The sequence below is a fragment of the Orbicella faveolata genome, unplaced genomic scaffold (genome assembly GCF_042242905.1).
Source record: "Orbicella faveolata isolate gen_17 unplaced genomic scaffold, um_ofav_v1 contig_47, whole genome shotgun sequence".
Lineage (NCBI taxonomy): Eukaryota > Metazoa > Cnidaria > Anthozoa > Scleractinia > Merulinidae > Orbicella > Orbicella faveolata.
This window is the reverse complement of record NW_028301577.1, coordinates 27,215,070-27,358,410: the sequence shown is the minus strand read 5'-3', so window position 1 is coordinate 27,358,410 and position 143,341 is coordinate 27,215,070.

Genomic DNA, 143,341 nt, shown 5'->3' with positions numbered 1-143,341 from the left:
GGGGATATTTTCCACTTCCGGGGACTCTAAACTAAATCCTGATGGCTTTGGTTTGCAGTGAAATGGACACAGGATAACTTTTTGAACGCTCACTTTCGAGCTTCTGGGCCGAAGCATAGCCCAACTTCACTTTAAGACTGAAAGAGTAGCTGAGATTGCCTTACGCGCATCGTGATTTTGGGTTACTTCGGCTCGATTTCCCGGAAGTTGGGAAATAATTCCCAGTCCTGGGCACTCTAAACTAATTCCTGATGGCCTTGGTTTTCAGTGAAATGGACACAGCCAAACTTTTTGAACGTTCACTTTCGAGCTTCTGGGCCGAAATATAGCCCCACTTCACTTTAAGACAGAAAGAGTAGCCGAGACCGCCTTACGCGCATGGTAAATTTGTCCAACTTGGGCTTGATTTCTCGGGGTTTGGGGGATATTTTCCAGTCCCGGAAGCAAAAGGAGCGCACGTTCGGTGTCGAGCCTCTAGATAGAAATATAGCCCCCCTTAATTTTAAGACTGAAAGAGTAGCCAAGACCGCCTTACGCGTATCGTGATTTTGGGCCACTTTTGCTCGATTTCCCGGAAGTTGCCGAATAATTTAAAGTTCCGGGGACGCTAAACTAGCTTCCGATGTCCTTGCTTTCCAATTTAATGAACACAGCAAAACATTCTGAACGCTCACCTTTGAGCTTCAGGGCCGAAATATAGCCCTACTTAAATTTAAGACTGAAAGAATAGCCGAGAGCCCGTTACGCGCATCGTGATTTTCATCAACTTCGGCGCGATTTCCTGGAACTTGGAGAATATTTTCAACTCCCGGGGACTCTTAACTAACTCCTGAAGGCCTTGGTTTCCAGTGAAAGGGACAGAGCAAACCTTTTTGAACGCGCTTTTTCGACCTTGTTGGCCGAACTAAAGCCCAACTTCACTTCAAGACTGAAAGACTAACCGAGAGCGCCTTACGCGCATCGTGACTTTAACCAACTTCGGCTCGATCTGGCGGAACTTGGGAAATATTTTCTAGTCCCAAGGGCTCTAAACTAACTCCTGATGGCCTTGCTTTGCAGTGAAATGGACACAGCAAAGCTTTTCGAATGCGCACTTTCGAGCCTCTGGGCCGAAATATAGCGCAACTTCACTTTAAGACTGAAAGAGTAGCGGGGACCGCCTTGCGCGCATCGTGATTTTGACCAACTTGGGCTCGATTTCCCGGAACTGGGGGGATATTTTCTACTTCCGCGTACTCTAAACTAACGCCTGATGGCCTTGGTTTCCAGTGGGATGGACAGAGGAAAACTTTTTGAACGCTCACTTTCGAGCTTGTGGGCCTAAATACAGCCCCACTTCACTTGAAGACCGAAAGAGTAGCCGAGACCGACTTACGCGCATCATGATTTTGAGCAACTTCGGCTCGATTGCCGGAACTTAGGGGATATATTCCAGTTCTGAGGACTCTAAAGTAATTCCTGATGGCCTTGGTTTGCAGTAAAATGGACACAGCAAAACTTTTTGAACCCTGACTTTCCAGCTTCTGGGCCGAAAAGTTTAGCCCCACTTCATTTTAAGATAAAAAGAGTAGCCGAGGCCGCCTTACGCGCATCGTAATTTTGACTAACTTAAGCTCGATTTTCGGAAACTTGGGGGATATTTTCCACTCCCGGGGACTCTAAACTAACTCCTGATGTCCTTGCTTTGCAGTGGAATGGACGCAGGAAAACTTTTTTAACGCTCTTGTGCGAGCTTCTGGGCCAAAATATAGCCACACTTCACTTTAAGACTTAAAGAGTAGCCGAGACCGCCTTATGCGAATGGTGATTTTGACAAACTACGCCTCGATTTTCCGGAACTTGGGGGATATTTTCCAGACCCGGGAACTTTAAACTAACTCCTGATTGCCTTGGTTTGCAGTAAAATGGAAACGGCAAAAGTTTTTCAACGCTCACTTAAAAGCTTCTGGGCCAACACATAGCCCCACTTCACTTTAAGACTTAAAGAGTAGCCGAGACCGTCTTAAGCGCATCGTGATTTTGACCAAGTTCGGTTCCATTTCCCGGAACTGGGGGGATATTTTCCAGTTTCGGGGACTCTAAACTAACTCTTGATTGCTTTGGTTGGCCGAGCAATGGACACAGGAAAACTTTTTGAACGCTCACTTTCGAGCTGCTGGGTCGAAATATAGCCCAACTTCACTTTAAAACTGAAAGAGTAGCCGAGACCGCCTTGCACGCAACGTGATTTTGACCAACTTCCGCTTGATTTCCCGCAACTTGGGGGATATTTTACAGTCCCGGGGACTCTAACGTAGTTTCTCTTGGCCTTGGTTTGCAGTGAAATGGACACAGGAAAACTTTTTGAACGCTCACTTCCGAGCCTTTGGGCCGAAATATAGCCCATTTCATTTTAAGCCTGAAAGAGTAGACGAGACCGCCTTACGCGCATCGTGATTTTGAGCCTCTATGGCTCGATTGCCCGGAACTTGGGGGATAGTTTCCAGCTTTGGGAGCTCTAAGCTAACTCCTGATTGCCTTAGTTTTCAGTGAAATCGACACAGATTAAATTAGCGCACGCTCGGTGCCGAGCTTCTATGTCGAAATATAGCCCCCCCTTCATTTTAAGACTGAAAAAATACAAGAAACGGCCTTACGCGCATCGTGATTTTAAGCCACTTAGGCGCAATTTGCCAGAAGTGGTGGGATATTTTTGAGTCCCAGGGACTGTAAACTCACTCCCGATCGCCTTGGTTTGCATTGAAATGGACAGAGCAAAACATTTTAAACGCTCACCTTCAAGCTTCTGAGCCGAATATAGCCCCACTTCACTTTAAGCCTGAAAGAGTAGCCGAGACCGTCTTACGCGCACTGTGATTTTGACCAACTTTGGCTTGATTTTCCGGAACTTGGGGGATATTTTCCAGTCCCGGGGACTCTAAACTAACTCCTGATGGCCTTGCGTTGCAGTGAAATAGACACAGCAAAACTTTCTGAACGCTAACTTTGGACCTTCTGGGCCGAAATATAACGCCAATTCACTTTAAGACTTAAAGAGTTGCCGAGACCGCTTTACACGCATCGTGATTTTGACCATCTTCGGCTTGATTTCCCAGGACTTGGGGAATATTTTCTAGTCCCGAGGACTATAAACTGAGTCCTGATGACCTTGTTTTGCAGTGAAATTGAAACAGCAAAAGTTTTTGAAAGCAGAGTTTCGAGCTTCTGGGCCGAAATATAGCCCCACTTCACTTGAGGAGTGAAAGTTGAGCCGAGTCCGCCTTACGCGCATCGTGATTTTGACCAACTTCGGCTCCATTGGCCGTAACTTAGAGAATATTTTCCTGTTCTGTGGACTCTAAACTAGTTCCTGATGGCCTTGGTTTGCAATGAAATGGACACAGAAAAACTTTTTTAACGCTCATCTTCGAGCTTCTGCGCCAAAATATAGCCCCACTTTACTTGAAGACTGAAAGAATAGCCGAGACCGCCTTAAAGACATCGTGTTTTTGACCAAGTTCAGCTCGCTTTCCGGGAACTTGGGGGATATTTTCCAGTCCGGGGTACTTTAAAATAACTCCTGATGGCCTTTTTTTGCAGTTAAATGCACGAAGCGTAACTTTGTAAACGGTCACTTTCGAGCTTGTGGGCTGAAATATAGCCCCACTTCACTTTAAGACTGCAACAATAGCCGACCCGCGTTTCGCGAATCGTGATTTTGACCAACTTCGGATCGATATTCCGGAACTTGGGGGGACCCTAAACTAACTCCTGATCACCTTGGTTTAAAGTGAACTTGAAAAGGGAAAGCTTTTTGAACGCTCACTTTCGAGCTTCTGGGGCGAAATATAGCCCCACTTTACTTTAAGACTGAAAGATTAGCCAAGACCGTCTTACGCCCATGGTGATTTTGACAAACTTAGGCTAAATTTTCCGGCATTTGGGGGATATTTTCTACTCCGTGGGTCTCTATACTAACTCCTGATGGCCTTGGTTTGCAGTGAAATTGACACAGCAAAACTTTTTAAACACTCAGTTTCAAGCTTCTGGGCCGAAATATTGCCCCACCTCACTTTAAGACTGAAAGGGTAGCCGAGACCGCTGCACGCGCGTCGTGATTTTGACCAACTTTGGCTAAATTTCCCGAAACTCGGGGGATATTTTCCATTCCCGGGGACTCTAAAGTGGCCCCCGACGTCTTTGGTCTGCAGTAAAATGGACATAGGAAAACTTTTTGACCCTCACTTTCGAGCTTCTCGGCCGAAATATAGCTCGACTTTACTTTAAGATTGAAAGAGTAGCCGAGACCGGCTTACGCGCATCGTAATTTCGACCAACTTCGGCTCGATTTCCCGGAAAATGGGGGATATTTTCGAGTCCCGCGGACTATAAAGTAGCTCCTGATGGCCTTGCTTTGGAGTGAAATGGACACAGCAAAACTTTCTGAACGCTCACTTTCAAGCTTCTGGGCGGAAATATTGCCCCACTTCACTTAAAGAATGAAAGAGTAGCCGAGACCGCCTTACGCTTATGGTGATTGTGACCAACTTTGGCTCGATTTCCCGGGAAATGGGGGATATTTTCCGGTACCGGGCACTCTAAAGTAACTCCTGATTGCCTTGGTTTGCATTGAAATGGAGAGAGCAAAACTTTTTGAACGCTCCCCTTCGAGCTTCTGAGCCGAAATATAGCCCCACTTCACTTTAAGACTGAAAGAGTAGCCGAGACCGTCTTACGCGCATCGTGGTTTTGACCAACTTCGGCTAGATTTCCCGAAACTTCCGGGATATATTCCAGTCCCAAGGACTATAAACTAATTCCTGATGGCTTTGGTTTGCAGTGAAATGGACACAGCCAAGTTTTTTGAACGCATACTTTCGAAATTCTGGGGAGAAATATAGCCCCACTTCACTTTAAAACTGCAAGAGTAGCCGAGACCGCGTTAGGCGCATCGTGATTTTGACCAACTTCGGCTCGAGTTTCCAGAACTTAAGGGATATTTTTCAGTCCCGGGGACTCTAAACTAACTCACGATGGCCTTGGTTTTCAGTCAAATTGAGAGGGCAAAACTTTTTGAACGCTCACTTTCGAGCTTCTGGCCCGAAATATAGAGCCACGTCACTTTAAGACTAAAAAAGTAGCCGAGACTACTTTACGCGCATCGTGATTTTGACAAACTTCGGCTCGATTTCCCAGGACTTGGGGGATATTTTGATGTCCCGGACACTGTAAACAATCTGCTGATGTAGCTTGGTTTGCGGTGAAATGGACACAGCAAAACTTTTTGAACTTTCACTTTCTAGCTTCTGGGCCGAAATATAGCCCCAGTTCACTTTAAGAATGAAAGAGTAGCCGAGACCGCCTTACGCGCATCGTGATTTTGACAAAATTCGGCTGGATTTCTCCGAACTTGGGCGATATTTTCCAGACCCGAGGAGTCTAAACTAACTCCTGATGGCCTTGGTTTGCAGTGAAATGAACACAGTAACACTTTTTCAAGGCTTATTTTCGAGCTTCCTGGATGAAATATAGCCCTACTTCACTTTAAGACTGAAAGAGTAGGCGAGACCGCCTTACGCGCATCGTGATTTTGAGCAACTTCCGCTCGATTTTCTAGAATTTTGGCGATATTTTCAAGTCCCAGGGACTCTAAACTAACTCCTGAATGCCTTGGTTTGCAGTTAAATGGACGCAGGAAAACTTTTTGAACGCTCAGTTGCGAGCTTCTGGGCCGAAATACAACCGTAATTCACTTTAAGACTGAAATAGTAGCCGAGGCTGCCTTACGAGCATCGTGATTTTGACCAAGTTCAGGTCGATTTGCCGGTGCTTGGGGGATATTTTCCAGTCCGCGGGACTTTAAACTAACTCCTGATGGCCTTGGTTTGCAGTTAAATGAACAAAGCGTAACTTTTTAGAGAGTCACTTTCGAGCTTCTGGGCAGAAATAGAGCCCACTTTACTTTAAGACTGAAAGAGTAGCCGAGACCGTTTTGCACGCATCGTGATTTTTACCAACTTCCGTTCGATTTCCCGGAACTTCGGGGATATATTGCAGTCCCGGGGACTCTAAACTTACTGCTGATGGCCTTGGTTTGCAGTGAAATTTACACAGCACCTTTTTTTGAACGCTCACTTTCGAGCTTCTCGGCCGATATAGAGCCCTAGTTCACTTCAAGACTGAAAGAGTAGCCGAGACCGCCTTACGCGCATCGTAGTTTTGACCAACTACGGCTCGATTTCCCAGAAGTTGGCGAATATTTGCAATTCCCGGGGAAGCTAAACTAACTTCCGATGGCCTTAGCTTGCAGTTAAATGCACACAGCAAAACTTTTTGAACGCTCACTTTCGAGCTTATGGGTCGAAATATAACCCCACTTAACTTTAAGACTGAAAGAGTAGCCGAGACCGCCTTACGCGCATCGTGATTTTGGAATACTTCGGCTCGATCTCCCGGAAATAGGGGGATATTTTCCAGTCCCGGGGACTCTAAACTAACTCCTGATGGCCTTGGTTTCCAGTGAAATGGACACAGGAAAACATTTTGAACGCGCACTTTCGAGCTTGCTGGCCGAAATATAGACCTACTTCTTTTTAAGACTGAAATAGTAGCCGAGACCGCCTTACGCGCATCGTGATTTTGACCAAGTTCAGCTCGATTTCCCGGAACTTGGGGGATATTTTCCCGTCCCGGGGACCCTAAACTGACTCCCGGCGTCCTTGGTCTGCAGTAAAATGGACACAGCAAAACTTTTTGAACGCTCACTTTTTAGCTTATGGGCCGAAATATAGCTCCACTTCACTTTAAGACTGAAAGAGTAGCCGAGACCGCCTTACGCGCATCGTGATTTTGGAATACTTCGGCTCGATCTCCCGGAAATAGGGGGATATTTTCCAGTCCCGGGGACTCTAAACTAACTCCTGATGGCCTTGGTTTCCAGTGAAATGGACACAGGAAAACATTTTGAACGCGCACTTTCGAGCTTGCTGGCCGAAATATAGACCTACTTCTTTTTAAGACTGAAAGAGTAGCCGGGAGCGCCTTACGCGCATTGTGATTTTGAGGATCTTCGGCTCGATCTGGGGAAACTTGGGAGATATTATCCAGTCCCAAAGTCTCTAAACTCACTCCTGATTGTCTAAGATGTGAGTTAAATAGAGACAAAAATTTTTGAACCATTACTTTCGAGCTTCTGGAGTTAAATCTAAGCCCACTTTACCTTAAGACTGAAAGAGTAGCCGACACCCCATTAAGCTCATCATGATTTTGACTAACTTCGGGTGAATTTCCCGTAACTTGGGGGATATTTCCAGTCCCTTGGACGCTAAACTAAGTCGTGATGGCCTTGTTTTGCAGTGAAATGGACACAGGAAAACTCTTTAAACACACAGTTTCGAGGTTCTGGGCCGCAATATTGCCCCACTTCACTTTAAGACTGAAAGAGTAGCCGAGACCGCCGTACGCGCGTCCTGATTTTGACCAACTTTGGCTAAATTTCCCGGAACTTGGGGGATATTTTCCATTCCAGGGGACTCTAAACTGGCCCCCGACGTCCTTGCTCTGCAGTAAAATGGACACGGCAAAACTTTTTGAACGCTCACTTTCGAGCTTATGGGCCGAAATATAACTTCACTTTACTTTAAGATTGAAAGAGTAGCCGAGACCGGCTTACGCGTATCGTAATTTTGACCAACTTTGGCTCGATTTCCCGGAACTTGGGGGATATTTTACAGTCCCGCGGACTCTAACGTAACTCCTGATGGCCTTGTTTTGGAGTGAAATGGACACAGCAAAACTTTCTGAACGCTCACTTTCAAGCTTCTGGGCGGAAATATTGCCCGAGTTCACTTTAAGAATGAAAGAGTAGCCGAGACCGCCTTACGCTTATCGTGATTGTGACCAACTTTGGCTCGATTTCCCGGGAAATGGGGGATATTTTCCGGTACCGGGGACTCTAAAGTGACTCCTGATTGCCTTGGTTTGCATTGAAATGGAGAAAGCAAAACTTTTTGAACGCTCCCCTTCGAGCTTCTGAGCCGAAATATAGCCCCACTTCACTTTAAGACTGAAAGAGTAGCCGAGACCGTCTTACGCGCATCGTGGTTTTGACCAACTTCGGCTAGATTTCCCGAAACATCCGGGATATATTCCAGTCCAAAGGACTCTAAAGTAATTCCTGATGGCCTTGGTTTGCAGTGAAATGGACACAGCCAATTTTTTTGAAAGGATAATTTCGAAATTCTGTGGAGAAATATAGCCCAACTTCACTTTAAAACTGAAAGAGTAGCCGAGACCGCCTTAGGCGCATCGTGATTTTGACCAACTTCGGCTCGAGTTTCCGGAACTTAAGGGATATTTTTCAGTCCCTGCGACTCTAAACTAACTCACGATGGCCTTGGTTTTCAGTTAAATTGAGAGAGCAAAACTTTTTGAACGCTCACTTTCGAGCTTCTGGACCGAAATATAGCCCTACTTCACTTTAAGACTGAAAGAGTAGCCGAGACCGCCTTACGGGCATCGTGATTTTGACCAACTTCGTCTCGATTTCGCGGAACTTGGGGGATATTTTCCAGTTCCGGCGACTCTAAACTAAATCCTGATGGCTTTGGTTTGCAGTGAAATGGACACAGGATAACATTTTGAACGCTCGCTTTCGAGCTTCTGGGCCGAAGCATAGCCCTACTTCACTTTAAGACTGAAAGAGTAGCTGAGATTGCCTTACGCGCATCGTGACTTTGGGTTACTTTGGCTCGATTTCCCGGAAGTTGGGAAATAATTCCCAGTCCCGGGCCTCTAAACTAATTCCTGATGGCCTTGGTTTTCAGTGAAATGGACACAGCCAAACTTTTTGAACGTTCACTTTCGAGCTTCTGGGCAGAAATATAGCCCCACTTCACTTTAAGACTGAAAGAGTAGCCGAGACCGCCTTACGCGCACGGTAAATTTGTCCAACTTGGGCTTGATTTCTCGGGGTTTGGGGGATATTTTCCAGTCCCGCAACCTCTAAACTAACTCCTGATTGCCTTGGTTTTCAGTGAAATGGACACAGGTAAAAGAAGCGCACGCTAGGTGTCCAGGTTGTAAGCCGAAATCTAGCTTCACTTTATTTTAAGACTGAAAGGGTAGACGAAACCGCCTTAAGCGCATCGAAATTTTTAGCCACTATGGCTCGATCTGCCCAAACTTGCGGGATATTTTCCAGTCCCGGGGACTCTAAGCTAACTCCTGATAACCTTAGTTTCAGTAAAATGGTCACAGGTAACAGGAGTGCACGCTCCCTGTCGAGCTTCTAGGTCGAAATAAAGCCCACTTCATTTTAAGACTGAAAGAGCGAACGAATCTGCCGTACGCTTATCGTAATTTTAAGAGACTATGGTTCAATTTGCCGAAACTTGGAGGATAGTTTCCAGTCTCGAGGACTCTAAACTATCTCCGGATGGACTTAGTTCTTAGTGAAAAGGACACAGGCAAAAGGAGCGCACGCTCGGTGTCAAGGTTGTAGAACCGAAATATGGCCTCACTTCATTTTCAGAGTGAAAGAGTAGCCGAGTCCGCCTTACTCGCATCTTGATTTTGAGCATCTTTGGCTCGATTTGCCGGAATTCGGGGAATATTTTCCAGTCCCGAGGACTTTATGCTAACTCATGATGAACTTAGTTTTCAGTGATATGTACACAGGCAAAAGGAGCGCACGCTCGGTGTCGAGCTTCTCGGCCGAAATATAGCCCCACTTCATTTTAAGACTGAAAGAGTAGCCGAGACCGCCTTACGCGCATGGTGATTTTAAGCAACTTTGGCTCGATCTGCCAGAATTTGGGAAATATTTTCCAGTTCCAAGGACTCTAAACTAACACCTGATCGCCTAAGATGTCAGTGAAATGGACACAGGTAAAATTAGCGCACGCCCGGTCTCGAGCTTCTAGGTCGAAATATAGCCCCCCTTAATTTTAAGACTGAAAGAGTAGCCGAGACCGCCTTACCCGCATCGTGATTTTTTGCCACTTTTGCTCGATTTCCCGGAAGTTGGCGAATAATTTAAAGTCCCGGGGACGCTAAACTAACTGCCGATGACCTTGGCTTCCAATTTATTGAACACAGCAAAACATTCTGAACGCTCACCTTCGAGCTTCAGGGCCGAAATATAGCCCTACTTAAAGTTAAGATCAACTTTGGCGCGATTTCCTGAAACTTGGAGAATATTTTTTACTCCCGGTGACTCTAAACTAACTCCTGACGGCCTTGGTTTCCAGTGAAAGGCAGAGAGAAAAAGTTTTTGAACGCGCACTTTCGAGCTTCTTGGCCGAACTATAGCCCAACTTCACTTTAAGACTGAAAGACTAACCGAGAGCGCCTTACGCGCATCGTGACTTTGACCAACTTCGGCTCGATCTGGCGGAACTTGGGAAATATTTTCTAGTCCAAAGGGCTCTAAACTAACTCCTGATGGCCTTGCTTTGCAGTGAAATGGACACAGCAAAACTTTTCGAGTGCGCACTTTCGAGCCTCTGGGCCGAAATATAGCGCAACTTCACTTTAAGACTAAAAGAGTAGCCGGGACCGCCTTGAGCGCATCGTGATTTTGACCAACTTGAGCTCGATTTCCCGGAACTGGGGGGATATTTTCTACTTCCGCGTACTCCAAACTAACGCCTGCTGGCTTTGGTTTGCAATGAAATGGACACAGAAAAACTTTCTGAACGCTCACTTTCGAGCTTGTGGGCCGAAATACAGCCACACTTCACTTTAAGACTGAAACAGTAGCCGAGACCGCGTTACGCGCATCGTGATTTTGATCAACTTCTGCTCGATTTCCCGGAACTTGGGGGATATTTTCCAGTCCCGGGGACTCTAAACTAACTCCTGATGGCCATGGTTTGCAGTGAAATTTACACAGCACAAGTTTTTGAACGCACACTTTCGAGGTTCTGGACCGAAATAGAGCCCCACTTCACTTGAAGACTGAAAGAGTAGCCGAGACCGACTTAGGCGCATCCTGATTTTGAGCAACTTCGGCTCGATTTGCCGGAACTTAGAGGATATATTCCAGTTCTGAGGACTCTAAACTAATTCCTGATGGCCTTGATTTGCAGTAAAATGGACACAGCAAAACTTTATGAACGCTCAATTGCGAGCTTCTGGGCCAAAATATAGCCCCACTTTACTTTAACACTAAAAGGGTAGCCGAGACCGCCTTAGGCGCATGGTGATTTTGACAAACTTCCGGTTGATTTCCCGGAACTTGGGAGACATTTTCCAGTCCCGGGGACTCTAAACTAACTCCTGCTTATCTTGGTTTGGAGTGAAATGGAAACAGCAAAACTTTTTGAACGCTGACTTTCCAGCTTCTGGGCCCAAAAGTTTAGCCCCTCTTCATTTTAAGATTGAAAGAGTAGCCGACGCCGCCTTACGCGCATCGTAATTTTGACTAACTTAAGCTCGATGTTCGGAAACTTTGGGGATATTTTCCAGTCCCGGGGACTCTAAACTAACTCCTGATTGCTTTGCTTTGCAGTGAAATGGACACAGGAAAACTTTTTGAACGCTCTTGTGCGAGCTTCTGGGCCAAAATATAGCCACACTTCACTTTAAGACTGAAAGAGTAGCCGAGACCGCCTTATGCGAATCGTGATTTTGACAAACTACGCCTCGATTTCCCGCAACTTGGGGGATATTTTCCAGACCCGGGAACTTTAAACTAACTCCTGATTGCCTTGGTTTCCAGTAAAATGGAAACGGCAAAACTTTTTCAACCCTCATTTTAAAGCTTCTGGGCCACCACATAGCCCCACTTCACTTTAAGACTTAAAGAGTAGCCGAGACCGTCTTAAGCGCATCGTGATTTTGGCCAAGTTCGGGTCTATTTCCCGGAACTGGGGGGATATTTTCCAGTCCCGGGGACACTAAACTAACTGCTCATTGCCTTGGTTGGCCGAGCAATGGACACAGGAAAACTTTTTGAACGCTCACTTTCCAGCTGCTGGATCGAAATATAGCCCCACTTCACTTTAAAACTGAAAGAGTAGCCGAGACCGCCTTGCGAGCAACGTGATTCTGACCACCTTCCGCTTGATTTCGCGGAACTTGGGGGATATTTTACAGTCCCAGGGACGCTAACGTATTTCCCCTTGGCCTTGGTTTGCAGTGAAATGGTCACAGGAAAACTTTTTGAACGCTCACTTCCGAGCCTTTGGGCCGAAATATAGCCCATTTCATTTTAGGGCTGAAAGAGTGGACCAGACCGCCTTACGCGCATCGTGATTTTGAGCATCTATGGCTCGATTTCCCGGAACTTGGGGGATAGTTTCCAGCTTTGGGAGCTCTAAACTAACTCCTGATTGCCTTAGTTTTCAGTGAAATCGACACAGATTAAATTACCGCACGCTCGGTTCTCAGCTTCTAGGTCGAAATATAGCCCCACTTCATTTTAAGACTGAAAAAATAGACGAAACGGCCTTACGCGCATCGTGATTTTGAGCAACTTTGGCTCAATTTGCCGGAACTTGTGGGACATTTTTCAGTCCCAGAGACTATAAACTAACTCCCGTTGGCCTTGGTTTGCATTGAAATGGACAGAGCAAAACATTTTAAACGCTCACCTTCAAGCTTCTAAGCCGAATATAGCCCCACTTCACTTTAAGCCTGAAAGAGTAGCCGAGACCGTCTTACGCGCATCGTGATTTTGACTAACTTTGGCTTCATTTTCCGGAACTTGGGGGATATTTTCCAGTCCCGGGGACTCTAAACTAACTCCTGAGAGCCTTGCTTTGCAGTGAAATGGACACAGCAAAACTTTTTGAACGCTCACTTTGGACCTTCTGGGCCGAAATATAACCCCACTTCACTTTAAGACTTAAAGAGTTGCCGAGAACGCTTTACGCGCATCGTGATTTTGACCATCTTCGGCTCGATTTCCCGGGACTTGGGGGATATTTTCTAGTCCCGGGGACTATAAACTAAGTCTTGATGAACTTGTTTTGCAGTGAAATTGAAACAGCAAAAGTTTTTGAAAGCAGAGTTTCGAGCTTCTGGGCCGAAATATAGCCCCACTTCACTTGAGGAGTGAAAGATGAGCCGAGTCGGCCTTACGCGCATCGTGATTTTGACCAACTTTGGTTCGAGTGGCCGGAACTTAGAGAATATTTTCCAGTTCTGTGGACTCTAAACTAATTCCTGGTGGCCTTGGTTTGCAATGAAATGGACACAGCAAAACTTTTTGAACGCTCATCTTCGAGCTTCTGCGCCAAAATATAGCCCCACTTCACTTCAAGACTGAAAGAATAGCCGAGACCGCCTTAAAGACATCGTGATTTTGACCAAGTTCAGCTCCATTTCCCGGAACTTGGGGGATATTTTCCAGTCCGGGGGACTTTAAACTAACTCCTGAGGGCCTTTTTTTGCAGTTAAATGCACGAAGCGTAACTTTTTAAGGGGTCACTTTCGAGGTTCTGGGCTGAAATATAGCCCCACTTCACTTTATGACTGAAACAATAGCCTATCCGTGTTTCGCGAATCGTGATTTTGACCAACTTCGGATCGATATCCCAGAACTTGGGGGATATTTTCCAGTCCTGGGGACCCTAAACTAACTCCTGATCACCTTGGTTTGAAATGAACTTGATAAGGGAAAACTTTTTGAACGTTCACTTTCGAGCTTCTTGGGCGAAATATAGCCCTACTTCACTTTAAGACTGAAAGATTAGCCAAGACCGTCTTACGCCCATGTTGATTTTGAAAAACTTAGGCTAAATTTCCCGGAATTTGGGGGATATTTTCCACTCTCTGGGTCTGTATACTAACTCCTAATGGCCTTGGTTTCCAGTGAAATTGACACAGCAAAACTTTTTAAACACTCAGTTTCGAGCTTCCGAGCCGAAATATTGGCTTACGTCACTTTAAGACTGAAAGAGTAGCCGAGACCGCCGTACGCGCGTCGTGGTTTTGACCAACTTCGGTTAAATTTCCCGGAACTTGGGGGATATTTTCCAGTCCCGGGGACTCTAAACTGACTCCCGACGTCCTTGATCTGCAGTAAAATGGACACAGCAAAACGTTTTGAACGCTCACTTTCGAGCTTCTGGGCCGAAGTATAGCTCCACTTCACTTTAAAAGTGAAAGAGTAGCCGAGACCGCCTTACGCGCATCGTGATTTTAGGCTACTTCGGCTTGATTTCCCGGAACTTGGGAGATAATTCCCAGTCCTGGGCACTCTAAACTAATTCCTGATGGCCTTGGTTGTCAGTGAAATGGACACAGCCAAACTTTTTGAACGTTCACTTTCGAGCTTCTGGGCCGAAATATAGCCCCACTTCACTTTAACACTGAAAGAGTAGCCGGGACCGCCTCACGCGCATGGTAATTTTCTCGAACTTCGGCTTGATTTCCTGGGACTTGGGGGATATTTTCCAGTCCCGGAAGCTCTAAACTAACTCCTGAATGCCTGCGTTTTTAGTGAAATGGACACAGGTAAAAGGGACGCACGCTAGGTTTCCAGGTTGTAAGCCGAACTATAGCCCCACTTTATTTTAAGACTGAAAGTGTACACGAAATCGCCTTAAGCGCATCGAAATTTTTAGCCACTATGGCTCGATCTGCCAAAACTTGGGGGATATTTTCCAGTCCCGGGGACTCTACCCTAACTCTTGATAACCTTAGTTTTCAGTAAAATGGTCACAGGTAACAGGAGCGCACGCTCCCTGTCGAGCTTCTAGGTCGAAATAAAGCCCCACTTCATTTTAAGACTGAAAGAGTAAACGAAACGGCCGTACACTTATTGTAATTTTAAGAAACTATGGCTCAATTTGTCGAAACTTGGAGGATAGCTTCCAGTCTCGACGACTCTAAACTATCTCCTGATGGACTTAGGTCTTAGTGAAATGGACACAGGTAAAAGGAGCGCACGCTCGGTGTCAAGCTTGTACAACCGAAATATGGCCCCACTTCATTTTCAGAGTGAAAGAGTAGCCGAGACCGCCTTACGCGCATCGTGATTTTGAGCATCTTTGGCTCGATTTGCCGGAATTCGAGCAATATTTTCCAGTCCCGAGGACTTTATGCTAACTCATGATGAACTTAGTTTTCAGTGATATGTACACAGGCAAAAGGAGCGCACGCTCGGTGTTGAGCTTCTCGGCCGAAATATAGCCCCACTTCATTTTAAGACTGAAAAAGTAGCCGAGGCCGCCATACGCGCATGGTGATTTTAAGCTACTTTAGCTCGATCTGCCAGAATTTGGGAAATATTTTCCAGTTCCAAGGACTCTAAACTAACACCTGATCGCCTAAGATGTCAGTGAAATGGACACAGGTAAAATTAGCGCACGCCCGGTCTCGAGCTTCTAGGTCGAAATATAGCCCCCCTTAATTTTAAGACTGAAAGAGTAGCCGAGACCGCCTTACGCGCATCGTGATTTTGGGCCACTCTTGCTCGATTTCCCGGAAGTTGGCGAATAATTTAAAGTCCCGGACACGCTAAACTAACTCCCGATGACCTTGGTTTCCAATTTAATGAACACAGCAAAACATTCTGAATGCTCACCTTCGAGCTTCAGGGCCGAAATATAGCCCTACTTAAATTTAAGACTGAAAGAATAGCCGAGAGCCCGTTACGCGCATGGTGATTTTCATCAACTTCGGCGCGATTTCCTGGAACTTGGAGAATATTTTCAACTCCCGGGGACTCTAAACTAACTCCTGACGGCCTTGGTTTCCAGTGAAAGGGAGAGAGCAAAAATTTTTGAACGCGCACTTTCGAGCTTCTTGGCCGAACTATAGCCCAACTTCACTTTCAGACTGAAAGACTAACCGAGAGCGCCTTACGCGCATCGTGACCTTGACCAACTTCGGCTCGATCTGGCGGAACTTGGGAAATATTTTCTAGTCCCAAGGGCTCTAAACTAACTCCTGATGGCCTTGCTTTGCAGTGAAATGGACACAGCAAAGCTTTTCGAATGCGCACTTTCGAGCCTCTGGGCCGAAATATAGCGCAACTTCACTTTAAGACTGAAAGAGTAGCGGGGACCGCCTTGCGCGCATCGTGATTTTGACCAACTTGGGCTCGATTTCCCGGAACTGGGGGGATATTTTCTACTTCCGCGTACTCTAAGCTAACTCCTGATGGCCATGGTTTGCGGTGAAATTTACACAGCACAAGTTTTTGAACGCACACTTTCGAGGTTCTGGATTGAAATAGAGCCCCACTTCACTTGAAGACTGAAAGAGTAGCCGAGACCGCGTTACGAGCATCCTGATTTTGAGTACCTTCCGCTCGATTTGCCGGAAGTTAGGGGATATATTCCAGTTCTGAGGACTCTAAACTAATTCCTGATGGCCTTGGCTTGCAGTAAAATGGACACAGCAAAACTTTTTGAACGCTCAATTTCGAGCTTCTTGGCCAAAATACAGCATCACTTTACTTTAACACTAAAACGGTAGCGAGACCGCCTTACGGGCATCGTGATTTTGACAAACTTCGGGTTGTTTTCCCGGAACTTGGGGGATATTTTTCAGTCCCAGGAACACTAAACTAACTCCTGATGGCCCTGGTTTGCAGTGAAATGGACAGAGGAAAACTTTTTGAACGCTCACTTTCTAGCTTGTCTTGGTTTGTAGTGAAATGGACACAGCGAAAGTTTTTGAATCCTCACTTTTAAGCTTGTGGGCCGAAATAGAGCCCCAGTTTACTTTAAGACTGAAAGAGTAGCGAGACCGTCTTCAGGGATTCGTGATTTTGACTAACTTCGCGTCCAATTCCCGAAACTTGGCGGATATATTCCAGTCAAGGGGACTCTAAAGTAACTCCTGATGGCCTTAGTCTTCAGCGAAATGGGCAGAGCACAACTTTGGAGCTTCTGGGCAGAGATATAGCCCGACTTTACTTTAAGACTGAGAGAGTAGCCGAAACCGCCTTACGTATATCGTAATTTTGACGAACTTCGAATGGATTTCCCGGAGCTTGGGGTATATTTTCCAGTCCCTTGGACGCTAAAATAAGTCCTGATGGCCTTGTTTTGAAGTGAAATGGACACAGCAAAACTTTTTGAACGCTCACTTTCTAGCTTGTGGGCCGAAATATAGGCACACTTGACTTTAAGACTGAAACAGTAGCCGAGACCACGTTACGCGCATCATGAATTTGATCAACTTCGGCTCCAATTCCCGGGACTTGGGGGAAATTTTCCAATCCCGGGGACTCTAAACTAACTCCTGATGGCCTTGGTTTGCATTGAAATGGACACAGCACATTTTTTTGAACGCACACTTTCGAGATTCTGGGCCGAAATATAGCCCCACTTTACTTAAGACTGAAAGAGTAGCCGAGACCGCCTTGCTCGCACCGTGAGTTTGACAAACTTCGGGTCGATATTCCGAAACTTCGGGAACATTTTCCAATGCTTTGGACGCTAAACTAAGTCCTGATGGCCTTGTTTTCCAGTGAAATGGACAAAGCAAAACTTTTTGAACGCTCAGTTTAAAGCTTGTGGGCCGAAATATAGCCACACTTTACTATAAGACTGAAACAGTAGCCGAGACCGCATTTCGCGCGTCGTGATTTTGATCAACTTCGGCTCGCATTCCCGGAACTTGGGGAATATTTTCCAGTCCCGCGGACTCTAAACTAACCCCTGATGGCCTTGGTTTGCCGTAAAATGGACACAGCAAAACTTTTTGAACGCTAACTTTCGGGCTTCTGGCCCGAAATAGAGCCCCACTTCACTTTAAGACAGAAAGAGTAGCCGAGACCACTTTAGGGGCTTCGTGAATTTGACCAAGCTCGGCTCAACTTCCCGGACCTTGGGGCATATTTTCTTGTCCCGGGGATGCTAAACTAACTCCTGATGGCCTTGGTTTGCAGTGAAATGAACACAGCAAAACTTTTTGAACGCTCACTTTCGGGCTTCTGGCCCGAAATATCGCCCCACTTCACTTTAAGACTGAAAGAGTAGCCGAGACTACCTTACGCAAATCGTGATTTTGACCAAGTTCGGCTCGATTTCCATGACGTTGGGGGATATTTTCCAGTCCCGGGGACTCTAAACTAGCTCCTGATGGCTTTGGTTTGCAGTGAAATAAACACAGGGAAACTTTTTGAACTCTCACTTTCAAGCTCCTGGGCAAAGAAAAAAGCCTCACTTCACTTTAAGACTGAAACAGCAAGCGAGACCGCCTAACGCGCACCGTGATTTTGACCAACTTCGGCTAAATTTCCCTCAACTTGGGGGATATTTTCCAGTCCCGAAGACTCTTAACAAACCCCTGATGGTCTTCGTTTGCATTGAAATGGATACAGCAAAACTTTTTAAAGCTCACATTCGAGCTTCTGGGTCGAAATATAGCCCCACTTCACTTTAAGACTGAAAGACTAGCCAAGACCATCTTGCGCGCATCGTGATTTTGACCAACGTCTTCTCGATTTTCCGGAACTTGGGAAATATATTGCAGTCCCGGGGACTCTAAACTAACTCCTGATGGCCTTGGTTTGCAGTGAAATGGACACGGCAAATTTTTTGCAGCCCTCACTTGGGAGCTTCTGGGCCGAAATAGAGGCCCACTTCACTTTAAGACTGAAAGAGTAGCCTAGGCCGCCTTAGGCGCATCGTGATTTTGACCAACTTCGGCTTGAGTTGCCAGAATTTAAAAGATATTTTCCAGTCCCGGGGACTCTAAACCAATTCATGATGGCCTTGGTTTTCAGTGAAATTGAGAGAAGAAAACTTTTTGAACGCTCACTTTCGAGCTTCTGGACCGAAATATAGCCCTACTTCAATTAAGACTAAAAGAGTAGCCGAGACCGCCTTACGCGAATTGTTATTTTGACCAACTTCGTCTCGATTTCGCGGAACTTGGGGGATATTTTCCAGTTCCGGGGACTGTAAACAACTTCCTGAGGGCCTTGCTTTGCAGTGAAATGGGCACAGCATAACTTTTTGAACGCTCACTTTCAAGTTTCTGGGCCGAAATATACAGCCACGTCGCTTTAAGACTAAAAGAGTAGCCGAGACTGCTTTACGCGCATCGTGATTTTGACAAACTTCGGCTCGATTTCCCGGAAATTGGGGGATATTTAGATGTCCCGGAGACTGTAAACTATCTCCTGATGTAGCTTGGTTCGCGGTGAAATGGACACAGCAAAACTTTTTGAACTTTCGCTTTCGAGCTTCTGGGCCGAAATATAGCCCAAGTTCACTTTAAGAATGAAAGAATAGCCGAGACCGCCTTACGCGCATCGTGATTTTGACCAACTTTGGCTCGATTTTCCGGGAAATGGGGAATATTTTCCGGTACCGGGGACTCTAAAGTAACTCCTGATTGCCTTGGTTTGCATTGAAATGGAGAGAGCAAAACTTTCTCAACGCTACCCTTTGGGCTTCTGAGCCGAAATATAGCCCCACTTCAGTTTAAGACTGAAAGAGTAGCCGCGACCGTCTTACGCGCATCGTGATTTTGAGCAACTTCCGCTCGATTTTCTAGAATTTTGGCGATATTTTCAAGTCACGGGGACTCTAAACTAACTCCTGATGGCCTTGGTTTGCAGTTAAATGGACGCAGGAAAACTTTTTGAACGCTCAGTTGCGAGCTTCTGGCCCGAAATACAACCGTAATTCACTTTAAGACTGAAATAGTAGCCGAGACCGCCTTACGAGCATCGTGATTTTGACCAAGTTCAGCTCGATTTCCCGGAACTTGAGGGGATATTTTCCAGTCCGGGGGACTTTAAACTAACTCCTGATGGCCTTGGTTTGCAGTTAAATGCACAAAGCGTAACTTTTGAAAGGGTCACTTTCGAGCTTCTGGGCCGAAATATAGCCCCACTTTACTTTAAGACTGAAAGAAAAGCCGTGACCGTCTTACGCGTATCGTAATTTTCACCAACTTCCGTTCGATTTCCCGGAACTTCGGGGATATATTCCAGTCCTGGGGACTCTAAACTTACTGCTGATGGCCTTGGTTTGCAGTGAAATGGATACAGCACATTTTTTTGAACGCTCACTTTCGCGCTTCTCGGCCGAAATAGAGCCCTACTTCACTTTAAGACTGAAAGAGCAGCCGAGACCGCCTTACGCGCATCGTAGTTTTGACCAACTACGGCTCGATTTCCCGGAAGTTGGCGAATATTTTCAATTCTCGGGGCAGCTAAACTAACTTCCGAGGGCCTTAGCTTGTAGTTAAAAGGACACAGCAAAACTTTTTGAACGCTCACTTTCGAGCTTATGGGTCGAAATATAACCCCACTTAACTTTAAGACTGAAAGAGTAGCCGAGACCGCCTTACGCGCATCGTGATTTTGGGATACTTCGGCTCGATTTCCCAGAAATAGGGGGATATTTTCCAGTCCCGGGGACTCTAAACTAACTCCTGATGGCCTTGGTTTCCAGTGAAATGGACACAGGAAAACATTTTGAACGCGCACTTTCGAGCTTGCTGGCCGAAATATAGACCTACTTCTTTTTAAGACTGAAAGAGTAGCCGGGAGCGCCTTACGCGCATTGTGATTTTGAGGATCTTCGGCTCGATCTGGCGAAACTTGGGAGATATTATCCAGTCCCAAAGTCTCTAAACTCACTCCTGATTGTCTAAGATGTGAGTTAAATAGAGACTAAAGTTTTTGAACCCTTACTTTCGAGCTTCTGGAGTTAAATCTAAGCCCACTTTGCCTTAAGACTGAAAGAGTAGCCGAGACCCCTTTAAGCGCATTGTGATTTTGACTAACTTCGGGTGGATTTCCCGTAACTTGGGGGATATTTCCAGTCCCTTGGACGCTAAACTAAGTCGTGATGGCCTTGTTTTGCAGTGAAATGGACACAGGAAAACTTTTTAAACACACAGTTTCGAGCTTCTGGGCCGAAATATTGCCCCACTTCACTTTAAGACTGAAAGAGGAGCCGAGACCGCCGTACGCGCGTCCTGATTTTGACCAACTTTGGCTAAATTTCCCGGAACTTGGGGGATATTTTCCATTCCAGGGGACTCTAAACTGGCCCCCGACGTCCTTGCTCTGCAGTAAAATGGACACAGCAAAACTTTTTGAACGCTCACTTTCGAGCTTATGGGCCGAAATATAACTCCATTTTACTTTAAGATTGAAAGAGTAGCCGAGACCGGCTTACGCGTATCGTAATTTTGACCAACTTCGGCTCGATTTCCCGGAACTTGGGGGATATTTTACAGTCCCGCGGACTCTAACGTAACTTCTGATGGCCTTGGTTTGGAGTGAAATGGACACAGCAAAACTTTCTGAACGCTCACTTTCAAGCTTCTGGGCGGAAATATTGCCCCAGTTTACTTTAAGAATGAAAGAGTAGCCGAGACCGCCTTACGCTTATCGTGATTGTGACCAACTTTGGCTCGATTTCCCGGGAAATGGGGGATATTTTCCGGTACCAGGGACTCTAAAGTAACTCCTGATTGCCTTGGTTTGCATTGAAATGGAGAGAGCAAAACTTTTTGATCACTCCCCTTCGAGCTTCTGAGCCGAAATATAGCCCCACTTCACTTTAAGACTGAAAGAGTGGCCGAGACCGTCTTACGCGCATGGTGGTTTTGACCAACTTCGGCTAGATTTCCCGAAACTTCGGGGATATATTCCAGTCCCAAGGACTATAAACTAATTCCTGATGGCCTTGGTTTGCAGTGAAATGGACACAGCCAATTTTTTTGAACGCATACTTTCGAAATTCTGCGGAGAAATATGGCCCCACTTCACTTTAAAACTGCAAGAGTAGCCAAGACCGCCTTAGGCGCATCGTGATTTTGACCAACTTCGGCTCGAGTTTCCGGAACTTAAGGGATATTTTTCAGTCCCGGCGACTCTAAACTAACTCACGATGGCCTTGGTTTTCAGTTAAACTGAGAGCGCAAAACTTTTTGAACGCTCACTTTCGAGCTTCTGGACCGAAATATAGCGCTACTTCACTTTAAGACTGAAAGAGTAGCCGAGATTGCCTTACGCGCATCGTGATTTTGGGTTACTTCGGCTCGATTTCCCGGAAGTTGGGAAATAATTCCCAGTCCCGGGCACTCTAAACTAACTCCTAATGGCCTTGGTTTTCAGTGAAATGGACACAGACAAACTTTTTGAACGTTCACTTTCGAGCTTCTGGGCCGAAATATAGCCCCACTTCACTTTGAGACTAAAAGAGTAGCCGAGACCGCCTTACGCGCATGGTAAATTTGTCCAACTTCGGCTTGATTTCTCGGGGTTTGGCGCATATTTTCCACTCCCGGAAGCTCTAAACTAACTCCTGATTACCTTGGTTTTCAGTGAAATGGGCACAAGTAAAAGGAGCGCACGCTAGGTTTCCAGGTTGTAGGCCGAGATCTAGCCCCACTTTATTTTAAGACTGAAAGGGTAGACGAAACCGCCTTAAGCGCATCGAAATTTTTAGCCACTATGGCTCGATCTGCGAAAACTTGCGGGATATTTTCCAGTCTCGGGGACTCTAAGCTAACTCCTGATAACCTTAGTTTTCAGTAAAATGGTCACAGGTAACAGGAGCGCACGCTCCCTGTCGAGCTTCTAGGTCGAAATAAAGCCCCACTTCATTTTAAGACTGAAAGAGTAAACGAAACTGCCGTACGCTTATCGTAATTTTAAGAAACTATGGCTCAATTTGCCGAAACTTGGAGGATAGTTTCCAGTCTCGAGGACTCTAAACTATCTCCTGATGGACTTAGTTCTTAGTGAAAAGGACACAGGCAAAAGGAGCGCACGCTCGGTGTCAAGCTTGTAGAAGCGAAATATGGCCCCACTTCATTTTTAGAGTGAAAGATTAGCCGAGACCGCCTTACTCGCATCTTGATTTTGAGCATCTTTGGCTCGATTTGCCGGAATTCGGGGAATATTTTCCAGTCCCGAGGACTTTATGCTAACTCATGATGAACTTAGTTTTAGGTGATATGTACACAGGGAAAAGGAGCGCACGCTCGGTGTCGAGCTTCCTGGCCGAAATATAGCCCCACTTCATTTTAAGACTGAAAGAGTAGCCGAGACCGCCTTACGCGCATCGTGATTTTGAGCAACTTTGGCTCGATCTGCCAGAATTTGGGAAATATTTTCCAGTCCCAAGGACTCTACATTAACACCTGATCGCCTAAGATGTCAGTGAAATAGACACACGTAAAATTAGCGCACGCCCGGTCTCGAGCTTCTAGGTCGAAATATAGCCCCCCTTAATTTTAAGACTGAAAGAGTAGCCGAGACCGCCTTTCGCGCATGGTGATTTCGGGCCACTTTTGCTCGATTTCCCGGAAGTTGCCGAATAATTTAAAGTCCCGGGGACGCTAAACTAACTCCCGATGACCTTGGTTTCCAATTTAATGAACACGGCAAAACATTCTGAACGCTCAGCTTCGAGCTTCAGGGCCGAAATATAGCCCTACTTAAATTTAAGACTGAAAGAAGCGCTTTTGAACTTTTAGGATATTGGCGCTATATAAATATTTTATTATTATTATTATTATTTATAGCCGAGAGCCCGTTACGCGCATGGTGATTTTGATTAACTTCGGCGCGATTACCTGGAACTTGGAGAATATTTTCCACTCCCGGGGACTCTAAACTAACTCCTGACGGCCTTGGTTTCCAGTGAAAGGCACAGAGCAAAAGTTTTTGAACGCGCACTTTCGAGCTTCTTGGCCGAACTATAGCCCAACTTCACTTTAAGACTGAAAGACTAACTGAGAGCGCCTTACGCGCATCGTGACTTTGACCAACTTCGGCTCGATCTGCCGGAACTTGGGAAATATTTTCTAGTCCCAAGGGCTCTAAACTAACACCTGATGGCCTTGCTTTGCAGTGAAATGGACACAGCAAAACTTTTCGAATGCGCACTTTCGAGCCTCCAGGCCGAAATATAGCGTAACTTCACTTTAAGACTGAAAGAGTAGCCGGGACCTCCTTGCGCGTATCGTGATTTTGACCAACTTGGGCTTGATTTCCCAGAGCTGGGGGGATATTTTCTACTTCCGCGTACTCTAAGCTAACGCCTGATGGCCTTGGTTTGCAGTGAAATGGACACAGCAAACCTTTTTGAACACTCACTTTCGAGCTTGTTGGCCGAAATACAGCCACACTTCACTTTAAGACTGAAACAGTAGGCGAGACCGCGTTACGCGCATCGTGATTTTGATCAACTTCTGCTCGATTTCCCGGAACTCGGGGGATATTTTCCAGTCCCGGGGACTCTAAACTAACTCCTGCTTGTCTTGGTTTGGAGTGAAATTGAAACAGCAAAACTTTTTGAAAGCTGACTTTCCAGCTTCTGGGCCCAAAAGTTTAGCCCCACTTCATTTTAAGATTGAAAGAGTAGCTGAGGCCGCCTTACGCGCATCGTAATTTTGACTAACTTAAGCTCGATTTTCGGAAACTTGGGGGATATTTTCCGGTCCCGTGAACTCTAAACTAACTCCTGCTTGTCTTGGTTTGGAGTGAAATTGAAACAGGAAAACTTTTTGAACGCTGACTTTCCAGCTTCTGGGCCCAAAAGTTTAGCCCCACTTCACTTTAAGACTGAAAGAGTAGCCGAGACCGCCTTATGCGAATCGTGATTTTGACAAACTACGCCTCGATTTCCCGGAACTTGCGGGATATTTTCCAGACTCGGCAACTTTAAACTCACTCCTGATTGCCTTGGTTTGCAGTAAAACTGAAACGGCAAAACTTTTTCAACGCCCACCTTAAAGCTTCTGGGCCAACACATAGCCCCACTTCACTTTAAGACTTAAAGAGTAGCCGAGACCGTCTTAAGCGCATCGTGATTTTGACCAAGTTCGGCTCCATTTCCTGGAACTGGGGGGACATTTTTCAGTCCCGGGGACTCCAAACTAACTCCTGATTGCCTTGGTTGGCCGAGCAATGGACACAGGAAAACTTTTTGAACGCTCACTTTCGAGCTGCTGGGCCGAAAGATAGCCCATTTCATTTTAAGGCTGAAAGAGTACACGAGACCGCCTCACGCGCATCGTGATTTTGAGCCTCTATGGCTGGATTTCCCGGAACTTGGGTGATAGTTTCCAGCTTTGGGAGCTCTAAACTAACTCCTGATTGCCTTAGTTTTCAGTGAAATCGACAAGGATTAAATTAGCGCACGCTTGGTGCCGAGCTTCTAGGTCCAAATATACCCCCCCTTCATTTTAAGACTGAAAAAGGAGACGAAACGGCCTTACGCGCATCGTGATTTTGAGCAACTTTGGCTCAATTTACCGGAACTTGTGGGATATTTTTCAGTTCCAGAGACTGTAAACTAACTCCCGATCGCCTTGGTTTGCATTGAAATGGACAGAGCAAAACATTTTAAACGCTCACCTTCAAGCTTCTGAGCCGAATATAGCCCCACTTCACTTTAAGCCTGAAAGAGTACCCGAGACCGTCTTACGCGCATCGTGACTTTGCCCATTTTTGGCTTGATTTTCCGCAACTTGGGGGATACTTTCCAGTCCCGGGGACTCTAAAGTAACTCCTGATGGCCTTGCTTTGCAGTGAAATGGACACAGAAAACTTTTTGAACGCTCATTTTGGACCTTCTGGGCCGAAATATAACCCCACTTCACTTTAAGACTTAAAGAGTTGCCGAGACCGCTTTACGCGAATCGTGATTTTGACCATCTTCGGCTTGATTTTCCGGGACGTGGGAGATATTTTCTAGTCCCGGGGACTATAAACTAAGTGCTGATGACCTTGTTTTGGGATGAAATTGAAACAGCAAAAGTTTTTGAAAGCAGAGTTTCGAGCTTCTGGGCCGAAATATAGCCCCACTTCACTTGAGGAGTGAAAGATGAGCCGAGTCCGCCTTATGCGTATCGTGATTTTGACCAACTTCGGCTCGATTGGCCGGAACTTAGAGAAAATTTTCCAGTTCTGTGGACTCTAAACTAATTTCTGGTGGCCTTGGTTTGCAATGAAATGGACACAGCAAAACTTCGAGCTTCTGCGCCAAAATATCGCCCCACTTCACTTGAAGACTGAAAGAATAGCCGAGACCGCCTTACAGACATCGTGATTTTGACCAAGTTCAGCTCGAGTTCCCGGAACTTGGGGGATATATTCCAGTCCGGGGGACTTTAAAATAACTCCTGATGGCCTTTTTTTGCAGTTAAATGCACGAAGCGTAACTTTTTAAACAGTCACTTTCGAGCTTCTGGGCTGAAATATAGCCCCACTTCACTTTAAGACTGCAACAATAGCCGACCCGCGTTTCGCGAATCGTGATTTTGACCAACTTCGCATCGATATCCCTGAACTTGGAGGGTATTTTCCAGTCCTGGGGACCCTAAACTAACTCCTGATCACCTTGGTTTGAAGTGAACTTGACAAGGGAAAACTTTTTGAACGCTCACTTTCGAGCTTCTGGGGCGAAATATAGCCCCACTTCACTTTAAGACTGAAAGATTAGCCAAGACCGTCTTACGCCCATGGTGATTTTGACAAACTTAGGCTAAATTTCCCGGAATTTGGGGGATATTTTCCAGTCCCTGGGTCTCTATACTGACTCCTGATGGCCTTGGTTTGCAGTGAAATTGACACAGCAACACTTTTTAAAGACTCAGCTTCGTTCTTCTGGGGCGAAATATTGCCCCACTTCACTTTAAGACTGAAAGAGTAGCCGAGACCGCGTACGCGCGTCGTGATTTTGACCAACTTCGGCTCGATTTCCAGGAACTTGGGGGATATTTTCCATTCCCGGGGACTCTAAACTGACCCCCAACGTCCTTGGTCTGCAGTAAACTGGACACAGCAAGGGTTTTTGAACGCTCATTTTCGAGCTTCTGGGACGAGATATAGCCCCACTTTACTTTAAGACTAAAAGAGTAGCCGAGCCCGCCTTACGCGCATCGTGATTTTGACCAACTTCGGCTCGATTTCCCGGAACTTGGAGAATATTTTTTAGTCCCGCGGACTCTAAAGTAACTCCTGATGGCCTTAGTTCGCATTGAAATGGACACAGCAAAACTTTTTGAACGTTCACTTTCGAGCTTCTTGGCTCAAATATAGCCCCACTTCACTTAAAGACTGAAAGAGTAAGCGAGAGCGCCTTACGCGCATCGTGATTTTGACCAACTTCGGCTCGATGTCCCGCAACTTGGGGGATATTTTTTAGTCCCGGGGACTCTAAACTAACTCCTGATGGCCTTGGTTTGCATTGAAATGGACATAGGAAAACATTTTGAACGCTCACCTTCGATCTTCTGGGCCCAAATATAGCCCCACTTCACTGAAAGACTTTAAGAGTAGCCGAGATCGCCTTACGCGCATCGTGATTTTGACCAGCTTAGGCTCGATTTCCCGGAACTTGGGGGATATTTTCAAATCCGGCAGACTCTAAACTAACACCTGATTGCCTTGCTTTGCAGTGAATTGGGCGCAGCATAACTTTTTCAACGCTCACTTTCGACCTTCTTTGCCGAAATATAGCCACACTTCACTTTAAGACTGAAAGAGTAGCCGAGACCGCCTTACGCGCATCGTGATTTTGAGCAACTTCGGATCGATTTCTAGGAACTTGGAGGGTATTTTCCAGTCCCGAGGACTCTAAACTAACCCCAGATCGCCTTGGTTTGTATTGAAATGGACAGAGGAAAACATTTTAAACGCTCACCTTCGAGCTTCTGGGCCGAAATATAGCCCCACTCTACTTTAAGATAGAAAGAGTAGCCGAGTGCGTCTTACGCGCATCGTGAGTTTGCCAAATTTTGCCTCGATTTCCCGGAACTTAGGGGATATATTCAGGTGTCGGGGACTCCAAACTATCTCCTGATTGCCTTGGTTTGCAGTGAAATGGACACAGCAATTTTTTTGAACGCTCACTTTGGACCTTCTAGGCCGAAGTAGAGCCTCACTTCACTTTAAGACTGAACGAATAGCCGACACGGCCTTACGCGTATCTTCATTTTGACAACCTTTGTCCCATTTTCCCGCACTTACAGGATATTTTCCAGTCCCTGGGACTCTAAACTAACTTCTGCTCGCCTTTGTTTCCAGTGAAATTGACACAGGAAGACCTTTTGAACGGTCACTTTCGAGCTTCTGGGCAGAAATATAGCCCCACTTCACTTTAAGACTGAAAAATTAGCAGAAACCGCCTTACGCACATGGTGATTTTGACCAACTTCGGCTAAATTTCCCGGAATTTGCGGGATATTTTCCACTCCCTGGGTCTCTAAACTAATTCCTGATGGCTTTGGTTTGCAGTGAAATTGACACAGCAAAACCTTTTTAAACACTCACTTTAGAGCTTCTGGGCCGAAATATTGACCCACTTCACTTTAAGACTGAAAGAGCAGCCGAGACCGCCTTACGGGCATGGTGATTTTAACCAACATCGGCTCGATTGCCAGGAAGTTGGGGGATATTTTCTACTCCCAGAAACTCTAAATTAACTCCTGATGGCCTTCGTTTGCCTTGAAATAGACAGAGCGAAACTTTTTAAACGCTCACTTTCAAGCTCTTGGGCAGCAATGTAGCCCCACTTCACTTGAAGACTGAAAGAGTAGCCGAGACCGCCTTACGCGCATCGTGATTTTTATCAACTTCGGCTCGATTTTCCGGAAATTGGGGGATATTTTCCACTGCCGGAATCTCTAAACTAAACCCTGATGTCTTTATTGTTTGCTGAAATGGACACAGGTTAAAGAAGCGCAAGCTAGGTGTCGAGCTTCTAGGCCGAAATATAGCCCCACTTCATTTTAAGACTAAATGAGTAGCCGAGACCGCCTTACGCCAATGGTGATTTTTGAGCATCTTTGGCTGGATTTGCGGGGACTAGGGGTATATTTTTCAGTCCCGGGGACTCTAAACTAATTCCTGATTGCCGTATTATTAAGTCAAAAGGACAGAGGTAAACGAAGCGGACGCTAGGTGTGGAGCTTCTAGGCCGAAATATAGCCCCACTTTAATTTAAAACGGTAAGAGTAGCATAAACTGTTACGCACATCGTGATTTTCAGCAACTTTGGTTGATTTTCCGGATTTAGGTTGATATTTTACAGTCCCGGGGACTCTAAACTAACTTCTGATGGCCTTAATTTTTACTAAAATGGACACAGATAACAGGAGCGCTCGCTCGGTGTCGAGCTTCTAGGCCGAAATATAGCCCCACTTCACTTTAAGACGGAAAGAGTAGCAAAGAACGCCTTCGGCGCATCGTGATTTTCACCAACTTGGGCTCGATTTCCCGCAACTTGGGGGATATTTTCCAGTCCCGGGATTTCTAAACTAACTCCTCATTGTCGTGGTTTGCAGTGAAGTGGACTAAGCAGAAATTTTTAAACGCTCACTTGTGAGTTTCTGGAACAAAATATAGCCCAACTTTACTTTAAGACTGATAGAGTAGCCGAGACCGGCTTACGCGCATGGTAATTTTGACTATCTTAAGCTCGATTTCCCGGAACTTGGGGGATATATTCCAGTCCCGGGGACTCTAAACTAACTCCTGATGGCCTGGGTTTGCAGTAAAATGGACACAGGAAAACTTTTTGAACGCTCTTGTGCGAGCTTCTGGGCCAAAATATAGCCACACTTCACTTTAAGACTGAAAGAGTAGCCGAGACCGTCTTATGCGAATCGTGATTTTGACAAACTGCGCCTCGATTTCCCGGAACTTGGGGGACATTTTCCAGACCCGATAACTTTAAACTAACTCCTGATTGCCTTGGTTTCCAGTAAAATGGAAACGGCAAAACTTTTTCAACGCTTACTTTAAAGTTTCTGGGCCAATACATAGCCCCACTTTACTTTAAGACTTAAAGAGTAGCCCAGACCTTCTTAAGCGCTTCGTGATTTTGACGAAGTTCGGCTCCATTTCCCGGAGCTGGGGGGATATTTTCCATTCCCCGGGACTCTAAACTAACTCCTCATTGCCTTGGTTGGCCGAGCAATGGACACAGGAAAACTTTTTGAACGGTCACTTTCGAGCTGCTGGGTGGAAATATAGCCCCACTTCACTTTAAAACTGAAAGAGTAGACGAGACCGTCCTACGCGCATCGTGATTTTGAGCCTCTATGGCTCGATTTCCCGGAACTTGGGGGATAGTTTCCAGCTTTGGGTGCGCTAAACTAACTCCTGATTGCCTTAGTTTTCAGTGAAATAGGCACAGATTAAATTAGCACACGCTTGGTGCCGAGCTTCTAGGTCCAAATATAGCCCCACTTCATTTTAAGACTGAAAAAATAGACGAAACGGCCTTACGCGCATCGTGATTTTGAGCAACTTTGGCTCAATTTGCCGGAACTTGTGGGATATTTTTCAGTCCCAGGGACTGTAAACTAACTCCCGATCGCCTTGGTTTGCATTGAAATGGACAGAGGAAAACATTTTAAACGCTCACCTTCAAGCTTCTGAGCCGAATATGGCTCACTTCACTTTAAGCCTGAAAGAGTAGCCGAGACCGTCTTACGCGCATCGTGATTTTGCCCATCTTCGGCTTGATATCCCAAGACTTGGGGGATATTTTCTAGTCCTGGGGACTATAAAATAAGTCCTGATGACCTTGTTTTGCAGTGAAATTGAAACAGCAAAAGTTTTTGAAAGCAGAGTTTCGAGCTTCTGGGCCGAAATATAGCCCCACTTCACTTGACGAGTGAAAGATGAGCCGAGTCAGCCTTACGCGCATCGTAATTTTGACCAACTTCGGCTGGATTGGCCGGAACTTAGGGAATATTTTCCAGTTCTGTGGACTCTAAACTAATTCCTGATGGCCTTGGTTTGCAATGAAATGGACACAGCAAAACTTTTTGAACGCTCATCTTCGAGCTTCTGCGCCAAAATATAGCCCCACTTCACTTGAAGACTGAAAGAATAGCCGAGACCGCCTTACAGACATCGTGATTTTGACCAAGTTCAGCTCGATTTCCCGGAACTTGGGGGATATTTTCCAGTCCGGGGGACTTTAAACTAACTCCTGATGGCCTTTCTTTGCAGTTAAATGCACAAAGCGTAACTTTTTAAACGGTCACTTTCGAGCTTCTGGGCCGAAATATAGCCCCACTTCACTTTAAGACTGAAACAATAGCCGAGATCGCGTTTCGCGCATCGTGATTTTGAGCAACTTCAGATCGATATCCCGGAACTTCGGGGATATTTTCCAGTCCCGGGGACTCTAAACTAACTCCTGATCCCCTTGCTTTGCATTGAAACTGACAGAGCAAAACGCTGTGTAGACTCACCTTCGAGCTTCTGGGCCGAAATATAGCCCCACTTCATTTTAAGAGTAAGAGTAGCCGAGTCTGTCTTACGCAAATCGTAATTTTGACTAACTTCGGCTCGATTTCCCGGAACCTGGGAGATATATTCCAGTCCCGGGAACACTAAACTAACTCCTGATGGCCTTGGTTTCCAGTGAAATGGAGCAGCAATTTTTTTGAACCATTACTTCGGAGCTTCTGGGCCGAAATAAAGCCCCACTTTATTTTAACACTAAAAGAGTAGCCGAGACGGCCTTACGCGCTTATTTATTTTGCCAAACTTTGTCTCGATTTTTCGGCACTTACGGGATATTTTCCAGTCCCTGGGACTCTAAACTAACTCTTGATGGCTTTGGTTCGAAGTGAAATTGACACAGGAAAACTTTTTGAACGCTCACGTTCCAGCTTCTAGGGCGAAATATAGCCCCACTTCACTTTACGCCATCGTGATTTTGACAAACTGCGGCTAAATTTCCCGGAATTTGGGGGATATTTTCCACTCCCTGGACCTGGGTCCATTTCAGCAAAAAAATGAAGACATCAGGGTTTAGTTTAAAGTTTCCGGCACTGGAAAATATCCCCCAATTTCCGGAAAATCGAGCCAAAGTTGCTCAAAATCACGATGCGCGTAAGGCAGTCTCGGCTACTCTTTCAGTCTTCAAGTGAAGTGTGGCTACATTGCTGCCCAAGAGCTTGAAAGTGAGCATTTAAAAAGTTTTGCTTTGTCTATTTCACTGCAAACGAAGGCCATCAGGAGTTAATTTAGAGTTTCCGGGAGTAGAAAATATCCCCCAACTTCCTGGCAATCGAGCCGATGTTGGTTAAAATCACCATGCCCGTAAGGCGGTCTCGGCTGCTCTTTCAGTCGTAAAGTGAAGTGGGGGAATATTTCGGCCCAGAAGCTCGAGAGTGACCGTTCAAAAGGTCTTCCTGTGTCAATTTCACTTGAAACAAAGGCGAGCAGAAGTTAGGTTAGAGTCCCAGGGACTGGAAAATATCCTGTAAGTGCGGGAAAATGGGGACAAAGGTTGTCAAATTGAAGATACGCGTAAGGCCGTCCCGGCTATTCGTTCAGTCTTAAAGTGAAGTGAGGCTCTACCTCGGCCCAGAAGGTCCAAAGTGAGCGTTCAAAAAAAATGCTGTGTCCATTTCACTCCAAACCAAGGCAATCGGGAGATAGTTTAGAGTCTCTAGAGACTTGAATATATCCCCTAAGTTCCGGGAAATCGAGGCAAAGTTTGTCAAACTCACGATGCGCGTAAGACGGACTCGGCTACTCTTTCTATCTTAAAGTAGAGTGGGGCTATATTTCGGCCCAGAAGCTCGAAGGTGAGCGTTCAAAATGTTTTCCTCTGTCCATTACGATACAAACCAAGGCGATCAGGGGTTAGTTTAGAGTCCTCGGGACTGGAAAATACCCTCCAAGTTCCTAGAAATCGATCCGAAGTTGTCAAAATCACGATGCGCGTAAGGCGGTCTCGGTTACTCTTTCAGTCTTAAAGTGAAGTGTGGCTATATTTCGGCAAAGAAGGTCGAAAGTGAGCGTTGAAAAAGTTATGCTGTGCCCAATTTACTGCAAAGTAAGGCAATCAGGTATTAGTTTAGAGTCCGCTGGATTTGAAAATATACCCCAAGTCCCGGGAAATCGAGCCTAAGCTGGTCAAAATCACGATGCGCGTAAGGCGGTCTCGGCTACTCTTAAAGTCTTAAAGTGAAGTGTGGCTATATTTGGGCCGAGAAGCTCGAAGGTGAGCGATCAAAATGTTTTCCTATGTCCATTTCAATGCGAACCAAGGCCATCAGGAGTTACTTTAGAGTCCGCGGGAATAAAAAATATTCCCCAAGTTCCGGGAAACCGAGCCGAAGTTGGTTAAAACCAGGATGCGCGTAAAGCGGTCTCGGCTACTCTTTTAGTCTTAAAGTAAAGTGGGGCTGTATCTCGTCCCAGAATCTCGAAAATTAGCGTTCAAAAAGCCTTGCTGTGTCCAGTTTACTGTAGACCAAGGACGTCGGGGGTCAGTTTAGAGTAACCGAGAATGGAAAATATCCCCCAAGTTCCGGGAAATTTAGCCGAAGTTGGTCAAAATCACGACGCGCGTACGCCGTCTCGGCTACTCTTTCAGTCTTAAAGTGAAGTGGGGCTATATTTCCGCCCAGAAGCTCGAAATTGACCGTCTAAAAAGTTACGCTTCGTGCATTTAACTGCAAAAGAAGGCCATCAGGAGGTATTTGAAAGTCCCCCGGACTGGAAAATATCCCCCAAGTTCCGGGAAATCGAGCTGAACTTTGTCAAAATCACGATGTCTGTAAGGCGGTCTCGGCTACTCTTTCAGTCTTCAAGTGAAGTTGGGCTATATTTTGGCGCAGAGGCTCGAAGATGAGCGTTCAAAAAGTTTTGCTGTGTCCATTTCATTGCAAACCAAGGCCATCAGGAATTAGTTTAGAGTCCACAGAACTGGAAAATATTCCCTAAGTTCCGGCCAATCGAGCCGAACTTGGTGAAAATCACGATGCGCGTAAGGCGGACTCTGCTCATCTTTCACTCCTCAAGTGAAGTGGGGCTATATTTCGGCCCAGAAGCTCGAAACTCTGCTTTCAAAAACTTTTGCTGTTTCAATTTCACTGCAAAACAAGGTCATCAGGACTTAGTTTATAGTCCCCGGGACTAGAAAATATCGCCCAAGTCCCGGGAAATCAAGCCGAAGATGGTCAAAATCACGATGCGCGTAAAGCGGTCTCGGCAACTCTTTAAGTCTTAAAGTGAAGTGGGGTTATATTTTGGCCCAGAAGGTCCAAAGTGAGTGTTCAAAAAGTTTGGCTGTGTCCATTTCACTGCAAGGCAAGGCAATCAGGAGTTAGTTTAGAGTCCCCGGGGCTGGAAAATATCCCCCAAGTTCCGGAAAATCAAGCCAAAGCTGGTCAAAATTACGATGCAGCTCGAAAGTGAGTGTTCAAAAAGTTTTCCTGTGTCCATTGCTCGGCCAACCAAGGCAATCAGGAGTTAGTTTAGAGTCCCCGGGACTGGAGAATATCCCCCAGTTCCGGGAAATGGAGCCGAACTTGGTCAAAATCACGATGCGCTTGAGACGGTCTCAGCTACTATTTAAGTCTTAAAGTGAAGTTGGGCTATGTGTTGGCCCAGAAGCTTTAAAGTGATCGTTGAAAAAGTTTCGCCGTTTCCATTTGACTGCAAACCAAGGCAATCAGGAGTTAGTTTAAAGTTCCCGGGTCTGGAAAATATCCCCCAAGTTCCGGGAAATCGAGGCGTAGTTTGTCAAAATCACGATTCGCATAAGGCGGTCTCGGCTACTCTTTCAGTCTTAAAGTGAAGTGTGGCTATATTTTGGCCCAGAAGCTCGCACAAGAGCGTTCAAAAAGTTTTCCTGTGTCCATTTCACTCCAAAGCAAGGCCATCAGGAGTTAGTTTAGGGTCCCCGGGACTGGAAAATATCCCCCAAGTTTCCGAATATCGAGCTTAATTTAGTGAAAATTACGATGGGCGTAAGGCGGCCTCGGCTACTCTTTCAATCTTAAAATGAAATGGGGCTAAACTTTTGGGCCCAGAAGCTGGAAAGTCAGCGTTCAAAAAGTTTTGCTGTTTCCATTTCACTCCAAACGAAGACAAGCAGGAGTTAGTTTAGAGTCCCCGGGACTGGAAAATATCCCCCAAGTTCCGGGAAATCAACCCGAAGTTTGTCAAAATCACCATGCGCGTAAGGCGGTCTCGGCTACCCTTTTAGTGTTAAAGTAAAGTGGGGCTATATTTTGGCCCAGAAGCTCGAAATTGAGCGTTCAAAAGGTTTTGCTGTTTCGATTTTACTGCAAACCAAGGCCATCAGGAACTAGTTTAGAGTCCTCAGAACTGGAGTATATCCCCTAAGTTCCGGCAAATCGAGCCGAAGTTGCTAAAAATCAGGATGCGCGTAAGTCCGTCTCGGCTACTCTTTCAGTCTTCAAGTGAAGTGGGGCTCTATTTCGGTCCAGAACCTCGAAAGTGTGCGTTCAAAAACTTGTGCTGTGTAAATTTCACTGCAAACCATGGCCATCAGGCGTTAGTTTAGAGTACGCGGAAGTAGAAAATATCCGCCCAGTTCCGAGAAATCCAGCCCAAGTTGGTCAAAATCACGATGCGCGCAAGGCGGTCCCCGCTACTCTTTCAGTCTTAAAGTGAAGTTGCGCTATATTTCGGCCCAGAGGCTCGAAAGTGCGCATTCGAAAAGTTTTGCTGTGTCCATTTCACTGCAAAGAAAGGCCATCAGGAGTTAGTTTAGAGCCCTTGGGACTAGAACATATTTCCCAAGTTCCGCCAGATCGAGCCGAAGTTGGTCCAAGTCACGATGCGCGTAAGGCGCTCTCGGTTAGTCTTTCAGTCTTAAAGTGAAGTAGGGCTATAGTTGGGCCAAGAAGCTCGAAAGTGCGCGTTCAAAAAGTTTTGCTCTGTCCCTTTCACTGGAAACCAAGGCCGTCAGGAGTTAGTTTAGAGTCCCCGGGAGTGGAAAATATTCCCCAAGTTCCAGGAAATCGCGCCAAAGTTGATCAAAATCACCATGCGCGTAACGGGCTCTCGGCTATTCTTTCAGTCTTAAATTTAAGTAGGGCTATATTTCGGCCCTGAAGCTCGAAGGTGAGCGTTCAGAATGTTTTGCTGTGTTCATTAAATTGGAAACCAAGGTCATCAGGAGTTAGTTTAGCGTCCCCGGGACTTTAAATTATTCGCCAACTTCCGGGAAATCGAGCAAAAGTGGCCCAAAATCACGATGCGCGTAAGGCGGTCTTGGCTACTCTTTCAGTCTTAAAATTAAGGGGGGCTATATTTCGACCTAGAAGCTAGAGACCGGGCGTGCGCTAATTTTACCTGTGTCCATTTCACTGACATCTTTGGCCATCAGGAGTTAGTTTAGAGTTCTTGGGACTGGAAAATATTTCCCAAATTCTGGCAGATCGAGCCAAAGTTGCTCAAAATCACGATTTGCGTAAGGCGGTCTCGGCTACTCTTTCAGTCTTAAAATGAAGTGGGGCTATATTTCGGCCGAGAAGCTCAACACCGAGCGTCCGCTCCTTTTGCCTGTGTACATATCACTCAAAACTAAGTTCATCAGGAGTTAGCATAGAGTCCTCGGGACTGGAAAATATTCCCCGAATTCCGGCAAATCGAGCCATAGATGCTCAAAATCACGATGCGCGTAAGGCGGTCTTGGCTACTCGTTTACTCCGAAAATGAAGTGTGGCCATATTTCGGTTCTACAAGCTCGACACCGAGCGTACTCTCCTTTTACCTGTGTCCATTTCACTAAGAACTAAGTCCATCACGAAATAGTTTAGAGTCCTCGAGCCTGGAAGCTATCCTCCAGGTTTCGGCAAATTGAGCCATAGTTTCTTAAAATTACGATAAGCGTACGGCAGTTTCGTTTACTCTTTCAGTCTTAAAATGAACTGGGGCTACATTTCGGCCTAGAAGCTCGACAGGGAGCGTGCGCTCCTGTTACCTGTGACCATTTTACTGAAAACTAAGGCCATCAAGAGTTAGCATAGAGTCCCCGTGACTGGAAAATATCCCCCAAGTTTTGGCAGATCGAGCCATAGTGGGTAAAAATTTCGATGCGCTTAACGCGGTTTCGTGTACACTTTCAGTCTTAAAATAAAGTTGGAATATATTTCGGCCTACAACCTGGAAACCTAGCGTGCGCCCCTTTTACCTGTGTCCATTTCACTAAAAACCAAGGCATTCAGGAGTTAGTTTAGAGCTTCCGGGACTGGAAAATATCCCCCAAGTCCCAGGAAATCAAGCCGAAGTTCAACAAAATTGCCATCCGTGTAAGGCGGTCCTGGCTACTCTTTCAGTCTTAAAGTGAAGTGGGGCTATATTTCGTCCCAGAAGATCGAAAGTGAACGTTCAAAAAGTTTGGCTGTGTCCATTTCACTGAAAACCAAGGCCTTCAGGAATTAGTTAAGAGTGCCCGGGACTGGGAATTATCTCCCAAGTTCCGGGAAATCGAGCCAAAGTAGCCCAAAATCACGATGCGCGTAAGGCGGTCTCGGCTACTCTTTCACTCTTAAAGTGAAGTGGAGGTTTATTTCGGCCCAGAAGCTCGAAAGTGAGCGTTCAAAAAGTTTTGCTGTGTCCATTTTACTGCAGAGCAAGGACGTCGGGGGTCAGTTTAGAGTCCCCGGGACTAGAAAATATCCCCCAAGTTCCGGGAAATTTAACCGAAGTTGGGCAAAACCACGACGCGCGTACGACGGTCTCGGCTACTCTTTCAGTCTTAAAGTGAAGTGGGGCAATATTTCGGCCCAGAAGCTCGAAACTGAGTGTTTAAAAAGTTTTCCTGCGTCCATTTCACTGCAAAACAAGGCCATCACAACTTAGTTTAGCGTCCAAGGGATTGGAAATATCCCCCAAGTTACGGGAAATCCACCCGAAGTTAGTCAAAATTACGATGCGCTTAAGGGGGTCTCGGCTACTCTTTCAGTCTTAAGGTAAAGTGGGCTTAGATTTAACTCCAGAAGCTCGAAAGTAAGGGTTCAAAAATTTTTGTCTCTATTTCACTTACATCTTAGACAATCAGGAGTGAGTTTGGGACTGGAAAATATCTCCCAAGTTTCGCCAGATCGCGCCGAAGATCCTCAAAATCACAATGCGCGTAACGCGCTCCCGCCTACTCTTTAAGTCTTAAAAAGAAGTAGGGCTATATTTCGGCCAGCAAGCTCGAAAGTGCGCATTCAAAAAGTGTTTCTGTGTCCATTTCACTGGAAACCAAGACAATCAGGAGTTATTTTAGAGTCCCCGGGACTGGCAAATATCCCCCTATTTCCGGGAAATCGAGCCGAAGTATCCCAAAATCACGATGCGCGTAAGGCGGTCTCGGCTACTCTTTCAGTCCTAAAGTTAAGTGGGGCTATATTTCGACCCATAAGCTCGAAAGTGAGCGTTCAAAAAGTTTTGCTGTCTCCATTTAACTGCAACTAAGGCCATGGGAAGTTAGTTTAGCTTCTCCAGGAATTGAAAATATTCGCCAACTTCCGGGAAATGGAGCCGAAGTTGGTCAAAATTACCATGCGCGTAATCCGGTCTCGGCTACTCTTTCAGTCTTAAAGTGAAGTAGGGCTCTATTTCGGCCGAGAAGCTCGAAAGTGAGCGTTCAAAAAAATGTGCTGTATCCATTTCGCTGCAAACCAACGCCATCAGCAGTAAGTTTAGAGTCCCCTGCACTGGAATATATCCCCGAAGTTCCGGGAAATTGAACGGAAGTTGGTCAAAATCACGATGCGCGTAAGACGGTCTCGGCTACTCTTTCAGTCTTAAAGTAAAGTGGGGCTATATTTCGGCCCAGAAGCTCGAAAGTGACCCTTTCAAAAGTTACACTTTGTGCATTTAACTGCAAACCAAGGCCATCATGAGTTAGTTTAAAGTCCCCCGGACTGGAAAATAACCCCCAAGTTCCGGGAAATCAAGCTGAACTAGGTCAAAATCACGATGCTCGTAAGGCGGTCTCGGCTACTATTTCAGTCTTAAAGTGAATTACCGTTGTATTGCGGCCCAGAAGCTCGAAACTGAGCGTTCAAAAAGTTTTCCTGCGTCCATTTCACTGCAAACCAAGGCCAGGAGGAGTTAGTTTACAGTCCCCGGGACTTGAAAATATCGCCAAAATTCTAAAAAATCGAGCGGAAGTTGCTCAAGATCACGATGCGCGTAAGACGGTCTCGCCTACTCTTTCAGTCTTAAAGTGAACTGGGGCTATATTTCGGCCGAGAAGCTAGAAAGTGAAAGTTCAAAAACTTTTGCTGTGTTCATTTCACTGCAAAACCAGGCCATCCGGAGTGAGTTTAGACTCCTCGGGACTGGAAAACATCGCCCAAGTTCGGGGAAATCGAGCCGAATTTTGTCAAAATCACGATGCGCGTAAAGCAGTCTCGGCTACTCTTTTAGTCTTAAAGTGACGTGGCTGTATATTTCGGCCCAGAAGCTCGAAAGTGAGCGTTCAAAAAGTTATGCTGTTCCCATTTCACTGCAAAGCAAGGCCCTCAGGAAGTAGTTTACAGTCCCCGGAACTGGAAAATATCCCCCAAGTTCCGCGAAATTGAGACGAAGCTGGTGAAAATAACGATTCGCGTAAGGCGGTCTCGGCTACTCTTTCAGTCTTAAAGTGAAGTAGGGCTATATTTCGGCCCAGAAGCTCGAAAGTGAGCGTTCGAAAAGTTTTCCTCTCTCAATTTCACTGAAAACCAAGGCCATCATGAGTTAGTTTAGAGTCCCCGGGACTGGAAAATATCTTTTAAGTTCTGGCAACTCAAGCCGAAGTTGGTCAAAATCACGATGCGCCTAAAGCGGCCTCGGCTACTCTTTCAGTCTTAAAGTGAAGTGGGGTTCTATTTCGGCCCAGAAGATCCCAAGTGAGCGCTGCAAAAAATTTGCCGTGTCCATCTCACTGCAAACCAAGGCCATCAGGAGTTAGTTTAGAGTCCCCGGGACTGCAATATATTTCCCAAGTTCCGGAAAATCGAGAAGACGTTGGTCAAAATCACGATGCGTGCAAGACGGTCCTGGCTAGTCTTTCAGTCTTAAAGTGAAGTGGGGCTATATTTCGGCCCAGAAGCTCAAAAGTGAGCTTCAAAAAGTTTTCCTGTATCCATTTCAATGGAAACGAAGGCCATCAGGGGTTACTTAAGAGTCTTCGGGACTGGAAAATATCCCCCAAGTTCAGGGAAATTTAGCCGAAGTTGGTCAAAATCACGGTGCGCGTTAGGCGGTCTCGCTTACTGTTTCAGTCTTAAAGTGAAGTGAGGCTTTATTCCTGCCCAGGAGCTTGAAAGTGAGCGTTCAAAAAGTTTCCCTGTGTTTATTTCACTGTAAACCAAAGCCATAGGCAGCTAGTTTAGAGTCCCCGGGACTGGAAAATATTTCCCAACTTCCGGGAAATCGAGCCGAAGTTGGTCAAAATCACGATTTGCGTAAGGTAGTCTCGGCTACTCTTTCAGTCTTAAAGTGAAGTGGGGCTATATTTCAGCCCAGAAGCTCAAAAGTGAGCTTCAAAAAGTTTTCCTGTATCCATTTCAATGCAAACGAAGGCCATCAGGGGTTACTTAAGATTCTTCGGGACAAGAAAATATCCCCCAAGTTCAGGGAAATTTAGCCGAAGTTGGTCAAAATCACGGTGCGCGTTAGGCGGTCTCGCTTACTGTTTCAGTCTTAAAGTGAAGTGAGGCTTTATTCCTGCCCAGGAGCTTGAAAGTGAGCGTTCAAAAAGTTTCCCTGTGTTTATTTCACTGCAAACCAAAGCCATCAGCAGCTAGTTTAGAGTCCCCGGGACTGGAAAATATTTCCCAACTTCCGGGAAATCGAGCCAAAGTTGGTCAAAATCACGATTTGCGTAAGGTAGTCTCGCCTACTCTTTCAGTATTAAAGTGAAGTGGAGCTATATTTCGGGCCAGAAGCCCGAAAGTGAGCGTTCAAAAAGTTTTGCTGTGTTCATTTCACTGCAAACCAAGGCCATCAGGAGTTAGTTTAGCGTCCCCGGGACAAGAAAATATGCCCCAAGGTCCGGGAAATTGAGCCGAGGTTGGTCAAAATCACGATGCCCCTAAAGTGGTCTCGGCTACTCTTTCTGTCTTAAAGTGAAGTGGGGCTATATTTCGGGCAAGAAGCCCGAAAGTGAGCGTTCAAAAAGTTTTGCTGTGTCGATTTTACGGCAAACCAAGGCCATCAGGGGTTAGTTTAGGGTGCCCGGGACTGAAAAATATTGCCCAAGTTCCAGGGAATCGAACCGAAGTTGATCAAAATCACGATGCGCGAAATGCGGTATCGGCTACTGTTTCAGTCCTAAAGTGAAGTGGGGTTATATTTCGGCCCAGAAGCCCGAAAGTGAGCGTTCAAAAAGTTTTCCTGTGTTCTTTGACTGAAAAACAAGGCAATCACGACTTAGTTGAGCGTCCCTGGGACTGGAAAATATTCCCCAAGTTCCGGTGAATCAAGCTGAAGTTGCTCAAAATCACGATGCTCCCAAAGCTGTCTCGGCTACCCTTTCAGTCTTAAAGTGAAGAGGGGCTATATTTCTGTCCACAAGCTCGAAAGTGAGCGTTCAAAAAGTTTTGCTGTGTCCATTTCACTGCAAACCAAAGCGATCAAAAGTTAGTTTAGAGTCCCCGGGACTGGAAAATATTTCCCAAGTTCCGGGAAAGTGAGCCGAAGCTGATCAAAATCACGATGCGCGAAATGCGGTCTCGGCTACTGTTTCAGTCTTATAGTAAAGTGTGGCTATATTTCGGCCCACAGGCTTGAAAGTGAGCGTTGAAAAAATTTTGCTCTGTCCATTTCACTGCAAACCAAGGCCATCAGGAGTTAGTTTAGAGTTCCTGGGACTGGAAAATATCCCCCAAGTTCCGCAATATCGACCCGAAGTTTGTCAAACTTACGATGCGAGCAAGGCGGTCTCCGCTACTCTTTCAGTCTTAAGTCAAGTGGGGCTATATTTCGGCCCAGAATCTCGAAAGTGTGCGTTCAAAAAAATGTGCTGTGTCCATTTCAATGCAAACCAAGGCCATCAGGAGTTAGTTTAGAGTCCCCGGGACTGGAAAATATCCCCCAAGTCCCGGGAATTGGAGCCGAAGTTGATCAAATTCATGATGCGCGTAACGTGGTCTCGGCTACTGTTTCAGTCTTAAAGTCAAGTGTGCCTATATTTCGGCCCACAAGCTAGAAAGTGAGCGTTCGAAAACTTTTGCTGTGTCCATTTCACTTCAAAACAAGGCCACGAGGACTAAGTTTAGCGTCCAAGGGACTGGAAAATATACCCCAATTTCCGGTAAATCCATTCGAAGTTCGTCAAAATTACGATATACGTAAGTCGGTTTCGGGTACTCTCTCAGTCTTAAAGTAAAGTCGGGCTATATTTCTGCCCAGAAGCTCCAAAGTTGTGCTCTGTCCATTTCACTGAAGACTAAGGCCATCAGGAGTTACTTTAGAGTCCCTTTGACTGGAATATATCCGCCAAGTTTCGGGACTTGGACGCGAAATTGGTCAAAGTCACGATTCGCTCAAGACGGTCTCGCTACCCTTTTAGTCTTCAAGTAAACTTGGGCTCTATTTCGGCCCAAACGCTTAAAAGTGAGGGTTCAAAAACTTTCGCTGTGTCCATTTCACTACAAACCAAGACAAGCAGGAGTTAGTTTAGAGTCCCCGGGACTGGAAAATATCCCCCAAGTTCCGGGAAATCAACCCGGAGTTTGTCAAAATCACGATGCCCGTAAGGCGGTCTCGGCTACCCTTTTAGTGTTAAAGTAAAGTGGGGCTATATTTTGTCCCAGAAGCTCGAAATTGAGCTTTAAAAAAGTTTTGCTGTGTCCATTTTACTGCAAACCAAGGCCATCAGGGATTAGTTTAGAGTCCTCAGAACTGGAATATATCCCCTAAGTTCCGGCAAATCGAGCCGAAGTTGCTAAAAATCAGGATGCGCGTAAGTCCGTCTCGGCTACTCTTTCAGTCTTCAAGTGAAGTGGGGCTCTATTTCGGTCCAGAACCTCGAAAGTGTGCGTTCAAAAACTTGTGCTGTGCAAATTTCACTGCAAACCATGGCCATCAGGAGTTACTTTAGAGTACACGGAAGTAGAAAATATCCGCCCAGTTCCGGGAAATCGAGCCCAAGTTGGTCAAAATCACGATGCGCGCAAGGCGGTCCCCGCTACTCTTTCAGTCTTAAAGTGAAGTTGCGCTATATTTCGGCCCAGAGGCTCGAAAGTGCGCATTCGAAAAGTTTTGCTGTGTCCATTTCACTGCAAAGCAAGGCCATCAGGAGTTAGCTTAGAGCCCTTGGGACTAGAAAATATTTCCCAAGTTCCGCCAGATCGAATCGAAGTTGGTCCAAGTCACGATGCGCGTAAGGCGCTCTCGGTTAGTCTTTCAGTCTTAAAGTGAAGTAGGGCTATATTTCGGCCCTGAAGCTCGAAGGTGAGCGTTCAGAATGTTTTGCTGTGTTCATTCAATTGGAAACAAAGGTCATCGGCAGTTAGTTTAGCGTCCCCGGGACTTTAAATTATTCGCCAACTTCCGGGAAATCGAGCAAAAGTGGCCCAAAATCACCATGCGCGTAAGGCGGTCTCGCCTACTCTTTCAGTCTTAAAATTTAGGGGGGCTATATTTCGACCTAGAAGCTCGAGACCGGGCGTGCGCTAATTTTACCTGTGTCCATTTCACTGACATCTTAGGCGATCAGGTGTAAGTTTGGAGTCCTTGGGTTTGGAAAATATTTCCCAAATTCTGGCAGATCGAGCCAAAGTTGCTCAAAATCACGATGCGCCTAAGCCGGTCTCGGCTACTCTTGCAGTTTTAAAGTGAAGTTGGGCTATATTTCTCCCCAGAATTTCGAAAGTATGCGTTCAAAAAAATTGGCTGTGTCCATTTCACTGCAAACCAAGGCCATCAGGAATTACTTTAGAGTCCTTGGGACTGGAATATATCCCCGAAGGTTCGGAAAATCTAGCCGAAGTTGGTCAAAACCACCATGCGCGTAAGACGGTCTCGGCTACTCTTTCAGTCTTAAAGTGAAGTGGGGCTATATTTCGGCTCAGAGACTCGAAGGGGAGCGTTCAAAAAGTTTTGCTCTCTCTATTTCAATGCAAACCAAGGCAATCAGGAATTACTTTAGAGTCCCCGGTACCGGAAAATATCCCCCATTTCCCGGGAAATCGAGCCAAAGTTGGTCACAAACACGATCAGCGTAAGGCGGTCTCGGCTACTCTTTCATTCTTAAAGTGAACTGGGGCAATATTTCCGCCCAGAAGCTTGAAAAATATTGTTCAGAAAGTTTTGCTGTGTCCATTTCACTCCAAAGCAAGGTCATCAGGAGTTACTTTAGAGTCCGCGGGACTGTAAAATATCGCCCAATTTCCGGGAAATCGAGCCGAAGTTGGTCAAAATTACGATGCGCATAACCCGGTCTCGGCTACTCTTTCAATCTTAAAGTAAAGTGGAGCTATATTTCGGCCCAGAGGCTCGAAAGTGAGCGTTCAAAAAGTTTTGCTGTGTCCATTTTACTGCAGAGCAAGGACGTCGGGGGCCAGTTTAGAGTCCCCGGGAATGGAAAATATCCCCCAAGTTCTGGGAAATTTAGCCAAAGTTGGTCAAAATCACGACGCGCGTACAGCGGTCTCGGCTACTCTTTCAGTCTTAAAGTGAAGTTGGGCAATATTTCGGCCCAGAAGCTCGAAACTGAGTGATTCAAAAGTTTTGCTGTCTCCATTTCGCTGCAAACCAAGGCCATCAGGAGTTAATTTAGAGACCCAGGGAGTGGAAAATATTCCCCAAATTCCGGGAAATTTAGCCGAAGTTTGTCAAAATCAGCAGGGCGTAAGGCGGTCTTGGCTAATCTTTCAGTCTTAAAGTGAAGTGGAGCTATATTTCGCCCCAGAAGCTCGAAAGTGAGCGTTCAAAAAGTTTTCCTGTGTCAATTTCACTTCGAACCAAAGCCATCAAGAGTTAGTTTAGAGTCCCAGGGACTGGAAAATATCCCGTAAGTGCCGAAAAATCGAGACAAAGTTTGGCAAAATAAATAAGCGCGTAAGGCCGTCTCGGCTACTCTTTTAGTGTTAAAATAAAGTGGGGCTTTATTTCGGCCCAGAAGCTCCGAAGTAAGGGTTCAAAAAAATTGCTGCTCCATTTCACTGGAAACCAAGGCCATCAGGAGTTAGTTTAGTGTTCCCGGGACTGGAATATATCTCCCAGGTTCCGGGAAATCGAGCCGAAGTTAGTCAAAATTACGATTTGCGTAAGACAGACTCGGCTACTCTTACTCTTAAAATGAAGTGGGGCTATATTTCGGCCCAGAAGCTCGAAGGTGAGTCTACACAGCGTTTTGCTCTGTCAGTTTCAATGCAAAGCAAGGGGATCAGGAGTTAGTTTAGAGTCCCCGGGACTGGAAAATATCCCCGAAGTTCCGGGATATCGATCTGAAGTTGCTCAAAATCACGATGCGCGAAACGCGATCTCGGCTATTGTTTCAGTCTTAAAGTGAAGTGGGGCTATATTTCGGCCCAGAAGCTCGAAAGTGACCGCTTAAAAAGTTCCGCTTTGTGCATTTAACTGCAAAGAAAGGCCATCAGGAGTTAGTTTAAAGTCCCCCGGACTGGAAAATATCCCCCAAGTTCCGGGAAATCGAGCTGAAGTTGGTCAAAATCACGATGCCTGTAAGGCGGTCTCCGCTACTCTTTCAGTCTTAAAGTGAAGTGGGGCTATATTTCGGCCCAGAAGCTGCAAAGTGATCGCTAAAACAGTTCTGCTCTGTGCATTTCACTGCAAACCAAGGCCGTCAGGAGTTATTTTAGAGTCTCCCGGACTGGAAAATATCCCCCAAGTTCCGGGAAATCGAGCTGAACTTGGTCAAAATCACGATGCGCGTAAGGCGGTCTCGGCTACTATTTCAGGGTTAAAGTGAAGTGGGCTTCTATTTAAGCCCACAAGCTGGAAGGTGAGTGTTAAAAAAGTTCTGCTCTGTCCATTTTTCCGAAAATCAAGGCCATAAGGAGTTAATTTAGAGCACGCGGGACTCGAATATATCCGCCAAGCTCCGGGAAATCGAGCCGAAGTTGGTCAAAAGCACGATTCGCGCAAGACGGTTTCGGGTACTCTTTCAGTCTTAAAGTAAAGTGGGCTATATTTCGGGCCAGAAGCTCAAAAGTGAGCGTTCAAAAAGGTTGGCTGTGTCCATTTCAATGCAAACCAAGACGATCAGGAGTTAGTTTAGAGTCTCCGGGACTGGAAAATATTCCCCAAATTCCGGGAAATCGAGCCGAAATTGGTCAAAATCACATTGCGCGCAAGGCGGTCTCAGCTATTCTTCCAGTCTTAAAGTGAAGTTGGGCTATATTTTAGGCCAGAAGCTCGAAGATTAGCGTTCAAAAAGGTTTTGCTGTGTCCATTTCACTGCTAACCAAGGCCATCAAGAATAAGTTTAGAGTCCACAGAACTGGAAAATATTCCCTAATTTCCGGCAAGTCGAGCCGAAGTTGGTCAAAATCACGATGCGCGTAAGGCGGACTCGGCTCATCTTTCACTCTTCAAGTGAAGTGGGGCTATATTTCGGCCTAGAAGCTCGAAACTTTGCTTTCAAAAAGTTTGGCTGTTTCAATTTCACTGCAAAACAAGGCCATCCGGACTTAGTTTAGAATCCCCGGGACTAGAAAATATCCCCCAAGTCCCGCGAAATCAAGCCGAAGATGGTCAAAATCACGATGCACTTAAGGCGGTCTCGGCTACTCTTTTAGGTCTTAAAGTGAAGTGGGGCTATGTTTCGGCCCAGAAGCTCGAAAGGAAGCGTTCAAAAAGTTTTCCTGTGTCCATTTCACTGCAAACCCAGGCCATCAGGAGTTAGTTTAGAGTCCCCGGGACTGGAATATATCCCCCAAGTTCCGGGAAATCGAGCCAAATTTTGGTCAAAATCACCATGCGCGTAAGCCGGTCTCGGCTACTCTATCAGTCTTAAAGTCAAGTTGGGCTATATTTTGTTCCAGAAACTCACAAGTGAGCGTTTAAAAGGTTCTGCTAAGTCCACTTCACTGCAAAGCACGACAATGAGGAGTTAGTTTACAAATCCCAGGAATAGAAAATATCCTCGAAGTTGCGGGAAATCGAGCCCAAGTTGGTGAAATCACGATGCGCCGAAGGCGTTCTTTGCTACTCTTTCCGTCTTAAAGTGAAGTGGGGCTATATTTCGGCCTAGAAGCTCGACACCGAGCGAGCGCTCCTTTTATCTGTGTCCATTTTAGTAAAAATTAAGGCCATCAGAAGTTAGTTTAGAGTCCCCGGGACTGTAAAATATCAACCAAAATCCGGCAAATCAACCAAAGTTGCTGAAAATCACGATGTGCGTAAGAGTTTATGCTACTCTTACCGTTTTAAATTAAAGTGGGGCTATATTTCGGCCTAGAAGCTCCACACCTAGCGTCCGCTTCGTTTACCTCTGTCCTTTTCACTTAATAATACGGCAATCAGGAGTTAGTTTAGAGTCCCCGGGACTGAAAAATATCCCCCTAGTCCCCGCAAATCCAGCCAAAGATGCTCAAAACTCATCATTCGCGTAAGGCGGTGTCGGCTACTCATTTAGTCTTAAAATGAAGTTGGGCTATATTTCCGCCTAGAAGCTCGACACCTAGCTTGCGCTTCTTTAACCTGTGCCCATTTCAGCAAAAAATAAAGACATCAGGGTTTAGTTTAGAGATTCCGGCACTGGAAAATATCCCCCAATTTCCGGAAAATCGAGCCGAAGTTGATCAAAATCACGATGCGCGTAAGGCGGTCTCGGCTACTCTTTCAGTCTTGAAGTGAAGTGGGGCTACATTGCTGCCCAAGAGCTTGAAAGTGAGCGTTTAAAAAGTTTTGCTCTGTCTATTTCACTGCAAACGAAGCCCATCAGGAGTTAATTTAGAGTTTCCGGGAGTAGAAAATATTCCCCAACTTCCTGGCAATCGAGCCGAGGTTGGTTAAAATCACCATGCCCGTGAGGTGGTCTCGGCTACTCTTTCAGTCTTAAAGTGAAGTGGGGCAATATTGCGGCCCAGAAGCTCTAAAGTGAGTGTTTAAAAACGTTTCGCTCTGTCAATTTCACTGCAAACCAAAGCCATCAGGAATTAGTTTAGAGACCCAGGGAGTGGAAAATATCCCCCAAATTCCGGGAAATTTAGCCGAAGTTGGTGGAAATCACCATATGCGTAAGGCGGTGTCGGCTAATCTTTCAGTCTTAAAGTGAAGTGGGGCTATATTTCTGCCCAGAAGCTCGAAAGTGACCGTTCAAAATGTCTTCCTGTGTCAATTTCACTGCAAACAAAGCCGAGCAGAAGTTAGTTTAGAGTCCTCGGGATTGGAAAATAGCCCCCAAGTTCCTAGAAATCGATCCGAAGTTGCTCAAAATCACGATGCGCGTAAGGCGGTCTCGGCTACTCTTGCAGTCTTAAAGTGAAGTGTGGCTATATTTCGGCAAAGAAGGTCGAAAGTGAGCGTTGAAAAAGTTATGCTGTGCCCAATTCACTGCAAAGCAAGGCAATCAGGTGTTAGTTTAGAGTCCGCCGGATTTGAAAATATCCCCCAAGTTCCGCGAAATCGAGCCTAGGCTGGTCAAAATCAAGATGCGCGTAAGGCGGTCTCGGCTACTCTTAAAGTCTTAAAGTGAAGTGGAGCTATATTTGGACCCAGAAGCTTGAAGGTGAGCGTTCAAACTGTTTTCCTATGTCCATTTCAATGCAAATAAAGGCCATCAGGAGTTAGTTTAGAGTCCCCGGGACTAAAAAATATTCCCCAAGTTCCGGGAAATCGAGCCGAAGTTGTTTAAAATCACGTGCCGGTAAGGCGGGCTCGGCTACTCTTTTAGCCTTAAAGTAAAGTGGGGCTATATCTCGTCCCAGAAGCTCGAAAATGAGCGTTCAAAAAGCATTGCTGTGTCCAGTTAACTGCAGACCAAGGACGTCGGGGGTCAGATTACAGTCCCCGGAAATGGAAAATATCCCCCAAGTTCCGGGATATTTAGCCGAAGTTGGTCAAAATCACGACGCGCGTACGCGCTCTCGGCTACTCTTTCAGTCTTAAAGTGAAGTGGGGCTATATTTCGTCCCAGAAGCTCGAAAGTGAGCGTTCAGAAAGTTTTCCCTTGTCAAGTTCACCTGAAACCAAGGTGATCAGGAGTTAGTTTAGGATCCCCAGGACTGGAAAATATCCCCCAAGTTCCGGGATATCGATCCGAAGTTGGTCAAAATCACGATTCGCGAAACGCGGGTCGGCTATTGTTGCAGTCTTAAAGTGAAGTGGGGCTATATTTCAGCCCAGAAGCTCGAAAGTGACCGTTTAAAAAGTTACGCTTCGTGCATTTAACTGCAAAAAAAGGCCATCAGGAGTTACTTTAAAGTCCCCCGGACTGGAAAATGTCCCCCAAGTTCCGGGAAATCGAGCTGAACTTGGTCAAAATCACGATGTCTGTAAGGCGGTCTCGGCTATTCTTTTAGTTTTCAAGTGAAGTGGGGCTATATTTTGGCGCAGAAGCTCCAAGATGAGCGTTCAAAAAGTTTAGCTGTGTCCATTTCATTGCAAACCAAGGCCACCAGGAATTAGTTTAGAGTCTACAGAACTGGAAAATGGTCTCTAAGTTCCGGCCAATCGAGCCGAAGGTTGTGAAAATCACGATGCGCGTAAGGCGGACTCGGCTTATCTTTCACTCCTCAAGTGAGGTGGGGCTATATTTCGGCCCAGAAGCTCGAAACTCTGCTTTCAAAAACTTTTGCTGTTTCAATTTCCCTGCAAATCAAGGTCATCAGGACTTAGTTTATAGTCCCCAGGACTAGAAAATATCCCCCCAAGTCCCGGGAAATCAAGCCGAAGATGGTCAAAATCACGATGCGCGTAAAGCGGTCTCGGCAACTCTTTAAGGCTTAAAGTGAAGTGGGGTTATATTTCGGCCCAGAAGGTCCAAAGTGAGCGTTCAAAAAGTTTTGCTGTGTCCATTTCACTGAAACCAAGGCGATCGGGAGTTAGTTTACAGTCCCTGGGACTGAAAAGTATCCCACAAGTTCCGGCAAATATCGCCAAAGTTGTTTAAAATCACGATGCGCGTAAGGCCGTTTCCTCTATTTTTTCAGTCTTAAAATGAAGTGGGGCTATATTTCGACATAGAAGCTCGGCACCGAGCGTGCGCTAATTTAATCTGTGTCGATTTCACTGAAAACAAAGGCAATCAGGAGTTAGTTTAGAGCTCCCAAAGCTGGAAACTATCCCCCAAGTTCCGGGAAATCGAGCCATAGAGGCTCAAAATCACGATGCGCGTAACCCGGTCTCGTCTACCTTTTCAGCCTTAAAATGAAATGGGCTATATTTCGGCCCAAAGGCTCGGAAGTGAGCGTTCAAAAAGTTTTCCTGTGTCCATTTCACTGCAAACCAAGGCCAAGAGGAAATACGTTAGAGTCTCCGGGACTGTAAAATATCCCCCAAGTTGCGGGAAATCAAGCGGAAGTTGGTCAAAATCACGTTCCGCGCAAGGCGGTCTAGGCTACTCTTTCAGTTTTAAAGTGAAGTGGGGCTATATTTCGACCCAGCAGCTCGAAAGTGAACGTTCAAAAAGTTTTCCTGTGTCCATTGCTCGGCCAACCAAGGCAATCAGGAGTTATTTTAGAGTCCCCGGGACTGGAAAATATCCCCCCAGTTCCGGGAAATGGAGCTGAACTTGGTCAAAATCACGATGCGCTTAAGACGGTGTCGGCTACTCTTTAAGTCTTAAAGTGAAGTGGGGCTATGTGTTGGCCCAGAAGCTTTAAAGTGAACGTTGAAAAAGTTTTTTCGTTTCCATTTTACTGCAAACCAAGGCAATCAGGAGTTAGTTTAAAGTTCCTGGGTCTGGAAAATATCCCCCAAGTTCCGGGAAATCGAGGCGTAGTTTGTCAAAATCACGATTCGCATAAGGCGGTCTCGGCTACTTTTTCAGTCTTCAAGTGAAGTGTGGCTATATTTTGGCCCGGAAGCTCGCACAAGAACGTTAAAAAAGTTTTCAGTGTCCATTTCACTGCAAAGCAAGGACATCAGGAGTTAGTTTAGAGTCCCCGGGACTGGAAAATATCCCCCAAGTTTCCGAAAATCGAGCTTAAGTTAGTCAAAATTGCGATGCACGTAAGGCGGCCTCCGCTACTCTTTCAATCTTAAAATGAAGTGGGGCTAAACTTTTGGGCCCAGAAGCTGGAAAGTCAGCGTTCAAAAAGTTTTGCTGTTTCCATTTCACTCCAAACCAAGACAAGCAGGAGTTAGTTTAGAGTCCCCGGGACTGGAAAATATCCCCCAAGTTCCGGGAAATCAACCCGAAGTTTGTCAAAATCACCATGCGCGTAAACCGGTCTCGGCTACCCTTTTAGTGTTAAAGTAAAGTGGGGCTACTCTTTCAGTCTTAAAAAGAAGTAGGCCTATATTTCGGCCAGCAAGCTCGAAAGTGCGCGTTCAAAAAGTGTTCCTGCGTCCATTTCACTGGAAACCAAGGCCATCAGGAGTTAGTTTAGAGTCCCCGGGACTGGAAAATATCCCCCTATTTGCGGGAAATCGAGCCGAAATATCCCAAAATCACGATGCGCGTAAGGCGGTCTCGGCTACTCTTTCAGTCTTAAAGTTAAGTGGGGCTATATTTCGAGCCATAAGCTCGAAGGTGAGCGTTCAAAAAGTTTTGCTGTGTCCATTTAACTGCAAACTAACGCCATCGGAAGTTAGTTTAGCTTCCCCGGGAATTGAAAATATCGCCAAAATTGTAGAAAATTGAGCGGAAGTTGCTCAAAATAACGATGCGCGTAAGGTGGTCTCGCCTACTCTTTCAGTCTTAAAGTGAAGTGGGGCTATATTTCATCCCAGAAGCTCAAAAATAACCGTTCAAAAAGTTTTGCTGTGTTCATTTCACTGCAAACCAAGGCCATCAGGAGTTAGTTTAGACTCCTCGGTACTGGAAAATATCGCCCAAGTTCGGGGAAATTGAGCCGAATTTTGTCAAAATCACGATGCGCGTAAGGCGGTCTCGGCTACTCTTTCATTCTTAAAGTGAACTGGGGGTATATTTCGGCGTAGAAGCTCGAAAGTGAAAGTTCAAAAAGATTTTCTTGTCCATTTCACCGCAAACCAAGCCACATCAGGAGACAGTTTACAGTCTCCGGGACATCAAAATATCCCCCAAGTCCCGGGAAATCGAGCCGAAGTTTGTCAAAATCACGATGCGCGTAAAGCAGTCTCGGCTACTCTTTTAGTCTTAAAGTGACGTGGCTGTATATTTCGGCCCAGAAGCTCGAAAGTGAGGGTTCAAAAAGTTATGCTGTGCCCATTTCACTGCAAAGCAAGGCCCTCAGGAATTTGTTTACAGTCCCCGGAACTGAAAAATAACTCCCAAGTTCCGCGAAATCGAGACGAAGTTGGTCAAAATAACGATTCGCGTAAGGTGGTCTCGGCTACTCTTTCAGTTCTAAAGTGAAGTAGGGCTATATTTGGGTCCAGAAGCTTGAAAGTGAGCGTTGAAAAAGTTTTCCTCTCTCAATTTCACTGAAAACCAAGGCCATCATGAGTTAGTTTAGAGTCCCCGGTACCGGAAAATATTCCCCATTTCCCGGGAAATCGAGCCAAAGTTGGTCAAAATCCCGATGCGCGTAAGGCGGTCTCGGCTATTCTTTCATTCTTAAAGTGAAGTGGGGCTATATTTCGGGCCAGAAGCCCGAAAGTGAGCGTTCAAAAGGGTTTGCTGTGTTCATTTCACTGCAAACCAAGGCCATCAGGGGTTAGTTTAGAGTCCCCGGGGCTGAAAAATATTGCCCAAGTTCCGGGGAATCGAACCGAAGTTGATCAAAATCACGATGCGCGTAACGCGGTCTCGCCTACTGTTTCAGTCTTAAAGTGAAGTGGGGCTATATTTCGGCCTAGAAGCCCGAAAGTGAGCGTTCAAAAAGTTTTCTTGTGTTCTTTGACATAAAAACAAGGCCATAACGAGTTAGTTTAGCGTCCGTGGGACTGGAAAATATTCCCCAAATTCCGGTAAATCGAGCTGAAGTTAGTCAAAATCACGATGCTCCCAAAGCGGTCTCGGCTACCCTTTCAGTCTTAAAGTGAAGTGGGGCTATATTTCTGTCCAGAAGCGCGAAAGTGAGCGTTCAAAAAGTTTTGCTGTGTGCATTTCACTGCAAACCAAAGCTATCAAAAGTTAGTGTAGGGTCGCCGGGACTGGAAAATATTCCCCAAGTTCCGGGAAAGCGAGCGGAAGTTGATCAAAATCACGATGCGCGAAATGGGGTCTCGGCTACTGTTTCAGTCTTAAAGTAAAGTGTGGCTAGATTTCGTCGCACAGGCTCGAAAGTGAGCGTTCAAAAAGTTTTCCTGTGTCCATTTCACTGCAAAACAAGGCCATCAGGACTTAGGTTTGCGTCCAAGGGACCGGAAAATGTTCCCCAAGTTCCGGGAGATCCAGCCGAAGTTTGTCAAAATTACAATGCGCGTAAGGTGGTCTCGGTTACTGTTTAAGTCTTAAAGTAAAGAGGGGCTTTATTTCGGCCAGGAAGCTCGAAGATGAGCGTTCAAAAAGTTTTGCTCTGTCCATGTCACTGTAAACCAAGGCCATCAGGAGTTAGTTTAGAGTTCCTTGGACTGGAAAATATCCCCCAAGTTCCGGAATATCGACCCGAAGTTCGTCAAACTCACGATGCGAGCAAGGCGGTCTCGGCTACTCTTTCAGTCTTAAGTGAAGTGGGGCTATATTTCTGCCGAGAATCTCGAAAGTGTGCGTTCAAAAAATTGTGCTGTGTCCATTTCAATGCAAACCAAGGCCATCAGGAGTTCCCGGGACTGGAAAATATCCTCCAAGTCCCGGGAATTGGAGCCGAAGTTGATCAAATTCATGATGCGCGTAACGTGGTCTCGGCTATTGTTTCAGTCTTAAAGTCAAGTGTGCCTATATTTCGGCCCAGAAGCTAGAAAGTGAGCGTTCAAAAAGTTTTGCTGTGTCCATTTCACTTCAAAACAAGGCCATCAGGACTTAGTTTAGCGTTCAAGGGACTGGAAAATGTACCCCAAGCTGCGGTAAATCCATTCGAAGTTCGTCAAAATTACGATATACGTAAGGCGGTTTCGGCTACTCTTTCAGTCTTAAAGTAAAGTCAGGCTATATTCCGGCCCAGAAGCTCCAAAGTGGGCGTTCAAAAAGTTATGCTGTGCGCAGTTCAGTGCAAGCCAATGCCATCCGGAGCTAGTTTAGAGTCCCCCGGACTGGAAAATATCCCAAAAGTTGCGTGAAATCCAGCTGAACTTGGTCTAACTCACGATGCGCGTGAGGCGGTCTCGGCTACCATTTCAGTCTGAAAGTGAAGTGGGATTCTATTTCGGCCCAGAAGCTACCAAGAGAGTGTTCAAAAAGCTTTCCTTTGTCCATTTCACTGAAAACCAAGGCCATCAGCAATTAGTTTACAGCCCGCGGAAATGGAATATATCCCCCAAGTTCCGGGAAACCGCCCAGCAGTTGGTCAAAATCACGATTTGCGCAAGACGGACTCGGCTACTCGTTCAGTCTTAAAGTAAAGTGGGGCTATATTTCGGTCCAGAAGCTCGAGAGTGAGCGTTCAAAAAGTTTCGCTGTGTCCATTTCACTGAAAACCAAGACAATCAGGAGTTAGTTTAGAGTCCCCGGCACTGGAAAATATCCCCCAAGTTCCGGCAAATCGAGCCGAAGTTGGTCAAAATCACGGTGCGCTTAAGGCGGTGTCGGCTACTCCTTCAGTCTTAAAGTGAAGTGGGGCTCTATTTCGGCCCACAAGCTCAAAGCTCAAAAAAATTACTCTGTCCATTTTCACTGCAAACCAAGGCTATCAGGAGTTAGTTTAGAGTCCCCGGGAGTGGAATGTATTTCCCAAGTTCTGGAAAATCGGCAACACGTTGGTGAAAATCACGATGCGCGTAAGACGGTCTCGGCTACTCTTTTAGTCTTAAAGTGAAGTGGGGCTATATTTCGGCCAAGAACCTCAAAAGTGAGCCTTCAAAAAGTTTTGCTGTATCCATTTCAATGCAAACGAAGGCCATCAGGGGTTACTTAAGTGTCCTCGGGACTGGAAAATATCCCCCAAGTTCCGGTAAATCGAGCCGAAGTTGGTCAAAATCACGATGTGCGTAAGGTGGTGTCGGCTACTCTTTCAGTCTTAAAGTGAAGTATGGCTATATTTCGGCCCACAACCTCGAAAGTGAGGGTTCAAAAAGCTTTGCTGTGTCCATTTCACTGAAAAACAAGGCCATCGGCACCTAGTTTATTGTCCAAGGGAGTGGAAACTATCCCCCAAGTTCCGGGAAATCCACCCGAAGTTTGTCAAAATCACGATGCGCGTAAGGCGGTCTCGGCTACTTTTTCAGTATTAAAGTAAAGTGGGCTATATTTCGGCCCAGAAGCTTGAAGGTGAGCGTTCAAAAAGTTTTGCTGTCTCCATTTCACTGCAAAGCAAGGCCATCAAGGGTTACTTTAGAGTCACTGGGACTGGAAAATATCCCCCAAGTTCCGGAATATCGAGCCGAAGTTGGTCAAAATCACGATGCGCGCACGGCGCTCTCGGCTACTCTTTAAGTCGTAGGTGATGTGTGGCTATATTTAGGCCCACAAGCGCGAAAGTGAGCGTTCAAAAAGTTTTGCTGTGTCCATTTCACTGCAAACCAAGGCCATCAGGAGTTAGTAGAGAGTCCCCGGGGCTGGAAAATATTCTACAAGTTCCAGGAAATGGCGCCGAAGTTGATGAAAATTACGATGCGAGTAACGGGCTCACGGCTATTCTTTCAGTCTTAAAATGAAGTGGGGCAATATTTCGGCCGAGAAGCTCAACACCGAGCGTGCGCTCCTTTTGCCTGTGTACATATCACTGAAAACTAAGTTCATCAGGAGTTAGCATAGAGTCCTCGGGACTGGAAAATATTGCCCGAATTCCGGCAAATCGAGCCAAAGCTGCTCAAAATCACGATGCGCGTAAGGCGGTCTCGGCTACTCTTTCAGTCTTAAAATTAAGCGGGGCTATATTTCGACCTAGAAGCTCGAGACCGGTTGTGCGCTAATTTTACCTGTGTCCATTTCACTGACATCTTAGGCCATCAGGAGTTAGTTCAGAGTCCTTGCGACTGGAAAATATTTCCCAAACTCTGGCAGATCGAGCCACAGTTGCTCAAAATCACCATGCGCGTAAGGCGGTCTCGGCTACTCTTTCAGTCTTAAAATGAAGTGGGGCAATATTTCGGTCGAGAAGCTCAACACCGAGCGTGCGCTCCTTTTGCCTGTGTACATATCACTGAAAACGAAGTTCATCAGGAGTTAGCATAGAGTCCTCGGGACTGGAAAATATTCCCCGAATTCCGGCAAATCGAGCCAAAGATGCTCAAAATCACGATGCGCGTAAGGCGGTCTCGGCTACTCGTTTACTCCGAAAATGAAGTGGGGCTATATTTCGGTTCTACAAGCTCGACACCGAGCGAGATCTCCTTTTACCTGTGTCCATTTCACTAAGAAGTAAGTCCATCAGGAGATAGTTTAGAATCCTCGAGACTGGAAGCTATCCTCCAAGTTTCGGCAAATTGAGCCATACTTTCTTAAAATTACGATAAGCGTACGGCAGTTTCGTTTACTCTTTCAGTCTTAAAATGAACTGCCGCTACATTTCGGCCTAGAAGCTCGACACCGAGCGTGCGGTCCTGTTACCTGTGACCATTTTACTGAAAACTAAGGCCATCAAGAGCTAGGGTAGAGTCCCCGAGACTGGAAAATATCCCCCAAGTTTTGGCAGATCGAGCCATAGTGGCTAAAAATTTCGATGCGCTTAAGGCGGTTTCGTGTACACTTTCAGTCTTAAAATAAAGTGGGGCTATATTTCGGCCTACAACCTGGAAACCTAGCGTGCGCCCCTTTTACCTGTGTCCATTTCACTAAAAACCAAGGCATTCAGGAGTTAGTTTAGAGCTTCCGGGACTGGAAAATATCCCCAAGTCCCAGGAAATCAAGCCGAAGTTCGACAAAATTACCATGCGCGTAAGGCGGTCCCGGCTACTCTTTCATTCTTAAAGTGAAGTGGGGCTATATTTCGGCCCAGACGCTCGAAAGTGAACGTTCAAAAAGTTTGGCTGCGTCCATTTCACTGAAAACCAAGGCAATCAGGAATTAGTTTAGAGTGGCTGGGACTGGGAATTATCTCCCAAGTTCCGGGAAATCGAGCCGAAGTAGCCCAAAATCACGATGCGCGTAAGGCGGTCTCGGCTAGTCTTTCAGTCTTAAAGTGAAGTAGGGCTATGCTTCGGCCCAGAAGCTCAAATGTGAGCGTTCAAAAAGTTGTGCTGTGTCCATTTCACTGCAAACCAAGGCAATCAGGAGTTAGTTTAGAGTCCCCGGTACCGGAAAATATCCCCCATTTCCCGGGAAATCGAGCCAAAGTTGGTCAAAATCACGATGCGCGTAAGACGATCCCGGTTACTCTTTCATTCTTAAAGTGAACTGGGGCAATATTTCCGCCCAGAAGCTCGAAAGTGAGCGTTCAAAAAGTTGTGCTGTGTCCATTTCACTCCAGAGCAAGGCCATCAGGAGTTACTTTAGAGTCCGCGGGACTGGAAAATATCCCCCAAGTTTTGGCAGATCGAGCCATAGTGGCTAAAAATTTCGATGAGCTTAAGGCGGTTTCGTGTACACTTTCATTCTTAAAATAAAGTGGGGCTATATTTCGGCCTACAACCTGGAAACCTAGCGTGCGCCCCTTTTACCTGTGTCCATTTCACTAAAAACCAAGGCATTCAGGAGTTAGTTTAGAGCTTCCGGGACTGGAAAATATCCCCCAAGTCCCAGGAAATCAAGCCGAAGTTCGACAAAATTACCATGCGCGTAAGGCGGTCCCGGCTACTCTTTCAGTCTTAAAGTGAAGTGGGGCTATATTTCGGCCCAGAAGCTCGAAAGTGAACGTTCAAAAAGTTTGGCTGTGTCCATTTCACTGAAAACCAAGGCCATCAGGAATTAGTTTAGAGTGGCCGGGAGTGGGAATTATCTTTCAAGTTCCGGGAAATCGAGCCGAAGTAGCCCACAATCACGATGCGCGTAAGGCGGTCTCGGCTAGTCTTTGATTCTTAAAGTGAAGTAGGGCTATGCTTCGGCCCAGAAGCTCAAACGTGAGCGTTCAAAAAGTTGTGCTGTGTCCATTTCACTGCAAACCAAGGCAATCAGGAGTTACTTTAGAGTCCCCGGTACCGGAAAAATATCCCCCATTTCCCGGGAAATCGAGCCAAAGTTGGTCAAAATCACGATGCGCGTAAGGCGGTCCCGGTTACTCTTTCATTCTTAAAGTGAACTGGGACAATATTTCCGCCCAGAAGCTCGAAAGCGAACGTTTAAAAAGTTGTGCTGTGTCCATTTCACTCCAGAGCAAGGCCATCAGCAGTTACTTTAGAGTCCGCGGGACTGGAAAACATCCCCCAAGTTCCGGGAAATCGAGCCGAAGTTAGTCAAAATGACGATGGGCGTAAGGCGGTCTCCGCTACTCTTTCACTCTTAAAGTGAAGTGGAGCTATATTTCGGCCCATAAGCTAAAAAGTGAGCGTTCAAAAAGTTTTGCTGTGTCCATTTTACTGCAGACCAAGGACGCCGGGAGTCAGTTTAGGGTCCCCGGGACGGGAAAATATCCCCCAAGTTCCGGGAAATCGAGCTGAACTTGGTCAAAATCACGATGCGCGTAAGGCGGTCTCGGCTACTATTTCAGGATTTAAGTGAAGTGGGCTTCTATTTAAGCGCACAAGCTAGAAGGTGAGTGTTAAGAAAGTTCCGCTCTGTTCATATCTCCTAAAACCAAGGCCATAAGGAGATAATTTACATCTCGCGGGACTCGAATATATCCGCCAAGCTCCGGGAAATCGACCCGAAATTGGTGCAAATTACGATGCGTAAACCGGTCTCGGCTACTCTTTCAATCTTAAAGTAAAGTGGAGCTGTATTTCGGCCCAGAAGCTCGAAAGTGAGTGTTCAAAAAGTTTTGCTGTGTCCATTTTACTGCAGACCAAGGACGTCGGGGGCCAGTTTAGAGTCCTCGGGAATGGAAAATATCCCCCAAGTTCCGGGAAATTTAGCCGAAGTTGGTCAAAATCACGACGCGCGTACGGCGGTCTCGGCTACTCTTTCACTCTTAAAGTGAATTTGGGCTATGTTTTAGGCCAGAAGCTCGAAGATAAGCGTTCAAAAAGGTTTTGCTGTGTCCATTTCACTGCAAACCAAGGCCGTCAGGAATAAGTTTAGAGTCCACAGAACTGGAAAATATTTCCTAATTTCCGGCAAATCGAGCCGAAGTTGGTCAAAATCACGATGCGCGTAAGGCCGACTCGGCTCATCTTTCACTCTTCAAGTGACGTGGGGCTATATTTCGGCATAGAAGCTCGAAACTTTGCTTTCAAAAAGTTTTCCTGTGTCCATTTCACTGCAAAACAAGGCCATCCGGACTTAGTTTAGAATCCCGGGGACTAGAAAATAACCCCCAAGTCCCGCGAAATCAAGCCGAAGATGGTCAAAATCACGATGCGCGTAAGGCGGTCTCGGCTACTCTTTCAGTCTTAAAGTGAAGTGGGGCTATATTTCGGCCCAGAAGCTCGAAAGGAAGCCTTCAAAAAGTTTTCCTGTGTCCATTTCACTGCAAACCCAGGCCATAAGGAGTTAGTTTAGAGTCCCCGGGACTGGAATATATCCCCCAAGTTCCGGGAAATCGAGCCAAATTTGGTCAAAATCACCATGCGCGTAAGCCGGTCTCGGCTACTCTATCAGTCTTAAAGTAAAGTTGGGCTATATTTTGTTCCAGAAACTCACAAGTAAGCGTTTAACAAGTTCTGCTAAGTCCACTTCACTGCACACCACGACAATGAGGAGTTATTTTAGATATCCCGGGACTGGAAAATATCCTCGAAGTTGCGGGAAATCGAGCCGAAGTTGGTGAAAATCACGATGCGCGGAAGGCGTTCATGGCTACTCTTTCCGTCTTAAAGTGAAGTGGGGCTATATTTCGGCCTAGAAGCTCGACACCGAGCGAGCGCTCCTTTTATCTGTGTCCATTTTAGTAAAAATTAAGGCCATCAGAAGTTAGTTTAGAGTCCCCGGGACTGTAAAATATCAACCAAACTCCGCCAAATCAACCAAAGTTGCTGAAAACCACGATGTGCGTAAGAGTTTATGCTACTCCTACCGTTTTAAATTAAAGTGGGGCTATATTTCGGCCTAGAAGCTCCACACCTAGCGTCCGCTTCGTTTACCTCTGTCCTTTTCACATAATAATACGGCCATCAGGAGTTAGTTTAGAGTCCCCGGGACTGAAAAATATCCCCCTAGTCCCCGCAAATCCAGCCAAAGATGCTCAAAACTCACCATTCGCGTAAGGCGGTCTCGGCTACTTTTTTAGTCTTCAAATGAAGTATTTCGGGCTAGAAGGTCGACACCTAGCTTGCGCTTCTTTAACCTGTGTCCATTTCAGCAAAAATAAAGACATCAGGGTTGAGTTTAGAGATTCCGGCACTGGAAAATATCCCCCAATTTCCGGAAAATCGAGCCGAAGTTGATCAAAATCACGATGCGCGTAAGGCGGTCTCGGGTACTCTTTCAGTCTTGAACTGAAGTGGGGCTACATTGCTGCCCAAGAGCTTGAAAGTGAGCGTTTAAAAAGTTTTGCTCTGTCTATTTCACTGCAAACGAAGGCCATCAGGAGTTAATTTAGAGTTTCCGGGAGTAGAAAATATCCCCCAACTTCCTGGCAATCGAGCCGAGGTTGGTTAAAATCAGCATGCCCGTGAGGCGGTCTCGGCTACTCTTTCAGTCTTAAAGTGAAGTAGGGCAATATTTCGCCCCAGAAGCTCGAAAGTGAGTGTTTCAAAAGTTTTCCTGTGTCAATTTCACTGCAAACCAAGGCCATCAGGAGTTAGTGTAGAGACCCAGGGAGAGGAAAATATCCCCCAATTTCCGGAAAATCGAGCCGAAGTTGATCAAAATCACGATGCGCGTAAGGCGGTCTCGGCTACTCTTTCAGTCTTGAAGTGAAGTGGGGCTACACTGCTGCCCAAGAGCTTGAAAGTGAGCGTTTAAAAGGTTTTGCTGTGTCAATTTCACTGCAAACCAAAGCCATCAGGAATTAGTTTAGAGACCCAGGGAGTGGAAAATATCCCCCGAATTCCGGGAAATTTAGCGGAACTTGGTCAAAATCACCATGTGCGTAAGGCGGTCTCGGCTAATCTTTCAGTCTTAAAGTGAAGTGTGGCTATATTTCTGCCCAGAAGCTCGAAAGTGACCGTTCAAAACGTCTTCCTGTGTCAACTTCACTGCAAACAAAGGCGAGCAGAAGTTAAGTTAGAATACCAGGGACTGGAAAATATCCTGTAAGTGCGGGAAAATGGGGAGAAAGGTTGTCAAAATGAAGATACGCGTAAGGCCGTCTCGCCTATTCGTTCAGTCTTAAAGTGAAGTGAGGCTCTACTTCGGCCCAGAAGATCCAAAGTGAGCGTTCAATAAAAATTGATGTGTCCATTTCACTGCAAACCAAGGCAATCAGGAGATAGTTTAGAGTCCCCGAGACTTGAATATATCCCCTAAGTTCCGGGAAATCGAGCCAAAGTTTGTCAACCTCACGACGCGCGTAACACGGACTCGGCTACTCTCTCAATCTTAAAGTAGAGTGGGGCTATATTTGGGCCCAGAAGCTCGAAAGTGAGCGTTCAAAATCTTTTCCTCTGTTCATTTCAATACAAACCAAGGCGATCAGGGGTTAGTTTAGAGTCCTCGGCACTGGAAAATACCCCCCAAGTTCCTAGAAATCGATGCGAAGTTGGTCAAAATCACTATGCGCGTAAGGCGGTCTCGGCTACTCTTTCAGTCATTAAGTGAAGTGTGGCTATATTTCGGCAAAGAAGGTCGAAAGTGAGCGTTGAAAAAGTTATGCTGTGCCCAATTCACTGCAAAGCAAGGCAATCAGGTGTTAGTTTAGAGTCCGCCGGATTTAAAAATATCCCCAAGTTCCGGGAAATCGAGCCTAAGCTGGTCAAAGTCACGATGCGCGTAGGGCGATCTCGGCTACTCTTAAATTCTGAAAGTGAAGTTGGGCTATATTTGGGCCCAGAAGCTCGAAGGTCAGCGTTGAAAATGTTTTCCTATGTCCATTTCAATGAAAACCAAGGCCATCAGGAGTTAGTTTAGAGTCCCCGGGACTAAAAAAATATCCCCTAAGTTGCGGGAAATCGAGCCGAAGTTGGTCAAAATAACGATGCGCTTAAGGCCCTCTCGCTTACTCTTTCAGTCTTTAAGTGAAGTGGGGCTATATTTGGGCCAAGAAGCTCGAAAGTGAACGTTCAAAAACTTTTGCTGTGTCCATTTCAATAAGAACCAAGGCCATCAGGAGTTACTTTAGAGTCCGCGGGACCAAAAAATATTCCCCAAATTCCGGGAAATCGAGCCGAAGTTGGTCAAAATCACGATGCGCGTAAGGCGGGCTCGGCTACTCTTTTAGTCTTAAAGTAAAGTTGGGCTATATCTCGTCCCAGAAGCTCGAAAATGAGCGTTCAAAAATCCTTGCTGTGTCAAGTTCACTGCAGACCAAGGACGTCGGGGGTCAGTTTAGAGTCCCCGGGAATGGAAAATATGCCCCCAGTTCCGGAAAATTTAGCCGAAGTTGGTCAAAATCACGACGCGCATACGTGGTCTCGGCTACTCTTTCAGTCTTAAAGTGAAGTGGGGCAATATTTCGCCCCAGAAGCTCGAAACTGAGTGTTTAAAAAGTTTTGCTGTGTCAATTTCACTGCAAACCAAGGCCATCAGGAGTTAGTATAGAGACCCAGGGAGTGGAAAATATCCCCCAAATTCCGGGAAATTTAGCCTAAGTTTGCCAAAATCACCATGGGCGTAAGACGGTCTTGGCTAATCTTTCAGTCTTAAAGTGAAGTGGGGCTATATTTCGCCCCAGAAGCTCGAAAGCGAGCATTCAAAAAGTTTTCCCTTGTCAAGTTCACTTCAAACCAAGGTGATCAGGAGTTAGTTTAGGGTCCCCAGGACTGGAAAATATCCCCCAAGTTCCGGGATATCGATCCAAAGTTGGTCAAAGTCACGATTCGCGAAACGCGGGTCGGCTATTGTTGCAGTCTTAAACTGAAGTGGGGCTATATTTCAGCCCAGAAGCTCGAAAGTGACCGTTAAAAAAGTTACGCTTCGTGCATTTAACTGCAAAAAAAGGCCATCAGGAATTATTTTAAAGTCCTCTGGACTGGAAAATATTCCCCAAGTTTCGGGAAATGGAGCTGAACTTGGTCAAAATCACGATGTCTGTAAGGCGGTCTCGGCCATTCTTTCAGTCTTCAAGTGAAGTGGGGCTATATTTTGGCGCAGAAGCTTGAAGATGAGCGTTCAAAAAGTTCTGCGGTGTTCATTTCATTGCAAACCAAGGCCATCAGGAATTAGTTTAGTGTCCACAGAACTGGAAAATATTCCCTAAGTTCCGGCAAACCAGCCGAAGTTGGTCAAAATCACGATGCGCGTAAGGCGGACTTGGCTCGTCTTTCACTCCTCAAGTGAGGTGGGGCTATATTTTGGCCAAGAAGCTCGAAACTCTGCTTTCAAAAACTTTTGCTGTTTCAATTTCACTGCAAAACAAGGTCATCAGGACTTAGTTTATAGTGCCCGAGACTAGGAAATATCCCCCAAGTCCCCGGAAATCAAGCCGAAGATGGTCAAAATCAGGATGCGCGTAAAGCGGTCTCGGCAACTCTTTAAGTCTTAAAGTGAAGTGGGGTTATATTTCGGCCCAGAAGGTCCAAAGTGAGCGTTCAAAAAGTTTTGCTGTGTCCATTTCACTGCAAAGCAAGGCCATCAGGAGTTAGTTTAGAGTCCGCGGTACTGGAACATATTCCCCAAGTTCCTGAAAATCAAGCCAAAGTTGGTCAAAATCACGATGTGCGTAAGACGGTGTCGGCTACTCTTTCAGGCTTAAAGTGAAGTGAGGCTATATTCGGCTCACAAGCTTGAAGGTGAGCGTTTAAAATGTTTTGCTCTGTCCATTTCAATGCAAACCAAGGCGATCGGGAGTTAGTTTACAGTCCCTGGGACTGAAAAATATCCCACAAGTTCCGGCAAATTGAGCCAAAGTTGCTCAAAATCACGATGCGCGTAAGGCCGTTTCGTCTATTTTTTCAGTCTTAAAATGAAGTGGGGCTATATTTCGACCTAGAAGCTCGGCACCTAGCGTGCGCTAATTTAATCTGTGTCGATTTCACTGAAAACTAAGGCAATCAGGAGTTAGTTTAGAGCTCCCAAAGCTGGAAACTATCCCCCAAGTTTCGGGAAATCGAGCCATAGAGGCTCCAAATCACGATGCGCGTAAAGCGGTCTCGTCTACCTTTTCAGCCTTAAAATGAAATGGGCTATATTTAGGCCCAAAGGCTCGAAAGTGAGCGTTCAAAAAGTTTCCCTGTGTCCTTTTCACTGCAAACCAAGGCCCAGAGGAAATACGTTAGAGTCCCCGGGACTGTAAAATATCCCCCAAGTTCCGAGAAATCAAGCGGAAGTTGGTCAAAATCACGTTGCGCGCAAGGCGGTCTCGGCTACTCTTGGAGTCTTAAAGTGAAGTAGGGCTATATTTCGGCCCAGAAGCTCGAAAGTGAGCGTTCAAAAAGTTTTGTTCTCCCAATTTAACTGAAAACCAAGGCCATCGTCAGTTAGTTTAGAGTCCCCGGGACTGAAAAATATCCCTTAAGTTCCGGAAACTCGAGCCGAAGTTGGTCAAAATCACGATGCGCCTAAGGCGGTCTCGGCTACTCTTGCCGTTTTAAAGTGAAGCGGGGCTATATTTCTCCGCAGAATTTCGAAAGTATGCGTTCAAAAAAATTGGCTGTGTCCATTTCACTGCAAACCAAGACCATCAGGAATTACCTTAGAGTCCTTGGGACTGGAATATATCCCCGAAGTTTCGGGAAATCTAGCCGAAGGCTGTCAAAAGCACGATGCGCGTAAGACGGTCTCGGCTACTCTTTCAGTCTTAAAGTGAAGTGGGGCTATATTTCGGCTCAGAAGCCTCGAAGGGGAGCGTTCAAACAGTTTTGCTCTCTCCATTTCAATGCAAACCAAGGCAATCAGGAGTTACTTTAGAGTCCCCGGTACCGGAAAATATCCCCCATTTCCCGGGAAATCGAGCCAAAGTTGGTCACAATCACGATAAGCGTAAGGCGGTCTCGGCTACTCTTTCATTCTTAAAGTGAACTGGGGCAATATTTCCGCCCAGAAGCTTGAAAGTGAGCGTTCAGAAAGTTTTGCTGTGTCCATTTCACTCCAAAGCAAGGCCATCAGGAGTTAGTTTAGAGTCCCCGGGACTAAAAAAATATCCCCCAAGTTGCGGGAAATCGAGCCGAAGTTTGTCAAAATCACGATGCGCGTAAGGCGCTCTCGCTTACACTTTCAGTCTTTAAGTGAAGTGGGGCTACATTTGGGCCAAGAAGCTCAAAAGTTACGGTTCAAAAAGTTTTGCTGTGTCCATTTCAATAAGAACCAAGGCCGTCAGGAGTTACTTTAGAGTCCGCGGGACTAAAAAATATTCCCCAAGTTCCGGGAAATCGAGCCGAAGTTGGTCAAAATCACGATGCGCGTAAGCGGGGCTCGGCTACTTTTTTAGTCTTAAAGTAAAGTGGGGCTATATCTCGTCCCAGAAGCTCGAAAATGAGCGTTCAAAAAGGCCTTGCTGTGTCCAGTTTACTGCAGACCAAGGACGTCGGGGGTCAGTTTAGAGTCCCCGGGAATGGAAAATATGCCCCAAGTTCCGGGAAATTTAGCCGAAGTTGGTCAAAATCACGACGCGGGTACGCGGTCTCGGCTACTCTTTCACTCTTAAAGTGAAGTGGGGCAATATTTCGCCCCAGAAGCTGGAAACCGAGTGTTTAAAAAGTTTTGCTGTGTCAATTTCATCGCAAACCAAGGCCATCAGGAGTTAGTATAGATACCCAGGGAGTGGAAAATATCCCCCAAATTCCGGGAAATTTAGCCTAAGTTTGTCAAAATCACGATGTCTGTAAGGCGGTCTCGGCCATTCTTTCAGTCTTAAAGTGAAGTGGGGCTATATTTTGGCGCAGAAGCTTGAAGATGAGCGTTCAAAAAGTTCTGCGGTGTTCATTTCATTGCAAACCAAGCCCATCAGGAATTAGTTTAGAGTCCACAGAACTGCAAAATATTCCCTAAGCTCCGGTCAGTCGAGCCGAAGTTGGTCAAAATCACGATGCGCGTAAGGCAGACTCGGCTCATCTTTCACTCCTCAAGTGAATTGGGGCTATATTTCGGCCCAGAAGCTCGAAACTCTGCTTACAAAAACTTTTGCTGTTTCAATTTCACTGCAAAACAAGGTCATCAGGACTTAGTTTATAGTCCCCGGGACTAGAAAATATCGCCCAAGTCCCGGGAAATTAAGCCGAAGATGGTCAAAATCACGATGCGCGTAAAGCGGTCTCGGCAACTCTTTAAGTCTTAAAGTGAAGTGGGGTTATATTTCGACCCAGAAGGTCCAAAGTGAGTGTTCAAAAAGTTTTGCTGTGTCCATTTCACTGCAAAGCAAGGCCATCAGGAGTTAGTTTAGAGTGCCCGGGACTGGAAAATATCCCCCAAGTTCCGGAAAATCAAGCTAAAGTTGGTCAAAATCACGATGCGCCGTAAGTCGGTCTCGGCTACTCTTTCAGGCTTAAAGTGAAGTGGAGCTTTATTCGGCTCAGAAGCTTGAAGGTGAGCGTTTAAAATGTTTTGTTCTGTCCATTTCAATGCAAACCAAGGCGATCAGGAGTTAGTTTACAGTCCCTGGGACTGAAAAATATCCCACAAGTTCCGGCAAATTGAGCGAAAGTTGCTCAAAATCACGATGCGCGTAAGGCCGTTTCGTCTATTTTTTCAGTCTTAAAATGAAGTGGGGCTATATTTCGACATAGAAGCTTGGCACCGAGCGTGCGCTAATTTAATGCGTCGATTTCACTGAAAACTAAGGCAATCAGGAGTTAGTTTAGAGCTCCCAAAGCTGGAAACTATCCCCCAAGTTTCGGGAAATCGAGCCATGGAGGCTCACAATCACCATGCGCGTAAGGCGGTCTCGTGTACTCTTTCAGCCTTAAAATGAAATGGGCTATATTTCGGCCCAAAGGCTCGAAAGTGAGCGTTAAAAAAGTTTTCCTGTGTCCATTTCACTGCAAACCAAGGCCAAGAGGAAATACGTTAGCGTCCCCGGGACTGTAAAATATCCCCCAAGTTGCGGGAAATCAAGCGGAAGTTGGTCAAAATCACGTTGCGCGCTAGGCGGTCTCGGCTAATCTTTCAGTTTTAAAGTGAAGTGGGGCTATATTTCCACCCAGCAGCTCGAAAGTGAGCGTTCAAAAAGTTTTCCTGTGTCCATTGCTCGGCCAACCAAGGCAATCAGGAGTTAGTTTAGAGTTCCCGGGGCTGGAAAATTTCCCCCCAGTTCCGGGAAATTGAGCCGAACTTGGTCAAAATCACGATGCGCTTAAGACGGTCTCGGCTACTGTTTAAGTCTTAAAGTGAAGTAGGGCTATGTGTTGGCCCAGAAGCCTTAAAGTGAGCGTTGAAAAAGTTTTGCCGTTTCCATTTTACTGCAAACCAAGGCAATCAGGAGTTAGTTTAAAGTTCCCGTGTCTGTAAAATATCTCCCAAAATCCGGGAAATCGAGGCGTAGTTTGTGAAAATCACGATCCGCATAAGGCGGTCTCGGCTACTCTTTCAGTCTTAAAGTGAAGTGTGGCTATATTTTGGCCCAGAAGCTCGCACAAGAGCGTTAAAAAAGTTTTCCTGTGTGCATTTCACTGCAAAGCAAGGCCCTCAGCAGTTAGTTTAGAGTCCCAATGACTGGAAAATACCCCCCAAGTCTGCGAAAATCGAGCTTAAGTCAGTCAAAATTACGATTTGCGTAAGGCGGCCTCGGCTACTCTTTCAATCTTAAAATGAAGTGGGGCTAAACTTTTCGGCCCAGAAGCTGGAAAGGCAGCGTTCAAAAAGTTTTGCTGTTTACATTTAACTCCAAACCAAGACAAGCAGGAGTTAGTTTAGAGACCCAGGGAGTGGAAAATATCCCCCAAATTCCGGGAAATTTAGCCGAAGTTTGTCAAAATCACCATGTGCGTAAGGCGGTCTCGGCTAATCTTTCAGTATTAAAGTGAAGTGGGGCTATATTTCTGCCCAGAAGCTCGAAAGTGACCGTTCAAAAGGTCTTCCTGTGTCAATTTCACTGCAAATAAAGGCGAGTAGAAGTTAGGTTAGAGTCCCAGGGACTGGAAAATATCCTGTAAGTGCGGGAAAATGGGAGACAAAGGTTGTCAAAATGAAGATACGCGTAAGGCCGTCTCGGGTATTCGTTCAGTTTTAAAGTGAGGTGAGGCTCTACTTCGGCCCCGAAGGTCCAAAGTGAGAGTTCAAAAAAAAAATGCTGTGTCCATTTCACTGCAAACCAAGGCAATCAGGAGATAGTTTAGAGTCCCCGAGACTTGAATATATCCCCTAAGTTCCGGGAAATCGAGCCAAAGTTTGTCAAACTCACGATGCGCGTAAGACGGACTCGGCTACTCTTTCAATCTTAAAGTAGAGTGGGGCTATATTTCGGCCCAGAAGCTCAAAGCTGAGCGTTCAAAATTTTTTCCTCTGTCCATTTCAATACAAACCAAGGCGATCAGGAGTTAGTTTAGAGTCCTCGGGACTGGAAAATACCCCCCAAGTTCCTAGAAATCGATCCGAAGTTGCTCAAAATCACGATGCGCGTATAGCGATCTCGGCTACTTTTTCCGTCTTAAAGTGAAGTGTGGCTATATTTCGGCAAAAAAGGTCGGAAGTGAGCGTTGAAAAAGTTATGCTGTGCCCAATTCACTGCAAAGCAAGGCAATCAGGTGTTAGTTTAGAGTCCGCCGGAATTGAAAATATCCCCAAGTTCCGGGAAATCGAGCCTATGCTGGTCAAACTCACGATACGCGTAAGGCGGTCTCGGCTACTCTTAAAGTCTTAAAGTGAAGTGAAGCTATATTTGGGCCCAGAAGCTCGAAGGTGAGCGTTGAAAATGTTTTCCTATGTCCATTTCAATGCAAACCAAGGCCATCAGGAGTTAGTTTAGAGTCCCCGGGACTAAAAAAATGTCCCCCAAGTTGCGGGAAATCGAGCCGAAGTTGGTCAAAATCACGATGAGCGTAAGGCGCTCTCGCTTACTCTTTCACTCTTTAAGTGAAGTGGGGCTATGTTTGGGCCAAGAACCTCGAAAGTGAATGTTCAAAAAGTTTCGCTGTGTCCATTTCAATTCGAACCAAGGCCATCAGGAGTTACTTTAGAGTCCGCGGGACTAAAAAATATTCCCCAAGTTCCGGGAAATCGAGCCCAAGTTGGTCAAAATCACGATGCGCGTAAGGCGGGCTCGGCTACTCTTTTAGTCTTGAAGTAAAGTGGGGCTATACCTCGTCCCAAAAGCTCGAAAATGAGCGTTCAAAAAGCCTTGCTGTGTCCAGTTTACTGCAGACCAAGGACGTCGGGGGTCAGTTTAGAGTCCCCGGGAATGGAAAATATGCCCCAAGCTCCTGGAAATTTAGCCGAAGTTGGTCAAAATCACGACGCGCGTACGCGGTCTCGGCTACTCTTTCAGTCTTAAAGTGAAGTGGGGCAATATTTCGCCCCAGAAGCTCGAAGCTGAGTCTTTAAAAAGTTTTGCTGTGCCAATTTCAATGCAAACCAAGGCCATCAGGAGTTAGTATAGAGACCCAGGGAGTTGAAAATATCCCCCAAATTCCGGGAAATTTAGCCTAAGTTTGTCAAAATCACCATAGGCGTAAGACGGTCTTGGCTAATCTTTCAGTCTTAAAGTGAAGTGGGGCTATATTTCGCCCCAGAAGCTCGAAAGTGAGCGTTCAAAAAGTTTTCCCTTGTCAAGTTGACCTCAAACCAAGGTGATCAGGAGTTAGTTTAGGGTCCCCAGGTTGGAAAATATCCCCCAAATTCTGGGATATCGATCCGAAGTTGGTCAAAATCACGATTCGCGAAACGCGGGTCGGCTATTGTTGCAGTCTTAAAGTGAAGTGGGACTATATTTCAGCCCAGAAGCTCGAAAGTGACTTTAAAAAGTTACGCTTCGTGCATTTAACTGCAAAAAAGGCAATCAGGAGTTATTTTAAAGTCCCCCGGACTGGAATATATTCCCCAAGTTCCGGCCAATCGAGCCGAAGTTGGTCAAAATCACCATGCGCGTAAGGCGGACTCGGCTCATTTTTCACTCCTCTAGTGAATTGGGGCTATATTTCGGCCCAGAAGCTCGAAACTCTGCTTGCAAAAACTTTTGCTGTTTTAATTTCACTGCAAAACAAGGTCATCAGGACTTAGTTTATAGTCCCCGGGACTAGAAAATATCTCCCAAGTCCCGGGAAATCAAGCCGAAGATGGTCAAAATCACGATGCGCGTAAAGCGGTCTCGGCAACTCTTTAAGTCTTAAAGTGAAGTGGGGTTATATTTCGGCCCAGAAGGTCCAAAGTGAGCGTTCAAAAAGTTTTGCTGTGTCCATTTCACTGCAAAGCAAGGCTATCAGGAGTTAGTTTAGAGTCCCCAGGACTGGAAAATATCCCTTAACTTCCTGAAAATCAAGCCAAAGTTGGTCAAAATCACGATGCGCGTAAGACGGTCTCGGCTACTCTTTCAGGCTTAAAGTGAAGTGGGGCTATATTCGGCTTAGAAGCTTGAAGGTGAGCGTTTAAAATGTTTTGTTCTGTCCATTTCAATGCAAACCAAGGCGATCGGGAGTTAGTTTACAGTCCCTGGGACTGAAAAATATCCCACAAGTTCCGGCAAATTGAGCCAAAGTTGCTCAAAATCACGATGCGCGTAAGGCCGTTTCGTCTATATTTTCAGTCTTAAAATGAAGTGGGGCTATATTTCGACCTAGAAGCTCGGCACCTAGCGTGCGCTAATTTAATCTGTGTCGATTTCACTGAAAACTAAGGCAATCAGGAGTTAGTTTAGAGCTCCCAAAGCTGGAAACTATCCCCTAAGTTCCGGGAAATTGAGCCATAGAGGCTCAAAATCACGATGCGCGTAAGGCGGTCTCGTGTACTCTTTCAGCCTTAAAATGAAATGGGCTATATTTCGGCCCAAAGGCTCGAAAGTGAGCGTTCAAAAAGTTTTCCTGTGTCCATTGCTCGGCCAACCAAGGCAATCAGGAGTTAGTTTAGAGTCCCCGGGACTGGAAAATATCCCCTCAGTTCCGGGAAATAGAGCCGAACTTGGTCAAAATCACGATGCGCTTAAGACGGTCTCGGCTATTCTTTAAGTCTTAAAGTGAAGTGGGGCTGTGTTGGCCCAGAAGCTTTAAAGTTAGTCAAAATTACGATGCACGTAAGGCGGCCACGGCTACTCTTTCAATCTTAAAATGAAGTGGGGCTAAATTTTTGGGCCCAGAAGCTGGAGAGTCAGCGTTCAAAAAGTTTTGCTGTTTCTATTTCACCACTTTATTTTAACACTAAAAGAGTAGCCGAGACGGCCTTACGCGCTTATTTATTTTGGCAAACTTTTTCTCGATTTTTCCGCCCTTACGGGATATTTTCCAGTCCCTGGGACTCTAAACTAACTCTTGATGGCTTTGGTTCGAAGTGAAATTGACACAGGAAAACTTTATTAACACTCAGTTTCGAGCTTCTGGGCCGAAATATTGCCCCACTTCACTTTAAGACTGAAAGAGTAGCCGAGACCGCCGTACGCGCGTCGTGATTTTGACCAACTTTGCCTACATTTCCCGGAACTTGGGGGATATTTTCCATTCCCGAGGACCCTAAACTGGTCCCCGACGTCCTTGGTCTGCAGTAAAATGGACACAGCAAAACTTTTTGAACCGTAACTTTTGAGCTTCTGGGCCGAAATATAGGTCCACTTTACTTTAAGATTGAAAGAGTAGCCGAGACCGGCTTACGCGCATCGTAATTTTTACCAACTTCGGCTCGATTTCCCGGAACTTGGGGGATATTTTACAGTCCCGCGGACTCTAAAGTAGCTCCTGATGGCCTTGCTTTGGAGTGAAATGGACACAGCAAAACTTTCTGAACGCTTACTTTGAAGCTTCTGGGCGTAAATATTGCCCCAGTTTACTTTAAGAATGAAAGAGTAGCCGAGACCGCCTTACGCTTATCGTGATTGTGACCAACTTTGGCTCGATTTCTCGGGAAATGGGGGATATTTTCCGGCACCGGGGACTCTAAACTAACTCCTGATTGCCTTGGTTTGCATTGAAATGGAGAGAGCAAAACTTTTTGAACGCTCCCCTTCGAGCTTCTGAGCCGAAATATAGCCCCACCTCACTTTAAGACTGAAAGAGTAACCGAGACCGTCTTACGCGCATCGTGCTTTTGACCAAATTCGGCTAGATTTCCCCAAAACTTCGGGGATATATTCCAGTCCCAAGGACTCTAAAGTAATTCCTGATGGCCTTGGTTTGCAGTGAAATGGACACAGCCAAGTTTTTTGAACGCATACTTTCGAAATTCGGGGGAGAAATATAGCCCCACTTCACTTTAAAACTGAAAGAGCAGCCGAGACCGCCTTAGGCGCATCGTGATTTTGACCAACTTCGGCTCGAGTTTCCGGAACTTAAGGGATATTTTTCAGGCCCGGGGACTCTAAACTAACTGACGATGGCCTTGGTTTTCAGTTAAATTCAGAGAGCAAAACTTTTTCAACGCTCACTTTCGAGCTTCTGGGCCGAAATATAGCTCCACTTTACTTTAAGATTGAAAGAGTAGCCGAGACCGGCTTACGCGCATCGTAATTTTCACCAACTTCGGCACGATTTCCCGGACTTGGGGGATATTTTACAGTCCCGCGGACTCTAAAGTAACTCCTGATGGCCTTGCTTTGGAGTGAAATGGACACAGCAAAACTTTTTGAACGCTCACGTTTAAGATTCTGGGCGGAAATATTGCCCCAGTTGACTTTAAGAATGAAAGAATAGCCGAGACCGCCCTATGCTTATCGTGATTGTGACCAACTTTGGCTCCATTTCCCGGGAAATGGGGGATATTTTCCGGCACCGGGGGCTCTAAAGTAACTCCTGATTGCCTTGGTTTGCAGTGAAATGGACACAGCACAACTTTTTGAACGCTCACTTTTGAGCTTCTGGGCCGAAGCATAGCCCTACTTCACTTTAACACTGAAAGACTAGCCGAGACCGCCTTACGCTTATCGTGATTGTGACCAACTTTGGCTCGATTTCCCGGGAATTGGGGGATATTTTCCGGTACCGGGGACTCTAAAGTAACATCTGATTGTCTTAGTTTGCATTGAAATGGAGAGAACAAAACTTTTTGAACGCTCCCCTTCGGGCTTCTGAGCCGAAATATAGCCCCACTTCACTTTAAGACTGAAAGAGTAGCCGAGAGCGTCTTACGCGCATCGTGCTTTTGACCAAATTCGGCTAGATTTCCCGAAACTTCGGGGATATATTCCAGTCCCAAGGACTCTAAAGTAATTCCTGATGGCTTTGGTTTGCAGTGAAATGGACACAGCCAATTTTTTTGAACGCATACTTTCGAAATTCTGGGGAGAAATATAGCTCCACTTCACTTTAAAACGGCAAGAGTAGCCGAGACCGCCTTAGGCGCATCGTGATTTTGACCAACTTCGGCTCGAGTTTCCGGAACTTAAGGAATATTTTTCAGTCCCTGGGACTCTAAACTAACTCACGATGGCCTTGGTTTTCAGTTAAATTGAGAGAGCAAAACTTTTTGAACGCTCACTTTCGAGCTTCCGGACCGAAATATAGCCCTACTTCCCTTTAAGACTGAAAGAGTAGCCGAGACCGCCTTACGCGCATCGTGATTTTGACCAACTTCGTCTCGATTTCGTGGAACTTGTGGGATATTTTCCAGTTCCGGGGACTCTAAACTAACTCCTGATTGCTTTGGTTTGCAGTGAAATGGACACAGGTTAACTTTTTGAACGCTCAATTTCGAGCTTCTGGGCCAAAATATAGCCCCACTTTACTTTAACGCTAAAAGGGTAGCCGAGACCGCCTTACGCGCATCGTGATTTTAACAAACTTCGGGTTGATTTCCCGGAACTTGGGGGATATTTTCCAGTCCCGGGGACTATAAACTAACTCCTGCTTGTCTTGGTTTGGAGTGAAATGGAAACAGCAAAACTTTTTGAACGCTGACTTTCCAGCTTCTGGGCCCAAAAGTTTAGCCCCACTTCATTTAAAGATTGAAAGAGTAGCCGAGGCCGCCTTACGCGCATCGTAATTTTGACTAACTTAAGCTCGATTTTCGGAAAGTTGAGGGATATTTTCCAGTCCCGGGGACTCTCAACTAACTCCTGATGGCCTTGCATTGGAGTGAAATGGACACAGGAAAACTTTTTGAACGCTCTTGTGCGAGCTTCTGGGCCAAAATATAGCCACACTTCACTTTAAGACAGAAAAAGTAGCAGAGACCGCCTTATGCGAATCGTGATTTTGACAAACTACGCCTCGATTTCCCGGAACTTGGGGGATATTTTCCAGACCCAGGAACTTTAAACTAACTCCTGATTGCCTTGGTTTGCAGTAAAATGGAAACGGCGAAACTTTTTCAACGCTCACTTTAAAGCTTCTGGGCCAACACATAGCCCCACTTCACTTTAAGACTTAAAGAGTAGCCGAGACCGTCTTAGGCGCATCGTGATTTTGAGCATCTATGGCTCGATTTCCCGGAACTTGGGGGATAGTTTCCAGCTTTGGGAGCTCTAAGCACTTCACTTTAAAACTGAAAGAGTAGCCGAGACCGCCCTGCGCGCAACGTGATTTTGACCAACTTCCGCTTGATTTCCCGCAACTTGGGGGATATTTTACAGTCGCGGAGACTCTAACGTATTTCCTCTTGGCCTTGGTTTGCAGTGAAATGGACACAGGAAAGCTTTTTGAACGCTCACTTTCGAGCCTTTGGGCCGAAATATAGCCGATTTGATTTTGAGGCTGAAAGAGTAGACGAGACCGCCTTACGCCCATCGTCATTTTGAGCATCTATGGCTCGATTTCCCGGAACTTTGGGGATAGTTTCGAGCTTTGGGAGCTCTAAACTAATTCCTGATTGTCTTAGTTTTCAGTGAAATCGACACAGATTAAATTAGCGCACGCTCGCTGCCGAGCTTCTAGGTCGAAGTATAGCCCCACTTCATTTTGAGACTGAAAAATTAGACGAAACGGCCTTACGCGCATCGTGATTTTGAGCAACTTTGGCTCAGTTTGCCAGAACTTGTGGGATATTTTTCAGTCCCAGGGACTGTAAACTCACTCCGGATCGCCTTGGTTTCCATTGCAATGGACAGAGCAAAACATTTTAAACGCTCACCTTCAAGCTTGTGAGCCGAATATAGCCCCACTTCACTTTAAGACTGAAAGAGTAGCCGAGACCGCGTACGCGCGTCGTGATTTTGACCAACTTCGGCTAAATTTCCCGGAACTTGGGGGATATTTTCCATTCCCGGGGACTCTAAACTGAACCCCGACGTTCTTGGTCTGCAGTAAACTGGACACAGCAAGGCTTTTTGAACGTTCATTTTCGAGCTTCTGCGACGAGATATAGCCTCACTTTACTTTAAGACTAAAAGAGTAGCCGCGCCCGCTTTACGCGCATCGTGATTTTGACCAACTTCGGCTCGGTTTCTCGGAACTTGGGGAATATTTTTTAGTCCCGCGGACTATAAAGTAACTCCTGATGCCCTTGGTTCGCATTCAAAATGACACAGCAAAACGTTTTGAACGTTCACTTTCGAGGTTCTTGGCCTAATTGTAGCCCCACTTCACTTAAAGACGGAAAGAGTAAGCGAGAGCGCCTTACGCGCATCGTGATTTTGACCACCTTCGGCTCGATTTCCCGCACCTTGAGGAAAATTTTTTTAGTCCCAGGGACTCTAAACTAACTCCTGATGGCCTTGGTTTGCATTGAAATGGACATAGGAAAACATTTTCAACGCTCACCTTCGAGCTTCTGGGCCCAAATATAGCCCCACTTCACTTTAAGACTTTAAGAGTAGCCGAGACCGCCCTACGCGCATCGTGATTTTGACCAGCTTAGGCTCGATTTCCCGGAACTTGGGGGATATTTTCAAATCCGGCGGACTTTAAACTAACACCTGATTGCCTTGCTTTGCAGTGAATTGGACACAGCATAACTTTTTCAACGCTCACTTTCGACCTTCTTTGCCGCAATATAGCCACACTTCAATTTAACACTGAAAGAGTAGCCGAGACCGCCTTACGCGCATCGTGATTTTGACCAACTTCGGATCGATTCCTAGGAACTTGCGGGGTAATTTCCATTCCATAGGACTCTAAATTAACCCCTGATCGCCTTGGTTTCTATTGAAATGGAGAGAGCAAAACATTTTTAACGCTCACCTTCAAGCTTCTGAGCCTAATAAAGCCCCACTTCAGTTTAGGTCTGAAAGAGTACCCGAGACCGTCTTACGCGCATCGTGATTTTGACCAACTTTGGCTTGATTTTCCGGAACTTGGGGGATATTTTCCAGTCCCAGGGACTCTAAACTAACTCCTGATGGCCTTGCTTTGCAGTGAAATGGACACAGCAAAACTTTTTGAACGCTCACTTTGGACCTTCTGGGCCGAAATAGAACCCCACTTCACTTTAGGACTTAAAGAGTAGCCGAGACCGCTTCACGCGCATCGTGATTTTGACCGGATATTTTCCAGTCCCGAGGACGCTAAACTAGCCCCTGATCGCCTTGGTTTGTATTGAAATGGACAGAGGAAAACATTTTGAACGCTCACCTTCGAGCTTCTGGGCCGAAATATAGCCCCACTCTACTTTAGGATTGAAACAGTAGCCGTGTCCGTCTTACGCGCATCGTGAGTTTGACAAACTTTGGCTCGATTTCCCGGAACTTACGGGATATATTCAAGTCTCGGGGACTCTAAACTATCTCCTGATTGCCTTGGTTTGCAGTGAAGTGGACACAGCAATTTTTTTTCAACGCTCACTTTGGACCTTCGGGGCCGAAGTAGAGCCTCACTTCACTTTAAGACTGAACGAATAGCCGAGACGGCCTTACGCGTATCTTCATTTTGACAACCTTTGTCCCCATTTTTCCGCACTTACAGGATATTTTCCAGTCCCTGTGACGCTAACCTAACTTCTGCTCGCCTTTGTTTGCAGTGAAATTGACACAGGAAGACCTTTTGAACGGTCACTTTCGAGCTTCTGGGCAGAAATATAGCCCCACTTCACTTTAAGACTGAAAGATTAGCCGAGACCGCCTTACGCACATGGTGATTTTGACCAACTTCGGCTAGATTTCCCGGAATTTGGGGGATATTTTCCACTTCCTGGGTCTCTAAACCAATTCCTGATGGCTTTGGTTTGCAGTGAAAATGACACAGCAAAACCTTTTTAAACGCTCACTTTAGAGCTTCTGGGCCGAAATATTGCCCCACTTCATTTTAAGACTGAAAGAGTAGCCGAGACCGCCTTACGGGCATGGTGATTTTAACCAACCTCGGCTCGATTGCCAGGAAGTTGGGGGATATTTTCTACCCCCGGAAACTCTAAATTAACTCCTGATGGCCTTCGTTTGCAGTGAAATAGACAGAGCAAAACTTTTTAAACCCTCACTTTCAAGCTCTTGGGCAGCAATGTAGCCCCACTTCACTTCAAGACTGAAAGAGTAGCCGAGACCGCCTTACGCGCATCGTAATTTTGATCAACTTCGGCTCGATTTTCCGGAAATTGGGGGATATTTTCCAGTGCCGGAATCTCTAAACTAAACCCTGATGTCTTTATTTTTTGCTGAAATGGACACAGGTTAAAGAAGCGCAAGCTAGGTGTCGAGCTTCTAGCCCGAAATATAGCCCCACTTCATTTTAAGACTAAAAGAGTAGCCGAGACCGCCTTACGCGCATCGTAATTTTGATCAACTTCGGCTCGATTTTCCGGAAATTGGGGGATATTTTCCAGTGCCGGAATCTCTAAACTCAACCCTGATGTCTTTATTTTTGCTGAAATGGACACAGGTTAAAGAAGCGCAAGCTAGGTGTCGACCTTCTAGCCCGAAATACTTCATTTGAAGACTAAAAGAGTAGCCGACACCGCCTTACGCGAATGGTGATTTTTGAGCATCTTTGGCTGGATTTGCGGGGACTAGGGGGATATTTTTCAGTCCCGGGGACTCTAAACTAACTCCTGATTGCCGTATTATTAGGTGAAAAGGACAGAGGTAATCGAAGCGGACGCTAGGTGTGGAGCTTCTAGACCGAAATATAGCCCCACTTTAATTTAAAACGGTAAGAGTAGCATAAACTCTCACGCACATCGTGATTTTCAGCAACTTTGGTTGATTTGCCGGATTTTGGTTGATATTTTACAGTCCCGGGGACTCTAAACTAACTTCTGATGGCCTTAATTTTTACTAAAATGGACACAGATAAAAGGAGCGTTCGCTCGGTGTCGAGCTTCTAGGCCGAAATATAGCCCCACTTCACTTTAAGACGGAAAGAGTAGCAAAGAACGCCTTCCGCGCATCGTGATTTTCACCAACTTCGGTTCGATTTCCTGCAACTTCGAGGATATTTTCCAGTCCCGGGATATCTAAACTAACTCCTCATTGTCGTGGTTTGCAGTGAAGTGGACTTAGCAGAACTTTTTAAACGCTCACTTGTGAGTTTCTGGAACAAAATATAGCCAATCTTAATTTTAAGACTGATAGAATAGCCGAGACCGGCTTACGCGCATGGTGATTTTGACCAAATTTGGCTCGGTTTCCGGAACTTGGGGGATATATTCCAGTCCCGGGGACTCTAAACTAACTCCTGATGGCCTGGGTTTGCGGTTAAATGGACACAGGAAAACTTTTTGAAAGCAAAGTTTCGAGCTTCTAGGCCGAAATATAGCCCCACTTCACTTGAAGAGTGAAAGATGAGCCGAGTCCGCCTTACGCGCATCGTGATTTTGACCAACTTCGGCTCGATATGCCGGAAATAAGGGAATGTTTTCCATTTCTGTGGACTCTAAACTTATTCCTGATGGCCTTGGGCGATATTTTCCAGTCCCGAAAAGTCTAAACTAACTCCTGATGGCCTTGGTTTGCATTGATACTGACAGAGCAAAACTTTTTGAACGATTATCTTCGAGCTTCTGGCCTAAAATATAGCCCAACTTCACTTTAAGACACGCGCATCGTGATTTTGACCAACTTCGGCTCGATTTCCCGGAAATTGGGGGATATTTTCCAGTCCCGGAGACTCTAAACTAACTCCTGATCGTCTTGGTTTGCATTGAAATGGACAAAGCGAAAGTTTTTGAACCCTCACTTTTAAGCTTGTGGGCCGAAATAGAGCCCCATTTTACTTTAAGACTGAAAGGGTAGCGAGACCGTCTTGCGCGAATCGTGATTTTGACTAATTTCACGTCCAATTCCCGAAACTTGGCGGATATATTCCAGTCAAGGGGACTCTAAAGTAACTCCTGATGGCCTTGGTCTTCAGTGAAATGGACAGAGCACAACGTTGGAGCTTCTGGGCAGAGATATAGCCCGACTTTACTTTAAGACTGAGAGAGTAGCCGAAACCGCCTTACGTATATCGTAATTTTGACGAACTTCGAATGGATTTCCCGGAGCTTGGGGTATATTTTCCAGTCCCTTGGACGCTAAAATAAGTCCTGATGGCCTTGTTTTGAAGTGAAATGGACACAGCAAAACCTTTTGAACGCTCACTTTCTAGCTTGTGGGCCGAAATATAGGCACACTTGACTTAAAGACTGAAACAGTAGCCGAGACCACGTTACGCGCATCATGAATTTGATCAACTTCGGCTTCAATTCCCGGGACTTGGGGGATATTTTCCAGTCCCAGGAACTCTACACTAACTCCTGATGGCCTTGGTTTGCAGTGAAATGGACAGAGCAAAACTTTTTGAACGCTCACCTTCGAGCTTCCTGGCCGAAATAAAGCCCCACTTTATTTTAAGACTTAAAGAGTAACCGAGACCACCTTACGCGCATTGTGACTTTGAGAAACTTCGGGTGGATCTCCCGGAACTTGGGGAACATTTTCCAGTCCCTTGGACGCTAAACTATGTCCTGATGGCCTTGTTTTGCAGTGAAATGGACACAGCAAAACTTTTTGAACGCTCACTTTCAAGCTTGTGGGCCGAAATATAGCCACACTTTAATATAAGACTGAAACAGTAGCCGAGACCGCATTTCGCGCATCGTGATTTTGATCAACTTCGGCTCGCTTTCCTGGAACTTGGGGAATATTTTCCAGTCCCGGGGACTCTAAACTAACTTTTGATCGCTTCGGTTTGCAGTGAATTGCAGAGAGGAAAACTTTTTGAACGCTCACTTTCGAGCTTCTGGACAGAAATATAGCCCCACTTCACTTTTAGACTGAAAGGGTAGCCGATACAGCTTTGGCAGCATTTTGATTTTGACCAACTTCAGCTTGATTTACCGGAAATTGGGGAATATTTTCCAGTCCCAGGGACGCTCAACTAACTCGTGATGGCCTTGTTTTTCAGTGAAAGAACACAGCAAAACTTTTTGAACACTCACTTTCGGGCTTCTGGGCCGAAATATAGCCCCTCTTCACTTTAGGACTGAAACAGTAGCCGATACCGCATTTCGCGCATCGTGATTTTGATTAACTTCGGTTCGATTCCCCGGAACTTGGGCAATATTTTTCAGTCCCGGGGACTCTAAACTAACCCCTGATGGCCTTGGTTTGTAGTGAAATGGACACAGCAAAACCTTTTGAACGCTCACTTTCGGGCTTCTGGCCCGAAATATAGCCCCACTTCACTTTAAGACAGAAAGAGTAGCCGAGACCACTTTAGGGGCATCGTGATTTTGACCAACCTCGGCTCAATTTCCCGAACCTTGGGGCATATTTTCTTGTCCCGGGGACGCTAAACTAACTCCTGATGGCCTTGGTTTGCAGTGAAATGAACACAGCAAAACTTTTTGAACGCTCACTTTCGGGCTTCTGGCCCGAAATATAGCCCCACTTCACTTTAAGACTGAAAGAGTAGCCGAGACTACCTTACGCAAATCGTGATTTTGACCAACATCGGCTCGATTTCCCGGAAGTTGGGGGATATTTTCCAGTCCCGGGGACTCTAAACTAGCTCCTGATGGCTTTGGTTTGCAGTGAAATAAACACAGGGAAACTTTTTGAACGCTCACTTTCAAGCTCCTGGGCAGGAATAAAGCCTCACTTCACTTTAAGACTAAAACAGTAAGCGAGACCGCCTAACGCGCACCGTGATTTTGACCAACTTCGGCTAAATTTCCCTGAACTTGGGGGATATTTTCCAGTCTCGAACACTCTTAAGTAACCCCTGATGGCCTTCGTTTGCATTGAAATGGATACAGCAAAACTTTTTGAGGCTCACTTTTGAGCTTCTGGGCCGAAATATAGCCTCACTTCACTTTAAGACTGAAAGACTAGCCAAGAGCGTCTTGCGCGCATCGTGATTTTGACCAACGTCTTCTCGATTTTCCGGAACTTGGGAAATATATTGTAGTCCCCGGAACTCTAAACTAACTCCTGATGGCCTTGGTTTGCAGTGAGATGGACACGGCAGATTTTTGGCAGCCCTCACTTGGGAGCTTCTGGGCCGAAATAGAGCCCCACTTCACTTTAAGACTGAAAGAGTAGCCGAGGCCGCCTTAGGCGCATCGTGATTTTGAGCAACTTCGGCTTGAGTTGCCAGAACTTAAAAGATATTTTCCAGTCCCGGGGACTCTAAACTAACTCATGATGGCCTTGGTTTTCAGTGAAATTGAGAGAGGAAAACTTTTTGAACGCTCACTTTCGAGCTTCTGGACCGAAATATAGCCCTACTTCACTTTAAGACTGAAAGAGTAGCCGAGACCGCCTTACGCCAATCGTTATTTTGACCAACTTCGTCTCAATTCCGCGGAACTTGGGGCATATTTTCCAGTTCCCGGGACTGCAAACTACTTCCTGAGGGCCTTGCTTTGCAGTGAAATGGATACAGCATCATTTTTTGACCGCTCACTTTCGAGTTTCTGGGCTGAAATATACAGCCACGTCACTTTAAGACAAAAAGAGTAACCGAGACTGCTTTAGCGCATCGTGATTTTGAGAAACTTCGGCTCGATTTCCTGGAACTTGGGGGATATTTTGATGTCATGGAGACTGTAAACAATCTACTGATGTGGTTTGGTTTCCGGTGAAATGGACACAGCAAAACTTTTTGAACTTTCACTTTCTAGCTTCTGGGCTGAAATATAGCCCCAGTTCACTTTAAGAATGAAAGAGTAGCCGAGACCGCCTTACGCGCATCGTGATTTTGACAAAATTCGGCTCGATTTCCCCGAACTTGGACGATATTTTCCAGTCCCGAGGAGTCTAAACTAACTCCTGATGGCCTTGGTTTGCAGTGAACTGAACACAGCAACACTTTTTGAACTTTCACTCTCTAGCTTTTCGGCCGAAATATAGCCCCAGTTCACTTTAACACTGAAAGAGTAGGCGAGACCGTCTTACGCGCATCCTGATTTTGAGCAAATTCCGCTCGATTTTCTAGAATTTTGGCGATATTTTCAAGTCCCAGGGACTCTAAACTAACTCCTGATGGCCTTGGTTTGCAGTGAAATGGACGCAGGAAAACTTTTTAAACGCTCAGTTTCGAGCTTCTGGGCCGAAATACAACCGTAATTCACTTTAAGACTGAAATAGTAGCCGAGAGCGCCTTACGAGCATCGTGATTTTGACCAAGTTCAGCTCGATTTCCCGGAACTTGGGGAATATTTTCCAGTCCGGGGGACTTTAAACTAACTCCTGATGGCCTTGGTTTGCAGTTAAATGCACAAAGCGTAACTTTTTAAAGGGTCACTTTCGAGCTTCTGGGCCGAAAGATAGCCCCACTTTACTTGAAGACTGAAAGAGTAGCCGAGACCGTCCTACGCGCATCGTGATTTTGACCAACGTCCGTTCGATTTCCCGGAACTTCGGGGATATATTCCAGTCCCGGGGACTCTAAACTTACTGCTGATGGCCTTGGTTTGCAGTGAAATGGACACAGCACATTTTTTTGAACGCTCACTTTCGAGCTTCTCGGGCGAAATAGAGCCCTACTTCACTTTAAGACTGAAAGAGTAGCCGAGACCGCCTTACGCGCATCGTAATTTTGACCAACCTCGGCTCGATTTCCCGGAAGTTGGCGAATATTTTCAATTCCTGGGGAAGCTAAACTAACTTCCGATGGCCTTAGTTTGCAGTTAAATGGACACAGCAAAACTTTTTGAACGCTCACTTTCGAGCTTATGGGTCGAAATATAGCCCCACTGAACTTTAAGACAGAAAGAGTAGCCGAGACCGCCTTACGCGCATCGTGATTTTGGGATACTTCGGCTCGATTTCCCGGAAATAGGGGGATATTTTCCAGTCCCGGGGACTCTAAACTAACTCCTGATGGCCTTGGTTTCCAGTGAAATGGACACAGGAAGACTTTTTGAACGCGCACTTTTGAGCTTGCTGCCCGAAATATAGCCCTACTTCTTTTTAAGACTGAAAGAGTCGGCGAGAGCACCTTACGCGCATTGTGATTTTGAGGATCTTCGGCTCCATCTGGCGAAACTTGGGAGATATTTTCCAGTCCCAAACTCACCCCTGATTGTCTAAGATGTGAGTGAAATACAGACAAAAGTTTTTGAACCCTTACTTTCGAGCTTCTCGAGTTAAATCTAAGCCCGCTTTACCTTAAGACTGAAAGAGTAGCCGAGACCCCCTTAAGCGCATCGTGATTTTGACTAACTTCGGGTGGATTCCCGTAACTTGGGGGATATTTCCAGTCCCTTGGACGCTAAACTAAGTCGTGATGGCCTTATTTTGCAGTGAAATGGACACAGCAAAACTCTTTAAACACTTAGTTTTGAGCTTCCGGGCCGAAATATTGGCCCACTTCACTTTAAGACTGAAAGAGTAGCCGAGACCGCCGTACGCGCGTCGTGGTTTTGACCAACTTCGGTTAAATTTCCCGGAACTTGGGGGATATTTTCCAGTCCCGGGGGCTCTAAACTGACCTCCGACTTCCTTGCTCTGCAGTAAAATGGACACAGCAAAACTTTTTGAACGTTCACTTTCGAGCTTCCTGGCCGAAATATAGCTCCACTTCGCTTTAAGAGTGAAAGAGTAGCCGAGACCGCCTTACGCCCATCGTGATTTTGCGCTACTTCGGCTCGATCTCCCGGAACTTGGGAGATAATTCCCAGTCCCGGGCACTCTAAACTAATTCCTGATGGCCTTGGTTTTCTGTGAAATGGACGCAGCCAAACTTTTAGAACGTCCACTTTCGAGCTTCTGGGCCGAAATATAGCCCCACTTCACTTTAACACTGAAAGAGTAGCCGGGACCGCCTTACGCGCATGGTAATTTCGTCCAACTTCGGCTTGATTTCCTGGGACTTGGGGCATATTTTCCAGTCCCGGAAGCTCTAAACTAACTCCTGAATGCCTGCGTTTTTAGTGAAATGGACACAGGTAAAAGGGGCGCACGCTAGGTTTCCAGGTTGTAGGCCGAAATATAGCCCCACTTTATTTTAAGAATGAAAGTGTACACGAAACCGCCTTAAGCGCATCGAAATTTTTAGCCACTATGGCTCGATCTGCCAAAACTTGGGGGATATTTTCCAGTCCCGGGGACTCTATCCTAACTCTTGATGGCCTTAGTTTTCAGTAAAATGGTCACAGGTAACAGGAGCGCACGCTCCCTGTCGAGCTTCTAGGCCGAAATGTAACCCCAGTTCATTTTAACACTGAAAGAGTAAATGAAACTCCCGTACGCTTATCGTAATTTTAAGAAACTATGGCTGAATTTGCCGAAACTTGGAGGATAGCTTCCAGTCTCGAGGAGTCTAAACTATCTCCTGATGGACTTAGGTCTTAGTGAAATGGACACAGGTAAAAGGAGAGCACGCTCGGTGTCGAGCTTGTAGAACCGAAATATGGCCCCACGACATTTTCGGAGTAAACGAGTAGCCGAGACCGCCTTGCGCGCATCGTGATTTTGAGCATCTTTGGCTCGATTTGCCGGAATTCGGGGAATATTTTCCAGTCCCGAGGACTCTATGCTAACTCCTGATGAACTCAGTTTTCAGTGATATGTACACAGGCAAAAGGAGCGCACGCTCGGTGTTGAGCTTCTCGGCCGAAATATAGCCCCACTTCATTTTAAGACTGAAAGAGTAGCCTAGACCGCCTTACGCGCATGGTGATTTCGAGCAACTTTGGCTCGATCTGCCAGAATTTGGGAAATATTTTCCAGTCCCAAGGACTCTAAACTAACTCCTGATCGCCTAAGATGTCAGTGAAATGGACACAGGTAAAATTAGCGCACGCCCGGTCTCGAGCTTCTAGGTCGAGATATAGCCCCCCTTAATTTTCAGACTGAAAGAGTAGCCGAGACCGCCTTACGCGCATGGTGATTTTGGGCCACTTTTGCTCGATTTCCCGGAAGTTGGCGAATAATTTAAAGTCCCGGGGACGCTAAACTAACTCCCGATGACCTTGGTTTGCAGTTTAATAAACACAGCTAAACATTCTGAGCGCTCACCTTCGAGATTCAGGGCCGAAATATAGCCCTACTTAAATTTAAGACTGAAAGAATAGCCGAGAGCCCGTTACGCGCATCGTAATTTTGATCAACTTCGGCGCGATTTCCTGGAACTTGGAGAATATTTTCTAGTCCCGGGGACTCTAAACTAACTCTTGACGGCCTTGGTTTGCAGTGAAAGGGACAGAGCAAAACTTTTTGAACGCGCACTTTCGAGCTTCTTGGCCGAACTAAAGCCCAACTTCACTTCAAGAATGAAAGACTAACTGAGAGCGCCTTACGCACATCGTGACTTTAACCAACTTCGGCTCGATCTGACGGAACTTGGGAAATATTTTCTAGTCCCAAGGGCTCTAAACTAACTCCTGATGGCGTTGCTTTGCAGTGAAATGGACACAGCAAAAGTTTTCGAATGCGCACTTTCGAGCCTCTGGGCCGAAATATAGCGCAACTTCACTTTAAGACTGAAAGAGTAGCCGGGACCGCCTTGCGCGCATGGTGATTTTGACCAACTTGGGCTCGATTCCCCGGAACTGGGGGGATATTTTCTACTTCCGCGTACTGTAAACTAACGCCTGATGGCCTTGGTTTCCAGTGAGATGGACAGAGGGAAACTTTTTGAACCCTCACTTTCGAGCTTGTGGGCCTAAATGCAGCCACACTTCACTTTAAGACTGAAACAGCAGCCGAGACCGCGTTACGCGCATCGTGATTTTGATCAACTTCTGCTCGATTTCCCGAAACTTGGGTAATATTTCCAGTCCCGGGGACTCTACACTAACTCCTGATGGCCATGGTTTGCAGTGAAATTTACACAGCACAAGTTTTTTAACGCACACTTTCGAGATTCTGGACCGAAATAGAGCCCCACTTCAGTTGAAGACTGAAAGAGTAGCCGAGACCGACTTACGCGAATCATGATTTTGAGCAACTTCGGCTTGATTTGCCGGAACTTAGGGGATATATTCCAGTTCTGAGGACTCTAAACTAATTCCTGATGGCCTTGGTTTGCAGTAAAATGGACACTGCAAAACTTTTTGAACGCTGACTTTCCAGCTTCTGGGCCGAAAAGTTTAGCCCCACTTCATTTTAAGATTGAAGGAGTAGCCGAGGCCGCCTTACACGCATCGTAATTTTGACTAACTTAAGCTCGATTTTTGGAAACTTGGGGGATATTTTCCAGTCCCGGGGACTCTAAACTAACTCCTGATGTGCTTGCTTTGCAGTGAAATGGACACAGAAAAACTTTTTTAACGCTCTTGTGCGAGCTTCTGGGCCAAAATATAGCCACACTTCACTTTAAGACTGAAAGAGTAGCCGAGACCGCCTTATGCGAAGCGTGATTTTGACAAACTACGCCTCGATTTCCCGGAACTTGGGGGATATTTTCCAGACCCGGGAACTTTAAACTAACTCCTGATTGCCTTGGTTTGCAGTAAAATGGAAACGGGAAAACTTTTTCAACGCTCACTTAAAAGCTTCTGGGCCAACACATAGCCCCACTTCACTTTAAGACTTAAATAGTAGCCGAGACCGCCTTAAGCGCATCGTGATTTTGACGAAGTTCGGTTCCATTTCCCGGAACTGGGGGGATATTTTCCAGTTTCGGGGACTCTAAACAAACTCTTGATTGCCTTGGTTGGCCGAGCAATGGACACAGGAAAACTTTTTGAACGCTCACTCTCGAGCTGCTGGGTCGAAATATAGCCCAACTTCACTTTAAAACTGAAAGAGTAGCCGAGACCGCCTTGCGCGCAACGTGATTTTGACCAATTTCCGCTTTATTTCCCGCAACTTGGGGGATATTTTACAGTCCCGGGGCTCTAACGTATTTCCTCTTGGCCTTGATTTGCAGTTAAATGGACACAGGAAAACTTTTTGAACGCTCACTTCCGAGCCTTGGGGCCGAAATATAGCCCATTTCATTTTAAGGCTGAAAGAGTAGACGAGACCGCCTTACGCGCATCGTGATTTTGAGCCTCTATGGCTCGATTCCCCGGAACTTGGGGGATAGTTTCCAGCTCTGGGAGCTCTAAGCTAACTCCTGATTGCCTTAGTTTTCAGTGAAATCGACACAGATTAAATTAGCGCACGCTCGGTGCCGAGCTTCTATGTCGAAATATAGCCCCCCCTTCATTTTAAGACTGAAAAAGAAAAGAAACGGCCTTACGCGCATCGTGATTTTAAGCCATTTAGGCGCAATTTGCCAGAACTTGTGGGATATTTTTGAGTCCCAGGGACTGAAAACTCACTCCCGATCGCCTTGTTTTTCATTGAAATGGACAGAGCAAAACATTTTAAACGCTCACCTTCAAGCTTCTGAGCCGAATATAGCCCCACTTCACTTTAAGCCTGAAAGAGTAGCCGAGACCGTCTTACGCGCATCGTGATTTTGACCAACTTTGGCTTGATTTTCCGGAACTTCGGGGATATTTTCCAGTCCCGGGGACTCTAAACTAACTCCTGATGGCCTTGCTTTGCAGTGAAATGGACACAGCAAAACTTTCTGAACGCTCACTTTTGACCTTCTGGACCGAAATATAACCCCAATTCACTTTAAGACTTAAAAAGTTGCCGAGACCGCTTTACGCGCATCGTGATTTTGACCATCTTCGGCTTGATTTCCCGGGACTTGGGGGATATTTTCTAGTCCCGAGGACTATAAACGAAGTCCTGATGACCTTGTTTTGCAGTGAAATTGAAACAGCAAAAGTTTTTGAAAGCAGAGTTTCGAGCTTCTGGGCCGAAATATAGCCCCACTTCACTTGAGGAGTGAAAGTTGAGCCGAGTCCGCCCTACGCGCATCGTGATTTTGACCAATTTCGGCTCGATTGGCCGTAACTTAGAGAATATTTTCCTGTTCTGTGGACTCTAAACTAGTTCCTGATGGCCTTGGTTTGCAATGAAATGGACACAGAAAAACTTTTTTAACGCTCATCTTCGAGCTTCTGCGCCAAAATATAGCCCCACTCTACTTGAAGACTGAAAGAATAACCGAGACCGCCCTACAGACATCGTGATTTTGACCAAGTTCAGCTCGCTTTCCCGGAACTTGGGGGATATTTTGTAGTCCGGGGGACTTTCAAATAACTCCTGATGGCCTTTTTTTGCAGTTAAATGCACGAAGCGTAACTTTGTAAACGGTCAGTTTCGAGCTTGTGGGCTGAAATATAGCCCCACTTCACTTTAAGACTGCAACAATAGCCGACCCGCGTTTCGCGAATCGTGATTTTGACCAACTTCGGATCGATATTCTGGAACTTGGGGGATATTTTCCAGTCCTAGGGACCCTAAACAAACTCCTGATCACCTTGGTTTAAAGTGAACTTGAAAAGGGAAAGCTTTTTGAACGCTCACTTTCGAGCTTCTGGGGCGAAATATAGCCCCACTTTACTTTAAGACTGAAAGATTAGCCAAGACCGTCTTACGCCCATGGTGATTTTGACAAACTTAGGCGAAATTTCCCGGAATTTGGGGGATATTTTCCACTCCGTGGGTCACTATACTAACTCCTGACGGCCTTGGTTTGCAGTGAAATTGACACAGCAAAACTTTTTAAACACTCAGTTTCAAGCTTCTGGGGCGAAATATTGCCCCACCTCACTTTAAGACTGAAAGAGTAGCCGAGACCGCCGTACGCGCGTCGTGATTTTGACTAACTTTGGCTAAATTTCCCGAAACTCGGGAGATATTTTCCATTCCCGGGGACTGGCCCCCGACGTCCTTGGTCTGCAGTAAAATGGACACAGCAAAACTTTTTGAACCCTCACTTATGAGCTTCTCGGCCGAAATATAGCTCCAATTTACTTTAAGATTGAAAGAGTAGCCGAGACGGGCTTACGCGCATCGTAATTTCGACCAACTTCGGCTCGATTTCCCGGAAATTGGGGGATATTTTCGAGTCCCGCGGACTATAAAGTAGCTCCTGATGGCCTTGCTTTGGAGTGAAATGGACACAGCAAAACCTTCTGAAGCTCACTTTTAAGCTTCTGGGCGGAAATATTGCCCCAGTTCACTTTAAGAATGAAAGAGTAGCCGAGACCGCCTTACGCTTATCGTGATTGTGACCAACTTTGGCTAGATTTCCCGGGAAATGGGGGATATTTTCCGGTACCGGGCACTCTAAAGTAACTCATGATTGCCTTGGTTTGCATTGAAATGGAGAGAGCAAAACTTTTTGAACGCTCCCCTTCGAGCTTCTGAGCCAAAATATAGCCCCACTTCACTTTAAGACTGAAAGAGTGGCCGAGACCGTCTTACGAGCGTCGTGGTTTTGACCAACTTCAGCTAGATTTCCCGAAACTTCGGGGATATATTCCAGTCCCAAGGACTCTAAAGTAATTCCTGATGGCTTTGGTTTGCAGTGAAATGGACACAGCCAATTTTTTTGAACGCATATTTCGAAATTCTGGGGAGAAATATAGCCCCACTTCACTTTAAAACTGAAAGAGTAGCCGATACCGCCTTAGGCGCATCGTGATTTTGACCAACTTCGGCTCGAGTTTCCGGAACTTAAGGAATATTTTTCAGTCCCGGGGACTCTAAACTAACTCACGATGGCCTTGGTTTTCAGTTAAATATAGAGAGCCAAACTTTTTGAACCCTCACTTTCGAGCTTCTCGACCGAAATATAGCCCTACTTCACTTAAAGACTTAAACAATAGCCGAGACATCTTACGCGCATCCTGATTTTGACCAACTTCGTCTCGATTTCGCGGAACTTGGGGGATATTTTCCAGTTCCAGGGACTCTAAACTAAATCCTGAAGGCTTTGGTTTGCAGTGAAATGGACACAGGATAACTTTTTGAACGCTCTCTTTCGAGCTTCTGGGCCGAAGCATAGCCCTATTTCACTTTAAGACTGAAAGAGTAGCTTACATTGCCTTACGCGCATCGTGATTTTGGGTTACTTTGGCTCGATTTCCCGGAATTTGGGAGATAATTCCCAGTCCTGGGCACTCTAAACTAATTCCTGATGGCCTTGGTTTTCAGTGAAATGCACACAGCCAAACTTTTTGCACGTTCACTTTCGAGCTTCTGGGCCGAAATATAGCCCCACTTCACTTTAAGACTGAAAGAGTAGCCGAGACCGCCTTACGTGCATGGTAAATTTGTCCAACTTCGGCTTGATTTCTCGGGGTTTTGTGGATATTTTCCAGTCCCGAAAGCTCTAAACTAACTCCTGATTGCCTTGGTTTTCAGTGAAATGGACACAGGTAAAACGGGCGCACGCTAGGTTTCCAGGTTGTAGGCCGAGATCTAGCCCCACTTTATTTTAAGACTGAAAGGGTAGACGAAACCGCCTTAAGCGCATCGAAATTTTTAGCCACTATGGCTCGATATGCCAAAACTTGGGGGATATTTTCTAGTCCCGGGGACTCTAAGCTAACTACTGATAACCTTAGTTTTCAGTAAAATGGTCACAAGTAACAGGAGCGCACGCTCCCTGTCGAGCTTCTAGGTCGAAATAAAGCCCCACTTCATTTTAAGACTGAAAGAGTAAACGAAACTGCCGTACACTTATTGTAATTTTAAGAAACTATGGCTCAATTTGCCGAAACTTGGAGGCTAGTTTCCAGTCTCGAGGACTCTAAACTATCTCCTGATGGACTTAGTTCTTAGTGAAAAGGACACGGGCAAAAGGAGCGCACGCTCGGTGTCAAGCTTGTAGAACCGAAATATGGCCCCACTTCATTTTCAGAGTGAAAGAGTAGCCGAGACCGCCTTACTCACATGTTGATTTTGAGCATCTTTGGCTCGATTTGCCGGAATTCGGGGAATATTTTCCAGTCCCGAGGACTCTATGCTAACTCATGATGAACTTAGTTTTCAGTGATATGTACACAAGCAAAAGGAGCGCACGCTCGGTGTCGAGCTTCTCGGCCGAATTATAGCCCCAGTTCATTTTAAGACTGAAAGAGTAGCCGAGACCGCCTTACGCGCATGGTGATTTTGAGCAACTTTGGCTCGATCTGCCAGAATTTGGGAAATATTTTCCAGTCCCAAGGACTCTAAACTAACACCTGATGGCCTAAGGTGTCAGTAAAATGGACACAGGTAAAATTAGTGCACGCCCGGTCTCGAGCTTCTAGGTCGAAATATAGGCCCCCTTAATTTTAAGACTGAAAGAGTAGCCGAGACCGCCTTACGCGCATGGTGATTTTGGGCCACTTTTGCTCGATTTCCCGGAAGTTGGCGAATAGTTTAAAGTCCCGGGGACGCTAAACTAACTGCCGATGACCTTGGTTTCCAATTTAATAAACACAGCAAAACATTCTGAACGCTCACCTTCGAGCTTCAGGGCCGAAATATAGCCCTACTTAAATTTAAGACTGAAAGAATAGCCGAGAGCTTCTTACGCGCATCCTGATTTTGATCAACTTCGGCACGATTTCCGGGAACTTGGGGAGTATTTTCCACTCCCGGGGACTCTAAACTAACTTCTGATGGCCATGGTTTGCAGTGAAATTTACTCAGCTCAAGTTTTTGAACGCACAATTTCGAGGTTCTGGACCGAAATAGAGCCCCACTTCACTTGAAGACTGAAAGAGTAGCCGAGACCGACTTACGCGCATCCTGATTTTGAGGAACTTCGGCTAGATTTCCCGGAACTTAATGGATATATTCCAGTTCTGAGGACTCTAAACTAATTCCTGATGGCCTTAGTTTGCAGTAAAATGGACACAGCAAAACTTTTTGATCGCTCAATTGCGAGCTTCTGGGCCAAAATATAGCTATACTTTACTTTAGCACTAAAAGGGTAGCCGAGACCGCCTTACGCGCATGGTGATTTTGACAAACTTCGGGTTGATTTCCCGGAACTTGGGGGATATTTTCCAGTCTCGGGGACTCTAAACTAACTCCTGCTTGTCTTGGCTTGGAGTGAAATGGAAACAGGAAAACTTTTTGAACGGTGACTTTCCAGCTTCTGGGCCCAAAAGTTTAGCCCCACTTCATTTTAAGATTGAAAGAGTAGCCGAGGCCGCCTTACGCGCATCGTAATTTTGACTAACTTAAGCTCGATTTTCGGAAACTTGGGAGATATTTTCCAGTCCCGGGGACTCTAAACTAACTCCTGATGTCCTTGCTTTGCAGTGAAATGGACACAGGAAATATTTTTTAACGCTCTTGTGCGAGCTTCTGGGCCAAAATATAGCCACACTTCACTTGAAGACTGAAAGAGTAGCCGAGACCACTTTATGCGAATCGTGATTTTGACAAACTACGCCTCGATTTCCCGGAACTTGGGTGATAGTTTCCAGCTTTGGGAGCTCTAAACTAACTCCTGATTGCCTTAGTTTTCAGTGAAATCAACACAGATTAAATTAGCGCACGCTCGGTGCCGAGCTTCTAGGTCGAGATATAGCCCCACTTCATTTTAAGACTGAAAAAATAGACGAAACGGCCATACGCGCATCGTGATTTTGAGCAACTTTGGCTCAATTTGCCGGAACTTGTGGGATATTTTTCAGTCCCAGGGACTGTAAACTAACTCCCGATCGCCTTGGTTTGCATTGAAATGGACAGAGCAAAACATTTTAAACAATCACCTTCAAGCTTCTAAGCCGAATATAGCCCCACTTCACTTTAAGCCTGAAAGAGTAGCCGACACCGTCTTACGCGCATCGTGATTTTGACCAACTTCGGCTTGATTTCCCGGGACTTCGGAGATATTTTCTAGTCCCGGGGACTATAAACTAAGTCCTGATGTCCTTGTTTTGGAGTGAAATTGAAACAGCAAACGTTTTTGAAAGCAGAGTTTCGAGCTTCTTGGGCAAAATATAGCCCCACTTCACTTTAGGAGTGAAAGATGAGCCGAGTCCGCCTTACGCGCATCGTGATTTTGACAAACTTTGGCTCCATTGGCCGGAACTTAGGGATTATTTTCCAGTTCTGTGGACTCTAAACTAATTCCTGATGGCCTTGGTTTGCAATGAAATGGACACAGCAAAACTTTTTGAACGCTCATCTTCGAGCTTCTGCGCCAAAATATAGCCCCACTTCACTTGAAGACTGAAAGAATAGCCGAGACCGCCTTACAGACATCGGGATTTTGACCAAATTCAGCTCGATTTCCGGAACTTGGGGGATATTTTCCAGTCCGGGGGACTTTAAACTAACTCCTGATGGCCTTTTTTTGCAGTTAAACGCAAGAAGCGTAACTTTTTAAACGGTCACTTTCGAGCTTCTGGGCTGAAATATCGCCCACTTCACTTTAAGACTGCAACAATAGCCGAGCTCGCGTTTCGCGAATCGTGATTTTCACCAACTTCGGATTGATATCCCGGAACTCGGGGGATATTTTCCAGTCCTGGGGACCCTAAACTAACTCCTGATCACCTTGGTTTGAAGTGAACTTGACAAGGGAAAACTTTTTGAAAGCTCACTTTCGAGCTTCTGGGGCGAAATATAGCCCCACTTCACTTTAAGACTGAAAGATTAGCCAAGACCGTCTTACGCCCATGGTGATTTTGACAAACTTCGGCTAACTTTCCCGGAACTTGGGGGATATTTTCCACTCCCTGGGTCTCTATACTAACTCCTGATGGCCTTGGTTTGTAGTGAAATTGACACAGCAAAATTTTTTAAACACTCAGTTTCGAGCTTCTGGGGCGAAATATTGCCCCACTTCACTTTAAGACTGAAAGAGTAGCCGAGACCGCGTACGCGCGTCCTGATTTTGACCAACTTCGGCTAAATTTCCCTGAACTTGGGGGATATGCTCCATTCCCGTGGACTCTAAACTGACCCCCGACGTCCTTGGTTTGCAGTAAACTGGACACAGCAAGGCTTTTTGAACGCCCATTCTCGAGCTTCTAGGACGAGATATAGCCCCACTTTACTTTAAGACTAAAAGAGTAGCCGAGCCCGCCTTACGCGCATCGTGATTTTGACGAACTTTGGCTCGGTTTCCCGGAACTTGGGGAATATTTTTTAGTCACGCGGACTCTAAAGTAACTCCTGATGGCCTTGGTTCGCATTGAAATTGACACAGCAGAACGTTTTGAACGTTCACTTTCGAGCTTCTTGGCCCAAATATAGCCCCACTTCACTTTAAGACTGAAAGAGTAAACGAGAGCCCCTTACGCGCATTGTGATTTTCACCAACTTCGGCTCGATATCCCGCAACTTGGGGGATATTTTTTTAGTCCCGGGGACTCTAAACGAACTCCTGATGGCCTTGGTTTGCATTGAAATGGACATAGGAAAACATTTTGAACGCTCACCTTCGAGCTTCTGAGCCCAAATATAGCCCCACTTCTCTTTAAGACTTTAAGAGTAGCCGAGACCGCCTTACGCGCATCGTGATCTTCACCAGCTCAAGCTCGATTTCCCGGAACTTGGGGGATATTTTCAAATCCAGCGGACTCTAAACTAATACCTAATTGCCTTGCTTTGCAGTTAATTGGGCACAGCATAACTTTTTCAACGATCGCTTTCGACCTTCTTTGCCGAAATATAGCCACACTTCACTTTAAGACTGAAAGAGTAGCCGAGACCGCCTTACGCGCGCCGTGATTTTGACCAACTTCGGATCGATTTCTAGGAACTTGGGGGATATTTTACAGTCCCGAGGACTCTAAACTAACCCCTGATCGCCTTGGTTTGTATTGAAATGGAACGAGTAAATCATTTTGAACGCTCACCTTCGAGCTTCTGGGCCGAAATATAGCCCAACTCTACTTTAAGATTGAAAGAGTAGCCGAGCGCGTCTTACGCGCATCGTGAGTTTGACAAAGTTTGGCTCGATTTCCCGGAACTTAGGGGATATATTCAAGTCTCGGGGACTCTAAACTATCTCCTGACTGCCTTGGTTTGCAGTGAAATGGACACAGCAATTTTTTTGAACGCTCACTTTGGACCTTCTGGGCCGAAGTAGAGCCTCACTTCACTTTAAGACTGAACGAATAGCCTAGACGGCCTTACGCGTATCTTTATTTTGACAACCTTTGTCCCCATTTTCCCGCACTTACAGGATATTTTCCAGTCCCTGGGACTCTAACCTAACTTCTGCTCGCCTTTGTTTGCAGTGAAATTGACACAGGAAGACTTTTTGAACGGTCACTTTCGAGCTTCTGGGCAGAAATATAGCCCCACTTCACTTTAAGACTGAAAGATTAGCCGAGACCGCCTTACGCGCATGGTGATTTTGACCAACTTCGGCTAAATTTCCCGCAATTTGGGGGATATTTTCCACTTCCTGGGTCTCTAAACCAATTCCTGGTGGCTTTGGTTTGCAGTGAAATTGACACAGCAAAACTTTTTAAACACTCACTTTAGAGCTTCTGGGCCGAAATATTGCCCCACTTCACTTTAAGACTGAAAGAGTAGCCGAGACCGTCTTACGGGCATGGTGATTTTGATCAACTTGGCTCGATTTTCCGGAAATTGGGGGATATTTTCCAGTGCCGGAATCTCTAAACTAAACCCTGATGTCTTTATTTTTGCTGAAATGGAGACAGGTTAAAGACGCGAGAGCTAGGTGTCGAGGTTCTAGGCCGAAATATAGCCCCACTTCATTTTAAGACTGAAAGAGTAGCCGAGACCGCCTTACGCGAATGGTGATTTTTGAGCATCTTTGGCTGGATTTGCGGGGACTAGGGGGATATTTTTCAGTCCCGGGAACTCTAAACTAACTCCTGATTGCCGTATTATTAAGTGAAAAGGACAGAGGTAAACGAAGCGGACGCTAGGTGTGGAGCTTCTAGGCCGAAATAAAGCCCCACTTTAATTTAAAACGGTAAGAGTAGCATAAACTCTTACGCACATCGTCATTTTCAGCAACTTAGGTTGGTTTGCCGGATTTTGATTGATATTTTACAGTCCCGGGGACTCTAAACTAACTTTTGATGGCTATAATTTTTACTAAAATGGACACAGATAAAAGGAGCGGTCGCTCGGTGTCGAGCTTCTAGGCCGAAATATAGCCCCACTTCACTTAAAGACGGAAATAGTAGCAAAGAACGCCTTCCACGCATCGTGATTTTCACCAACTTCGGCTCGATTTCCCGGAAATTAGGGAATAGTTTCCAGTTCTGTGGACTCTAAACTTATTCCTGATCGTCTTGGTTTGCAGTGAAATGGACACAGCAAAACTTTTTGAACGGTTATCTTCGAGCTTCTGGCCTAAAATATAGCCCAACTTCACTTTAGGACTGAAAGAATAGCTGAGACCGCCTTGCGCGCATCGTGATTTTGACCAACTTGGGCTCGATTTCCCGGAACTACGCGGGTCGTGATTTTGACTAACTTTGGCTAAATTTCCCGGAACTTGGGGGATATTTTCCATTCCCGGGGACTCTAAACTGGCCACCGACGTCATTGGTCTGCAGTAAAATGGACACAGCAAAACTTTTTGAACGCTCACTTTCGAGCTTATGGGCCGAAATATAGCTCCACTTTACTTTAAGATTGAAAGAGTAGCCGAGACCGGCTTACGCGCATCGTAATTTTGACCAACTTCGGCTAGATTTCCCGGAACTTGAGGGATATTTTACAGTCCCGTGGACTCTAAAGTAACTCCTGAGGGCCTTGCTTTGGACTGAAATGGACACAGCAAAACTTTCTGAACGCTCACTTTCAAGCTTCTGGGCGGAAATATTGCCCCAGTTCACTTTAAGAATGAAAGAGTAGCCGAGACCGCCTTACGCTTATCGTGATTGTGACCAACCTTGGCTCGATTTCCCGGGAAATGAGGGATATTTTCCGGTACCGGGGACTCTAAAGTATCGCCTGATTGCCTTGGTTTGAATTGAAATGGAGAGAGCAAAACTTTTTGAACGCTCCCCTTCGAGCTTCTAAGCCGAAATATAGCCCCACTTCACTTTAAGACTCAAAGAGTAGCCGAGACCGTCTTACGCGCATCGTGGTTTTCACCAACTTCGGCTAGATTTCCCGAAACTTCGGGGATATATTCCAATCCCAAGGACTCTAAAGTAATTCCTGATGGTCTTGCTTTGCAGTGAAATGGACACAGCCAATTTTTTTGAAAGCATAATTTCTAAATTCTGGGGAGAAATATAGCCCAACTTCACTTTAAGACTGAAAGAGTAGCCGAGACCGCCCTACGCGCATCGTGATTTTGACCAACTTCGTCTCGATTTCGCGGAACTTGGGGCATATTTTCCAGTTCCGGGGACTCTAAACTATATCCTGATCGCTTTGGTTTCCAGTGAAATGGACACAGGATAACATTTTGAACGTTCGCTTTCGAGCTTCTGGGCAGAAGCATAGCCCTACTTCACTTTAAGACTGAAAGAGTAGCTGAGATTGCCTTACGCGCATCGTGATTTTGGGTTACTTCGGCTCGATTTCCCGGAACTTGGGAAATAATTCCCAGTCCCGGGCCTCTAAACTAATTCCTGATGGCCTTGGTTTTCAGTGAAATGGACACAGCGAAACTTTTTGAACGCGCACTTTCGAGCTTCTTAAACGAACTATAGCCCAACTTCACTTTAACACTGAAAGACTAACCGAGAGCGTCTTACGCGCATCGTGACTTTGACCAACTTCGGCGCGATCTGCCGGAACTTGGGAAATATTTTCTAGTCCCAAGGGCTCTAAACTAACTCCTGATGGCCTTGCTTTGCAGTGAAATGGACACAGGAAAACTTTTCGAATGCGCACTTTCGAGCCTCTGGGCCGAAATATAGCGCAACTTCACTTTAAGACTGAAAGAGTAGCCGGGACCGCCTTGCGCGCATCGTGATTTTGACAAACTTGGGCTCGATTTCCCGGAACTGGGGGGATATTTTCTAATTCCGCGTACTCCAAACTATCGCCTGCTGGCTTTGGTTTGCAATGAAATGGACACAGAAAAACTTTTTGAACGCTCACTTTCGAGCTTGTGGGCCGAAATACAGCCACACTTTACTTTAAGACTGAAACAGTAGCCGAGACCGCGTTACGCGCATCGTGATTTTGATCAACTTCTGCTCGATTTCCCGGAACTTGGGGAATATTTTCCAGTCCCGGGGACTCTAAACTAACTACTGATGGCCATGGTTTGCAGTGAAATTTACACAGCACAAGTTTTTGAACGCACACTTTCGAGGTTCTGGACCGAAATAGAGCCCCACTTCACTTGAAGACTGAAAGAGTAGCCGAGACCGACTTACGCGCATCCTGATTTTGAGCAACTTCGGCTCGATTTGCCGGAAGTTAGGGGATATATTTCAGTTCTGAGGACTCTAAACTAATTTCTGATGGCCTTGATTTGCAGTAAAATGGACACAGCAAAACTTTTCAAACGAGCAATTTCGAGCTTCTGGGCCAAAATATAGCCCCACTTTACTTTAACACTAAAAGGGTAGCCGAGACCGCCTTACGCGCATCGTGATTTTGACAAACTTCCGGTTGATTTCCCGGAACTTGGGAGACATTTTCCAGTCCCGGGGACTCTAAACTAACTCCTGCTTGTCTTGGTTTGGAGTGAAATGGAAACAGCAAAACTTTTTGAACGCTGACTTTCCAGCTTCTGGGCCCAAAAGTTTAGCCCCACTTCATTTTAAGATTGAAAGAGTAGCCGACGCCGCCTTACGTGCATCGTAATTTTGACTAACGTAAGCTCGATGTTCGGAAACATTGGGGATATTTTCCAGTCCCGGGGACTCTAAACTAACTCCTGATGGCTTTGCTTTGCAGTGAAATGGACACTGCAAAACTTTTTGAACGCTCTTGTGCGAGCTTCTGGGCCAAAATATAGCCACACTTCACTTTAAGACTGAAAGAGTAGCGAGACCGCCTTAAGCGAATCGTGATTTTGACAAACTACGCCTCGATTTCCCGGAACTTGGGGGATATTTTCCAGACCCGGGAACTTTAAACTAACTCCTGATTGCCTTGGTTTCCAGTAAAATGTAAACGGCAAAACTTTTTCAACGCTCGCTTTAAAGTTTCTGGGCCACCACATAGCCCCACTTCACTTTAAGACTTAAAGAATAGCCGAGACCGTCTTAAGCGCATCGTGATTTTGGCCAAGTTCGGCTCTATTTCCCAAAACTGGGAGGATATTTTCCAGTCCCGGGGACTCTAAACTAACTCCTGATTGCCTTGGTTGGCCGAGCAATGGACACAGGAAAACTTTTTGAACGCTCACTTTCGAGCTGCTGGATCGAAATATAGCCCCACTTCACTTTAAAACTCAAAGAGTAGCCGAGACCGCCTTGCGCGCAACGTGATTCTGACCACCTTCCGCTTGATTTCCCGGAACTTGGGGGATATTTTACAGTCCCGGGGACGCTAACGTATTTCCCCTTGGCCTTGGTTTGCAGTGAAATTGACACAGGAAAACTTTTTGAACTCTCACTTCCGAGCCTTTGGGCCGAAATATAGCCCATTTCATTTTAGGGTTGAAAGAGTGGACCAGACCGCCTTACGCGCATCGTGATTTTGAGCATCTATGGCTCGATTTCCCGGAACTTGGGGGATAGTTTCCAGCCTTGGGAGCTCTAAACTAACTCCTGATTGCCTTAGTTTTCAGTGAAATCGACACAGATTAAATTACCGCACGCTCGGTTCTCAGCTTCTAGGTCGAAATATAGCCCCACTTCATTTTAAGACTGAAAAAATAGACAAAACGGCCTTACGCGCATCGTGATTTTGAGCAACTTTGGGTCAATTTGCCGGAACTTGTGGGACATTTTTCAGTCCCAGAGACTATAAACTAACTCCCGATGGCCTTGGTTTGCATTGAAATGGACAGACCAAAACATTTTAAACGCTCACCTTCAAGCTTCTGAGCCGAATATAGCCCCACTTCACTTTCAGCCTGAAAGAGTAGCCGAGACCGTCTTACGCGCATCGTGATTTTGACCAACTTCGGCTTGATTTTCCGGAACTTGGGGGATATTTTCCAGTCCCGGGGACTCTAAACTAACTCCTGATAGCCTTGCTTTGCAGTGAACTGGACACAGCAAAACTTTTTGAACGCTCACTTTGGACCTTCTGGGCCGAAATATAACCCCACTTCACTTTAAGACTTAAAGACTTGCCGAGAACGCTTTACGCGCATCGTGATTTTGACCATCCTCGGCTTGATTTCCCGGGACTTGGGGGATATTTTGTAGTCCCGGGGACTATAAACTAAGTCTTGATGACCTTGTTTTGCAGTGAAATTGAAACAGCAAAAGTTTTTGAAAGCAGAGTTTCGAGCTTCTGGGCCGAAATATAGGCCCACTTCACTTGACGAGTGAAAAATGAGCCGAGTCCGCCTTACGCGCATCGTGATTTTGACAAACTTTGGTTCGATTGGCCGGAACTTAGAGAATATTTTCCAGTTCTGTGGACTCTAAACTAATTCCTGGTGGCCTTGGTTTGCAATGAAATGGACAGAGCAAAACTTTTTCAACGCTCATCTTCCAGCTTCTGCGCCAAAATATAGCCCCACTTCACTTGAAGACTGAAAGAATAGCCGAGACCGCCTTAAAGACATCGTGATTTTGACCAAGTTCAGCTCGATTTCCCGGAACTTGGGGGATATTTTCCAGTCCGGGGGACTTTAAAATAACTCCTGATGGCCTTTTTTTGCAGTTAAATGCACGAAGCGTAACTTTTTAAGCGGTCACTTTCGAGCTTCTGGGCTGAAATATAGCCCCACTTCACTTTATGACTGAAACAATAGCCTATCCGTGTTTCGCGAATCGTGATTTTGACCAACTTCGGCTGGATTGGCCGGAACTTAGGGAATATTTTCCAGTTCTGTGGACTCTAAACTAATTCCTGATGGCCTTGGTTTGCAATGAAATGGACACAGCAAAACTTTTTGAACGCTCATCTTCGAGCTTCTGCGCCAAAATATAGCCCCACTTCACTTGAAGACTGAAAGAATAGCCGAGACCGCCTTGCAGACATCGTGATTTTGACCAAGTTCAGCTCGATTTCCCGGAACTTGGGGGATATTTTCCAGTCCGGGGGACTTTAAACTAACTCCTGATGCCCTTTCTTTGCAGTTAAATGCACAAAGCGTAACTTTTTAAACGGTCACTTTCGAGCTTCTGGGCCGAAATATAGCCCCACTTTACTTTAAGACTGAAACAATAGCCGAGATCGCGTTTCGCGCATGGTGATTTTGAGCAACTTCAGATCGATATCCCGGAACTTGGGAGATATTTTCCAGTCCCGGGGACTCTAAACTAACTCCTGATCGCCTTGCTTTGCATTGAAACTGACAGAGCAAAACGTTGTGAAGACTCACCTTCGAGCTTCTGGGCCGAAATATAGCCCCACTTCATTTTAAGAGTAAGAGTAGCCGAGTCTGTCTTACGCAAATCGTAATTTTGACTAACTTCGGCTCGATTTCCCGGAACCTGGGGGATATATTCCAGTCCCGGGAACACTAAACTAACTCCTGATGGCCTTGGTTTCCAGTGAAATGGACCAGCAATTGTTTTTGAACCCTTACTTTGGAGCTTCTGGGCCGAAATAAAGCCCCACTTTATTTTAACACTAAAAGAGTAGCCGAGACGGCCTTACGCGCTTATTTATTTTGCCAAACTTTGTCTCGATTTTTCGGCGCTTACGGGAAATTTTTAGTCCCTGGGACTCTAAACTAACTCTTGATGGCTTTGGTTCGAAGTGAAATTGACACAGGAAAACTTTTTGAACGCTCACGTTCCAGCTTCTAGGGCGAAATATAGCCCCACTTCACTTTACGCCCTGGTGATTTTGACAAACTTGGGCTAAATTTCCCGGAATTTGGGGGATATTTTCCACTCCCTGGACCTGGGTCCATTTCAGCAAAAAATGAAGACATCAGGGTCTAGTTTAGAGCTTCCGGGACTGGAAAATATCCCCCAATTTCCGGAAAATCGAGCCAAAGTTGCTCAAAATCACGATGCGCGTAAGGCGGTCTCGGCTACTCTTTCAGTCTTGAAGTGAAGTGGGGCTACATTGCTGCCCAAGAGCTTGAAAGTGAGCATTTAAAAAGTTTTGCTCTGTCTATTTCACTGCAAACGAAGGCCATCAGGAGTTAATTTAGAGTTTCCGGGAGTAGAAAATATTCCCCAACTTCCTGGCAATCGAGCCGAGGTTGGTTAAAATCACCATGCCCGTAAGGCGGTCTCGGCTGCTCTTTCAGTCTTAAAGTGAAGTGGGGGAATATTTCGGCCCAGAAGCTCGAGAGTGACCGTTCACTTAAAACAAAGGCGAGCAGAAGTTAGGTTAGAGTCCCAGGGACTGGAAAATATCCTGTAAGTGCGGGAAAATGGGGACAAAGGTCGTCAAAATGAAGATACGCGTAAGGCCGTCCCGGCTATTCGTTCAGTCTTAAAGTGAAGTGAGGCTCTACCTCGGCCCAGAAGTGTCCATTTCACTGCAAACCAAGGCAATCAGGAGATAGTTTAGAGTCTCTAGAGACTTGAATATATCCCATCAGTTCCGGGAAATCGAGGCAAAGTTTGTCAAACTCACGATGCGCGTAAGACGGACTCGGCTACTCTTTCTATCTTAAAGTAGAGTGGGGCTATATTTCGGCCCAGAAGTTCGAAGGTGAGCGTTCAAAATGTTTTCCTCTGTCCATTACGATACAAACCAAGGCGATAAGTAGTTAGTTTAGAGTCCTCGGGACTGGAAAATACCCTCCAAGTACCTAGAAATCGATCCGAAGTTGTCAAAATGACGATGCGCGTAAGGCGGTCTCGGCTACTCTTTCAGTCTTAAAGTGAAGTGTGGCTATATTTCGGCAAAGAAGGTCCAAAGTGAGCGTTGAAAAAGTTATACTGTGCCCAATTCACTGCAAAGCAAGGCAATCAGGTATTAGTTTAGAGTCCGCTGGATTTGAAAATATACCCCAAGTTCCGGGAAATCGAGCCTAAGCTGGTCAAAATCACGATGCGCGTAAGGCGGTCTCGGCTACTCTTAAAGTCTTAAAGTGAAGTGTGGCTATATTTGGGCCGCGAAGCTCGAAGGCGAGCGATCAAAATGTTTTCCTATGTCCATTTCATTGCGAACCAACGCCATCAGGAGTTACTTTAGAGTCCGCGGGACTAAAAAATATTCCCCAAGTTCCGGGAAACCGAGCCGAAGTTGGTTAAAATCACGATGCGCGTAAAGCGGTCTCGGCTACTCTTTTAGTCTTAAAGTAAAGTGGGGCTGTATCTCGTCCCAGAAGCTCGAAAATTAGCGTTCAAAAAGCCTTGCTGTGTCCAGTTTACTGCAGACCAAGGACGTCGGGGGTTAGTTTAGAGTCTCCGAGAATGGAAAATATCCCCCAAGTTCCGGGAAATTTAGCCGAAGTTCGTCAAAATCACGACGCGCGTACGCGGTCTCGGCTACTCTTTCAGTCGTAAAGTAAAGTGGGGCTATATTTCAGCCCAGAAGCTCGAAATTGACCGTCTAAATAGTTACGCTTCGTGCATTTAACTGCAAAAGAAGGCCATCAGGAGGTATTTGAAAGTCGCCCGGACTGGAAAATATCCCCCAAGTTCCGGGAAATCGAGCTGAACTTTGTCAAAATCACGATGCGCGTAAGGCGGACTCGGCTCATCTTTCACTCCTCAAGTGAAGTGGGGCTATATTTCGGCCCAGAAGCTCGAAACTCTGCTTTCAAAAACTTTTGCTGTTTCAATTTCACTGCAAAACAAGGTCATCAGGACTTAGTTTATAGTCCCCGGGACTACAAAATATCCCCCAAGTCCCGGGAAATCAAGCCGAAGATGGTCAAAATCACGATGCGCGTAAAGCGGTCTCGGCAACTCTTTAAGTCTTAAAGTGAAGTGGGGTTATATTTCGGCCCAGAAGGTCCAAAGTGAGCGTTCAAAAAGTTTGGCTGTGTCCCGTTCACTGCAAGGCAAGGCAATCAGGAATTAGTTTAGAGTCCCCGGGACTGGAAAATATCCCCCAAGTTCCTGAAAATCAAGCCAAAGTTGGTCAAAATCACGATGCAGCTCGAAAGTGAGCGTTCAAAAAGTTTTCCTGTGTCCATTGCTCGGCCAACCAAGGCAATCAGGAGTTAGTTTAGAGAGCCCGGGACTGGAGAATATCCCCCCAGTTCCGGGAAATGGAGCCGAACTTGGTCAAAATCACGATGCGCTTAAGACGGTCTCAGCTACTCTTAAAGTCTTAAAGTGAAGTGGGGCTATGTGTTGGCCATGAAGCTTTAAAGTGAGCGTTGAAAAAGTATTGCCGTTTCCATTTGACTGAAAACCAAGGCAATCAGGAGTTAGTTTAAAGTTGCCGGGTCTGGAAAATATCCCCCAAGTTCCGGGAAATCGAGGCGTAGTTTGTCAAAATCCCGATTCGCATAAGGCGGTCTCGGCTACTCTTTCAATCTTAAAATGAAATGGGGCTAAACTTTTGGGCCCCGAAGCTGGAAAGTCAGCGTTCAAAAAGTTTTGCTGTTTCCATTTCACTCCAAACCAAGACAAGTAGGAGTTAGTTTAGAGTCCCCGGGACTGGAAAATATCCCCCAACTTTCCGAACATCGAGCTTAAGTTAGTCAAAATTACGATGCGCGTAAGGCGGCCTCTGCTACTCTTTGAATCTTAAAATGAAGTGGGGCTAAACTTTTGGGCCCAGAAGCTGGAAAGTCAGCGTTCAAAAAGTTTTGCTGTTTCCATTTCACTCCAAACCAAGACAAGCAGGAGTTAGTTTAGAGTCCCCGGGACTGGAAAATATCCCGCAAGTTCCGGGAAATCAACCCGAAGTTTGTCAAAATCACCATGCGCGTAAGGCGGTCTCGGCTACCCTTTTATTGTTAAAGTAAAGTGGGGCTATATTTTGGCCCAGAAGCTCGAAATTGAGCCTTCAAAAAGTTTTGCTGTGTCCATTTTACTGCAAACCAAGGCCATCAGGAACTAGTTTAGAGACCGCAGAACTGGAGTATATCCCCTAAGTTCCGGCAAATCGAGCCGAAGTTGCTCAAAATCAGGATGCGCGTAAGTCGGTCTCGGCTACTCTTTCAGTCTTCAAGTGAAGTGGGGCTCTATTTCGGTCCAGAACCTCGAAAGTGTGCGTTCAAAAACTTGTGCTGTGTAAATTTCACTGCAAACCATGGCCATCAGGCATTAGTTTAGAGTACGCAGAAGTAGAAAATATCCGCCCAGTTCCGGGAAATCGAGGCCAAGTTGGTCAAAATCACGATGCGCGCAAGGCGGTCCCCGCTACTCTTTCAGTCTTAAAGTGAAGTTGCGCTATATTTCGGCCCAGAGGCTCGAAAGTGCGCATTCGAAAAGTTTTCCTGTGTCCATGTCACTGCAAAGAAAGGCCATCAGGAGTTAGTTTAGAGCCCTTGGGACTAGAAAATATTTCCCAAGTTCCGCCAGATCGAGCCGAAGTTGGTCCAAGTCACGATGCGCGTAAGGCGCTCTCGGTTAGTCTTTTAGTCTTAAAGTGAAGTAGGCCTATAGTTCGGCCAAGAAGCTCGAAAGTGCGCGTTCAAAAAGTTTTGGTCTGTCCCTTTCACTGGAAATCAAGGTCGTCAGGAGTTAGTTTAGAGTCCCCGGGACTGGAAAATATTCCCCAAGTTCCAGGAAATCGCGCCGAAGTTGATCAAAATCACCATGCGCGTAACGGGCTCTCGGCTATTCTTTCAGTCTTAAATTTAAGTAGGGCTATATTTCGGCCCTGAAGCTCGAAGGTGAGCGTTCAGAATGTTTTGCTGTGTTCATTAAATTGGAAACCAAGGTCATCGGCAGTTAGTTTAGCGTCCCCGGGACTTTAAATTATTCGCCAACTTCCGGGAAATCGAGCAAAAGTGGCCCAAAATCACGATGCGCGTAAGGCGGTCTTGGCTACTCTTTCAGTCTTAAAATTAAGGGGGGCTATATCTCGACCTAGAAGCTCGAGACCGGGCGTGCGCTAATTTTACCTGTGTCCATTTCACTGACATCTTAGGCGATCAGGAGTTAGTTTAGAGTCCTTGGGACTGGAAAATATTTCCCAAATTCTGGCAGATCGAGCCACAGTTGCTCAAAATCACGATGCGCGTAAGGCGGTCTCGGCTACTCTTTCAGTCTTAAAATGAAGTTGGGCTATATTTTGGCCGAGAAGCTCAACACCGAGCGTGCGCTCCTTTTGCCTGTGTACATATCACTGAAAACTAACTTCATCAGGAGTTAGCATAGAGTCCTCGGAACTGGAAAATATTCCCCGAATTCCGGCAAATCGAGCCATAATGCTCAAAATCACGATGCGCGTAAGGCTGTCTCGGCTACTCGTTTACTCCGAAAATGAAGTGTGGCCATATTTCGGTTCTACAAGCTCGACACCAAGCGTACTCTCCTTTTACCTGTGTCCATTTCACTAAGAACTAAGTCCATCTCGAAATAGTTTAGAGTCCTCGAGCCTGGAAGCTATCCTCCAAGTTTCGGCAAATTGAGCCATAGTTTCTTAAAATTACGATAAGCGTACGGCAGTTTCGTTTACCCTTTCAGTCTTAAAATGAACTGGGGCTACATTTCGGCCTAGAAGCTCGACAGGGAGCGTGCGCTCCTGTTACCTGTGACCATTTTACTGAAAACTAAGGCCATCAAGAGTTAGCGTAGAGTCCCCGTGACTGGAAAGTATCCCCCAAGTTTTGGCAGATCGAGCCATAGTGGCTAAAAATTTCGATGCGCTTAAGGCGGTTTCGTGTACACTTTCAGTCTTAAAATAAAGTGGGGCTATATTTCGGTCTACAACCTGGAAACCTAGCGTGCGCCCTTTTTACCTGTGTCCATTTCACTAAAAACCAAGGCAATCAGGAGTTAGTTTAGAGCTTCCGGGACTGGAAAATATGCCCCAAGTCCCAGGAAATCAAGCCGAAGTTCAACAAAATTGCCATCCGCGTAAGGCGGTCCCGGCTACTCTTTCAGTCTTAAAGTGAAGTGGGGCTATATTTCGTCCCAGAAGCTCGAAAGTGAACGTTCAAAAAGTTAGGCTGTGTCCATTTCACTGAAAACCAAGGCCATCAGGAATTAGTTTAGAGTGGCCGGGACTGGGAATTATCTCCCAAGTTCCGGGAAATCGAGCCGAAATAGCCCAAAATCACGATGCGCGTAAGGCGGTCTCGGCTACTCTTTCACTCTTAAAGTGAAGTGGAGGTTTATTTCGGCCCAGAAGCTGGAAAGTGAGCTTTCAAAAAGTTTTGCTGTGTCCATTTTACTGCAGAGCAAGGACGTTGGGGGTCAGTTTAGAGTCCCCGGGACTGGAAAATATCCCCCAAGTTCCGGGAAATTTAACCGAAGTTGGTCAAAACCACGACGCGCGTACGACGGTCTCGGCTACTCTTTCAGTCTTAAAGTGAAGTGGGGCAATATTTCGGCCCAGAAGCTCGAAACTGAGTGTTTAAAAAGTTTTCCTGTGTCCATTTCCTGTGTCCAAGAGATTGGAAATATCCCCCAAGTTACGGGAAATCCACCCGAAGTTAGTCAAAATCACGATGCGCTTAAGGGGGTCTCGGCTACTATTTAAGTCTTAAGGTAAAGTGGGCTGAGATTTAACTCCAGAAGCTCGAAAGTAAGGGTTCAAAAATTTTTGTCTCTATTTCACTCACATCTTAGACAATCAGGAGTGAGTTTGGGACTGGAAAATATCTCCCAAGTTTCGCCAGATCGCGCCGAAGATCCTCAAAATCACAATGGGCGTAACGCGCTCCCGCCTACTCTTTCAGTCTTAAAAAGAAGTAGGGCTATATTTCGGCCAGCAAGCTCGAAAGTGCGCGTTCAAAAAGTCTTCCTGTGTCCATCTCACTGCAAACCAAGGCCATCAGGAGTTAGTTTAGAGTCCCCAGGACTGCTATATATTTCCCAAGTTCCGGAAAATCGAGAAGACGTTGGTCAAAATCACGATGCGTGCAAGACGGTCTTGGCTAGTCTTTCAGTCTTAAAGTGAAGTGGGGCTATATTTCGGCCCAGAAACTCAAAAGTAAGCTTCAAAAAGTTTTCCTGTATCCATTTCAATGCAAACGAAGGCCATCAGGGGTTACTTAAGAGTCTTCGGGACTGGAAAATATCCCCCAAGTTCAGGGAAATTTAGCCGAAGTTGGTCAAAATCACGGTGCGCGTTAGGCGGTCTCGCTTACTGTTTCAGTCTTAAAGTGAAGTGAGGCTTTATTCCTGCCCAGGAGCTTGAAAGTGAGCGTTCAAAAAGTTTCCCTGTGTTTATTTCACTGCAAACCAAAGCCATCAGGAGCTAGTTTAGAGTCCCCGGGACTGCAAAATATCCCCCAACTTCCGGGAAATCGAGCCGAAGTTGGTCAAAATCACGATTTGCGTAAGGTAGTCTCGCCTACTCTTTCAGTATTAAAGTGAAGTGGGGCTATATTTCGGGCCAGAAGCCCGAAAGTGAGCGTTCAAAAAGTTTTGCTGTGTTCATTTCACTGCAAACCAAGGCCATCAGGAGTTAGTTTAGCGTCCCCGGGACAAGAAAATATGCCCCAAGGTCCGGGAAATTGAGCCGAGGTTGGTCAAAATCACGATGCCCCTAAAGTGGTCTCGGCTACTCTTTCTGTCCTAAAGTGAAGAGGGGCTATATTTCTGTCCACAAGCTCGAAAGTGAACGTTCAAAAAGTTTTGCTGTGTCCATTTCACTGCAAACCAAAGCGATCAAAAGTTAGTTTAGAGTCCCCGGGACTGGAAAATATTCCCCAAGTTCCGGGAAAGTGAGCCGAAGCTGATCAAAATCACGATGCGCGAAATGCGGTCTCGGCTACTGTTTCAGTCTTATAGTAAAGTGTGGCTATATTTCGGCCCACAGGCTTGAAAGTGAGCGTTGAAAAAATTTTGCTCTGTCCATTTCACTGCAAACCAAGGCCATCAGGAGTTAGTGTAGAGTTCCTGGGACTGGAAAATATCCCCCAAGTTCCGCAATATCGACCCGAAGTTTGTCAAACTTACGATGCAAGCAAGGCGGTCTCGGCTCCTCTTTCAGTCTTAAGTGAAGTGGGGCTATATTTCGGCCCAGAATCTCGAAAGTGTGCGTTCAAAAAAATGTGCTGTGTCCATTTCAATGCAAACCAAGGCCATGAGGAGTTAGTTTAGAGTCCCCGGGACTGGAAAATATCCCCCAAGTCCCGGGATTTGGAGCCGAAGTTGATCAAATTCATGATGCGCGTAACGTGGTCTCCGCTACTGTTTCAGTCTTAAAGTCAAGTGTGCCTATATTTCGGCCCACAAGCTAGAAAGTGAGCGTTCGAAAAGTTTTGCTGTGTCCATTTCACTTCAAAACAAGGCCATCAGGACTAAGTTTAGCGTCCAAGGGACTGGAAAATATACCCCAATTTCCGGGAAATCCATTCGAAGTTCGTCAAAATTACGATATACGTAAGGCGGTTTCGGCTACTCTCTCAGTCCTAAAGTAAAGTCGGGCTATATTTCTGCCCAGAAGCTCCAAAGTTGTGCTCTGTCCATTTCACTGAAGACTAAGGCCATCAGGAGTTACTTTAGAGTCCCTTTGACTGGAATATATCCGCCAAGTTTCGGGACTTGGACGCGAAATTAGTCAAAATCACGATTCGCTCAAGACGGTCTCGCTACCCTTTCAGTCTTAAAGTAAACTTGGGCTCTATTTCGGCCCAAACGCTTAAAAGTGAGGGTTCAAAAACTTTCGCTGTGTCCATTTCACTGCAAACCAAGGCCATCAGGGGTTAGTTTAGAGTCCCTGGGACTGAAAAATGTTGCCCAAGTTCCGGGGAATCGAACCGAAGTTGATCAAAATCACGATGCGTGAAATGCGGTATCGGCTACTGTTTCAGTCCTAAAGTGAAGCGGGGCTATATTTCGGCCCAGAAGCCCGAAAGTGAGCGTTCAAAAAGTTTTCCTGTGTTCTTTGACTGAAAAACAAGGCCATCACGAGTTAGTTTAGCGTCCCTGGGACTGGAAAATATTCCCCAATTTCCGGTAAATCAAGCTGAAGTTGCTCAAAATCACGATGCTCCCAAAGCTGTCTCGGCTACCCTTTTCAGTCTTAAAGTGAAGAGGGGCTATATTTCTGTCCACAAGCTCGAAAGTGAACGTTCAAAAAGTTTTGCTGTGTCCATTTCACTGCAAACCAAAGCGATCAAAAGTTAGTTTAGAGTCCCCGGGACTGGAAAATATTCCCCAAGTTCCGGGAAAGGGAGCCGAAGCTGATCAAAATCACGATGCGCGAAATGCGGTCTCGGCTACTGTTTCAGTCTTATAGTAAAGTGTGGCTATATTTCGGCCCACAGGCTTGAAAGTGAGCGTTGAAAAAATTTTGCTCTGTCCATTTCACTGCAAACCAAGGCCATCAGGAGTTAGTGTAGAGTTCCTGGGACTGGAAAATATCCCCCAAGTTCCGCAATATCGACCCGAAGTTGATCAAATTCATGAGGCGCGTAACGTGGTCTCCGCTACTGTTTCAGTCTTAAAGTCAAGTGTGCCTATATTTCGGCCCACAAGCTAGAAAGTGAGCGTTCGAAAAGTTTTGCTGTGTCCATTTCACTTCAAAACAAGGCCATCAGGACTAAGTTTAGCGTCCAAGGGACTGGAAAATATACCCCAATTTCCGGGAAATCCATTCGAAGTTCGTCAAAATTACGATATACGTAAGGCGGTTTCGGCTACTCTCTCAGTCCTAAAGTAAAGTCGGGCTATATTTCTGCCCAGAAGCTCCAAAATTGTGCTCTGTCCATTTCACTAAAGACCAAGGCCATCAGGAGTTACTTTAGAGTTCCTTTGACTGGAATATATCCGCCAAGTTTCGGGACTTGGACGCGAAATTAGTCAAAATCACGATTCGCTCAAGACGGTCTCGCTACCCTTTAAGTCTTAAAGTAAACTTGGGCTCTATTTCGGCCCAAACGCTTAAAAGTGAGGGTTCAAAAACTTTCGCTGTGTCCATTTCACTGCAAACCAAGGCCATCAGGGATTAGTTTAGAGTCCCGGGGACTGAAAAATGTTGCCCAAGTTCCGGCAAACCGAGCCGAAGTTGATAAAAATCAGGATGCGCGTAAGTCGGTCTCGGCTACTCTTTCAGTCTTCGAGTGAAGCGGGGCTATATTTCGGTCCAGAACCTCGAAAGTGTGCGCTCAGAAACTTGTGCTGTGCAAATTTCACTGCAAACCATGGCCATCAGGAGTTACTTTAGAGTACGCGGAAGTAGAAAATATCCGCCCAGTTCCGGGAAATCGAGCCCAAGTTGGTCAAAATCACGATGCGCGCAAGGCGGTCCCCGCTACTCTTTCAGTCTTAAAGTGAAGGTTCGCTATATTTTGGCCCAGAGGCTCGAAAGTGCGCATTCGAAAAGTTTTGCTGTGTCCATTTCACTGCAAAGCAAGGTCATCAAGAGTTAGCTTAGAGCCCTTGGGACTAGAAAATATTTCCCAAGTTCCGCCAGATCGAACCGAAGTTGGTCCAAGTCACGATGCGCGTAAGGCGCTCTCGGTTAGTCTTTCAGTCTTAAAGTGAAGTAGGGCTATATTTCGACCTAGAAGCTCGAGACCGGGCGTGCGCTAATTTTACCTGTGTCCATTTCACTGACATCTTAGGCGTCAGGTGTAAGTTTGGAGTCCTTGGGACTGGAAAATATTTCCCAAATTCTGGCAGATCGAGCCAAAGTTGCTAAAATCACGATGCGCGTAAGGCGGTCTCGGCTACTCCTTCAGTCTTAAGTGAAGTGGGGCTATTTTTCGGCCCAGAATCTCGAAAGTGTGCGTTCAAAAAAAATGTGCTGTGTCCATTTCAATGCAAACCAAGGCCATCAGGAGTTAGTTTAGAGTCCCTGGGACTGGAAAATATCCCCCAAGTTCCGCAATATCGACCCGAAGTTGATCAAATTCATGATGCGCGTAACGTGGTCTCGGCTACTGTTTCAGTCTTAAAGTCAAGTGTGCCTATATTTCGGCCCACAAGCTAGAAAGTGAGCGTTCGAAAAGTTTTGCTGTGTCCATTTCACTTCAAAACAAGGCCATCAGGACTTAGTTTAGCGTCCAAGGGACTGGAAAATATACCCCAATTTCCGGGAAATCCATTCGAAGTTCGTCAAAGTTACGATATACGTAAGGCGGTTTCGGCTACTCTCTCAGTCTTAAAGTAAAGTCGGGCTATATTTCTGCCCAGAAGCTCCAAAGTTGTTCTCTGTCAATTTCACTGAAGACTAAGGCCATCAGGAGTTACTTTAGAGTCCCTTTGCTGGAATATATCCGCCAAGTTTCGGGACTTGGACGCGAAATTAGTCAAAATCACGATTCGCTCAAGACGGTCTTGCTAACCTTTCAGTCTTAAAGTAAACTTGGGCTCTATTTTGGCCCAAACGCTTAAAAGTGAGGGTTCAAAAACTTTCGCTGTGTCCATTTCACTACAAACCAAGACAAGCAGGAGTTAGTTTAGAGTCCCCGGGACTGGAAAATATCCCCCAAGTTCCGGGAAATCAACCCGGAGTTTGTCAAAATCACGATGCCCTTAAGGCGGTTTCGGCTACCCTTTTAGTGTTAAAGTAAAGTGGGGCTATATTTTGGCCCAGAAGCTCGGAATTGAGCGTTCAAAAAGTTTTGCTGTGTCCATTTTACTGCAAACCAAGTTCATCAGGGATTAGTTTAGAGTCCTCAAAACTGGAATATATCCCCTAAGTTCCGGCAAATCGAGCCGAAGTTGATAAAAATCAGGATGCGCGTAAGTCGGTCTCGGCTACTCTTTCAGTCTTCAAGTGAAGTGGGGCTCTATTTCGGTCCAGAACCTCGAAAGTGTGCGTTCAGAAACTTGTGCTGTGCAAATTTCACTGCAAACCATGGCCATCAGGAGTTACTTTAGAGTACGTGGAAGTAGAAAATATCCGCCCAGTTCCGGGAAATCGAGCCCAAGTTGGTCAAAATCACGATGCGCGCAAGGCGGTCCCCGCTACTCTTTCAGTCTTAAAGTGAAGTTGCGCTATATTTCGGCCCAGAGGCTCGAAAGTGCGCATTCGAAAAGTTTTGCTGTGTCCATTTCACTGCAAAGCAAGGCCATCAGGAGTTAGCTTAGAGCCCTTGGGACTAGAAAATATTTCCCAAGTTCCGCCAGATCGAATCGAAGTTGGTCCAAGTCACGATGCGCGTAAGGCGCTCTCGGTTAGTCTTTCAGTCTTAAAGTGAAGTAGGGCTATATTTCGGCCCTGAAGCTCGAAGGTGAGCGTTCAGAATGTTTTGCTGTGTTCATAAAATTGGAAAGCAAGGTCATCGGCAGTTAGTTTAGCGTCCCCGGGACTTTAAATTATTCGCCAACGTCCGGGAAATCGAGCAAAAGTGGCCCAAAATCACGATGCGCGTAAGGCGGTCTCGGCTACTCTTTCAGTCTTCAAATTTAGGGGGGCTATATTTCGACCTAGAAGCTCGACACCGGGCGTGCGCTAATTTTACCTGTGTCCATTTCACTGACATCTTAGGCGATCAGGTGTAAGTTTGGAGTCCTTGGGTTTGCAAAATATTTCCCAAATTCTGGCAGATCGAGCCAAAGTTGCTCAAAATCACCATGCGCGTAAGGCGGTCTCGGCTACTCTTTCAGTCTTAAAATGAACTGGGGCTATATTTCGGCCGAGAAGCTCGACACCGAGCGTGCGCTCCTTTTGCCTGTGTACATATCACTGAAAACTAAGTTCATCAGGAGTTAGCATAGAGTCCTCGGGACTGGAAAATATTCCCCGAATTCCGGCATATCGAGCCAAAGTTGCTCAAAATCAAGATGCGAGTAAGGCTGTCTCGGCTACTCTTTCACTCTGAAAATGAAGTGAGGCCATATTTCGGTTCTACAAGCTCAACACCGAGCGTGCACTCCTTTTCCCTGTGTCCTTTTCACTAAGAACTAAGTCCATCAGGAGATAGTTTAGAGTCCTCGAGACTGGAAACTATCCTCCAAGTTTCGGCAAATTGAGCCATAGTTTCTTAAAATTACGATAAGCGTACGGCAGTTTCGTTTCCTCTTTCAGTCTTAAAATGAAGTGGGGCTTTATTTCGACCTAGAAGCTCGACAGGGAGCGTGCGCTCCTGTTACCTGTGACCATTTTACTGAAAACTAAGGTTATCAGGAGTTAGCGTAGAGTCCCCGGGACTGGAAAACATCCCGCAAGTTTGCGCAGATCGAGCCATAGTGGCTAAAAATTTCGATGCGCTTAAGGCGGTTTCGTTCACCCTTTTAGTCTTAAAATAAAGGGAGGCTAGATCTCGGCCTACAACCTGGAAACCTAGCGTGCGCTCCTTTTAGCTGTGTCCATTTCACTAAAAATCAAGGCAATCAGGAGTTAGTTTAGAGCTTCCGGGACTGGAAAATATCCCCCAAACCCGAGAAATCAAGCCGAAGTTGCACAAATTTACCATGCGCGTAAGGCGGTCTCGGCTACTCTTTCAGTCTTAAAGTGAAGTGGGGCTATATTTCGGCCGAGAAGCTCGAAAGTGAACGTTCAAAAAGTTTGGCTGTGTCCATTTCACTGAAAACCAAGGCCATCAGGAATTAGTTTAGAGTGCCCGGGACTGGGAATTATTTCCCAACTTCGGGAAATCGAGCCGAACTAACCTAAAATCACGATGCGCGTAAGGCAATCTTAGCTACTCTTTCAGCCTTAAAGTGAAGTAGAGCTATGCTTCGGCCCAGAAGCTCGAAAGTGAGCGTTCAAAAAGTTATCCTGTGTCCATTTCACTGCAAACCAAAGCAATCAGGAGTTAGTTTACAGTCCCCGGAACTGGAAAATATCCCCCAAGTTCCGCGAAATCGAGACGAAGTTGGTCAAAATCACGATGCGCGTAAGGCGGTCCCGGCTACTCTTTCAGTCTTAAAGTGAAGTAGGGCTATATTTCGGTCCAGAAGCTCGAAAGTGAGCGTTCAAAAAGTTTTGCGCTCTCAGTTTAACTGAAAACCAAGGCCATCGTGAGTTAGTTTAGAGTCCCAGGGACTGAAAAATATCCCCTAAGTTCGGGAAACTCGAGCCGAAGTTGGTCAAAATCACGATGCGCCTAAGGCGGTCTCGACTACTCTTGCAGTTTTAAAGTGAAGTTGGGCTATATTTCTCCCCAGAATTTTGAAAGTATGCGTTCAAAAAAATTGGCTGTGTCCATTTCACTGGAAACCAAGGCCATCAGGAATTACTTTAGAGTCCTTGGGACTGAAATATATCCCCGAAGTTTCGGGAAATCTAGCCGAAGTTGGTCAAAACCACGATGCGCGTAAGACGGTCTCGGCTACTCTTTCAGTCTTAAAGTGAAGTGGGGCTATATTTCGGCTCAGAAACTCGAAGGGGAGCGTTCAAAAAGTTTTGCTCTCTCCATTTAAATGCAAACCAAGGCAATCAGCAGTTACTTTAGAGTCCCCGGTACCGGAAAATATCCCCCATTTCCTGGGAAATCGAGCCAAAGTTGGTCACAAACACGATAAGCGTAAGGCGGTCTCGGCTACTCTTTCAGTCTTAAAGTGAAGTGGGGCAATATTTCGGCCCAGAAGCTCGAAACTGAGTGTTTCATAGGTTTTGCTGTCTCCATTTCGCTGCAAGCCAAGGCCATCAGGAGTTAATTTAGAGACCCAGGGAGTGGAAAATATTCCCCAAGTTCCGGGAAATTTAGCCGAAGTTTGTCAAAATCACCAGGGCGTAAGGCGGTCTTGGCTAATCTTTCAGTCTGAAAGTGAAGTGGGGCTATATTTCGCCCCAGAAGCTCGAAAGTGAGCGTTCAAAAAGTTTTCCTGTGTCAATTTCACTTCGAACCAAAGCCATCAAGAGTTAGTTTAGAGTCCCAGGGACTGGAAAATATCCCGTAAGTGCCGAAAAATCGAGACAAAGTTTGGCGAAATAAATAAGCGCGTAAGGCCGTCTCGGCTACTCTTTTAGTGTTAGAATAAAGTGGGGCTCTATTTCGGCCCAGAAGCTCCAAAGTAAGGGTTCAAAAAAATTGGCTGTGTCCATTTCACTGGAAACCAAGGCCATCAGGAGTTAGTTTAGTGTTCCCGGGACTGGAATATATCCCCCAGGTTTCAGGAAATCGAGCCAAAGTTAGTCAAAATCACGATTTGCGTAAGAAAGACTCGGCTACTCTTACTCTTAAAGAGAAATGGGGCTATATTTCGGCCCAGAAGCTCGAAGGTGAGTCTTCACAACGTTTTGCTCTGTCAGTTTAAAGGCAAAGCAAGGCCATCGGGAGTTCGTTTAGAGTCACCTGGACTGGAAAATATCCCCCAAGTTCCGGGATATCGATCCGAAGTTGGTCAAAATCACGATGCGCGAAACGCGATCTCGGCTATTGTTTCAGTCTTAAAGTGAAGTGAGGCTATATTTCGGCCCAGAAGCTCGAAAGTGACCGTTTAAAAAGTTACGCTTTGTGCATTTAACTGCAAACAAAGGCACCAGGAGTTAGTTTATGGTCCCCCGGACTGGAAAATATGCGCCAACTTCCGGGAAATCGAGCTGAAGTTGGTCAAAATCACGATGCCTGTAAGGCGGTCTCCGCTACTCTTTCAGTCTTAAAGTGAAGTGGGGCTATATTTCGGCCCAGAAGCTGCAAAGTGATCGTTAAAAAAGTTATGCTCTGTGCATTTCACTGCAAACCAAGGCCGTCTGGAGTTATTTTAGAGTCTCCCGGACTGGAAAATATCCCACAAGTTCCGGAAAATCGAGCTGAACTTGGTCAAAATCACGATGCGCGTAAGGCGGTCTCGGCTACTATTTCAGGGTTAAAGTGAAGTGGGCTTCTATTTAAGCCCACAAGCTAGAAGGTGAGCGTTAAAAAAGTTCTGCTCTGTCCATTTTTCCGAAAACCAAGGCTATAAGGAGTTAATTTAGAGCACGCGGGACTCGAATATATCCGCCAAGCTCCGGGAAATCGACCCGAAGTTGGTCAAAATCACGATTCGCGCAAGACGGTTTCGGGTACTCTTTCAGTCTTAAAGTAAAGTGGGCTATATTTCGGGCCAGAAGCTCGAAAGTGAGCGTTCAAAAAGGTTGGCTGTGTCCATTTCAATGCAAACCAAGACGATCAGGAGTTAGTTTAGAGTCTCCGGGACTGGAAAATATTCCCCAAATTCCGGGAAATCGAGCCGAAATTGGTCAAAATCACATTGCGCGCAAGGCGGTCTCAGCTATTCTTCCAGTCTTAAAGTGAAGTTGGGCTATATTTTAGGCCAGAAGCTCGAAGATAAGCGTTCAAAAAGGTTTTGCTGTGTCCATTTCACTGCTAACCAAGGCCATTAAGAATAAGTTTAGAGTCCACAGAACTGGAAAATATTCCCTAATTTCCGGCAAGTCGAGCCGAAGTTGGCCAAAATCACGATGCGCGTAAGGCGGACTCGCCTCATCTTTCACTCTTCAAGTGAAGTGGAGCTATATTTGGGCCTAGAAGCTCGAAACTTTGCTTTCAAAAAGTTTGGCTGTTTCAATTTCACTGCAAAACAAGGCCATCCGGACTTAGTTTAGAATCCCCGGGACTAGAAAATATCCCCCAAGTCCCGCGAAATGAAGCCGAAGATGGTCAAAATCACGATGCACTTAAGGCGGTCTCGGCTACTCTTTTAAGTCTTAAAGTGAAGTGGGGCTATGTTTCGGCCCAGAAGCTCGAAAGGAAGCGTTCAAAAAGTTTTCCTGTGTCCATTTCACTGCAAACCCAGGCCATCAGGAGTTAGTTTAGAGTCCCCGGGACTGGAATATATCCCCCAAGTTGCGGGAAATCGAGCCAAATTTTGGTCAAAATCACCATGCGCGTAAGCCGGTCTCGGCTACTCTATCAGTCTTAAAGTCAAGTTGGGCTATATTTTGTTCCAGAAACTCACAAGTGAGCGTTTAAAAAGTTCTGCTAAGTCCACTTCACTGCAAAGCACGACAATGAGGAGTTAGTTTAGAAATCCTGGGACTGGAAAATATCCTCGAAGTTGCGGGAAATCGAGCCCAAGTTGGTGAAAATCACGATGCGGGGAAGGCGTTCTTTGCTACTCTTTCCGTCTTAAAGTGAAGTGGGGCTATATTTGCTCTAGAAGCTCGACACCGAGCGAGCGCTCCTTTTATCTGTGTCCATTTTAGTAAAAATTAAGGCCATCAGAAGTTAATTTAGAGTCCCCGGGACTGTAAAATATCAACCAAAATCCGGCAAATCAACCAAAGTTGCTGAAAATCAGGATGTGCGTAAGAGTTTATGGTACTCTTACCGTTTTAAAGTAAAGTTGGGCTATATTTCAGCTTAGAACCTCCACACCTAGCGACCGCTTCGTTTACCTTTGTCCTTTTCACTTAATAATACGGCAATCAGGAGTTAGTTTAGAGTCCCCGGGACTGAAAAATATCCCCCTAGTCCCCGCAAATCCAGCCAAAGATGCTCAAAAATCACCATTCGCGTAAGGCGGTCTCGCCTAATCTTTCAGTCTTAAAGTAAAATAGGGCTATATTTCGGCCCAGAAGCTCGAGAGTGAGCGTTCAAAAGCTTTCGCTGTCTCCATTTCACTGCAAACCAAGACAAGCAGGAGTTAGTTGAGAGTTACCGGGACTTGAAAATATCCCCCAAGTTCCGGGAAATCAACCCGAAGTTTGTCAAACTCACGATGCGCGTTAGGCGGTCTCGGCTACTCTCTCAGTGTTAAAGTAATGGGGGGCTATATTTTGGCCCAGAAGCTCGAAATTGAGCGTTCAAAAAGTTTTGCTGTGTCCATTTTACTGCAAACCAAGGCAAGCAGGAATTAGTTTAGAGTCCTCAGAACTGGAATATATCTCCTTAGTTCCGGCAAATCGAGCGGAAGTTGCTCAAAATCAGGATGCGCGGAAGTCGGGCTCGGGTAACCTTTCAGTCTTCAAGTGAAGTGGGGTTCTATTTCGGTCCAGAAGCTCGAAAGCATGCGTTCAAAAACTTTTCTGATTCCGTTTCACTGCAAACCAAGACCAGCACGAGTTAGTTTAGAGTCCCCGTGACTGGAAAATAATTCGCAAGTTCCGGGAAATCGAGCCGAAGTTGGTCAAAATCACGATGCGCGTAAGGCAGTCTCTGCTACTCTTTCATTCTTAAAGTGAACTGGGGCAATATTTCCGCCCAGAAGCTTGAAAGTGAGCGTTCAAAAAGCTTTGCTGTGTCCATTTCACTGCAAAACAAGGCCATCGGCACCTAGTTTAGCGTCCAAGGGACTGGAAAATATCACCCAAGTTCCGGAAAATCCATTCGAAGTTTGTCAAAATCACGATGCGCGGAAGGCCATCTCGGCTACTTTTTCAGTATTAAAGTAAAGTGGCCCAGAGGCTTGAAGGTGAGCGTTCAAAAAGTTTTGCTGTCTCCATTTCACTGCAAACCAAGACCATCAAGAGTTAGTTTAGAGTCCCTGGGACTGGAAAATATCCCCCAAGTACCGGAATATCGACCTGAAGTTGGTCAAAATCAGGATGCGCGCACGCCGGTCTCGGATACTCTTTAAGTCGTAACTGATGTGGGACTATATTTCGGCCTAGAAGCTCGAAAGTGTGCGTTCAGAAACTTGTGCTGTGTGAATTTCACTGCAAACCATGGCCATCAGGAGTTAGTTTAGAGTCCCCGGGACTGAAAAATACTCCCCAAGTTCCAGGAAAGCGAGCAGAAGTTGATCAAAATCACGATGCGCGTAACGCGGTCTCCGCTACTGTTTCAGTCTTAAAGTGAAGTGTGCCTATATGTCGGCCCACAAGCTCGAAAGTGAGCGTTCAAAAAGTTTTGCTGTGTCCATTTCACTGCAAACCAAGGCCGTCAAGAGTTAGTATAGAGTCCCCGGGACTGGAAAATATTCTCCAAGTTCCAGGAAATGGCGCCGAAGTTGATGAAAATTACGACGCGCGTAACGGGCTCTCGGCAATTCTTTCAGTCTTAAATTTAAGTAGGGCTATATTTCGGCCCTGAATCTCGAAGGTGAGCGCTCAGAATGTTTAGCTGTGTTCATTAAACTGCAAACCAAGGTCATCGGGCGTTAGTTTAGCGTCCCCGGGACTTTAAATTATTCGCCAACTTCCGGAAAATCGAGCAAAAGTGGCCCAAAATCACGATACGCGTAAGGCGGTCTCGGGTACTCTTTCAGTCTGAAAATTAAGGGGGGCTATATCTCGACCTAGAAGCTCGAGACCGGGCGAGCGCTAATTTTACCTGTGTCCATTTCAGTGACATCTTAGGCGATCAGGAGTTAGTTTAGAGTCCTTGGGACTGGAAAATATTTCCCAAATTCTGGCAGATCGAGCCAAAGTTGCTCAAAATCACCATGCGCGTAGGGCGGTCTAGGCTACTCTTTCAGTCTTAAAATGAAGTGGGGCTATATTTCGGCCGAGAAGCTCAACACCGAGCGTGCGCTCCTTTTGCCTGTGTACATATCACTGAAAACTGAGTTCATCAGGAGTTAGCATAGAGTCCTCGGGACTGGAAAATATTCCCCGAATTCCGGCAAATCGAGCCAAAGATGCTCAAAATCACGATGCGCGTAAGGCGGTCTCGGCTACTCGTTTACTCCGAAAACGAAGTGTGGCCATATTTCGGTTCCACAAGCTCGACACCGAGCGTGCTCTCCTTTTACCTGTGTCCATTTCACTGAGACCTAAGTCCATCAGGAGATAGTTTAGAGTCCTCGAGACTGGAAGCTATCCTCCAAGTTTCGGCAAATTGAGCCATACTTTCTTAAAATTACGATAAGCGTGCGGGAGTTTCGTTTACTCTTTCAGTCTTAAAATGAACTGGGGTTACATTTCGGCCTAGAAGCTCGACACCGAGCGTGCGCTCCTGTTACCTGTGACCGTTTTACTGAAAGCTAAGGCCATCAAGAGTCAGGGTAGAGTCCCCGGGACTGGAAAATATCCCCCAAGTTTTGGCAGATCGAGCCATAGTGGCTAAAAATTTCGATGCGCTTAAGGCGGTTTCGTGTACACTTTCAGTCAAAAAAAAGTGGGGCTATATTTCGGCCTACAACCTGGAAACCTAGCGTGCGCCCCTTTTACCTGTGTCCATTTCACTAAAACCAAGGTATTTAGGAGTTAGTTTAGAGCTTCCGGGACTGGAAAATATGCCCCAAGTCCCAGGAAATCAAGGCGAAGTTCGACAAAATTACTATGCGCGTAAGGCGGTCCCGGCTACTCTCTTCAGTGTTAAAGTGAAGTGGGGCTATATTTCGGCCCAGAAGCTCGAAAGTGAACGTTCTAAAAGTTTGGCTGTGTCCATTTCAGTGAAAACCAAGGCCATCAGGAATTAGTTTAGAGTGGCCGGGACTGGGAATTATCTCCCAAGTTCCGGGAAATCGAGCCGAAGTAGCCCAAAATCACGATGGGCGTAAGGCGGTCTCGGCTACTCTTTCACTCTTAAAGCGAAGTGGAGCTATATTTCGGCCCAGAAGCTCGAAAGTGAGCGTTCAAAAAGTTTTGCTGTGTCCATTTTACTGCAGAGCAAGGACGTCGGGGGTCAGTTTAGAGTCCCCGGGACTGGAAAATATATCCCAAGTTCCGGGAAATTTAACCGAAGTTGGTCAAAACCACGACGCGCGTACGGCGGTCTCGGCTACTCTTTCAGTCTTAAAGTGAAGTGGGGCAATATTTCGGCCAAGAAGCTCGAAAGTGAGTGTTTAAAAAGTTTTGCTGTGTCCATTTCACTGCAAAACAAGGCCATCACGACCTAGTTTAGCGTCCAACGGACTGGAAATATCCCCCTAGTTACGGGAAATCCTCCCGAAGTTAGTCAAAATCACGATGCGCTTAAGGGGGTCTTGGCTACCCTTTCAGTCTTAAAATGAAGTGGGGCTATATTTCGGCCGAGAAGTCAACACCGAGCGTGCGCTCCTTTTGCCTGTGTACATATCACTGAAAACTAAGTTCATCAGGAGTTAGCATAGAGTCCTCGGGTCTGGAAAATATTGCCCGAATTCCGCTAAATCGAGCCAAAGATGCTCAAAATCACGATGCGCGTAAGGCGGTCTCGGCTACTCGTTTACTCCGAAAATGAAGTGGGGCCATATTTCGGTTCTACAAGCTCGACACCGAGCGTGCTCTCCTTTTACCTGTGTCTATTTCACTAAGACCTAAGTCCATCAGGAGATAGTTTAGAGTCCTCGAGACTGGAAGCTATCCTCCAAGTTTCGGCAAATTGAGCCATACTTTCTTAAAATTACGATAAGCGTACGGCAGTTTCGTTTACTCTTTCAGTCTTAAAATGAACTGGGGCTACATTTCGGCCTAGAAGCTCGACACCGAGTGTGCGCTCCTGTTACCTGTGACCGTTTTACTGAAAACTAAGGCCATCAAGAGTTAGGGTAGAGTCCGCGGGACTGGAAAAGATTCCCCAAGTTTTGGCAGATCGAGCCATAGTGGCTAAATATTTCGATGCGCTTAAAGCGGTTTCGTGTACACTTTCAGTCTCAAAATGAAGTGGGGCTATATTTCGGCCTACAACCTGGAAACCTAGCGTGCGCCCCTTTTACCTGTGTCCATTTCACTAAAATCCCAGGCATTCAGGAGTTAGTTTAGAGCTTCCTGGACTGGAAAATATCCCCCAAGTCCCAGGAAATCAAGGCGAAGTTCGACAAAATTACCATGCACGTAAGGCGGTCCCGGCTACTCTCTTCAGTGTTAAAGTGAAGTGGGGCTATATTTCGGCCCAGAAGCTTGAAAGTGAACGTTCAAAAGGTTTGGCTGTGTCCATTTCAATGAAAACCAAGGCCATCAGGAATGAGTTTAGAGTGCGCGCGACTGGGAATTATCTCCCAAGTTCCGGGAAATTGAGCCGAAGTAGCCCAAAATCACGATGCGCGTAAGGCGGTCGCGGCTACTCTTTCACTCTTAAAGTGAAGTGGAGCTATATTTCGGCCCAGAAACTCGAAAGTGAGCGTTCAAAAAGTTTTGCTGTGTCCATTTTACTGCAGAGCAAGGACGTCGGGAGTCAGTTTAGAGTCCCCGGGACTGGAAAATATCCACCAAGTTCCGGGAAATTTAACCGAAGTTGGTCAAAACCACGACGCGCGTACGGCGGTCTCGGCTACTCTTTCAGTCTTAAAGTGAAGTAAGCCAATATTTCGGCCCGGAAGCTCGAAACTGAGTGTTTAAAAAGTTTTGCTGTGTCCATTTCACTGCAAAACAAAGCCATCACGACTTAGTTTAGCGTCCAAGGGACTGGAAATATCCCCCAAGTTACGGGAAATCCACCCGAAGTTAGTCAAAATCACGATGCGCTTAAGGGGGTCTCGGCTACTCTTTCAGTCTCAAGGTAAAGTGGGCTTAGATTTAACTCGAGAAGCTCGAAAGTAAGGGTTCAAAAACTTTTGTCTGTATTTCACTCACATCTTAGACAATCAGGAGTGAGTTTGGTACTGGAAAATATCTCCCAAGTTTCGCCAGATGGAGCCGAAGATCCTCAAAATCACAATGCGCGTAAGGCGCTCTCGCCGACTCTTTCAGTCTTAAAAAGAAGTAGGGCTATATTTCGGGCAGCAAGCTCAAAAGTGCGCGTTCAAAAAGTCTTCCTGTGTCCATTTCACTGGAAACCAAGGCCATCAGGAGTTAGTTTAGAGTCCCCGGGACTGGAAAATATCCCCCTATTTCCGGGAAATCGAGCCGAAGTATCCCAAAATCACGATGCGCGTAAGGCGGTCTCGGCTACTCTTTCAGTCTTAAAGTTCAGTGGGGCTATATTTCGACCCATAAGCTCGAAAGTGAGCGTTCAAAAAGTTTTGCTGTGTCCATTTAACTGCAAACTAAGGCCATCGGAAGTTAGTTTAGCTTCCCCAGGAATTGAAAATATTCGCCAACTTCCGGGAAATCGAGCCGAGGTTGGTCAAAATTACGATGCGCGTAAGGCGGTCTCGGCTACTCTTTCAGTCTTAAAGTGAAGTAGGGCTCTATTTCGGCCGAGAAGCTCGAAAGTGAGCGTTCAAAAAAATGTGCTGTGTCCATTTCACTACAAACCAAGGCCATCAGCAGTAAGTTTAGAGTCCCCGGGACTGGAATATATCCCCGAAGTTCCGGGAAATCGAACGGAAGTTGGTCAAAATCACGATGCGCGTAGGACGGTCTCGGCTACTCTTTCAGTCTTAAAGTAAAGTGGGGCTATATTTCGGCCCAGAAGCTGGAAAGTGACCCTTTAAAAAGTTACGCTTTGTGCATTTAACTGCAAACCAAGGCCATCAGGAGTTAGTTTAAAGTCCCCCGGACTGGAAAATATCCCGCAAGTTCCGGCAAATCGAGCTGAACTTGGTCAAAATCACGATGCTCGTAAGGCGGTCTCGGCTACTATTTCAGTCTTAAAGTGAATTACGGTTGTATTTCGGCCCAGAAGCTCGAAACTGGGCGTTTAAAAAGTTTTCCTGCGTCCATTTCACTGCAAACCAAGGCCATCAGGAGTTAGTTTAGAGTCCCTGGGACTTGAAAATATCGCCAAAATTCTAGAAAATCGAGCGGAATTTGCTCAAAATCAGGATGCGCGTAAGACGGTCTCGCCTACTCTTTCAGTGTTAAAGTGAACTGGGGCTATATTTCGGCCGAGAAGCGAGGGAGTGAAAGTTCAAAAAGTTTTGCTGTGTTCATTTTACTGCAAACCAAGGCCATCAGGAGTTAGTTTAGACTCCTCGGGACTGGAAAATATCGCCCAAGTTCGGGGAAATCGAGCCGAATTTTCTCAAAATCACGATGCGCGTAAGGCGGTCTCGGCTACTCTTTCATTCTTAAAGTGAACTGGGGCTATATTTCGGCCCAGAAAATAGAAAGTGAAAGTTCAAAAAGTTTTCCTGTGTCCATTTCACCGGAAACCAAGCCACATCAGCAGATTGTTTACAGTCTCCATGACATCAAAATATCCCCCAAGTTCCGGGAAATCGAGCCGAAGTTTGTCAAAATCACGATGCGCTAAAGCAGTCTCGGTTACTCTTTTAGTCTTAAAGTGACGTGGCTGTATATTTCGGCCCAGAAACTCGAAAGTGAGCGTTCAAAAAATGATGCTGTGTCCATTTCACTGCAAAGCAAGGCCCTCAGGAAGTAGTTTACAGTCCCCGGAACTGGAAAATATCCCCCGGAACTGGAAAATATCCCCCGGAAAATATCCCGCGGAATTGAGACGAAGTTGTTCAAAATAACGATTGGCGTAAGGCGGTCTCGGCTACTCTTTCAGTCTTAAAGTGAAGTAGGGCTATATTTCGGTCCAGAACCTCCAAAGTGAGCGTTCAAAAAGTTTTCCTCTCTCAATTTCACTGAAAACCAAGGCCATCATGAGTTAGTTTAGAGTCCCCGGGACTGGAAAATATCTTTTAAGTTCTGGCAACTCAAGCCGAAGTTGGTCAAAATCACGATGCGCGCAAGACGCTCGTGGCTAGTCTTTCAGTCTTAAAGTGAAGTGGGGCTATATTTCGGCCCAGAAGCTCAAAAGTGAGCTTCAAAAAGTTTTCCTGTATCCATTTCAATGCAAACGAAGGCCATCAGGGGTTACTTAAGAGTGTTCGGGACTGGAAAATATCCCCCAAGTTCAGGGAAATTTAGCCGAAGTTGGTCAAAATCACGGTGCGCGTTAGGCGGTCTCGCTTACTGTTTCAGTCTTAAAGTGAAGTGAGGCTTTATTCCTGCCCAGGAGCTTGAAAGTGAGCGTTCAAAAAGTTTCCCTGTGTTTATTTCACTGCAAACCAAAGCCATCAGGAGCTAGTTTAGAGTCCCCGGGACTGCAAAATATCCCCCAACTTCCGGGAAATCGAGCCGAAGTTGGTCAAAATCACGATTTGCGTAAGGTAGTCTCGGCTACTCTTTCAGTCTTAAAGTAAAGTGGGGCTATATTTCGGGCCAGAAGCCCGAAAGTGAGCGTTCAAAAAGTTTTGCTGTGTTCATTTCACTGCAAACCAAGGCCATCAGGAGTTAGTTTAGCGTCCCCGGGACAAGAAAATATGCCCCAAGGTTCGGGAAATTGAGCCGAGGTTGGTCAAAATCACGATGCCCCTAAAGTGGTCTCGGCTACTCTTTCTGTCCTAAAGTGAAGTGGGGCTATATTTCGGGCCACAAGCCCGAAAGTGAGCGTTCAAAACGTTTTGCTGTGTCCATTTCACTGCAAACCAAGGCCATCAGGGGTTAGTTTAGAGTCCCCGGGACTAAAAAATATTGCCCAAGTTCCGGGGAATCGAACGGAAGTTGATCAAAATCACGATGCGCGAAATGCGGTATCGGCTACTGTTTCAGTCCTAAAGTGAAGCGGGGCTATATTTCGGCCCAGAAGCTCGAAAGTGAGTGTTCAAAAAGTTTTGCTGTGTTCTTTGACTGAAAAACAAGGCTATCACGAGTTAGTTGAGCGTCCCTGGGACTGGAAAATATTCCCCAATTTCCGGTAAATAAAGCTGAAGTTGGTCAAAATCACAATGCTCCCAAAGCTATCTCGGCTACCCTTTCAGTCTAAAAGTGAAGTGGGGCTATATTTCTGTCCAGAAGCTTGAAAGTGAGCGTTCAAAAAGTTTTGCTCTCTGCATTTCACTGCAAACCAAAGCGATCAAAAGTTAGTTTAGAGTCCCCGGGAACTGGAAAATATCCCCCAAGTTCCACGAAATCGAGACGAAGTTGGTCAAAATCACGATGCGCGTAAGGCGGTCTCGGCTATTGTTTAAGTCTTAAAGTGAAGTAGGGCTATATTTTGGTCGAGAAGCTCGAAAGTGAGCGTTCAAAAAGTTTTGCTCTCTATATTTAACTGAAAACCAAGGCCATCGTGAGTTAGTTTAGAGTCCCCGGGACTGAAAAATATCCCTTAAGTTCGGGAAACTCGAGCCGAAGTTGGTCAAAATCACGATGCGCCTAAGGCGGTATCGGCTACTCTTTCAGTTTTAAAGTGAAGTGGGGCTATATTTCTCCCCAGAATTTCGAAAGTATGCGTTCAAAGAAATTGGCTGTGTCCATTTCACTGCAAACCAAAGCCATCAGGAATTACTTTGGAGTCCTTGGGACTGGAATATATCCCGGAAGTTTCGGGAAATCTAGCCGAAGTTGGTCAAAACCACGATGCGCGTAAGACGGTCTCGGCCACTCTTTCAGTCTTATAGTCCGCGGGACTCGAAAATATCCCCCAATTTCCGGGAAATCGAGCCGAAGTTGGTCGAAATTACGATGCGCGTAAGCCCGTCTCGGCTACTCTTTCAATCTTAAAGTAAAGTGGAGCTATATTTCGGCCGAGAAGCTCGAAAGTGAGGGTTCAAAAAGTTTTGCTGTGTCCATTTTACTGCAGACCAAGGACGTCGGGGGCCAGTTTAGAGTCCCCGGGAATGGAAAATATCCCCCGAGCTTCGGGAAATTTAGCCAAAGTTGGTCAAAATCACGACGCGCGTACGGCTACTCTTTCAGTCTTAAAGTGAGGTGGGGCAATATTTTGGCCCAGAAGCTTGAAACTGAGTGTTTAAAAAGTTTTGCTGTGTCAATTTCACTGCAAACCAAGGCCATCAGGAGTTAGTATAGAGACCCACGGAGTGGAAAATATTCCCCAAAAACCGGGAAATTTAGCCTAAGTTTGTCAAAATCACCATGGGCGTAAGACGGTCTTGGCTAATCTTTCAGTCTTAAAGTAAAGTGGGGCTATATTTCGCCCCAGAAGCTCGAAATTGAGCGTTCAAAAAGCTTTCCCTTTTCAAGTTCACTTTAAAGCAAGGTGATCAGCAGTTAGTTTAGGGTCCCCAGGACTAGAAAATATCCCCCAAATTCCGGAATATCGATCCGAAGTTGGTCAAAATCACGATTCGCGAAACGCGGGTCGGCTATTGTTGCAGTCTTAAAGTGAAGTGGGGCTATATTTCAGCCCACAAGCTCGAAACTGACCGTTTACAAAGTTACGCTTCGTGCATTTAACTGCAAAAAAAGGCCATCAGGAGTTATTTGAAAGTCCCCCGGACTGGAAAATGTCCCCCAAGTTCCGGGAAAGCGAGCTGAACTTGGTCACAATCACGATGTCTGTAAGGCGGTCTCGGCTATTCTTTCAGTCTTCAAGTAAAGTGGGGCTATATTTTGGCGCAGAAGCTCGAAGATGAGCGTTAAAAAGTTTTTCTGTGTCCATTTCATTGCAAACCAAGGCCATCAGGAACTAGTTTAGAGTCCACAGAACAGGAAAATATTCTCTAAGTTACGGCCAATCGAGCCGAAGTTGGTCAAAATCACGATGCGCGTAAGCCGGACTCGGCTCAACTTTCACTCCTCAAGTGAAGTGGGGCTATATTTCGGCCCAGAAGCTCGAAACTCTGCTTTCAAAAACTTTTGCTGTTTCAATTTCACTGCAAAACAAGGTCATCAGGACTCAGTTTATAGTCCTCGGTACTAGAAAATATCCCCCAAGTCCCGGGAAATCAAGCCGAAGATGGTCAAAATCACGATGCGCGTAAAGCGGTCTCGGCAACTCTTTAACTCTTAAAGTGAATTGGGGTTATATTTCGGCCCAGAAGGTCCAAAGTGAGCGTTTAGAAAGTTTTGCTGTGTCCATTTCACTGCAAAGCAAGGCCATCAGGAGTTAGTTTTGAGTCCCCGGGACTGGAAAATATCCTTCAAGTTCCGGAAAATCAAGCCAAAAATGGTCAAAATCACGATGCGCGTAAGACGGTCTCGGCTACTCTTTCAGCCTTAAAGTGAAGTGGGGCTATATTCGGCTCAGAAGCTTGAAGGTGAGCGTTTAAAATGTTTTGCTCTGTCCATTTCAATGCAAACCGAGGCGATCGGGAGTGAGTTTACAGTCCCTGGGACTCAAAAATATCCCACAAGTTCTGGCAAATTGGGCGTAAGTGGCTTAAAATCACGATGCGCGTAAGGCCGTTTCTTGTATTTTTTAAGTCTTAAAATGAAGGGGGGGCTATATTTCGACATAGAAGCTCGGCACCGAGCGTGCGCTAATTTAATCTGTGTCGATTTCACTGAAAACTAAGGCAATCAGGAGTTAGCTTAGAGCTCCCAAAGCTGGAAACTATCCCCCAAGTTCCGGGAAATCGAGCCATAGAGGCTCAAAATCACGATACGCGTAAGGCGGTCTCGTCTACTCTTTCAGGCTTAAAATGAAATGGGCTATATTTCGGCCCCAAGGCTCGGAAGTGAGCGTTCAAAAAGCTTTCCTGTGTCCATTTCACTGCAAACCAAGGCCAAGAGGAAATACGTTAGAGTCCCCGGGACTGTAAAATATCCCCCAAGTTGCGGGAAATCAAGCGGAAATTGGTCAAAATCACGTTGCGCGCAAGGCGGTCTCGGCTACTCTTTCAGTTTTAAAGTGAAGTTGGGCTATATTTCGACCCAGCAGCTCGAAAGTGAGCGTTCAAAAAATTTTCCTGTGTCCATTGCTCGGCCAACCAAGGCAATCAAGAGTTAGTTTAGAGTCCCCGAAACTGGAAAATATCCCCCCAGTTCCGGGAAATGGAACCGAACTTCGTCAAAATCACGATGCGCTTAAGACGGTCTCGGCTACTCTTTAAGTCTTAAAGTGAAATGGGGCTATGTGTTGGCCCAGAAGCTTTTAAGTGAGCGTTTAAAAAGTTTTGCCGTTTCCATTTTACTGCAAACCAAGGCAATCAGGAGTTAGTTTAAAGTTCCCGGGTCTGGAAAATATCCCCCAAGTTCCGGGAAATCGAGGCGTAGTTTGTCAAAATCACGATTCGCATAAGGCGGTCTCGGCTACTCTTTCAGTCGTAAAGTGAAGTGTGGCTATATTTTGGCCCAGAAGCTCGCACAAGAGCGTTAAAAAAGATTTCCTGGGTCCATTTCACTGCAAAGCAAGGACATCAGGAGTTAGTTTAGAGCCCCGGGAGTGAAAAATATCCCCCAAGTTTCCGAAAATCGAGCTTAAGTTAGTCAAAATTACGATGCGCGTAAGGCGGCCTCGGCTACTCTTTCAATCTTAAAATGAAGTGGGGCTAAACTTTTCGGCCCAGAAGCTGGAAAGTCAGCGTTCAAAAAGTTTTGCTGTGTCCATTTTACTGCAAACCAAGGCCATCAGGAATTAGTTTAGAGTCCTCAGAACTGGAATATATCCCCTAAGTTCCGGCAAATCGAGCCGAAGTTGCTCAAAATCATGATGCGCGTAAGTCGGTCTCGGCTACTCTTTCGGTCTTCAAGTGAAGTGGGGCTCTATTTCGGTCCAGAACCTCGAAAGTGTGCGTTCAAAAACTTGTGCTGTGTAAATTTCACTGCAAACCATGGCCATCAGGAGTTAGTGTAGAGTCCCCGGGACTGGAAAATATTACCCAAGTTTCGGGAAATCGAGCAGAAGTTGATCAAAATCACCATGCGCGTAACGCGGTCTCGGCTACTGTTTCAGTCTTAAAGTGAAGTGTGGCTGTATTTAGGCCCACAAGCTCGAAAGTGAACGTTCAAAAAGTTTTCCTCTGTCCATCTCACTGGAAACCAAGGCCATCAGGCGTTAGTTTAGAGTACGCGGAAGTAGAAAATATCCCCCCAGTTCCGGGAAATCGAGCCCAAGTTGGTCAAAATCACCATGCGCGCAAGGCGGTCCCGGCTACTCTTTCAGTCTTAAAGTGAAGTTGCGCTATATTTCGGCCCAGAGGCTCGAACGTGCGCATTCGAAAAGTTTTGCTGTGTCCATTTCACTGCAAAGCAAGGCCATCAGGAGTTAGTTTAGAGCCCTTGGGACTAGAAAATATTTCCCAAGTTCCGCCAGATCGAGCCAAAGTTGGTTAAAGTCACGATGTGCGTAAGGCGCTCTCGGTTAGTCTTTCAGTCTTGAAGTGAAGTTGGGCTTTAGTTCGGCCAAGAAGCTCGAAAGTGCGCGTTCAAAAAGGTTTGCTCTGTCCCTTTCACTGGAAACCAAGGCCGTCAGGAGTTAGTTAAGAGTCCCCGGGAGTTGAAAATATTCTCCAAGTTCCAGGAAATCGCGCCGAAGTTGATCAAAATCACCATGCGCGTAACAGGCTCTCGGCTATCCTTTCAGTCTTAAATTTAAGTAGGGCTATATTTCGGCTCTGAAGCTCGAAGGTGAGCGTTCAGAATGTTTTGCTGTGTTCATTAAATTGGAAACCAAGGTCATCGGAAGCTAGTTTAGCGTCCCCGGGACTTTAAATTATTCGCCAACTTCCGGGAAATCGAGCAAAAGTGGCCCAAAATCACGATACGCGTAGGGCGGTCTCGGCTACTCTTTCAGTCTTAAAATTAAGGGGGGCTATATTTCTATCTAGAGGCTCGACACCGAGCGTGCGCTCCTTTTGCTTCCGGGACTGGAAAATAACCCCCAAACCCCGAGAAATCAAGCCCAAGTTGGACAAATTTACCATGCGCGTAAGGCGGGCTCGGCTACTCTTTCAGTCTTAAAGTGAAGTGGGGCTATATTTCGGCCCAGAAGCTCGAAAGTGAACGTTCAAAAAGTTTGGCTGTGTCCATTTCAGTGAAAACCAAGGCCATCAGGAATTAGTTTAGAGTGCCCCGGACTGGGAATTATTTCCCAAGTTCCGGGAGATCGAGCCGAAGTAGCCCAAAATCACGATGAGCGTAAGGCGGTCTCGGCTACTCTTTCACTCTTAAAGCGAAGTGGAGCTATATTTCGGCCCAGAAGCTCGAAAGTGAGCGTTCAAAAAGTTTTGCTGTGTCCATTTTACTGCAGAGCAAGGACGTCGGGGGTCAGTTTAGAGCCCCCGGGACTGGAAAATATCCCCCAAGTTCCGGGAAATTTAACCGAAGTTGGTCAAAACCACGATGCGCGTACGGCGGTCTCGGCTACTTCTTCAGTCTTAAAGTGAAGTGGGGCAATATTTCGGCCCAGAAGCTCGAAACTGAGTGTTTAAAAAGTTTTGCTGTGTCCATTTCACTGCAAAACAAGGCCATCACGACTTAGTTTAGCGTCCAATGGACTGGAAATATCCCCCAAGTTACGGGAAATCCTCCCGAAGTTAGTCAAAATCACGATGCGCTTAAGGGAGTCTTGGCTACTCTTTCAGTCTTAAAATGAAGTGGGGCTATATTTCGGCCGAGAAGCTCAACACCGAGCGTGCGCTCCTTTTGCCTGTGTACATATCACTGAAATCTAAGTTCATCAGGAGTTAGCATAGAGTCCTCGGGTCTGGAAAATATTGCCCGAATTCCGCTAAATCGAGCCAAAGATGCTCAAAATCACGATGCGCGTAAGGCGGTCTCGGCTACTCGTTTACTCCGAAAATGAAGTGGGGCCATATTTCGGTTCTACAAGCTCGACACCGAGCGTGCTCTCCTTTTACCTGTGTCCATTTCACTAAGACCTAAGTCCATCAGGAGATAGTTTAGAGTCCTCGAGACTGGAAGCTATCCTCCAAGTTTCGGCAAATTGAGCCATACTTTCTTAAAATTACGATAAGCGTACGGCAGTTTCGTTTACTCTTTCAGTCTTAAAATGAACTGGGGCTACATTTCGGCCTAGAAGCTCGACACCGAGTGTGCGCTCCTGTTACCTGTGACCGTTTTACTGAAAACTAGGGCCATCAAGAGTTAGGGTAGAGTCCGCGGGACTGGAAAATATTCCCCAAGTTTTGGCAGATCGAGCCATAGTGGCTAAATATTTCGATGCGCTTAAAGCGGTTTCGTGTACACTTTCAGTCTCAAAATGAAGTGGGGCTATATTTCGGCCTACAACCTGGAAACCTAGCGTGCGCCCCTTTTACCTGTGTCCATTTCACTAAAATCCCAGGCATTCAGGAGTTAGTTTAGAGCTTCCTGGACTGGAAAATATCCCCCAAGTCCCAGGAAATCAAGCCGAAGTTCGACAAAATTACCATGCACGTAAGGCGGTCCCGGCTACTCTCTTCAGTGTTAAAGTGAAGTGGGGCTATATTTCGGCCCAGAAGCTTGAAAGTGAACGTACAAAAAGGTTGGCTGTGTCCATTTCACTGAAAACCAAGGCCATCAGGAATTAGTTTAGAGTGGCGGGGACTGGGAATTATCTCCCAAGTTCCGGGAAATCGAGCCGAAGTAGCCCAAAATCACGATGCGCGTAAGGCGGTCGCGGCTACTCTTTCACTCTTAAAGTGAAGTGGAGCTATATTTCGGCCCAGAAACTCGAAAGTGAGCGTTCAAAAAGTTTTGCTGTGTCCATTTTACTGCAGAGCAAGGACGTCGGGAGTCAGTTTAGAGTCCCCGGGACTGGAAAATATCCCCCAAGTTCCGGGAAATTTAACCGAAGTTGGTCAAAACCACGACGCGCGTACGGCGGTCTCGGCTACTCTTTCAGTCTTAAAGTGAAGTAAGCCAATATTTCGGCCCGGAAGCTCGAAACTGAGTGTTTAAAAAGTTTTGCTGTGTCCATTTCACTGCAAAACAAGGCCATCACGACTTAGTTTAGCGTCCAAGGGACTGGAAATATCCCCCAAGTTACGGGAAATCCACCCGAAGTTAGTCAAAATCACGATGCGCTTAAGGGGGTCTCGGCTACTCTTTCAGTCTTAAGGTAAAGTGGGCTTAGATTTAACTCGAGAAGCTCGAAAGTAAGGGTTCAAAAACTTTTGTCTGTATTTCACTCACATCTTAGACAATCAGGAGTGAGTTTGGTACTGGAAAATATCTCCCAAGTTTCGCCAGATGGAGCCGAAGATCCTCAAAATCACAATGCGCGTAAGGCGCTCTCGCCGACTCTTTCAGTCTTAAAAAGAAGTAGGGCTATATTTCGGCCAGCAAGCTCAAAAGTGCGCGTTCAAAAAGTCTTCCTGTGTCCATTTCACTGGAAACCAAGGCCATCAGGAGTTAGTTTAGAGTCCCCGGGACTGGAAAATATCCCCCTATTTCCGGGAAATCGAGCCGAAGTATCCCAAAATCACGATGCGCGTAAGGCGGTCTCGGCTACTCTTTCAGTCTTAAAGTTCAGTGGGGCTATATTTCGACCCATAAGCTCGAAAGTGAGCGTTCAAAAAGTTTTGCTGTGTCCATTTAACTGCAAACTAAGGCCATCGGAAGTTAGTTTAGCTTCCCCAGGAATTGAAAATATTCGCCAACTTCCGGGAAATCGAGCCGAGGTTGGTCAAAATTACGATGCGCGTAAGGCGGTCTCGGCTACTCTTTCAGTCTTAAAGTGAAGTAGGGCGCTATTTCGGCCGAGAAGCTCGAAAGTGAGCGTTCAAAAAAATGTGCTGTGTCCATTTCACTGCAAACCAAGGCCATCAGCAGTAAGTTTAGAGTCCCCGGGACTGGAATATATCCCCGAAGTTCCGGGAAATCGAACGGAAGTTGGTCAAAATCACGATGCGCGTAGGACGGTCTCGGCTACTCTTTCAGTCTTAAAGTAAAGTGGGGCTATATTTCGGCCCAGAAGCTCGAAAGTGACCCTTTAAAAAGTTACGCTTTGTGCATTTAACTGCAAACCAAGGCCATCAGGAGTTAGTTTAAAGTCCCCCGGACTGGAAAATATCCCCCAAGTTCCGGGAAATCAAGCTGAACTTGGTCAAAATCACGATGCTCGTAAGGACGTCTCGGCTACTATTTCAGTCTTAAAGTGAATTACGGTTGTATTTCGGCCCAGAAGCTCGAAACTGAGCGTTTAAAAAGTTTTCCTGCTTCCATTTCTCGGCAAACCAAGGCCATCAGGAGTTAGTTTAGAGTCCCTGGGACTTGAAAATATCAACAAAATTCTAGAAAATCGAGCGGAATTTGCTCAAAATCAGGATGCGCGTAAGACGGTCTCGCCTACTCTTTCAGTGTTAAAGTGAACTGGGGCTATATTTCGGCCGAGAAGCGAGAGAGTGAAAGTTCAAAAAGTTTTGCTGTGTTCATTTCACTGCAAACCAAGGCCATCAGGAGTTAGTTTAGACTCCTCGGGACTGGAAAATATCGCCCAAGTTCGGGGAAATCGAGCCGAATTTTCTCAAAATCACGATGCGCGTAAGGCGGTCTCGGCTACTCTTTCATTCTTAAAGTGAACTGGGGCTATATTTCGGCCCAGAAAATAGAAAGTGAAAGTTCAAAAAGTTTTCCTGTGTCCATTTCACCGGAAACCAAGCCACATCAGCAGATTGTTTACAGTCTCCATGACATCAAAATATCCCCCAAGTTCCGGGAAATCGAGCCGAAGTTTGTCAAAATCACGATGCGCTAAAGCAGTCTCGGTTACTCTTTTAGTCTTAAAGTGACGTGGCTGTATATTTCGGCCCAGAAACTCGAAAGTGAGCGTTCAAAAAATGATGCTGTGTCCATTTCACTGCAAAGCAAGGCCCTCAGGAAGTAGTTTACAGTCCCCGGAACTGGAAAATATCCCCCAAGTTCCGCGGAATTGAGACGAAGTTGTTCAAAATAACGATTGGCGTAAGGCGGTCTCGGCTACTCTTTCAGTCTTAAAGTGAAGTAGGGCTATATTTCGGTCCAGAACCTCGAAAGTGAGCGTTCAAAAAGTTTTCCTCTCTCAATTTCACTGAAAACCAAGGCCATCATGAGTTAGTTTAGAGTCCCCGGGACTGGAAAATATCTTTTAAGTTCTGGCAACTCAAGCCGAAGTTGGTCATAATCACGATGCGCCTAAGGCGGCCTCGGCTACTCTTTCAGTCTTAGAGTGAAGTAGGGCTATATTTCGGTCCAGAACCTCGAAAGTGAGCGTTCAAAAAGTTTTCCTCTCTCAATTTCACTGAAAACCAAGGCCATCATGAGTTAGTTTAGAGTCCCCTGGACTGGAAAATATCTTTTAAGTTCTGGCAACTCAAGCCGAAGTTGGTCAAAATCACGATGCGCCTAAGGCGGCCTCGGCTACTCTTTCAGTCTTAAAGTGAAGTGGGGCTCTATTTCGGCCCAGAAGCTCCCAAGTGAGCGCTGCCAAAAATCTGCCGTGTCCATCTCACTGCAAACCAAGGCCATCAGGAGTTAGTTTAGAGTCCCGGGGACTACAATATACTTCCCAAGTTCCGGAAAATCGAGACGTTGGTCAAAATCACGATGCGCGCAAGACGCTCTTGGCTAGTCTTTCAGTCTTAAAGTGAAGTGGGGCTATATTTCGGCCCAGAAGCTCAAAAGTGAGCCTCAAAAAGTTTTGCTGTATCCATTTCAATGGAAACGAAGGCCATCAGGGGTTACTTAAGAGTGTTCGGGACTGGAAAATATCCCCCAAGTTCAGGGAAATTTAGCCGAAGTTGGTCAAAATCACGGTGCGCGTTAGGCGGTCTCGCTTACTGTTTCAGTCTTAAAGTGAAGTGAGGCTTTATTCCTGCCCAGGAGCTTGAAAGTGAGCGTTCAAAAAGTTTCCCTGTGTTTATTTCACTGCAAACCAAAGCCATCAGGAGCTAGTTTAGAGTCCCCGGGACTGCAAAATATCCCCCAACTTCCGGGAAATCGAGCCGAAGTTGGTCAAAATCACGATTTGCGTAAGGTAGTCTCGGCTACTCTTTCAGTCTTAAAGTGAAGTGGGGCTATATTTCGGGCCAGAAGCCCGAAAGTGAGCGTTCGAAAAGTTTTGCTTTGTTCATTTCACTGCAAACCAAGGCCATCAGGAGTTAGTTTAGCGTCCCCGGGACAAGAAAATATGCCCCAAGGTTCGGGAAATTGAGCCGAGGTTGGTCAAAATCACGATGCCCCAAAAGTGGTCTCGGCTACTCTTTCTGTCCTAAAGTGAAGTGGGGCTATATTTCGGGCCAGAAGCCCGAAAGTGAGCGTTCAAAACGTTTTGCTGTGTCCATTTCACTGCAAACCAAGGCCATCAGGGGTTAGTTTAGAGTCCCCGGGACTGAAAAATATTGCCCAAGTTCCGGGGAATCGAACGGAAGTTGATCAAAATCACGATGCGCGAAATGCGGTATCGGCTACTGTTTCAGTCCTAAAGTGAAGAGCGGCTATATTTCGGCCCAGAAGCTCGAAAGTGAGTGTTCAAAAAGTTTTGCTGTGTTCTTTGACTGAAAAACAAGGCCATCACGAGTTAGTTGAGCGTCCCTGGGACTGGAAAATATTCCCCAATTTCCGGTAAATCAAGCTGAAGTTGGTCAAAATCACAATGCTCCCAAAGCTATCTCGGCTACCCTTTCAGCCTAAAAGTGAAGTGGGGCTATATTTCTGTCCAGAAGCTCGAAAGTGAGCGTTCAAAAAGTTTTGCTCTCTGCATTTCACTGCAAACCAAAGCGATCAAAAGTTAGTTTAGAGTCCCCGGGACTGGAAAATATTCCCCAAGTTCCGGGAAAGCGAGCCGAAGTTGATCAAAATCACGATGCGCGACATGCGGTCTCGGCTACTGTTTCAGTCTTATAGTAAAGTGTGGCTATATTTCGGCCCACAAGCTTGAAAGTGAGCGTTCAAAAAGTTTTGCTGTGTCCATTTCACTGCAAAACAAGGCCATCAGGACTTAGTTTAGCGTCCAAGGGACTGGAAAATGTTCCCCAAGTTCCGGGAGATCCACCCGAAGTTTCTCAAAATCACAATGCGCGTAAGGTGGTCTCGGTTACTCTTTAAGTCTTAAAAGAAAGTGGGGCTTTATTTCGGCCAGGAAGTTAGAAGGTGAGCGTTCAAAAAGTTTTGCTCTGTCCATTTCACTGCAAACCAAGGCCATCAGGAGTTAGTGTAGAGTTCCTGGGACTGGAAAATATCCCCCAAGTTCCGCAATATCGACCCGAAGTTTGTCAAACTTACGATGCGAGCAAGGCGGTCTCGGCTAGTCTTTCAGTCTTAAGTGAAGTGGGGCTATATCTCGGCCCAGAATCTCGAAAGTGTGCGTTCAAAAAATTGTGCTGTGTCCATTTCAATGCAAACCAAGGCCATCAGGAGTTACTTTAGAGTCCCTGGGACTGGAAAATATCCCCCAAGTCCCGGGAATTGGAGCCGAAGTTGATCAAATTCATGATGCGCGTAACGTGGTCTCGGCTACTGTTTCAGTCTTAAAGTCAAGTGTGCCTATATTTCGGCCCACAAGCTAGAAAGTGAGCGTTCAAAAAGTTTTGCTGTGTCCATTTCACTTCAAAACAAGGCCATCAGGACTTATTTTAGCGTCCAAGGGACTGGAAAATATACCCCAATTTCCGGTAAATCCATTCGAAGTTCGTCAAAATTACGATATACGTAAGGCGGTTTCGGCTACTCTCTCAGTCTTAAAGTAAAGTCGGGCTATATCTCTGCCCAGAAGCTCCAACGTTGTGCTCTGTCCATTTCACTGAAGACCAAGGCCATCAGGAGTTACTTTAGAGTCCCCTTGACTGGAATATATCCGCCAAGTTTCGGGAATTGGACGCGAAATTAGTCAAAATCACGATTCGCTCAAGACGGTCCCGCTACCCTTTCAGTCTTAAAGTAAAATGGGGCTCTATTTCGGCCCACACGCTTAAAAGTGAGGGTTCGAAAACTTTCGCTGTGTCCATTTCACTGCAAACCAAGACAAGCAGGAGTTAGTGTAGAGTCTCCGGGACTGGAAAATATCCCCCAATTTCCGGGAAATCGAGCCGAAGTTGGTCAAAATCACGATGCGCGTGTCTTAAAGTGAAGTTGGGCTATATTTTAGGCCAGAAGCTCGAAGATAAGCGTTCAAAAAGTTTTGCTCTGTCAGTTTCAATGCAAACCAAGGCCATCAGGCGTTAGTTTAGACTCCTCGGGACTGGAAAATATCGCCCAAGGCCATCAGGAATAAGTTTAGAGTCCACAGAACTGGAAAATATTCCCTAATTTCCGGCATATCGAGCCGAAGTTGGTCAAAATCACGATGCGCGTAAGGCAGACTCAGCTCATCTTTCCCTCTTCAAGTGAAGTGGGGCTATATTTCGGCCTAGAAGCTCGAAACTTTGCTTTCAAAAAGTTTGGCTGTTTCAATTTCACTGCAAAACAAGGCCATCCGGTCTTAGTTTAGAATCCTCGTGACTAGAAAATATCCACCAAGTCCCGCGAAATCAAGCCGAAGATGGTCAAAATCACGATGCGCGTAAGGCGGTGTCGGCTACTCTTTAATCCTTAAAGTGAAGAGGGGCTATGTTTCGGCCCAGAAGCTCGAAAGGAAGCGTTCAAAAAGTTTTCCTGTGTCCATTTAACCGCAAACCCAGCCCATCAGGAGTTAGTTTAGAGTCCCCGGGACTGGAATGTATCCCCCAAGTTCCGGAAACCGAGCCAAATTTGGTCAAAATCACCATGCGCGTAAGCCGGTCTGGGCTATTCTATCAGTCTTAAAATTAAGATTGGCTATATTTTGTTCCAGAAACTCACAAGTGAGCGTTTAAAAAGTTCTGCTAAGTCCACTTCACTGCAAACCACGACAATGAGGAGTTAGTTTAGAAATCCCGGGACTGGAAAATATCCTCGAAGTTGCAGGAAATCGAGCCGAAGTTGGTGAAAATCACGATGCGCGGAAGGCGTTCTTTGCTACTCTTTCCGTCTTAAAGTGAAGTGGGGCTATATTTCGGCCTAGAAGCTCGACACCGAGCGAGCGCTTCTTTTATCTGTGTCCATTTTAGTAAAAATTAAGGCCATCAGAAGTTAGTTTAGAGTCCCCGGGACTGTAAAATGTCAACCGAAATCCGGCAAATCAACCAAAGTTGCTGAAAATCACAATGTGCGTAAGAGTTTATGCTACTCTTACCGTTTTAAATTATAGTGGGGCTATATTTCGGCCTAGAAGCTCCACACCTAGCGTCCGCTTCGTTTACCTCTGTCCTTTTCACTTAATAATACGGCAATCAGGAGTTAGTTTAGAGTCCCCGGGACTGAAAAATATCCCCCTAGTCCCCGCAAATCCAGCCAAAGATGCTCAAAAATCACCATTCGCGTAAGGCGGTCTCGGCTACTCTTTTAGTCTTCAAATGAAGTGGGGCTATATTTCGGGCTAGAAGCTCGACACCTAGCTTGCGCTTCTTTAACCTGTCTCCATTTCAGCAAAAAATAAAGACATCAGGGTTTAGTTTAGAGATTCCGGCACTGGAAAATATCCCCCAATTTCCGGAAAATCGAGCCGAAGTTGATCAAAATTACGATGCGCGTAAGGCGGTCTCGGCTACTCTTTCAGTCTTGAAGTGAAGTGGGGCTACATTCCTGCCCAAGAGCTTGAAAGTGAGAGTTTAAAAAGTGTTGCTCTGTCTATTTCACTGCAAACGAAGGCCATCAGGAGTTAATTTAGAGTTTCCGGGGGTAGAAAATATCCCCCAACTTCCTGGCAATCGAGCCGAGGTTGGTTAAAATCACCATACCCGTAAGGCGGTCTCAGCTACTCTTTCAGTCTTAAAATGAAGTGGGGCAATATTTCGGCCCAGAAGCTCTAAAGTGAGCGTTTAAAAAGGTTTTGCTGTGTCATTTTCACTGCAAACCAAAGCCATCAGGAATTGGTTTAGAGACCCAGGAAGTGGAAAATATCCCCCAAATTCCGGGAAATCTAGCCGAAGTTGGTCAAAATCACCATGTGCGTAAGGCGGTCTCGGCTAATCTTTCAGTCTTAAAGTGAAGTGGGGCTATATTTCTGCCCAGAAGCTCGAAAGTGACCGTTCAAAAGGTCTTCCTGTGTCAATTTCACTGCAAACAAAGGCAAGCAGAAGTTAGGTTAGAGTACCAGGGACTGGAAAATATCCTGTAAGTGCGGAAAAATGGGGACAAAGGTTCTCAAAATGAAGATACGCGTAAGGCCGTCTCGGCTATTCGTTCAGTCTTAAAGTGAAGTGAGGCTCTACTTCGGCCTAGAAGGTCCAAAGTGAGCGTTCAAAAAAAATTGCTGTGTCCATTTCACTGCAAACCAAGGCAATCAGGAGATAGTTTAGAGTCCCCGAGACTTGAATATATCCCGTAAGTTCCGGGAAATCGAGCCAAAGTTTGTCAAACTCACGATGCGCGTAAGACGGACACGGCTACTGTTTCAATCTTAAAGTAGAGTGGGGCTATATTTCGGCCCAGAAGCTCGAAGGTGAGCGTTCAAAATGTTTTTGTCTGTCCATTTCAATAGAAACCAAGGCGATCAGGGGTTAGTTTAGCGTCCTCGGGACTGGAAAATATCTGGTCAAAATCACGATGCGCGTGAAGCGGTCTCGGCAACTCTTTAAGTCCTAAAGTGAAGTGGGGTTATATTTCGGCCCAGAAGGTCCAAAGTGAGCGTTCAAAAAGTTTTGCTGTGTCCATTTCACTGCAACGCAAGGCCATCAGGAGTTAGTTTAGAGTCCCCGGGACTGGAAAATATCTCCCAAGTTCCGGAAAATCAAGCCAAAGTTGGTCAAAATCACGATGCGCGTAAGACGGTCTCAAATACTCTTTCAGGCCTAAAGTGAGGTGGGGCTTTATTCGGCTCAGAAGCTTGAAGGTGAGCGTTTAAAATGTTTTGCTCTCTCCATTTCAATACAAACCAAGGCGATCAGGGGTTAGTTTAGAGTCCTCTGGAATGGAAAATACCCCGCAAGTTCCTAGGAATCGATCCGAAGTTGGTCAAAATCACGATGCGCTTAAGGCGGTCTCGGCTACTCTTTCAGTCTTAAATTGAAGTGTGGCTATATTGCGGCAAAGAAGGTCGAAAGTGAGCGTTGAAAAAGTTATGCTGTGTCCATTCACTGCAAAGCAAGGCAATCAGGTGTTAGTTTAGAGTCTGCCGGATTTGAAAATATCCCCCAAGCTCCGGGAAATCGAGCCTAAGCTGGTCAAAATCACGATGCGCGTAAGGCGGTCTCGGCTACTCTTAAAGTCTTAAAGTGAAGTGCGGCTACATTTGGGCCCAGAAGCTCGAAGGTGAGCGTTGAAAATTTTTTCCTATGTCCATTTCAATGCAAACCAAGGCCATCAGGAGTTAGTTTAGAGTCCCTGGGACTAAAAAAATTTCCCTCAAGTTGCGGGAAATCGAGCCGAAGTTGGTCAAAATCACGATGCGCGTAAGGCGCTCTCGCTTACTCTTTCAGTCTTTAAGTGAAGTGGGGCTACAGTTGGGCCAAGAAGCTCGAAAGTGAACGTTCAAAACGTTTTGCTGTGTCATTTTGAATGCGAACCAAGGCCATCAGGAGTTACTTTAGAGTCCGCGGGACTAAAAAATATTCCTTAAGTTCCGAGAAACCGAGCCGAAGTTGGTCAAAATCACGATGCGCGTAAAGCGGGCACGGCTACTCTTTTAGTCTTAAAGTAAAGTGGGGCTATATCTCGTCGCAGAAGCTCGAAAATGAACGTTCAAAAAACCTTGCTGTGTCCAGTTTACTGCAGAACAAGAACGTCGGGGGTCAGTTTAGAGTTCCCGGGAATGGAAAATATCCCCCAAGCTCCAGGAAATTTAGCCGAAGTTGGTCAAAATCACGACGCGCGTACGCGGTCTTGGCTACTCTTTCAGTCTTAATGTGAACTGGGGCAATTTTTCGGCCCAGAAGCTCGAAACTGAGTGTTTAAAACGTTTTGCTGTGTCAATTTCACCGCAAACCAAGGCCATCAGGAGTTAGTATAGAGACCCAGCGAGTGGAAAACATCCCCCAAATTCCGCGAAATTTAGCCTAAGTTTGTCAAAATCACCATGGGCGTAAGACGGTCTTGGCTAATCTTTCAGTCTTAAAGTGAAGTCGGGCTATATTTCGCCCCAGAAGCTCGAAAGTGAGCGTTCAAAAAGTTTTCCCTTCTCAAGTTCACTTCAAACCAAGATGATCAGGAGTTACTTTAGGGTCCCCAGGACTGGAAAATATCCGCCAAGTTCCGGGATATCGATCCGAAGTTGGTCAAAATCACGATTCGCGAAACGCGGGTCGGCAATTGTTGCAGTCTAAAAGTGAAGTGGGGCTATATTTCAGGCCAGAAACTCGAAAGTGACCGTTTACAAAGTTACGCTTCGTGCCTTTAACTGCAAAAAAAGTCCATCAGGAGTTATTTGAAAGTCCCCCGGACTGGAAAATATCCCCCAAGTTCCGGGAAATCGAGCTGAACTTGGTCAAAATCACGATGTCTTTAAGGCGGTCTCGGCTATTCTTTCGTCTTCAAGTGAAGTGGGGCTATATTTTGGCGCAGAAGCTCGAAGATGAGCGTTCAAAAAGTTTTGCTGTGTCGATTCCATTGCAAACCAAGGCCATCAGGAATTAGTTTAGAGTCCACAGAACTGGAAAATATTCCCTAAGTTCCGACCAATCGAGCCGAAGTTGGTCAAAATCACGATGCGCGTAAGGCGGACTCGGCTCATTTTTCACTCCTCAAGTGAAGTGGGGCTATATTTCGGCCCAGAAGCTCGAAACTCTGCTTTCAAAAACGTTTGCTGTTTCAATTTCACTGCAAAACAAGGTCATCAGGACTTAGTTTATAGTCCCCGCGACTAGAAAATATCCCCCAAGTCCCGGGAAATCAAGCCGAAGATGGTCAAAATCACGATGCGCGTGAGGCGGTCTCGGCAACTCTTTAAGTCTTAAAGTGAAGTGGGGTTACAGTTGGGCCAAGAAGCTCGAAAGTGAACGTTCAAAAAGTTTTGCTGTGTCCATTTCAC